The sequence below is a fragment of the Acomys minous genome, assembly GCF_964271855.1.
Source record: "Acomys minous genome assembly, chromosome: 12".
NCBI lineage: Eukaryota > Metazoa > Chordata > Mammalia > Rodentia > Muridae > Acomys > Acomys minous.
In genome coordinates this window covers 1,123,225-1,260,069 of record NC_140493.1, presented here as the reverse complement: position 1 = coordinate 1,260,069, position 136,845 = coordinate 1,123,225, and the positions used below count along the sequence as shown (strand labels likewise).

At 51.4% G+C, this 136,845-nt stretch overlaps 8 protein-coding genes and 2 long non-coding RNA genes across 18 annotated transcripts in view; 7 read left to right on the top strand and 3 right to left on the bottom strand.

Moving 5' to 3' along the window:
* LOC311579287 (uncharacterized protein) overlaps positions 1-7,638 on the top strand; it is a 7,728-nt gene extending 90 nt beyond the window's left edge. Inside the window, exons 1-4 of the mRNA XM_084749721.1 lie at positions 1-663; positions 5,103-5,153; positions 5,641-5,786; positions 7,502-7,638. The exon at positions 1-663 is cut by the window's left edge and continues 90 nt beyond it. Coding sequence (XP_084605847.1) covers positions 1-447 — 447 coding nt within the window. The 3' untranslated portion in view covers positions 448-663; positions 5,103-5,153; positions 5,641-5,786; positions 7,502-7,638. The remainder of the gene's footprint in view (positions 664-5,102; positions 5,154-5,640; positions 5,787-7,501) is intronic.
* A 116-nt stretch (positions 7,639-7,754) lies between these two features.
* Positions 7,755-10,091, top strand: MFSD5 (major facilitator superfamily domain containing 5). Its single transcript, XM_084749697.1, has 2 exons — positions 7,755-7,915; positions 8,521-10,091. The coding sequence occupies exon 2, from the start codon at positions 8,539-8,541 to the stop codon at positions 9,889-9,891; it is 1,353 nt and encodes a 450-aa protein (XP_084605823.1). The 5' UTR covers positions 7,755-7,915; positions 8,521-8,538; the 3' UTR covers positions 9,892-10,091.
* Positions 10,092-18,576: 8,485 nt separating this feature from the next.
* Positions 18,577-44,941, top strand: ESPL1 (extra spindle pole bodies like 1, separase). Its single transcript, XM_084749592.1, has 31 exons — positions 18,577-18,733; positions 18,883-19,009; positions 20,258-21,307; positions 21,549-21,653; positions 22,150-22,261; positions 24,748-24,884; positions 26,117-26,310; positions 27,003-27,242; positions 27,596-27,740; positions 27,849-27,987; positions 28,258-28,397; positions 31,600-31,734; positions 32,770-32,889; positions 34,747-34,918; positions 35,224-35,352; positions 35,459-35,615; positions 36,160-36,269; positions 37,232-38,217; positions 38,495-38,867; positions 39,017-39,178; positions 40,448-40,661; positions 40,754-40,944; positions 41,419-41,546; positions 41,668-41,790; positions 42,925-43,080; positions 43,177-43,347; positions 43,447-43,551; positions 43,725-43,840; positions 43,982-44,065; positions 44,208-44,372; positions 44,586-44,941. Exons 2-31 carry the CDS (start codon positions 18,929-18,931, stop codon positions 44,791-44,793), a joined length of 6,348 nt encoding a protein of 2,115 aa, XP_084605718.1. The 5' UTR covers positions 18,577-18,733; positions 18,883-18,928; the 3' UTR covers positions 44,794-44,941.
* Positions 44,942-46,763: 1,822 nt separating this feature from the next.
* On the top strand, positions 46,764-50,481 carry PFDN5 (prefoldin subunit 5). Its single transcript, XM_084749722.1, has 6 exons — positions 46,764-46,919; positions 47,092-47,194; positions 47,396-47,427; positions 48,426-48,500; positions 48,610-48,715; positions 50,278-50,481. Exons 1-6 carry the CDS (start codon positions 46,848-46,850, stop codon positions 50,352-50,354), a joined length of 465 nt encoding a protein of 154 aa, XP_084605848.1. The 5' UTR covers positions 46,764-46,847; the 3' UTR covers positions 50,355-50,481.
* A 199-nt stretch (positions 50,482-50,680) lies between these two features.
* Positions 50,681-56,189, top strand: MYG1 (MYG1 exonuclease). 2 transcript variants are annotated; one of them, XM_084749707.1, is made up of 7 exons: positions 50,681-50,941; positions 51,026-51,138; positions 52,899-53,058; positions 54,564-54,716; positions 55,033-55,155; positions 55,256-55,437; positions 55,888-55,989. In XM_084749707.1, the coding sequence occupies exons 1-7, from the start codon at positions 50,726-50,728 to the stop codon at positions 55,889-55,891; spliced, it is 951 nt and encodes a 316-aa protein (XP_084605833.1). In that variant the 5' UTR covers positions 50,681-50,725; the 3' UTR covers positions 55,892-55,989. The 2 variants fall into 2 exon arrangements, with proteins under 2 accessions (XP_084605833.1, XP_084605832.1); XM_084749706.1 differs by having other exon boundaries at positions 50,682-50,941; positions 55,974-56,189.
* On the bottom strand, positions 51,356-52,892 carry LOC311579301. The gene is made up of 2 exons (XR_014773113.1): positions 51,854-52,892; positions 51,356-51,678 (listed from the first exon to the last, which is right to left on the bottom strand). It is a non-coding gene; the product is annotated as an uncharacterized lncRNA (long non-coding RNA).
* A 408-nt stretch (positions 56,190-56,597) lies between the features above and the next one.
* On the bottom strand, positions 56,598-66,432 carry AAAS (aladin WD repeat nucleoporin). The gene is made up of 16 exons (XM_084749625.1): positions 66,153-66,432; positions 65,607-65,734; positions 63,672-63,727; positions 63,324-63,415; positions 63,156-63,202; positions 62,089-62,187; positions 61,532-61,675; positions 58,569-58,689; positions 58,164-58,288; positions 57,981-58,041; positions 57,746-57,836; positions 57,554-57,647; positions 57,415-57,482; positions 57,118-57,199; positions 56,948-57,032; positions 56,598-56,852 (listed from the first exon to the last, which is right to left on the bottom strand). Exons 1-16 carry the CDS (start codon positions 66,273-66,275, stop codon positions 56,628-56,630), a joined length of 1,641 nt encoding a protein of 546 aa, XP_084605751.1. The 5' UTR covers positions 66,276-66,432; the 3' UTR covers positions 56,598-56,627.
* Positions 66,433-66,457: 25 nt separating this feature from the next.
* LOC311579295 lies at positions 66,458-81,273 on the top strand. Its single transcript, XR_014773108.1, has 3 exons — positions 66,458-66,833; positions 68,958-69,028; positions 80,932-81,273. It is a non-coding gene; the product is annotated as an uncharacterized lncRNA (long non-coding RNA).
* SP7 (Sp7 transcription factor) lies at positions 69,022-109,826 on the bottom strand. Of its 4 annotated transcripts, none has more exons than XM_084749683.1 (3): positions 109,647-109,826; positions 100,045-100,159; positions 69,022-74,779 (listed from the first exon to the last, which is right to left on the bottom strand). In XM_084749683.1, exons 2-3 carry the CDS (start codon positions 100,126-100,128, stop codon positions 73,514-73,516), a joined length of 1,350 nt encoding a protein of 449 aa, XP_084605809.1. In that variant the 5' UTR covers positions 100,129-100,159; positions 109,647-109,826; the 3' UTR covers positions 69,022-73,513. The 4 variants fall into 4 exon arrangements, with proteins under 4 accessions (XP_084605809.1, XP_084605808.1, XP_084605807.1 ...); XM_084749682.1 differs by lacking the exons at positions 100,045-100,159; positions 109,647-109,826 and adding exons at positions 80,800-80,948; positions 81,723-81,858; XM_084749681.1 differs by lacking the exons at positions 100,045-100,159; positions 109,647-109,826 and adding exons at positions 76,772-76,911; positions 81,723-81,858.
* Positions 109,827-115,890: 6,064 nt separating this feature from the next.
* Positions 115,891-136,337, top strand: SP1 (Sp1 transcription factor). 5 transcript variants are annotated; one of them, XM_084749602.1, is made up of 7 exons: positions 115,891-116,029; positions 117,448-117,608; positions 117,886-119,398; positions 127,616-127,781; positions 129,936-130,135; positions 130,574-130,842; positions 131,649-136,337. In XM_084749602.1, exons 1-7 carry the CDS (start codon positions 116,023-116,025, stop codon positions 131,649-131,651), a joined length of 2,319 nt encoding a protein of 772 aa, XP_084605728.1. In that variant the 5' UTR covers positions 115,891-116,022; the 3' UTR covers positions 131,652-136,337. The 5 variants fall into 5 exon arrangements, with proteins under 5 accessions (XP_084605728.1, XP_084605729.1, XP_084605725.1 ...); XM_084749603.1 differs by having other exon boundaries at positions 118,030-119,398; positions 130,574-136,337; XM_084749599.1 differs by having other exon boundaries at positions 130,574-136,337.
* Positions 136,338-136,845: the final 508 nt, after the last annotated feature.

Sequence of the window (136,845 nt, the reverse complement as noted above, 5' to 3'; positions counted from 1 at the left end):
AATAAGAAGGCGACCCCCCAGGAGCCTCTTCCCTCCTCTGGGCACGGACCTCCAAGTACCTCTCCCTGCTTGTCTTGTCCCCCTTCTGCCTGCGCCTGCGCCTGTCCCAGCTGCCCCCCTCCCGCCTGCCCCTCCTGCCCAGGCCTCCCTGGCTCGCCCTGCACCTGCTCCTGCCCTCCTTGCCCGGCCTGTCCTCCATCCACGTGTCCCCATACCTACTGCACCCCCTGTTCCAGTCCACCCCTGACCTACTGCCACCCCTCCGCTTGCCCCGTGTGCCCCTGTTCCACAGGCCAAACTGCCTGTCGCAGCTCCCACCCAGGCTTCAGTGGCAGCTACAGCTGGAGTCACGGAACTGCTTGGGGGCCTCGGGGCTCCACGGGCTGCTGCAGCGGCGTCTGCTTCAGGAGACAGAGGGCTTCCCAAGGGCTCTGCCTGATCATCTAGGCCCGAGAGGAGGTCGTGTCCCTCAGTAGGCGGCTCAGCGGGCCCCGGGGCTGCTTCCTCAGACAGAGCGGGGATGAGGGGTCAGGTGCACGCCTCACCCTGACCGAAGGGGACTCCTTGGACATTAGTTTCTGGCTGTGTTCCTGCTGGCTCCAGAACCTCCTCCTTTGCACTGTCTGGGATGTGTCCTTGGAGCTTTCCTCACAGCCCTTAAAGGTAAGCATGTCCTTGGCTCCTTCTTCTCTGCTGGGCCTCCAGTGAAGACTTTTGCTTGTGTCTTTTGCATTCCCAAGGGTATGACAGGCTCCTTTTCTAGAGGATTGGGGGGTCGGGTGGGATGCAGGGTTTGCACTTTGTTCAGAAGCCATTTGTTGTTATTATTATAATTATAATAATTATTATTACTACTACTATTGTTTTTTGGAGGGTTTTGTTTGTTTGTTTTGTTTTTTAATTTTATTAAATTGTTGTTTTGTTTTTTTGAGACAGGGCTTCTCTGTGTAACCTTGGCTTGCTTTATAGACCAGGCTGGCCTCGAACTCAGAGTGATCCACCTGCCTCTGCCTTCCAAGTGGTGGGATTAATCAGAAGCTATTTCTGACTCTGGATTTCCATCCATCCTCCTGACTGTGTCAAGAGTCTCTGGCCTCCTACCTCTCACTGTAAGCCAGACAAAGGAGACTGGCTGCTCTCTCTCTGACTAGCTGAGGGCTCCTGGTTGCCCCCTCCCCAGGGACGGCTTTGACATCCTTCTGAGGTCTTTTGTGTCCATCCAGGAACCTGCTGCCCGGATGCTTTGTGTTGGAGATTTTTAAACGCTCACTTAGCCTTGTGGCCTCAATCTCACGGCAGTAATCCCTTCCCTGTCCAAGACAGCCACGTTCATCTGTCTTGGGGGACAGGGGAGCTGGGGACCCTTTTTCCCTCAGGCTCTCTGTGGTCCTACCAACACGTGGGTAGTTGTAAATTCCCCCAGCGGGGTGGATGGGAGAGATTCAAAAGGCACCCAGTCACGTGGCTTTTTGCTTTTTGTTTTTCTAGTTTTTGTTTGGTTGGTTTTTTTCTGGAGCTGAGGGACCGAACCCAAGGCCTTGTGCTTGCTAGGCAAGAACTCTACCACTGAGCTAAATCCCCAACCCTGCAACAGAGTTTTATATGGCCTTATGAATTTACGGTATAGCCAGGGCTATATTTATCCTGCCTCCTATCTCAAGGCTTGTATTACAGGCATGCACCTCTCCCTTGGTCTTTTAACTTCATGTCTCAATTCCTCCTCCTCCTCCTCCTCCTCTTTCTTACGTTTTTATTTGTTTTGTGTGTATGTGTGTGGGCACTGGCATGCCACAGGGCACCAGTGGAGGCCAGATGACAGTTTCTAGGAGTCACTTCTTTCTTTCCACCATGTAGGATTCAGGTCCTCAGCCCTGCCAGCTGGTACCTGTATACGCTGTGCCATCTTGCCTTGCCAGGCCCAGGCTCTGCTTTTGTGTTATTCTGGATTTCTCTCTCTCTCTCTCTCTCTCTCTCTCTCTCTCTCTCTCTCTCTCTCTCTTGGTTTTTCGAGACATGGTTTCTTCGTGTAACCTTGGTTGTCCTGGACTCGCTTTGTAGACCAGGCTGGCCTTGAACTCACAGCAATCCACCTGCCTCTGCCTCCCAAGTGCTGGGATTAAAGGCGTGCGCCCAGCTTTGTTTTTCTCTTTGTTTTATTCATTCATTTTTGTTTGTTTGTTTGTTTTGTTTTGTTTGTTTGCCGAGACTAGGTTTCTCTGTGTAGCTTTGACTGTTCTGGACTCACTTTGTAGGCCAGGCTGGCCTGGAACTCAAACAGATCTACCTGCCTCTGCCTCCTGAGTGCTGGGATTAAAGGCGTGCGCCACCACCCCCTGGTTTGGTTTGGGTTTTTAGTTTAGTTTAGTTTTTCCGACAAGCTCTTACTCTAGCTCAGGTTGGCCTCGAACTGTGTCTTATTCTGCCCCAGCCTCCCCAGTGCTGGGGTGGTGGATGTGCCACTGAGCCAGTGCTGGGGTGGTGGGTGTGCGCCGCCGAGCCAGTGCTGGGGTGGTGGATGTGCGCCGCCGAGCCAGTGCTGGGGTGGTGGATGTGCGCCGCCGAGCCAGTGCCGGGTGGTGGATGTGCGCCGCCGAGCCAGTGCCGGGTGGTGGATGTGCACCGCCGAGCCAGTGCTGGGGTGGTGGATGTGCACCGCCGAGCCAGTGCGGGGTGGTGGATGTGCACCGCCGAGCCAGTGCCGGGTGGTGGATGTGCACCGCCGAGCCAGTGCCGGGTGGTGGATGTGCGCCGCCGAGCCAGTGCCGGGTGGTGGATGTGCGCCGCCGAGCCAGTGCTGGGGTGGTGGATGTGCGCCGCCGAGCCAGTGCCGGGCGGTGGATGTGCGCCGCTGAGCCAGTGCCGGGCGGTGGATGTGCGCCGCCGAGCCAGTGCTGGGGTTGTGGATGTGCGCCGCCGAGCCAGTGCTGGGGTGGTGGATGTGCGCCGCTGAGCCAGTGCTGGGGTTGTGGATGTGCGCCGCTGAGCCAGTGCTGGGGTGGTGGATGTGTGCCGCTGAGCCAGTGCTGGGGTGGTGGATGTGCACCGCTGAGCCTAGCTGATTCACAGAGAACGGAGGCGTCAGGATGCCTTCACCTGAGTCCGCGGATGAACCTTAGCCTCGCTAGATGTGACAGAACCAGACACTGTTTGCCCGCTGCTGTGATGAGGTCTGAAGCACTCGCCACTGCCTAGAAAAGATCCTGGACGGGCTGGAGAGATGGCTCAGAGGATGAGAGCACTGGCTGCTCTTCCAGAGGTCCTGAGTTCAATTCCCAGCAGCCACATGGTGGCTCACAACCATCTATAATGAGGTCTGGTGCCCTCTTCTGGTGTGCAGGTGTACAAGCAAGCAAAACACGGTATACTCAATAAATAAATCTTTTTTAAAAAAAAGAAAGAAAAGAAAAGAGCCTGAAATTAAACCCTCAGTGCTGCTGTGTGTGTGTGCGTGCTCACGACTGTGCACGCCCTGTGTGAGTGTGCAACACATGCCCATGACTGTGCACGTCCTGTGTGAGTGTGCCAAGCCCTCAGTGCGGCTTATGTGTGTGCGTGCTCATGACTGTGCACGTCCTGTGTGAGTGTGCAACACATGCTCATGTCTGTGCACGTCCTGTGTGAGTGTGCAAGTGCCCTTGGAGGCCAGTTATCAACCCTGAGCTTGCTCCTTGCCACATGGCCCACCTTGATTTTTTTTTTCCACCTTGATTTTTGTTTGTTTCTTTCTTTCTTTCTTTTCAATGCATTCTCTCACTAGGACCCTGCCTCTGTATCCCTGGCTCTGAAATTACACTCTTACCTCCATGCCCACAGTCTTGAGCCCATGGCTTTTGAGGATTAAAGCCATATTGTGTTTGTGTGTTGAGCCAGTCGTTTTCACCTGCTGAACTCACTCCTCAGCCCCTCGTTAACGAGAACCCAGGAGATGGAGAAACACATTAAATGGCACGAGGAGGAAGTCAGCAGACGCCGGTAAAATGTGGGCGATTTTAAAGAGAATCTGACCCAGTTACCCACATAAGTCAATGGCTGCGGGGGACATGAGGAGGGAGGTGAGCACGGCCATAGCTGAGAACCTGCGTCAGTGTCCCTGACAGAGCCCACACGTGGTGCATGCAGCCGGAGGACTGGAGGACATGGACGGCCACGTGGAACATACGGACCTCTTTTTTTTGTTCAAGATTTGGGCATGCCAACTCTAAGAAGATATTTTAGAGGTTGAGAAAGTGCCGGGCAGTGGCGGTGCACACCTATAATCCCAGCACTCAGGAGGCAGAGGCAGGAGGATCTCTGTGAGTTCAAGGCCAGCCTGGTCTACAAGTTAGTTCAGGACAGCCAGGGCTACACACAGAAACCCTGTTTCAAAATTTAAAATAAATAAATAAATAATTTGAGAAAATTAAACTGTAGGTCGGGCTGTAGTGTTTGTTTATGATACAGGGTCTCACTCTACAGCCCTGGCTGGTCTGGAACTCACAGTGACCCACCCGTCTCTGCCTCTCCAGTGCTAAGACTGTGTGGGTTACCACTCCAGCAAGTGTTCTATTGCTTTTTCTAAAGTTTACTTGCTATTTGCCTGTTTGTGCGTGTATGTGTGCACACATGCCCACGTGCACATGCCTACACACCATGCATGTAGAAGTCCGAGGATATTTTTTGAGTCTTTTATTTATTTATTTATTTTTAAGTTTTCCATGACAGGGTATCTCAATGGAGAAAGCAGGGCAAGTAAGAGTGGCAGACTCCAGAGTTGTTGGTTTAAATTACAAATGGGATCATGGAATCATGCGCTCTGCGTTGTTTGTTTGTTTGTTTTAAAGATTTATTTATTTTTATTATGTATCCAGTGTTCTGCCTGCATGTATACCTGTATGCCAGAAGAGGGCATGAGAGCACATTACACATTACAGATGGTTGTGAGCCACCGTGTGGTTTCTGGGAATTGAACTCGGGACCTTTGTAAGAGCAGGCGGCGCTCTTAACCACTGAGCCATCTCTCCAATCCTGTTTGTTTGTTTTTTTAATATGGAATGCTTCGTGAATTTGTGTGTCATCCTTGCGTAGGGGCTGTGCTAATCTTCTCCGTGTCATTCCCATTTTAGCATATGTGCTGCCGAAGAGAGGACCATGCGCTCTACAGTTGGGCATCTGAGGCAAGTAGATTTTACTACGTGGTACAACCACACAGAGCTGGAGAGACATCTCAGAGGTTAATAGCACTTCTCTTTTAGAGGGGATATGGGTTTGGCTCCCAGCACCCACATCAGGCAGTTTGTAACCACCTGTCAATTCAATTTCAGGGAGGTGAAAGCCTCTGGCCTCCAAAGGCACCTGCACACAGGTGCCACACATAAACTCAAAAGACACACACACACACACACACACACCATACACACACCACACACACACATACACACACACACAAATTAAAATGCAAACAGCAAGTATATTTACTCAGAGATTAGGTACATAATAATTATCTGATGTTAACTATTAATATGGGCCAGGATGTTCTACAGTAATTTACATGGATTAAATTAGAAATTCATGTATCTGTGAATAATTGTAGAGTATTACATTATCAATGGATGCTTTACGTATTGGGAATATAAGTGGAGAAAAAAACCCACAAACTTGCAGGGAGAAGAAGTAACTAATGAACAAACAGAAAATCCAGCCCACCACGTGGCGTTAAGTGCTATGGAGGAAAAGCAGCAAAGAGGAAAAGCGGGCACAAAGCTTGGTCCATCTCTGAAATCCCAGCACTCGGAGGTGGACGCATGAAGGTCAGGAGTTCAAGGTTAATTTTGGCTACATGCTGAGTTGAAGGCCAGTCTGGGCAACAGGAGACCTTGTCTATAAAAATATAAATAATCCAGCGGTCGTGGTGGCCCGCCTTTACTCCCAGCACTCTGAAGGCAGAGGCAGGCTGTGAGTTTGAGGCCAGCCTGGTGTATAAAGCAAGTCCAGACCAGCCAAGGCTACACAGAGAAACCCTGTTTGGGGGCGGGGTGGGGGATAATGGATATCTTTGGTTTTTGTTTAAAGATTTATTTTATTTAAAAAAAAGATTTATTTTATTTAAAAATGTGTTTATTTAATGTGTATGGGTATGTGCGGAAGTGACTCTATGCATACTAGTTTCAGTCAAGTGTCCACTCAGAAGTAAGAAGTCGGTCATAGCCCCTGGAAATGGCGTCAGAGGTAGTTATGACTCACCTGAGGGATATGAGTACTGGGAACCAAACTTGTCCTCTGCAAGAACAGTGAGCATCCTTTTTTTTTTTTTTAATTTATTATTATGTATACAGTGCTCTGCCTGCATGTACACCTGCAGGCAGAGGAGGGCATCAGATCACATTATAGATGGCTGTGAGCCACCATGTGCTTGCTGGGAATTGACCTCAGGACCTTTGGAAGAACAAACAGTGCTCTTAACCTCTGAGCCGTCTCTCCAGCCCCGTTTTTGTTTTTTGAGACAGGGTCTCTCTGTGTAGCCTTCGCTGTCCTGGACTCGCTTTGTAGACCAGTATCCACTTATTTATTGAGACACAGTCTCACTATGTAGCCCAAGATGGTCTTAAACTCTGAGCACCTTGCTCAGCCTTTCAAGAGCAAGGGTATTCGAGCCACCACACCTTGACAGGAAGTCTTTTTTAATAACATGACATTTGAACAGAAAATTGGAGGACATAAAAAGGGTAACTATCGTGTTGAGGAAGCAATGTGCAAAGGCCCAGGCAGGAGCAAGTGTAGACAGAGCAGGAGGCGGGATGCCTGTAGAGGATGAGGTCACCGGTGGGACAAAAAGCCCGCAGTCAGATGCGTAAGTAAAAGTTCACCATCCTTGGTGAAAAGAGGAGACCCTTGGAGGGTCCCCAGGACGTAATATTGAGGCTGGAAGAAACAATTTTTTTCTGGGTGGGGGACTGTTTTTTATTTTTATTATTTTATTTTATTTTGTTTTTCGAGACAGGGTTTCTCTGTGTAGCCTTGGCTGTCCTGGACTCGCTTCGTAGACCAGGCTGGCCTTGAACTCACAGCGATCCGCCTGCCTCTGCCTCCCGAGTGCTGGGATTAAAGGTGTGCGCCACCACGCCCGGCTCTTTTATTTTATTTATTTATTTTTAATATGTCCACTTTACATCCCGCTTAGAGTCCTTTCCCTTGCCTCCTCCAGGTCCCACCCTCCCTCCTTTGTTCTCCACCCTCCCCTCCCCTAGTCCTCAGAAAAGGGGGAGCCCTCCTCCCCTACAAAACGAGTCTAGGAGGCCAAGGCTACAGAGACCCTGTCTGGAACCCTCCCCCGCCCCCCTCCCCAAAAAAAGACTGGAGCCTCAATCTATGTACAGCCGGGCTCCAAGTTCCCTCCTCCTCCTCCTCGTCTTCCTCCTTGTTTTGTTTTGTCCTTTGAGATAGTTTCTCTGTGTATCCGTGGCTGTCCTCGAACTCGCTGGGATCAGAGGCTCCTAAGTTCTTAACGCCACACCGCCTCCCTCAGGTGTCCGGACCACGCTCACTGCTGGCCGGGAGGTCACTATGGGAGACGCAAACCGTGGAGTAGCCGCTGCCTCCGAGGGGCTGCCGCCACCCTCCCGGGACACCGCGGGCACCCACCGGTCCGTGGGACGGGGCGCCCACCTGGAGCCCCTTTTCCCCAGCCGCTCTGCACGCCGCTCGGGGGCGGGGCCAAACGGGAGGGGCGGGGCACGGGCGTGACCTCGCCCCCGTCACGTGACCGGGCCATCATGGCGGCCGCCACGAGCCAGCCCGGCTCCCGGAAGCAGGCTGCGAGGGGCGGGCGCGCTGCTGCTGGAACCCGAACGGAGCCGGAGGAGCCAGTGCGGGGAGGGAGGGCGGCCCGGCGGCCCGGAGCCGGACGTGTCCGGAGCGTCCCCGCGGAGCGGGGCAGCAGGTGAGACGGGGACCGTGCGGGGCGGGGCGGGGACGCCAGGCTGGGCTTAGTGGATGGGGGAGGTGGGGGGCCGCGACCCGGAGGTGGAGGGAGCCCCGCGGTGCATGCGCGTGATCGTGGAGAGAGGCCCCGCGGCGCGGGCGGAAGGGATGCTCGAGGTTAGACGTGGAGGCGCTGAGCTCCAGACCTGGCTCGTCAGCGAGCATGGGAGGGAGGCCGCAGGAGAGGCCTGCAGAAGCCGTCGTGGAGGAGGGGTGCAGCCCCCCCCTTTTAGAACCTGCGGGACCGGGATTACCGAAAGGAGTGTCGTCGTCCCCCACACCCACCCACCCCCTTGCTGTGTGAGGCACGGGTGGGGCGGCAGCTCTGGCCTTTCCCACCCGCTCGCTCACCCTTCCCTGCCCTACAGAGTCCTAAGACACGACCGCCCCTCCCACCCCCCCCACCCACCCAACTGGTCCCTCCAGTCTCCGCGCTGGGGGAGTGGAGCTGCCTTCTGCTTAGACACCCAACCCCTCGACCCGTGATACCTGGATTATGGATGTGACTGTGACCGCCATTCTCTCCCCGCCCCCCCCCCCCCCCCCCCGTTTCCCCACCACCAGGTCGTCCGGGGGCCCACCATGCTGGTGACTGCCTATTTGTCTCTTGTGGGCCTCCTGGCCTCCTGCCTGGGCCTGGAGCTGTCAAGATGCAGAGCCAAGCCCCCCGGAAGGGCTTGCAGCAATCCATCCTTCCTTCAGTTTCAACTAGACTTCTACCAAGTCTATTTTCTGGCCCTGGCAGCGGACTGGCTCCAAGCCCCCTACCTGTATAAACTTTACCAGCACTACCACTTCTTGGAGGGGCAGATCGCTATCCTCTACGTCTGTGGCCTCGCCTCCACGGTCCTCTTTGGCCTAGTGGCCTCCTCCCTCGTGGACTGGCTGGGTCGGAAGAAGTCTTGTGTCCTTTTTTCCCTCACTTACTCCCTGTGTTGCATAACCAAGCTCTCTCAAGACTACTTTGTGCTGCTGGTGGGCCGGGCCCTTGGCGGGCTGTCCACTGCTCTCCTCTTCTCGGCCTTTGAGGCCTGGTACATCCACGAGCATGTGGAACGGCATGACTTCCCTACCGAGTGGATCCCGGCCACCTTTGCCCGGGCTGCCTTCTGGAACCACGCGCTGGCTGTGGCAGCAGGCCTGGCGGCTGAGGCCGTGGCCAGCTGGCTGGGGCTGGGGCCCGTAGCACCCTTCGTGGCTGCCATCCCTATTCTGGCCCTGGCCGGGGTCCTGGCCCTTCGGAACTGGGGAGAGAATTACGACCGTCAGCGCGCCTTCTCCAGGACCTGTGCCGGAGGCCTGCGCTGCCTCCTGTCCGACCGCCGCGTGTTGCTGCTGGGCGTCATACAGGCCCTGTTTGAGAGCGTCATCTTCATCTTCGTCTTCCTCTGGACACCTGTGCTGGACCCACACGGGGCCCCGCTGGGCATTGTGTTCTCCAGCTTCATGGCTGCCAGCCTGCTGGGTTCTTCCCTGTACCGCATCGCCACCTCCAAGAGGTACCACCTGCAACCCATGCACCTCCTCTCCCTGGCTGTCCTCATCGTTGTCTTCTCTCTCTTCATGTTGACTTTCTCCACCAGCCCAGGCCAGGAGAACCCCGTGGAATCCTTCATTGCTTTTCTCCTTATCGAGCTGGCCTGTGGGCTCTACTTCCCCAGCATGACTTTCCTCCGGAGGAAGGTGATCCCCGAGACAGAACAGGCCGGCGTCCTCAACTGGTTCCGCGTGCCCCTGCACCTACTGGCCTGTCTAGGGCTCCTTGTCCTCCATGACAGTGACCGAAAAACGGGCACCCGGAACATGTTCAGCATCTGCTCGGCCGTCATGGTGATGACCCTGCTGGCCGTGGTGGGACTCTTCACCGTGGTGAGGCACGACGCTGAGTTGCGGGTGCCCTCGCCCACCGGGGAGCCCTATGCCCCTGAGCTTTGATTCTCCAGGACAAGGGGTCTGGGATGAACTCTTATCCCAACTACCCACCCGTACGACACTTGGAGAACTCCGTCCTGTGGCCCCTCTTGCCAGTGTTTTGTATTGGGAAGGACATGGGGGTGACGGACTGGAAAGGTGCCAAAAGGTGACTGTGTTACTCCTGTCCCCTTTGCCGTGTGGAAATAAACACTCTAATGGGTCATTGGTTTGATTTACTTATCCTCACCTGTAGCCACCTCAGTTCCTGGTGAGGGATAATTTTTTGAAAAAGCAAACAACAACAGCAAAAACCCTGGAGATTTTTGATGTACAGGAGGGGTCACCAACAAATGCTTACTGTTTCTAATGTCTCCAGTCAAACTGAGCTGTTAACGCCTCTCCGCAGAGCTGGGTAGAAAGTTTTGGAGGCTCCTAAATCCTCTCTGGTTGTGAAGGAGAATCTTCAGTCCACGTGCAGGGGAAGATGATCTCTCGGGGCTGGGGTTGCAGGCATGTGGGGGACGCTTGCCTTGTTATATGTGCTGAGACCTGACCTCCAGTACTGTCAGGCAGCCTGTGCTTCTAGCCCCTGAGCTATCTCTCTGGGTCCCGAGGTGAAGGTGATCTTTGAGTAAGCACGTGGCCAGTGGCCAGTACGCCAGGCCAATGAACAAAGATCCAGAGGTTTGGGCTGCAACAGTGAGTACCCCATTAGAGTAAACTAAGGTCTTTCCTGTGAGAATAAACTTGCTGTCCCCAACACGCGTGCTTGCGTGCCTTAAGCTGTTCTGGCTACAAATGCCCCATTTGTCCAGGGCCATCTGGGCCTATAAGGTCCCGTGTCCCTTCATGAACCACAAGCAAAGGGCTGAGGCACCTGGATGTCTTGTCTGTACCTGACACTTCTCCACCCAGCCTGGGTGAAGGCTAGCGAGTCGTTGGGGCAGGAAACTGCCAGTGGGAACACCAGTTTTGTGGGCCCCTCCCTGCCTCGCCTCTGATTGTATCTGTCTTTCCTCCTCCCCACAGAACCTGGGCTTCTCAAGGGAATCGGAGCCTGCAGGAGGGTGGAGCTGGAGGGAGAGTGGCACAGGGTGTGTCCTGGAATGTGCTGGATGGCAGTGTGTGTGTGTGTGTGTGTGTGTGTGTGTGTGTGTGAGAGAGAGAGAGAGAGAGAGAGAGAGAGAGAGAGAGATACGACTACCCACCTGTTCTGAAAGGAATTAACTACCTTTCCTTAGGGCTAGGAAGGATCCAGGATGCTCCAAGTCCTTTAAGGACCAGCCTGTGCAGAGGGAAAGCAGAAGCTGGGGTGCATGGTGGGGGGAGGGGGGCTCTGCAGCAGGGCACCGGGAAAATGGAGCAGCGTCCCTCGTGCCCACTAAGCAGAGGAAGGCAGGATCGCCCCACCCAGCCTGTGGAAGTTAAGGATAAGTACAAACAAGAGGCGTCACTCTCCTCCCCGCCCCTTATCTCTGTTGCAATAACTTACCTTCCTCTTTCTGCCACGTCAAACTAGACCGAGATATATTTTATAGTCGTCGGTAGACATGCTGTCTTTTCCTATCACGTTATATAATCTCTCGAGGGCAGGAGGAAACTGTCCCCTTTGCTAGGGCCTCCCCATATGTATGTACAAGTAAGTGCTTTGCCCTGGGCTGCGCCTGGTGCCCTAGTGCGTGTCTGCAGGAGGAGCAGCTCGCCTCCCATCCACCTAGGCAAGAGTTGCCCATGCAGAAGCCTGTCAGGACAGATGGCAAACTAGAGCCTAGAAATGGTTTGGTGCTTCGTTGTTGTTAGTTTCTGGGTAGTTTTTTTTGTTTTGTTTTGTTTTGTTTTTTGTGACAGGTTCTCACTATGCAGTCATAGCTGGCCTGCAGCTGCCTTTGTAAACCAGCCTGGCCACCAAGTAACAGAGGCCAAGTGTGCCTTGCCTTTCCAATCCATGCCCAGCTAGTGACTTGTTTTAAAAATGACAGTAATCCAGCTGGGCGTGGTGGTGGCACATTCCTTTAATCCCAGCACTTGAGAGGCAGAGGCAGGTGGATCTCTGTGACTTCGAGGCCAGCCTGGTCTACAAAGGGAGTCCAGGACAGCCAGGACTACACAGAGAAAGCCTGTCTCAAACAAACAAACAAACAAAAATACAGTAGTCCTGGAGCTATGATGGGGTGGGGCTCATATTTTTAAATAATAAGGAATAAGGAAGTAGGGGAAAGGTGACTTAGAAAGATCCTTTAAAAAAGGATTTATTTATTATGTATACAATGCTCTACCTGCATGTACACCTGCAGGCCAGAAGAGGGCCTCAGATCTCATTATAGATGGTGTGAGCCACCATGTAGTTGCTGGGAATTGTCAGGACCTCTGGAAGAGCACTCAGTACTCCTAACCTCTGAGCCACCTCTCCAGCCCTAGAAAGGTCCCTAATGAGCTTGATTCTTTGTTTGTTTTGTTTTTTTGAGACAGGGTCTCTCTATGTAGCCTTGGCTGTTCTGGATTCATTTTGTAGACCAGGCTGGCCTTGAACTCACAATGATCTGCCTGCCTCTGCCTCCAGAGTGCTGGGATTAAAGGCAGCCCAGCTAATGTTTATCATTTTCAAGCCGGGGATTGAACCCAGAGCATCACACTCACTGACTCCCTGAGCAAGTGACTCCGCTACTGAACTGCTAGCGCTCCAATCGATTGTTCTCAACTCTTCTAACACAGCTGAGTTTATCCGGTTTGGGGGATGAAAGTGAATGGATGCAGAGCTCTCCAGCGTGTCCCAGTGCCCGGGGCTTCCCAGCAGTGTTTACTCTTGGTCCTAGCCCAGTTGGAAGCATCAGGCTATCCAAGTGACTTCTGCTTTGGGTGTGTCAGATGAATTGTCAGTGTAGCCCACTTGAACCCCTTTCTTCTTAAGTGGGAAGGTCAGTGTGGGGTCAGGCTTCCCTCAAGAGCTCCTCATCACTTCTAACCCAATCCTGGATCCTCCTGTCTCTTTCCTCCCTCCCTCCCTCCCTCTGTCCCTCCTTGTCTGTCTGTCTGTCTGTCTGTCTCTCTCCCTTTCTCTCTCTTTCCTTTCTCCTCTTTGCCTGTTTTGTTGGTCTCAAACTCACATAGCTCCACATGTGTCTACTTCCCAGGTGCCAAAACTAAAGGCATGCGACATCTGCCTTTAGTCCCAGCACTCGGGAGGCAGAGGCAGGTGGATCGCTGTGAGTTCGAGGCCAGCCTGGTCTACAAAGTAAGTCCTGGACAACCAAGGCTACACAAAGAGACCCTGTCTCGAAAAACAACAAAACAAAACAGTGTGTGTGCTAGTACACCTGGCAAATATTTATTTTAATTAATTAACTACTCGAGAAAGGATCTCATTGTTTGGCCCTGACTGTCCTGGAACTTGCTTTATTTATTTATTTCTGAGACAGGGTTTCTCTGTGTAGCCTTGGCTGTCTTGGACTCGCTCTGTAGACCAGGCTGCTCCACCATGCCCAGCTCTGGAACTTGCTTTGTAGTAGACTGGGCTGGCCTTGAACTCTGTGCTTCTGCCTCCTGAGTGCTGGACCCAGCACTTTTTAAATTTTTTTTTTTTTGAGACAGGGTTTCTCTGTGTAGCCTTGGCTGTACTGGACGCACTTTTGTGGACCAGGCTGGCCTGGAACTAACAGAGATCTGCCTGCCTCTGCCTCCTGAGTGCAGGAAGTAAATGTGTGCATCACAATCAGCAGTTGTACCCAGCAATTTGGGTTTTTTTGGTTTGTTTGGTTGGTTTTTTTGTTTGTTTGTTTGTTTTTGTTTTTTTGTTTTGTTTTGTTTTGTTTTAGACAAGGTCTCTCTGTGTTAGCTTTGGCTGTCCTGGACTCACTTTGTAGACCAGACTGGCCTCTGCCTCCTGAGTGCTGGGATTACAGGCATGCACCACCACGCCCAGCCCTGTACCCAGCAATTTTTTTTGTTGTTGTTTGTTTTTTGAGACAGGGTTTCTCTGTGTAGCCTTGGCTGTCCTGGACTTGCTTTGTAGACCAGGCTGGCCTCGGACTCACAGCAATCCACCTGCCTCTGCTCCCGAGTGCTGGGATTAAAGGCGTGCGCCACCACGCCCTGCTTACCCAGCAATTTTTAAAAGGAAAACTGGATTACACTGGACAAAAGAGAGAGGAGAGAGCGAGAGAGCTCAGAGGTCAAGAATACACACTGCTGGGCTGGAGAGATAGCTCAGTGGTAAGAGCACCGCCTGCTCTTCCAAAGGTCCCGAGTTCAATTCCCAGCAATCACATGGTGGCTCACAACCATCTATAATGTGATCTGATGCCCTCTTCTGGCCTGCAGGTGTACAAGCAGACAACACTGTATACATAATAATAAATAAATCTTTAAAAAAAAAAAAAAAGAATACACACTGCTCTTCCAGAGACCCAAGTACAATCCCCAGCACCCAGGGACAAAGGTTCAACCCCCTGTGACTGCAGCTCCAGGTAACGTAGTTCTGCAGGCACCTGCTCTCATGTACACAACTCCTACACACAGCCACACGATTTAAAATAATAAAACTAAAATTAAGTGTATCATACTTTTCATGGTTTTCTGCAGTGTGTGTGTGTGTGTGTGTGTGTGTGTGTGTGTGTGTGTGTGTGTGTGTGCATATGTCTGCTGGCTGGCGGTGACACACTCCTTTAATCCCAGCACTTGCGAGGCAGAGGTAGGTGGATCACTGAGTTTGAGGCCAGCCTGGTCTACAGAGTGAGTCCAAGACAGCCAAGGCTACACAGAGAGACCCTGTGCCAAAAAACAAACAAAAACCCATAGAAATCAGTGTATTTAGGTTGGGTCTTATCCCCAAAACATTTTATATATATATATATATATATATGTGTGTGTGTGTGTGTGTGTGTACATGTTTATGCATGTATATGAACGTGTTTATACTTATGTTTATGCACAATCATACATATGCTGCACACACACAAACCCAAAGCACTCCCAGAGTCTTCACCATTACACAGTGTAACACTAGCTGGTTGTGGTTCTAAAAAACAAAGCAACAACCACAAAAAGGATGTAACCCTAAGTGTGTCATTTCACTCAACCTGTGTGCCCCTAGTCCCCCTCCCCACTTTAAAAATATTTATTTTATGGGTACGTGTGGTCCTGAATGTATATATGCGTACGACACATGTTCAGGAGCCCAAGGAGGTCAGGAGAGGCATCAAATTACCCGGAGGTAGAGTTACAGCTGAGCGGCCATGTGGCTGGCTGCTGGGATCCAGGCTGGGCACAAGAAAGAATAGAGTGTGCTCTTAACCACTGGGCCATCTCTCTGCCCCTTTACCTTTAGTTAGTTAGTTTTGTTTTTCGAGACAGGGTTCCTCTGTGTAGCCTTGGCTGTCCTGGACTCGCTTTGTAGACCAGGCTGGCCTCGAACTCACAGTGATCTGCCTGCCTCTGCCTCCCGAGTGCTGGGATTAAAGGCGTGCGCCACCACGCCCGGCTTCACTTTGATTTTTAAAGGCCTAATTTTTTTTTAAAGATTTATTTATTTATTATTATTATGTATACAGTGCTCTGCTTGCATGTACTCCTGCCGGCCAGAAGAGGGCACCATATTACATTACAGATGGTTGTGAGCCATCATGTGGTTGCTGGGAATTGAACTCAGGACCTTTAGAAGAGCAGGCGGCGCTCTTAACCCCTGAGCCATCTCTCCAGCCCCCTGTTTTTTGTTTTTTTTGTTTTTTTTTAATGAGCCATTTGCCTGTATGTGCATGTGTTTGGTGCCAGAAAGGGTCAGAGGAGCACATATGATCCCTGGAGTTACAGGTACCTATGAGCCACCGCATGGGTGCTGGAAACCAGACCCGGTCACAGGTACCAATGAGCCCGGATCCTCTGTAAGAGCCCCAAGTGCTCTTAACTGTCGACCCATCTCTCCAGTTCTATTACTTTTTAATTCTAAAACGGTCTAGATTGCCCACGTTGGCCTTGAACTCACTCTGTAGTTCAAGTAGGCTTTGAACTTGAGACCCTCCTGCCTCGGGCTCCCCAGGATCTTGAGTTACAGGTTTGTATTAACAGGCTACCTTGTAATGAACCTGTTTAGAAAAACACATATTGTTCTCATTAAAAATTAATTTTATTTACTTACATGTATGGGTGTTTTGTCTTTATATATGTCTGCGTGCCATGTGTGTGTCTGGTACAGACACAGAGCCCAAGGAGACCAGGTCTCTGGGACTGCAGTTACAGAGGGTTGTGATCCACCACGTGGGCGCTGAGAATTAGAGCCAGGTCCTCAGGAAGAGCTGAACCATCTGGCTAGGCAACTCTCCCCCCCCCCCCCCCACCAACTGCACCTTGTTGTTGGTTTTTTTTTTTTTTGTTTGTTTGTTTTTTGGCTGACCTTGAGTTCAACCCTGTACACCAGGCTGGCCTCCAGTTTACAGAGATCCGCCTGCCTCTGCCTCCCTTAGTGCTGGGATTAAAGGCATGCGCCACCACCGCCCAGCCTCTGGCTCCCACCCCCTTTTAAAATTTTATTTATTTGCACTGGGAGGCAGAGGCTGGTGGATTGCTGTGAGTTCAAGGCCAGTCTGGTCTACAAAGTGAGTCTAGGACAGCCAAGGCTACACAGAGAGACCCTGTTTCAAAAAACAATAACAACAACAAAAAAGTATTAATTCACCTTACATCCTTGTTAACTCTCTGCACCTTCCCCTCCCCCCCTTTTTTTTTTCCTGAAACAGGGTTTCTCTGTGTAATCTTTGGCTGTCTTGGACTTATTTTGCAGACCAGGCTGGCCTCGAACTCACAGATCTGCCTGCCTCTACCTCCTTGAGTGCTGAGATTAAAGATGTGCACCACCACACCACACAACCCCCCCCCCTTTTTTTTTCTGAGACAGGGTTTCTCTGTGTAGCCTTGGCTGTCCTGGACTCACTTTGTAGACCAGGCTGGCCTTGAACTCACAGCGATCCGATCCGCCTGCTTCTGCCACCCAAGTGCTGGGATTAAAGGCGTGGGCCACCACGCCCGGCCACCCCCCCCCTTTTTTTTTTTAAAGATTTATTTATTGTATTATAGGCAGAAGAGGGCATCAGATAACATTATAGATGGTTGTAAAGCCACCGTGTGGTTGCTGGGATTGAACTCAGGACCTCTGGAAGAGCAGGCAGTGCCCTTAACCACTGAGCCATTTCTCCAGCCCCCCCCCCTTTTTTTAAAAAGCTTTTTCCATTTGAACAAGGTCTCACTATATAGGCCAGGCTGGCTTTGAATTCTAAGCAAGTCTCCTGTCTCACCCTCTAGTACCACCCTTGGTTTTGTAGTGCATCTGAGAGGCCAGGAGTTACAGAGACCCTCCTTGGCAGGCTGACAGACAAGGGGAGGCTGAGAATTTCCAAGATGGCTGCTTCTTCCTTAAACCCCCGCCCTTGACTTGAGGCAAAAGCCTGTCATCTTCAGTGCCTGTATTAAATATTAACATTTTCACGCTGAAATTTTCTTTGGGGGGGTGATGTCATTTTTTCTTTATTTCCCTCTCTCCCTCCTCCTCTTCCTTTCTTTCACTCCCCTCCTCCTTCTCTCCCCCTCCTTAATTATCTTGGCTGCCGGAATCTCAGCCCTGAAGAGCTCAGGGTTGATGGAGAAGTATTAGTTATCCAGGAGGCCTCATGGAGGGAGCAAGCTAGCTGAAGACCAGCTCTGAACTGAATTTATTTGGTGGTGGAAATAAAAAAGCAGAGTCAAATGAGCCCGTGTGTTCCGGGTTGGTGGCTAGAACATAGAATTAAAGACTGTGAAGTCTTCCGTTCTCCCGCCGTCTCCACTCAGCCCATGTAAGAAGGAAGGCTGCCATCTGGGGCAGCCAGGAGGCACTGGGCGCACCTGCGCTGCACCTGTAGCAGTATCCCACGCCACAGAGTCATCCTTTTAAAGAATTCCAAAGACCAGGTGTGGAGGTGCTCCCCTTTAATCCCAGCTAGGAAGGCAGAGGCAGGTGGATCTCCGTTAGAGGCCAGCTGGTCTATATAGCAAGTTCAAAGCCAGCAAGGACCACGTCGTAAAAAGCAGCCCCACCGGTCGGAGAGGTTAAGAGCACTGGCTGCTCTTCCACAGGTTCTGAGTTCGAGTCCCAGCAACCACATGGTGGCTCACAACCATTTAAAAGGTGATCTGGGAGCCGGGCGTGGTGGCGCACGCCTTTAATCCCAGCACTCGGGAGGCAGAGGCAGGTGGATCGCTGTGAGTTCGAGGCCACCCTGGTCTATAAAGCGGGTCCAGGACAGCCAAGGCTACACAGAGAAACCCTGTCTCGAAAAACAAAAACAAAAACAAAAAGGTGATCTGGTGCCCTCTTCTGGCCTGCAGGTGTACGTGCAGGCAGGGCACTGTATACATAATAAAGAAATCTTTGGGGGGGGGGGAAAGCAGTCTCAAAAAAAAAATCTAAGACTACTACACCCTTCTGCTCCCTCGGAACGCAAACTAGGTGGGTTGAAACTTAAAATCCTGCCTGAGCTCAGAAGATAAAGGCAAGAAGGAGGTAGAGGTTGGTGACTGCAGTGGAGGAATTCAGCCGGGACTTGGGGTGCTCCAGAGGCTTCCGGCCCAGAGCAGTGCCCCGCCCCGCCGGGTGTCACGTGACAGGCAGTGCGGCAGGTAAACTACAACTCCCAGCGCGCCTCGCGGCCGCCCGCGCCACACTTCCTCGTCGATTGGCCCGACGGGGATATTTGAAAGGAGGAGCTGGCGCGGAAAACGAAGCTTGCCTAACTCCGGTATTTGGTGGTGGCGGCGGCGGCGACTGGGACCGGAGGGTCGTCCTGTGCCTCTGTGAAGAACGGCAGCTCCCGAGCGAGGGAGGCGTGCTCCAGCCGAGGTAAAGGACGGAGCCTTTGCTGGTCTGGGGGGAAACGGGGCGCCCAGCGTGGGCTCGGCCGGCGTGGCGGGCAGGGAGGGGGCGCTCCTGCCGCGGGGATGCTCCGCCTCCTCCACCCTGTGGAACCCTCAGTCCCTCCTTTCCTCCAGTGACTCGCTTTAAAGCCCCTCGCAGCCGTGTAGGACCCCTTTCGCCATGAGGAACTTCAAAGGCGTCAACTTCGCGACCCTGCTGTGCAGCAAGAAGCAGGCCGAGGAGTTGCTGCGCGACTTGAAGGTGGGGCCGCTCGGGTCACACACACACCTAGTGCTGCTCTGTGGGTTCTCCTCCTTTTCCTGTGTTTAATTTATTTGTTGTTTTTATTTTTCATACTGGGGATTGAGCCCAGGATTTCATGCATACAGGAGAGCTGTATCTGTATATCTGTTTGTCTTGGCTTTTTCCGAGACAGGGTTTCTCTGTGTATCCTTGGCTGTTCACTGTGTAGACCAGGCTGGCCTTGAACTCACAGAGATTCGCCTGCCTCTGCCTCCCCAGTGCTGGGATTACAGGTGTGCGCCACCACGCCCAGTTATGTATACAGTGCTCTGCCTGTGTGTGCACCTGCAGGCCAGAAGAGGGCACCGGATCTCTTTATAGATGGTTGTGAGCCACCACCATGTGGTTGCTGGGAACTGAACTCAGGACCTCTGGAAGAGGAGCCAGTTTTCTTAACCTCTGAGCCATCTCTCCAGCTCCCCAAAATAACCTCTTTAAAAGGCTTTTTAAAAAAGGTTTGGTGAAAAAATAAAATAAAAAGGTTTGGTGGTGCAGGCCTTTACTCCCAGCACTGAGCAGGCAGAGGCAGGCAGATCACTGAGTTTGAGGCAGGCTGGTCTACAGAGTGAATCCAGGACATCCAGTGCTCTGTTACACAGAGAAATCCGGTCTCAAAAAACAAAACAAAACAACAACAACTACTACTACTAAGTATTATTATTTTTAAAGTTTTCTTTTCTTAAATTTATTTTTATTTCATGGGTGTTGGTGTTTTGCCTGCATGTGTGTCTGTGTGAGGGTGTCAGATCCCCTGGAACCAGGGTTACAGGTATAAGCTGACAAGTGGGTGCGGGGAACTGAACTCAAGTCCTCTGGAAACTAGCCAACGCTCTTAACAATGAGCCATCTCTCCAACCCCTTTTTAGAGTTTTCTGAGACAGGGTCTCTATTTTGCCCTGGCTGTCCTGGACTCACTCTGTAGACCAGGCTGGCCTCAAACTCATAGCAATCCACCTGCCTCTGCCTCCCGAGTGCTGGGATTAAAGGAGTGTGCGTGGTGGCGCACGGCTGCCTCAGCTGTCCTTGAACTCACTCTAGCCCAGGAAGAGTTTGAACTTTCAGTCTTTCTGCCTTAAACGCAGGCCTGTGCCAATAAGCCTGGTTTGCCTTTTGCCGTAGGAATCTGTGTAACTTTATTTCTACTTTTTTTTTCTTTCTCTATCTCTTCTATTCATCCTGCTCTTTCTTACGTCTTTCCCTTCCTAGGAGTTCCTGTCCAAATCTGACTTTCCCAGTAACCGACCTGATGCCGAGAGAAGACAAGTCTGTGACGCCGTCCTGAGGGCTTGCAACCAGCAGTTGACTGCCAAGCTTGATTGCCCTGCGCACCTGAAGAGCCTTGTGGACCTGGCAGAGCTGGCCTGTGATGGCTATTTGCTGTCCACCCCGCAGCGCCCTCCCCTCTATCTGGAGCGCATCCTTTTCATCTTACTCCGCAATGGCCTGGCTCAGGGGAACCCAGGGGCCGTGCTGCGCCTCGCTGAGCCTCTGCACGCCTGCCTGCTGCAGAGCTCCCCAGAGGCCGCCCCTCAGGACTATGCACTGGTGACCCGGGGCAGCTTCTCCCTGCTCTGGAAGGGAGCCGAAGCCGAGGCAGGGCCGCACGCTGCCTTCTCGGCTCGGCTGAAGGCCTTGAGTTTCTTAGTGCTGCTGGAGGATGACAGCGCCCCTTGCGAGGTCCCTCACTTTGCCTCTCCCACAGCCTGTCGGGTAGTAGCCGCCTATCAGATGTTCGAAGCCAGCAGGCGCGGCCTGGACGACGCCGATGTCGACTTCCTCTATGACTCGCTTTCTAGGCACGTGATAAGACCCTTAGTAGGCGAGGCTGGCGGCTCTCCGGGTCCTCTTTCTCCTCAGAGGGCCCTCTGCCTCTTGGAGCTCACCCTGGAGCACTGCCGCCGACTCTGCTGGAGCCACCGCTACCAGAAGGCTGCCGGCGCCGCGGAGGAGGCCCGTGGTCACCTTAGGGACAGCAGTGTGGCTCCCGGCCTCCAGTTATGTCAGGTGGGGGTCGAGCTGCTGCAAGCTGCGGAACAAAACCCAGGGGCAGTGGCCCAGCTTCTGACGGAGGCGTCGGCTGTCCTGAAGCGCGGCATGGAGGCGCCCGCGCCGCCGCTCCGGGCCTTGTATGACAGCTGCCAGTTCTTCCTCTCGGGCCTGGACAGAGGCAGCAAGAAGCAGTACGGGCTGGATGGCGTGCTGAACCTGTTTGCTTTTCTTGGGGGATACTGCCCCCTCGTCCGGCAGCTGCGAGATGTGAGTTAAGGGCCTAGGGCAGGGTAGGGTGGGCATGTCGCTCTGTGCGTAGCCGGAAGTTCTGCACGCTTGGGAAGCTGCTCTCGGGTCTGCCCCAGGCAAGCTGCCTGCTGTATAGTGAGAGGGCAGTGGCTCTCCTCTCCTCTGGTCTGCGCCAGGCTTCCGGAACTCCCGGTGGCACCTAGCGTGGAGCTGGTCACATCCCCAGGTTTCAGACCAGCGCCACTTCCTTCCTCCTCAGGTCTCTGAACCTTCCTCCAAGCAGCAGCAGTGTTTGGTTCAGATGCACTTCCAGGCCCTCCACCTTTTCACTGGGATGGTTTATGACTTTGCCCAAGGCTGCCAGGTACCATCTGGGAATCAAGAGGTGTGGACAGTCATGGCTCTGAGGTTGCTTCTTTTTTCTTTTCCTTTTTCCTTTTTTTTTTTTTTTTTTTTGTAAAGAGCTTTTGGCTAGGCGTAGTGGCGCACACCTTTAATCCCAGCACTCGGGAGGCACAGGCAGGCAGAGCTCTGTGAGTTCAAGGCCACCCTGGTCTACAAAGTGAGTCCAGGACAGCCAAGGCTACACAGAGAAACCCTGTCTCAAAAAAAAAAAAAAGCTTTGGGTAAGGGCTGTGGTGGCTTACGCCTTTAATCCCAGCACTCGGGTGGCAGAGGCAGGTGAGTTCCAGGACAGCCAGAGCTATATAAAGAGACCTTGTCTCCAAAAACAAACAAATAAACAAACCAACAACAAAGAACAAGCAAACAAACAGAAGGGCTTTGGGGTTGCATTGGTTTCAGTCGTGCAGCAAGGTGGACGGCCCGGCGGGCCTTCTTATGCCTTCTTGTCCCGTCAGGTAGCTGAGCTGGCCCGGGCAGCGGACAGTTGCAGATCCACTGTTGCGTGGATGCTGGAGCCCTTAGAGGGCCTGTCAGGCGGAGAGCTGGCTGACTGCCTGGGCGTGGCTGGTGAGTACCTTGGGCTCGGATGCGCTGTCGCGGGGAGGGCTGCCCCTTGTAAGGCCGGCAGGTAGGAGTTGTGTATGTGTCTGACTGCTGAGTGTGAAAGAAACGATTTAGCTTGCAAGTGCTGGATCACAAGTTATAGCTTATTTATTTATTTATTTATTTATTTGGTTTTTCAAGACAGGGTTTCTCTGTGTAGCCTTGGGTGTCCTGGACTCACTTTGTAGATCAGGCTGGCCTCGAACTCACAGGGAGCCGCCTGCCTCTGCCTCCCAAGTACAAGTTATATTTTAACTCCTTCCCGCCATTCCCCGCATTAGGGTCTCTACATAGCTCTGGCTGTCCTGGAACTTGTGCTATAAACCAGGCTGGCCTTGAACTCACAGAGAACCACCTGCTTCTTTGCTGCCCAAGTGCTGAGATTAAAGGTGTGCATCACCGTGCCCAGCTAACATTTTTTAAAAACAGATTTATTTTACATGTATGTGCAGGTGCCTGCATGTATGCGTGTGCACCTAATGTGTGCCTGGTCCCCATAGAGGCTAGAATAGGATTCAGATCTACGGAACTGGGGTTACAGTTGGTTATGAGCTTCCCTTTGGGTGCTGGAAATCAAACTTAGGCTCTCTACGAGAATACCAGGTGCTCTTAAACACTGAGCCCCCTCCCCCACCCCTTTCAAGACAAGGTTTCTCTGTATAGCCCTGGCTTGCCTGGACTCACTTTTATACACCAGGCTGGCCTCGAACTCACAGAGATCTGCCTGCCTCTGCCTCCTGAGTGCTAGTGTGTGCGACCACGCCGGCTGACCCATCTGTATCTTAAGCCCCATAACTTAGACTTTTAAAAACCAGATAATGGGGCTGAGAGATGGCTCAGAGGTTAAGAGCACTGACTGTTCTGCTTTTCTTCCAAAGGTCCTGAGTTAATTGCCAGCAACCACATGGTGTGTCACAACCACCTATAATGTGATCTAATGCCCTCTTCTGGCCTTCAAGCACTGTATGCATAATAAATAAATAAAATCTTTAAAAAAAAACCCAAAACAATCAATCAATCAAAAAACCAAAACAAAACAGAACAAAAACCTCAGATAATGCTGGTTATGGTGTCACAGTCACTATTGAGTTCGAGACGAGACCGGCCTGGTCTACAAAGCGAGCCCAGGACAGCCAGGGCTAATACAGAAACCCTGTCTTGGAAAACAAACAAAACAAAAAAGCTAGAACAAAACCAGGCAAAAGCGGTAGCATCACAGGCTTCGGGGTAGCCTGGGCTCTGTAGTGAGTTGGACGTGGAGGTCAACCTGGGCTACATAATACATTAAGACTTCTCAGAAGAAGAAACAAGTGTAGACCGGGGGTGCAGGTCAGGGACCGAGCGTTGTTTGCTGCGTGTAAGGCCCAGGGCTCACTTTCTCCTACTAGGGGGCGGGAAGAGGTCAGGCGGAGTAAAAGCCCCACTTCCTCACTCCGCCACCCACCCGCGTTTCCCTTTACAGAGGCAGTCACTGTATCTACTTGTCTGTCTGATCAAGAAAGGGTGTCACTGTGTGTGCCCGGTTGGCCTCAAACTTAGCAGGTCCGCCTGCCTGTGCTTCCTGAGTGCTGGGATGACAGACGCATGCCACTGCACCCGGCTACGGCTGTCTCTTTTGAGAAAGTGCATTAGGTTGGGCGTGTAGCCCATTGGTTGCAGCACTTGATTAGCGTGTTCAGTCCTGGAGTTTAGCCTTAGAACTGCCCCCTCCTGCCCTTAAGTAAAACTTCCTAAAACTTATTCAACAAAACTGCCAAGAAGTATTAGATAAATCCCTGTGGCTTTTGGTAGAAAGTAACTGAATAAATGAATTATTATTACTATTATTATTATTAGGTTCCGTGTGTGTCGTCCCCCCCCCCCTTTTCAACACAGGGTCTCTTTGTGTAGCTTGGCTGTCCCAGACTCGCTTTGTAGACCAGGCTGGCCTTGAACTCACAGTGATTCGCCTGCCTTTGCCTCCCAAGTGCTGCGATTAAAGACGTGGGCCACCATGCCTACCTTATTATTAGGTTTTTTGAGACAGTTTCTCGGTGTAGCCCTGGCCATCTGGAACTTACTTTGTAGACCAGGCTGGCCTCAAACCCACAGTGATTTCGCCCTGCCTCTGCCTCCCGAGTGCTGGGGTTAAAGGTGTGCGCCACCACGCCTGGCGTCAGTGCCAAATCTTACAGGCTGGAGAGCGTGTGGCATGTCAGGAATACAAGAGAAGGTGCTTCGGTGGCCTGTGGGAAGGGAGGAGGCAGGATGGGCCGGTGTGACTCGAGGCCTGCTCATGTGAGCTTTCTCACAGGGACAGTGGGCAGCAGCTGAAGTGGAGACAAACGCCCTCGTGGTCTGGGTTGCACAGTGTGCCCGGCTGGAAGCTGGTGTGCTGACCCCAGGCCGAGTGTCTCAGCAGGGACAGGGAGACCCACCCTGACGGTCAGTTGTCCTTTCTCTCCCTGTAGCCTCTTACGCCAGCAACTTGGCCTACAGCTTTTTCAGCCACAAGCTCTACAGTGAGGCTTGTGCCATCTCGGAGCTAGTCTGTCAGCATCTGGGCGCGGCAGGGTCGGGTGCTTGTGCTGAGGTGCCTCCTGAGAAGGTAGGAGGGACTGAGGGCCGTGGGAAGGGAGGCTGTGTTGGTGGAGTGAAGTGAAAGGCCCAGTCAGTCTTCACCCCTCAGTACGGTGGGGCGGGCACCATGCCTCGGGCAGTGTTTCCCTAACAACCTTGTCTATGCCATGTTTTTTCCTCCCTTTCTTCCTTCCTTCCTTCTTTTAAAAAAATTTTTTTTACATTTATTTTTTTTTCTCTCAAGACAGGGTTTCTCTGTGTAGCCCTGGTTGCCCTGGACTTACTTTGCAGACCAGGCTGGTCTCGAACTCACAGTGATCCACCTGCCTCTACCTACTGGGATTACAGGCATGCGCTGCAATGCCTGGTGCTCCTTCCTTTTTTTTTGTTTTGTTTTGTTTGTTTGTTTGTTTGTTTGTTTGTTTGTTTTGGTTTTTCGAGACAGGGTTTTTCTGTGTAGCCTTGGCTGTCCTGGGCTTACTTTATAGACCAGGCTGGCCTCGAACTCACAGAGCTCTGCCTGCCTCTGTCTCTGCCACCACTCCTGGCTGCAGTGTTTCTTTAACATGGCTGTTGTTTACTTTTTTTTTTTAAGATTTATTTTTTATTATGTATACAGTATTCTGCTTACATGTACACCTGCACGCCAGAAGAGGGCGCCAGATCTCATTATTGTGAGCCACCACGTGGTTGCTGGGAATTGAACTCAGGACCTTTGGAAGAGCAGCCAGTACTCTTAACCTCTGAGCCATCTCTCCAGCCCCTGTTGTTTACTTTTGGCTTCCTCCTAAGCCTGTTCCACTCTTAGCTTCGCATTAGAGGTTGGGCTAGTGGGTGGGCCAGTGACAAGGACAGTACATGGCTGGCTGAGGGGTGTCGATGGCATTGCTTTGCCACCTCTGTGGCAGACAGGGAAGGGCACAAGCCCGGGTTGTGGGGCTGCTGCAACAGCCTGGGCAGGAAATGGCTCCATAGAAAGATCCGGGTGGCACAAGCAATCAAGGCCTAGTTGGAGTTTAACTAGCTGGAAGGTGGTAGAAAAAAGGAATCTGTAAGAGTGGCCCTGCATTTTGGTGACCACCACACAGTGCCGTTTGCTGAGGGCAGAGTCACAGGAGGTGGAGCAGGTCCTTGCGGTTGTGAGCTCTGACCTCGGAGGCCGCAGGAGGCGTCATCAGTCCTCGGGGCCCGCAGAGGGGCAGGGCCGCCGCGTGTTCGCGTGTGTGCACACGCTGCAGCTCCGATTCTGTCTCTGGTCAGCTGCATAGGTGCTTCCGGCTGCACGTGGAGAGTTTGAGGAAACTGGGCAAACAGGCCGAGGGCTGCGCGATGGTGACCTTGTGGCTGGCAGCTCTGCGACCCCACAGCCACGAACACATGGTGGAGCCAGTCACTTTCTGGGTTCGGGTCAAAATGGATGCAGCCCGAGCAGGGAACAAGGAGCTACAACTGAAGTGAGTTGGAGGGTCGCCCCCAACCCACGCACCGCACATGTCCCTGACCTGGCCTCTCTGTGGTCCTGGACTTACTATGTAGCCTAGGCTAGCCCTGGACTCCAGCTCTTTCCTAGTGCTGGAATTAAAGGCATTGTCACTGTGTTCAGCCCCTTCAGCCCACCCTTCACCCTTCACTGCCTGTGCCTAGGGATAGGCACTCAGCGGTGAGGAGCTACGTTCGTGTTTTGTTGAGTTTCTGTTCTACTTGGAGAAATATAACCCTGTGTGTGTGTGTGTGTGTGTGTGTGTGTGTGTGTGTGTGTGTTTCACGCGGACCGACCACGCAGGACCTGTTAAGGGGTAAACTTGAGGTGGGTTGTTTAGTCTTTTTCTGGAGAAGTGACGTGTGCCTCGGCCTGAAGATGTGGAGAAATGCATCATCACAAGCCTTGGCCTGAAGAGCAAACCCCAGGCAAAAAGGCACTGGGCAGAGAGCAGCTAGGGATGGGGAGGAAGGGGATGGGACGGGGTGTAGCGTGCTGAGTGAGGTCCTGCTGCTCAGAAGATGGGGCCCCTCTCCAGCCGCTGACCCGATTAGAGTTTTCAAGGCACACCCAGAAGCACAGCGAATGCCAGGCTGAGGCTGAGGCTCCCCGGGAGGGGCCAGACTGTCCGCAGGGCCGTCACCTTGGTGCTGATCTGCCCTGCAGGACCCTGCGAGACAGCCTGAGTGGCTGGGACCCGGAGACCCAGGTCCTGCTGCTGAGGGAGGAGCTGCAGGCCTACAAAGCCATACGCGCTGACACCGGGCAGGAGCGCTTCAATGTCATCTGCGATCTGCTGGAGCTCAGCCCTGAGGAGACCGCAGCTGGAGCCTGGGCGCGAGCTACCCACCTGGTGGAACTGGCCCAAGTTCTCTGCTACCACAGCTTTGCCCAGCAGACGGACTGGTGAGGAGCCGCTGCTAGGAGGCCTCCTTGGCTATTAGTGTTGTGGCTTTTGTTTGTCTGTCTGTTTTTTGAGATAGGGTTTCTCTGTGTAACAGCTCTGGCTGTCCTGGAACTCCCTTTTGTAGACCAGGCTGGCCTCAAACTCACAGAGATCCACCTGCCTCTGCCTCCCTGAGTGCTGGGATTACAAATGTGCACCACCACGCCCAGCTCACTATTACTGTCATGGGGCTCAGTTTCCTGTCACTAAGGTCATTGGAACTGAGATGTGTCCAGCTGGCTGCAGCGGGCCTTTCCCAGCCTGCTGTGGTTGCACTCACGGGTAGAGCCCACTTAGGTGCATCTCTCTGCAGCTCTGCCTTGGAGGCCATCCAGGAGGCCCTGCAGCTTCTGGAGTCCGTGAAGCCGGAGGCCCGGGAGCAGGACCGCCTTCAGGACGATAAAGCGCAGGCCTTGCTATGGCTCTACATCTGTACCTTGGAGGCCAAGATGCAGGAAGTATGTGGGGCCGGGACAGCTGGGCGTGGATCAGTGGTGTGTTCCCGGGCTGCTGCCGCTGAGCTGGTACCAGGCCCAGTTCTTACTTCAGTCTCCTTTCCCCACCAGGGTATTGAGCGTGACCGGAGAGCCCAGGCCCCCAGTAACCTGGAGGAGTTTGAAGTCAATGACCTGAGCTATGAAGACAAAGTGCAGGAGGACCGTTTCCTGTACAGTCGCATCGCCTTCAACCTGGCTGCCGATGCAGGTGAGGGCAGTAACCATGGTGTCCTCGGGAGGCAGAGGCAGGCGGATCGCTGTGAGTTCAAGGCCACTCTGGTCTACAAAGCGGCCACCAGCGTGAAAGAGGCCGGCCTCGTGTAGAGCTGTGGGATGGCAAGGAGGGGAGAGGCTGGCCTCGTTTGGGGCATCTAGGAGGGAGGAGGCCGGCACAAAAAGCCAGAACATTCTGTGGAGAAAGCCAAGTTCTTTCCAGATGGCCAAGTGGACAAAATGGTCACCTTCTTGTGGTTTACAGCTCAGTCCAAATGCCTGGACCAAGCCCTGGCCCTGTGGAAGGACGTGCTTACAAAGGGCCCAGCCCCGGCCGTGCGGAGTCTCCAGCAGACCGCGGCCTCCCTGCAAATCCTAGTGGCCCTCTATCAGTTGGTGGCAAAGGTAATGGAGGCCTGGAGTCTATGCCGCAGGGTGAAACTGGAAGCTGATCTCCTTCACCTTTGACCTGTGCGCTTCCCAAAAAGTCAGGCAACCTAAATGTTACGAGCCAGGTGTGATACCACACACTTGTAGTGCTAACACTTGGGAGGGCGAGGCGGGAGAATTATGAAATTACAGAATAGCTTGTATTAATGGTGATATCCTCTTTAAAAGTAAAAAGAGAAAAAAAAAGTAAAAAAAGAAGGAAAAGGAAGTTGGGGGGAAAGTGTATAGCTCAGTGATGGGCAAAGCCCTGGATTCCATCCTCAGCATCACAGAACTGCGGGAAGCAGTGCTTTGCCTGCTGCTCTTGGCTGCTACACTATCTCTCCAGCCCCTTTTGGTGATTTTTTTTTTTTTTTGAGACGAGGCCTACATAAAGCCCATCCTGTCACTGAACTCACAGCCTCAGCCTTCCTGGGATCACGGACTTGAGTTCTGCGGCTTCCCTTATAAAAAAGAAAAAATTTTCTGGTTTGGATAGGTGGCTCAGCAGTTAAGAGCCCTGGCTACACGTCCAGAAGACCTGTGTTCAGTTCAGTTCACAACCACGAGGTCAGATAGCCCAAAGCCTCTGTGGGCATCATTACACAGTGGTGCACATATTAGCAGGCAGACACAAATGCACACAAAATAGTTTGAGTTTTTTTTTTTTTAATCTTTTAGAGGGAGAGGGATTTTTTTTGTTTTTGTTTTTAAAGAAAAACTATGTGTATAAATGTTTTTCTTGTGTGTGTGTGTGTGTGTGTGTGTGTGTGTGTGTATGTGCGTGTGCACCATATGCATGCCGCTGAGGTCAGAAGAGGGTCAGATCCCATAGGACTGGCATTACAGATGGCTTGAGCAGACGTGTGGGTGCTGCCGGTATTCTTAACCTCTGAGCAATCTCTCCAGCCCCACTTTTCTTTTGTCTGAGACGAGATCTCACTATGGAGTCTAGGCCAGGGTCAAACTTGCAGCACCCACGTTTCTACCTCTGTATTATAGGCTTCTGACCGTATGAAGCCCAATTTTATGTGCTTTGAAAGTTTGTGTTTGTTTATTGAATGTGTGTGGATGTGCATGTGGCAGTCAGTCAGTTCTCACCTTCCCCGTGTCCCAGGCTCTCACCTAGGTGACGAAGCCAGGTGATAGATACCTTCACCTGCTCAGCCATCTGACCGGCTGGCCAACTGTATTTTTGTGTGTAACTTTAAGGAGTTGCACAGGCTCCCTTCCTCAGACCCAAAGGAAAGCCAGGGCGGGTGTGGTGTGAACAGCTAGGATTCCAGTGACCCGGGAAGCTCCGCAAGCTGGCGTTACCCTTGAAATTGATTTAAATGAAAACTCTGCTTTAAGACAGGGCTGGGAGGAATCTCAGTTGTAGGGCTCTTATGGAGTATGTTCAGGGATTGGGCTAACCCTCCCACCCACCCCCCAGTTAGATACCACAAAATAGAGCATGATTTGTGCCTGGCGTGGTGGTGGCGCACGCCTTTGATCCCAGCACTCTGAAGGCAGAGACAGGTGCGTCTCTGTGAGTTTGAGGCCAGCCTGGTCTACAGAGAGTTCTAGGACAGCCAGGGTTGCACAGAGAAACTCTGTCTCGAAAAACCAAAAAAAAAGGCGGGTGGACACAGGAGGGGGGGCCTGGAGAGATGGCTCAGTGGTTAAGAGCACCGCCTGCTCTTCCAAAGGTCCTGAGTTCAATTCCCAGCAACCACGTGGTGGCTCAAAACCATCTGTAATGTGATTTGGCGCCCTCTTCTGGCTCGCAGAAGTACATGCAAGCAGAGCATTGTATACAAAAAAAAAAAAAAAAAAAAAAGAGGCAGGTGAATCACCTGCTCAGACCCTAGGTCCTCCTTTTTTGGCTTTACCTCATAAGCTCTTTTTTTTTGTTTTTTGTTTTTTGTTTTCTGAGACAGGGTTTCTCTGTGTAGCCTTGGCTGTCCTGGACTCACTTTGTAGACCAGGCTGGCCTCGAACTCACAGAGATCCGCCTGCCTCTGCCTCCCGAGTGCTGGGATTAAAGGTGTGCACCACCACGCCCGGCTACCCCATAAGCTCTTATATGACCTTTCTAAATCTAGTTTCCTGCTCCATTCTATTGAGGCTAGAATTACCGTGAGAATCAAGTGAGCTCATGTGTGGAAACTTCTTCACCAGTGCCTGTACAGTGAGCACCACCAGTGCTGGTGGCATCTAGGCCTCTTGATTTAAGTTCTCTGGTGCTGGGAATCACAGTAGACGTAGGCTATGGGCCGAACTCCTTTCCCTATGAGGTTTTATTTTTCTATTTATTTATTTACTTATTTCGGAAACAGAAGTTTACTTTGGTCTTGATTGTTTGGTTTTTTTTTTCTAGACAGGGTCTCTCTGTGTAGTCTTAGCTGTCCTGGACTCACTTTGTAGACCAGGCTGGCCTCGAACTCACAGAGATACGCCTACCTCTGCCTCCCAAGTGCTGGGATTAAAATTGTGCATTACCACACCCGGTTACGTTGTGTCTTTGGCTTGCCTGGAAATCCCAGTGTAGATCCAGCTAACCTTAAACTCAGATCTACCTGCCCATCTTCTGCATGCTGAGAGCAAAGGTGTCACCTCCGTTATTTTTTTTAATAGTGTCTGGCTAGGTAGTCCTGACTGGCCCCTAACTCGGCTATGTTCCTGCCTTAGCTTCCTCAGTCCTGGGATTTTGAGCAGGTGCCACGGTGGCTGCTTCTTGAAACAGAATGGGCTGTGGTGGGAGGTGGAGGTAGGTGGACAGGGGTCAAGGAGTGGAACTCAGGACCCGTGGAAGAGCAGCCAGTGCTCTTAACCTCTGCGCCGTCTCTCCAGCCCTAGTTTTTCCAGACAAGGTTTCTCAGCGTAGCCTTGGCTGTGCTGAACTCCTGCAGACCAGGCTGCCTTTAATCTTCCTGCCTCTGCCTCCCACGTGCTAGGACTAAAGGCATGCACCACCACCACGCAACTCAAGGCAAGCTTGAATTACATAGCAAGTTCAAGGCCAGTTTTGGGTCACATGAGGCCCTGTCCCAAAACAAAGAAACAAGGCCCAAAGTGTGTAAGGAAGGTGGCTGTAGGTCTCCTGAGGGTGGGCGATGAACACCCTGAGATCCCAGGTTTCAGAAGCCTGGGGACTCAAAGGCGCTGGGTCATGCTGTTGCTCTTGGTTGGCCAGCCCCTACAGGCCCTGGAGACCCTGCTGCTCCTTCAGATTACGTCTAAGAGGCTACAGGACCATGCAAAGGCGGTCAGCTCTTCCTGCCAGCTGGTCCAGCAACTCCTGACCCTCGGATGTCCCAGCTATGCCCAGGTGAGTGGCTAGAACGGTATTATTCTGACTTTATAACACAGCTTCATTTAAAATTGATTTTTAAAAGAAGATTTATTGATTACTTATACAGTGCTCTGCCTGCATGTACACCGGCACACCAGAAGAGGGCCCCATATCTCATTGTAGATGGTTGTGAGCCACCATGTGGTTGCTGGGAATTGAACTCAGGACCTCTGGAAGGACAGACAGCGCCCTTAACTTCTGAGCCATCTCTCCGGCCCCCTAAAATTTATTTTTAATAAAATCTATTTACATGCGTGTGCCAGCGTGTCTGTGTGTGTGTACCACATGTATGCAATCCCCATGGAGGTCAGAAACGGCACTAGATCCCTTGGAACTGGAATTACAGGCAGTTGTAACTACCCCATGTGGGTGCTGGGAACCAACCCTTAACTGCTGAGCCGGCTCTTTAGCCTTGTTACCCACCTTTTATATGCTGGTTCACGCTTTTTCCTGCCGCTTCCTCCCCTGAATCTAAGTCAGTATGTACCACTGGCTTTTTATATCCTGTGTGCGCCCGCTGTCCATACCTGTGTCTATTTATCAAACATGTACCTCTCCAACTCTATTTATCTCTCTCTCTTATTTTTCGTTTTGAGACAGGGTTTCTCTGTGTAGCCCTGGCTGTCCTAGACTCACTCTGTAGACCAGGCTGGCCCCAAACTCAGAGATTCACCTGCCTCTGCCTCCCAAGTGCTGGGGTTAAAGGTGTGCGCCTCCACAGCCTGGCTTTTCATTCCTAAAGGCAGAGATTTGGACTGCGGACCTCCAGGGGCGTCTCTAGTTTCTGTGACTCTCTGGCTTGTGTCTCTTCCGGGTGCCTGAGGGTGTTTGTCTTTTGTTCTTTAGCCAGCGGTTTTCTTTCAGTGTTGTAGTTAACTCAAAGTTTTCTAAGGATCAAACGAGCAGCTTTGTGTACATTATATTGTCTGAGATAACACAATGTTCAACTCTTAGCTTGCAGTTTGGGGAGGTCTAACTAGCATGTGGGTGGCATCCTCCATTTTCTTGTAGTTCTACATGGAAGAGGCAGAATCAAGCCTGAAGAGTCTGGACCAGACTACAGACGCGTGCCAGCTCCTTTCCCTGACCTGCGCTGTGCTTCGAAGTCAGCTCTGCTGGGCTTGCCAGAAGGTGATTCCCACCGCCCACAGCTGAGCCCAGAGCTCAGTACAGTGAACCAGCGTCCTCTACGGCAGCGGTTCTCAACCTGAGCATCACAGCCCTTTAGGGATTGAAGGAAGGGGTCACCTAATACCATTGAAAATCAGATATTTTTATTACAGTTCCTAGCAGCAAAATTAGTTATGAAGTAGCAACAAAAGTGATTATACCACTGGGGGGTCAGCACAACATAAGGAACTGAACTATATATAGCACTAGAAAGGGAGCCTTGGGGGGGCTGGAGAGATGGCTCAGTGGTTAAGAGCACTGACTGCTCTTCAGAAGGACCCGGGTTCAATTCCCAGCAACTACATGGTGGCTCACAATGATCCACAATGTGATCTGATGCCCTCTTCTGGCCTGCAGGTGTACATGCAGGCAGAGCACTGTGTACATAATAATACATAAATAAATCTTTTAAAAAAAGAGAAAAAGAAAGGGAGCATCTGTCATTGCCTTCCCCTGCTCCCAGACAGGGTCTCTCTGTGTAGCCCTGGCTGTCCGGGACTCACTCTGTAGGCCAGGCTGGCCTCAAACTCACAGAGATCCCCCTGCCTCTGCCTCCTGAGTGCTGGGATTAAAGGTGTGCGCCTCCACTGACCTGCAAGTTTGATGTTTTCATGGCAAGGTCTTTATGCATGAGCCATCTCCCCAACACGCCCCCTTTTGTTGTGGGGTTTTTGTTTGTTCGTTCCTCTGGGTTGACAGGGCTTTGTGTGTGCTACACAAGTGCTCTGCTGCTGAGCTACATTTTAGGCTCTTCTCACTTAATTCTGAAGGCTGAGACCGTGAGGAATTTTTAGGATTTTTAAGATAGATGCCTGGGCTCTGAGATTTTCCCATAGCTAGGCAGTGTTCCAGGATGCTGAAAAGCAGTAGAAATGTCCTCACCTGGTAGCAGGTTCCCCTCTCTTCGCCAGCTTCTGCAGACTGAGGAAGACAGCTGATAAGGGAGCCATTTGCGCCGTCCTAACACGGGCTGCAATGTGGAGTCAGCCTGGCCTGTAGGGTGAGACTATCGCAAAGAGAAAGAGGAAACAGTGGCTTGTGTGTGAGAGGAGGCTTTGGAGCCCTGGTCTGGAAAACCTAGAAGGTTCAGCTTTGCTCCAAAATAGCTGTGTATGTTGATCAGCTCTTCTTCTGGCCCGAGCTCTTGTTTTTCTTGGCTTTTGATGTGCTATTGTTTTTCCTTTTTTTTTTTTTTTTTTAAAGATTTATTTGTTTAAAGCCGGGCGTGGTGGTGTACGCCTTTAATCCCAGCACTCGGGAGGCAGAGGCAGGCGGATCGCTGTGAGTTCGAGGCCAGCCTGGTCTACAAAAGTGAGTCCAGGACAGCCTAGGATACATAGAGAAACCCTGTCTCGAAAAACAAAACAAAACAAAAACAAAAACAAAAAAAGATTTATTTGTTTATTATTATGTATACAGTGCTCTATCTGCATGCACACCTGCACACCAGAAGAGGGCATCAGATCATATTATAGCCACCATGTGGGTGCTGGGAATTGAACTCATGACCTCTGAAGGAGCAGCCAGTGCTCCTAACCTCTGAGCCATCTCTCCAGCAGCCCCCGCCACCCCCCACCCCCGTTATTCTATTCTTTTTTTCTTTTTCTTTTTCTTCTTAGAGACAGGGTTTCTCTGTAGCCTTGGCTGTCCTGGACTCGCTTTGTAGACCAGGCTGGCCTCGAACTCACAGAGACCCGCCTGCCTCTGCCTCCCCGAGTGCTGATTGTATTTTTAAAGGCAGAGACTTGCGCTGCAGACAAGACATCTAAGGACATCTCAGGCCGAGTGACTTTCCCCTCTGGCATTTGTCCCTTCCAGGTGCCCGAGGGTGCTCCTCTGTTGCTCTCTGTCCTTCGGGATCCTGCCCTCCAGAAGTCATCCAAGGCTTGGTACTTGCTGCGTGTCCAGGCCCTGCACACACTGGCCTTGTACCTTAGCCTCTCATCCAACGTCCTCCCGAGTGCCCTGCGTGAGGAGCTCTGGGATCAAGGTGAGAGGGAGGGGCTGGTGGCTTTCCCGGACGATGTCATGGTTTGCCTTTGTTGCTCTTATAAAGCTGCTTACCTAGAGCGTGCCTATGCCTGTGGTAGCAAACGAGTTTCCCCTCCTGCGCTACTTCTATCGCTTAACTAGTAGCTGCTTGGAATATTAAACTGAAAGGAATTCTGAGGACTGCCAAGGGACCCCCGGGAGAGTGCTGTGACTGGCTAGCGCTGCTGGCCGTGGGTTTGCTGTCTTAGCTGGAGGGACTAGGCGTGCTGCTGCAGTCGTCTGTCTCCCCTTCACCCACCGCAGGCTGGCAGACCCCCGAGACGGCGCTCCTCGACGCGCACAAGCTTCTCCGCAGCATCGTCATCCTTCTGATGGGCAGCGATGTGCTCTCTGCTCAGAAAGCAGTGGTGGAGACAGCCTTTGGGAACTACGGTGCGCCTGAGCGGGGCGCGGGGCCCTGTGGAGGGAGCTGCCCGATTTGTCCCCACAGTATCTGCCTGGGGCTCAGCACTGACTTCCTGTCTTTCATTCACCACAGGTGAAAATTTAGTGCAAAAATGGCAGGTCCTAACACAGGTGCTGAGCTGCTCAGAGAAGCTGGTCGGCCGCTACGGCCTCCTGGGGAACGTGAGCGAAGCCAAGGCCTTTTGCTTGGAGGCCCTGAAACTTACGACCAAGCTGCAGCTACCTCGCCAGTAAGTGATAGGATATGGCTGTCAGCTCCGGCCATGTGCTTTTGAGTGTGGCTTCCCCAGTGGCTGCAGAGATTCCTTGTTCTATCTAGAGAGATTGGTAAAAAGAGACGTCCCATGTCTAAACAGGAAATGCTGAGTTAAGCAAGGTTAGCAGCCGATAAGCCTGATAAATCTATAAAGGACAGCTAGTATATGGGCCACGGGAGCTTGGTGAGGAGTGCAAGCGGGAAATGGATTTCCTGAAGGGATTTGGGATGAGACTGTAGACCAGTGGGATTGCATCTCGGACATCCTGCACGTCGGACATGCACATCACCGCTTACAACAGCGGCAGAGTTACAGTTACTAAGTCTCAGCGGACGTGGTTTCATGTTGAGGCCACCATAACATATTACTAAGGTATTAAAGGGTCGCAGCGTTAGGGAGGTTTGGGGCCACCGGCGTAGTGGGTAAGTCAGCTGGAGGACTCAGCAGGTCCTGGGAAGGGACAAGGGAAGACCCCAGAGAACAGTGCTGTAGTGACTGGTTCTCGCCTCCTCGCAAGGTGTGCCCTGTTCCTGGTGCTGAAGGGTGAGCTGGAGCTGGCCCGCGGGGACACTGACCTCTGTCAGTCGGACTTGCAGCAGGTTCTGTTCCTGCTTGAGTCTTCCACAGGTGAGCTTGGCAGGGAGACGCCACAATGTATGTACCATCAGACAGGTGTCTGGCCTGAGCAGAGTGACTTCAGTCAGACCGTTAGTGTCCTCTTCCAGAGAGAGTCTGCACAGTCGCAACTCTCCCTGGCTGGTTTTCAGTGCCACACCATGCCTCTGGCTTGTCTGTCTATCTTACTGTCTGTCCTCCTTTCTATTGGTCTTCCTGTGTAGTCGTGGCTGTCCTGTACTTACTAAGCCAACCAGGCTGGCTTTGAACTCAGGGAGATGCATCTGCCTCTGTCTCCTCCATGCTGAATGCACCTGTCGCATTTTGTCTGTCTTTCGTCCTAAGGGCCGGGCGTGCCGGCACATGCCTCTAATTCCGCCATTCTTGAGGTGGATCTCTGTGAGTTCCAGGCCAGCCAACACCATGTCATGAGACCCTGTCTCAAAGAGCAACCAAGCAAAAGTAATTATTTTAGGGCTGACAAGGGGCTCGGTGGATACAGATATTGCCTGTCAAGCCTGACAACTGGAGCCCATGTAGTGCGATGAGAGGTGCGTGCGTGTGCGCATGCGCCCCGACACCCAGCTTGTCAAGTATTTTTATCCCTTTTGTCTCATGTGTACCCCCCCCCCAATTCAGGTAGGAGCCCGGAGCTCTGAGTGATATTGGGGTGTGGAGTGCACTGTTGTCTCCTTGTTGAATGGAAAGGAAACGCTGGGAGGTTTTTCTTTTCTTGTGTGTTACGTAGACGTTCTGAGTGATCTGTAAGTAAATGTGCAGTGCGGTTGAACCCTGAAGTTCTTGAGACCGTTTGTCAGTTTTGTTGGTCTTTTTAGACAGGGTCTCTCTGTGTAGCCCTGGCTGTCCTGGACTCACTTCGTAGACCAGGCTGGCCTCGAACTCACAGCGATCCGCCCGCCTCTGCCTCCCATGCCTGGCTGGTATTGTAATTTTTTGATCTGCTCTCTCCCCAGAGTTTGATGCGGTGACCCAGCACCCAGACTCTGTGAAGAAGGTGCATATGAAGAAAGGGAAGCAGAGGGCTCCAGTGCCCTGTTCCCCACAGCTACCGGAGGAGGAGCCCTTCCTGAGAGGCCCTGCCCTGGAGCTGGTGGCCACTGTGCTCAAGGAGCCAGACCCTGTCCAGCGCTTTGGAAACTCCTCCCCAGTCCTGAAGACCAAGCCACCACCTAAGCCTGGCTTCCTGTCCCACTCCCCGAGCTGTGACTGCTCGCTGTGTGCCAGCCCTGCGCTCTCAGCTGTCTGTCTGCGCTGGGTGCTGGTCACTGCGGGACTGAGGCTGGCCACTGGTCGGAAGGCCCAGGGTCTGGATCTGCTGCAGGCTGTGCTGAAGGGTTGTCCTGCAGCCACCAAGCGCTTTACACAGAGGCTTGAAGCTTCTCTGAAACACAAGCCACCCTCCTCTTCCGTTCCAAGCCTCTTTGATGAGATCACAGCTCAAGTGTACACACACTTGGCACTGGAGTGCCTGAACCAGACATCTGAAAAGAGCCTGGAGAAGGTCCTGACTTTGGGGCTGAAGTTTGTGGCGACGCGGTTACATTTCTTGGAGTTCTGGCGGGCCAGTTTGCTCCTGGTTCAGGCCCTTGCAGAGCTGGCCAGCTTCAGCTGCTGTACTACCCAGCATTTTGCAAGAACCTGGGGCTGGCATCCACCCCTGACAAAAAGCCCCACAGTCTTAGAGCCCTCTAAGATTCGGAGACAAAAGTGCTCTGGACGAAGTCGCCGGCCAATTGCCTCTGCCCCCCCATCCCTGCAAAATAGTTCTCAGAGCGGTCTGGAAGAAGTGCCACCTTGTACCCCTAAGCCCCCAGGCCGGGCTAGGCAAGCCGGCCCTCGGGTCCCTTTCACCATATTTGAAGAAGCCCACCCTACAAAGAGCAAGCCTGACGTTCCCTTGGCTCCCAGAGTACACAGGAGGGCTCAGACTCGCCTCAAGGTAAGGTGGGACTGTGTCTAGGTGGAGGTGGCGTGTCCACAGAGCACCGTCCTGGCAGAGTGTCGACTGGTCTGCAGGGCCCTGCACCTTCCTCCCATCCGTGGCCCCTCCCCTTGTCATCCTCCTCTGTCTTCTGTGGCTTTCTCTATCTCCTTCCAAACTGAGAGTGGCAAGTACAGCGTGGGGAGTCTGTGCCAGTGCCGCCACAGCGCCCCCTGCTGTTGGGAGGCACTGCTGAGCGTTCCTGCCTTTACTGCTCACTTTCCCTCTGTCACAGGTGACCTTCAGTGATGACAGTGACCTGGAAGACCTTGTCCCAGCTGAACCACAACTTGTAGAGGAACCTAAGAGACGAGGAGCTGCTCCCCGTGGCCGGGGCCAGACTAGGAGGGGCCCGCGCTTGAAGACAGACGCTGCAGTGGCCCCTGGACATTCCAGTTTCAGCGAGGTCAGTGGGAGGAGTCGGCGGGCCAAGAAGGTGGCATCCAAACCTTGTGAAGGAGAGAGACCCAAGAGATCCGTCTGTACCCGGGCCAGCGCGGGGCCCGAGATGATGAGAACTATCCCTGAAGAGAGTCTCAGAGCGGACGGCCAGCTGGAGATGAGCTTTGAGACTCTCAGGGGTTCCGATGGCGAAGACTCCGCCTCAGGTAGGACTTGGAGGAGCAGAAGCAGCAGGCGCGTGGTCTGTAGGGTTCGCCCCTGGGACTAAAGAGATGATGTGAAAGTCCTTGGCCAGCCGGGAGGGGCCTCCATTGTAGAAGAGGGGACACTGTGAAAGGTCATGTTCTCTCCCTAGATGAGAAGGCATCAGCCGCAGGCCCTGGTCTACTCATAGGAGAATGTGAGGTGTTGAGACGGGACTCCAGCAAGGCAGAGCTACCTGTCCTGTACCTGGACAAGGAGGCTGATAGTGCTCCTAGTCCTTGGCTCCAGCCCCGTTCAGTCCCTGGACCCATTGGTGAGTATGCTGCCCCCTGAGGTCAGGCCGCCGAGGGAAGGCTGAGCTAGGACTCTTGGTGTCTGCCCTTTTGGGGGAGGCAAACTTCTCGAATTGCGGGCATACATCAACACATCCAGCTGTGTGTGTATGCGCGTGCGTGCGTGCGTGCGTGCGGCTAAGCTTGTGTGTGCACACATGTGGAGGCCAGAGGCCGACATCTAGCTTCTTCCTCAGTCATTTCTCCACTGTAGTTTTTGAACCTGGTTGGCTTGGTTGCCTACAGCCAGAAAGTCTGCTTGTACCTGCCTCCTCAGCACGCTGCTGCTGAGCCTGGCTGCCTCCTGAAATGCTCATACAGCGGACACAGCTGCACCATCTCCCCAGCCTGTCTTCCCCGCCTCCCCCACCCCCACTCCCCAGACAGGATCGCCCTGTGTAGGCCTGGAATTTAATACAGACCAGGCTATCTTCAAATTCAGGGAGACCCACTGGCCTTTGCCTCCCAAGTCCTGGGATTAAAGGCCCAGGTTTTTATTTATTTGGGAAAGTGGCGTTTGCATACCTGTGGAGGTCAGTGGGTAGCGTTTGGGAGTCATGGTAAATCTTTTACCTTCTGAGCCATCTCTGTGAGAACCCTTGTTTTGTTTTTGAGCTGGAGTCTCATGTAGGTCAGGTGGGCCTTGAACTCCCAACCATCCTGCTTTGGCCTCTCACATGTTGGGATTACCCAACACGTACCACCATACCATGAGGCCTAGCTTTAAATTATTTTTTGGTTTTATTTTTTTCTGAGACACAGTCAAATGGAACCTATGCCTGCCTGGAATTTTCTATGTAGTCAAGACTTGCCTACTCCACTTATCAAATGCTAGGAATCCGTGCGTATACCAGCACACTTTTCCTGATAGGTTTTGTTCCACCCCTGTCTCGTTCTGAGACAGGATGTCACTGTGGTCTAAGAGCAGGCACCGCGGGCTAGGGAATCCCTACGTCTCCCAGCCTGTCTATAGTTCTGGCTTCCTAGACCCAGAGGTCTCTGAGCCTGGTTGAGTTCTGCATTTTGTGTAAGAAACTTAGTCTCCCTGAGCTTTTGTTGCTTTGTAAAGTGGGGCTTCAGGGAGGGTTAGGGTGCTGTGATGCCTGTCAGGAGCCAGCAGTCCCCTGGCACGTTCTGCTGTAAGCAGCCGCTGCTCCTCCTGTGGGAGAAGACATAAGGACTCTTTAGAGGGCCCTGTTCATTGAGAAATGGAGTGTTCCTCTTTAGCAATAACCCTGCCTGTTTTCTAGACCTTTCCACCCTGGATTCCATCTCAGACTCACTGAGTATTGCCTTCCGTGGTGTCAGCCACTGTCCTCCAAGTGGGCTCTACGCCCACCTCTGCCGCTTCTTGGCTTTGTGCCTGGGCCACCGGGACCCCTATGCCACCGCGTTCCTTGTTGCCGAGTCTGTCTCCATCACCTGCCGTCACCAGCTGCTCACCCACCTGCACCGACAGCTCAGGTGAGTGCTGGCCATCAGGGTATACTGGGCAAATTCCTTGAGGTTCCTGGCTTGGAAGAGGGTGGACTCATTTCTGCATGTGTTGCCTGCAGCAAGGCCCAGAAGCAACCAGGATCACCGACACTCGCAGAGCAGCTGCAGAGGCTGGCCCTGAAGGAGAGGCCCAGCAGTGTCCTCCTGGCCCGCATCCAGCGCCTCTTCTCCTTCAGGACTCCGGGATCTGGCTACTTCCCCCAGGCGGAGAAGGACAGTTTCCGAGAGCACCTAGCTCTCATCCCCAGTGGTATGGCATCTGCTTCTGGCTGGGTGGGCGCTGGGTAGGTGAGTGAGCTTGAGCGTTGGCTGGGTTATCTAGGTTTGTGCTCTTTCTTTCTCTTCCTTCTGAGACAGGATCTTACTGTTTAGCCTAGGCTGGCCTCCAGCTCAAATACTCCCTCCTCAGCCTTCTGGGTGCTGAGATTTTAGGCATGTGGCACCACGCCCTGTGTGTGCTTTTTTATGTAAACATTTTTTCTGACACTAAAGTGAAGGATCCCAACAGGTGATGTGAGCGCTTTAGTCTGAGTGGAACCTTTGTTAGGTGCTCTGAGGAGTGTGAAGGGTACCCGCTGCCTGTTCCCAGGGAGCTGCAGGGGAGAGAGAGTGCACCTTGAATTCCACTGACTAGGGAAGCCTTGCTGGAGTTGTCTGGAAGACGGGGCTGCAAGGGCCTCCTGAAAGGTTGCGTGACTCTGGGTGTGTCTCCTGCGTGTGTTAGGGGTGACTGTCTGTGTGTTGGCCCTGGCCACCCTCCAGCCTGGAACCTTGAGCAACACTCTGCTACTGACCCGACTGGAAAAGGACAACCCCCCAGTTACTGTGAAGATCCCCACTGCCCAAAATAAGGTAGCGCTCCTGTACAAGGGCTTGTGTTTGCCGGACGTGGGCCCTGGTGCCTGAGTTCCGTGGCTAAGAGACGGGAAGGTGACGCCTGCTAGGTAAGCCACAAGCTCTTCATCCCCCATAGCTCCCGCTAAGCTCCGTGCTGAAAGAATTTGATGCCATCCAGAAGGACCAGAAAGAAAACAGCAGCTGCACCGAGAAACGAGCGTGGTGGACGGGGCGGCTGGCACTGGATGAGAGGATGGAGGTGTGTGCTCCCAGGCCGGGGGGCTTGAGTCCTGTCACAGACAGGACCGGTGGGGAGGGGACAGCATCTTCCTAGCAGAGCTCCAAGTCAGCGTGGAGCTACCTCAGGTCCTTTCTTTGTAGATGCCAGTGAAGAATTACGATATGACATGGTTGCTCACGGCGGTAATCCCAGTTCTGTTGAGGCTGGGGCGAGAGGGTTATCTCAGGCTCAATCAAAGGCGCCTCAAAAGCTGGGCGTGGTGGCGCACGCCTTTAATCCCAGCACTCGGGAGGCAGAGGCAGGTGGATCATTGTGAGTTCAAGGCCAGCCTGGTCTACAAAGTTGAGTCCGGGACAGCCAAGGCTACACAGAGAAACCCTGTCTCAAAAAACCATAAAAAACAAAACAAAACAAAAAAGACGCCTCAAAAATACAAAATAAACAAAATGTTATGTCATGTGAGGGGGAGCTGTAAGGAGAGCTCCCGACTTCAGTGGAGTGTCTGAAGACTGAGGTACGGCAGCTCATGCCTGTAATCCCAGCACAGGAGAGGCAGGAACCATCTGCTTAGCGTGTAGGAACCTCTGTTCAGTTTGAGCCCTGGAACGGCAAACGTTGTGTGTGGTTATACAAGCTTGTAATCCTAGCATCAGTAAGTAGAGGCGGCAGGACCAGAAGTTCAAAATCTTTTTCTTGTTTTTCTTGTTTTTTGTTCTTCTTTTCGAGACAGGGGTTCTCTGTGTAGCCCTGGCTGTCCTGGACTCACTTTGTAGACCAGGCTGGCCTCGAACTCTGCCTCCTGAGTGCTGGGGTGAAAGGCGTGCGCCACCACTCCCGGCTCTGGCGAGCTGCTAATCCTAGCACTCACGAGGCTGGTGGACCCCTGTGAGTATGAGGCTAGCACGGCCTACATACTGAGTTCTAGGATGGACTATGCTACACAGAGGGACCATCCCAAAAGCAAAATACCAAAAAAAGGCACACAGAAGGACTTAAGCCCATTGTGCACGGCTTCGTATTTGTCAAAAGTATAGTGATACCTTTGATCTTTGTCTTAGGAAGTGAGGTCATTACAGAGTTTCTAAGACTCATAGGGATCCCTGATTTCCAAAATCCGTCTTCTGTCTGACTGAAAGCTCCGTCCTGCCCTAGGAACTCATCACCTCCCTGGAGGAACATGTGCTGGGCTGCTGGCGGACGCTGCTGCTGCCGTGCAGTGCAGGCCCTGGCCCTGCCCAGGAGGCCTCTCGGCTACAGGGGTTGCTGCAGGAGTGTGGCTGGGAATACCCTGACCCCACGCTCCTGAAAGTGAGTTCAGGACAGGAAGGGGGAGGTGGTTCTTCTCTATCAGCCGAGGGTGGTGGAGTCAGCGGCCGCCCCTAACCACCGTTCCCCTTCCTGTAGGTCATCCTTAGTGCTGCCAGAACTCTCACCAGCCAGGATGTTGAGGCCTTGGCATATGGACTGTGCCCCGCCCAGCCCGAGCGTGCCCGGGTGCTCCTGGGTGAGGCAGTAGGACGAGCACAGAGCCAGGTGGCCCCTCAGCACCAGCATCTGGTTCTGGTGTTAGACAAGGTAAGCGGCCAGGGCAATGCAGCCCCGGCTCCTCTCGGACCCTGTGGCATTGGCGCGTCTGTGGCTGCGGATGCTGACCTTGGAAGTGCTTTTCCCCAGGACCTGCAGAAGCTGCCGTGGGAGAGCATGCCCACCCTGCGGTCCCTGCCAGTCACCCGGCTGCCCTCCGTCCACTTCCTGCTCAGCTACTCTGTCACCAAGGAGGTGGGGAGCAGGCTGCTGGGGAGAGCCCTGGGAAGAGGGGGGCCTGGGCAGCTGGGGAGAGCCCTCGGAAGAGGGGAGCAGGGGAGCGGCCTGGGCAGCTGGGGAGAACCCTGGGAGGGGGGGCGGTGCCTGGGCCTCCTGGACTGACCTGATTGCCAGTGCCTGCCCCTCAGGCCGGGGCCTCATCAGTGCTGAGCCAAGGTGTGGATCCACGGAATGCCTTCTACGTGCTAAACCCTCACAGTAACCTGTCAAGCACGGAGGAGAGGTTTCGAGCCAGCTTCAGCAGGTCAGGGATGAGGCAGAACGCAGGCTGGGGAAGGGTGCTTGTGCTCCAGAATCCGTGTTGCGTCTCATCCCTGCCCGCTGTTCCCTCTGCCCTGTTTGCTGCCTGGCATCTGCCGTGTACTGACAAGGCTTTTCCTTGCAGTGAGGCTGGCTGGAAGGGAGTGGTCGGGGAAGTGCCAAGCCTTGAGCAGGTGCAGGCCGCCCTGACAGAGCGCGATTTATACATGTGAGTGTTTGGGGCAGGGGCATAGGGGAGGAGCCCTCTCGAGGAGGGGCTCATTTCTGTCAGTCTGGGTTTAGCGCCTCTGGAGACAGGTGGGGGGCCTGGGACCGATCATTCAAGGCTTGTCTCTCTTCCTGTGCCTCAGCTATGCAGGGCATGGCGCTGGTGCCCGCTTCCTGGATGGGCAGGCGGTCCTGCGGCTGAACTGCCGGGCAGTGGCCCTGCTGTTTGGCTGCAGCAGTGCAGCGCTCGCAGTGCACGGAAACCTAGAGGGGGCCGGCATCGTGCTCAAGTACATCATGGCTGGCTGGTAAGCCAGGGGCGAGACCTGCCCCACCCCTCGGGACTCAGCCCCGACTTGCTCACAGGTGCCCCGCTTTCCCCGGCCCGGGGTCTCCTAGGCCTAAGCCAAGGGAGCTAGCGCCTCACTGGGTCAAGCCCCTTCACTCATCTGCCACCAGGATCGCTCTCCAACGTTCCTGGTCGTAGCCTTCACCTTTATCTCTTCGTTCTTTGTCCCAAGCCCCTTGTTCCTAGGTAATCTCTGGGATGTGACTGACCGTGACATTGACCGTTACACGGAGGCTTTGCTCCAGGGCTGGCTTGGCGCAGGCCCAGGGGCCCCGCTCCTCTGCTATGTCAGCCAGGCCCGGCAGGCTCCTCGACTGAAGTATCTCATCGGCGCTGCACCCGTAGCCTATGGCCTGCCTGTCTCTCTGCAAACACCCTGAAGCTGTCTTATCTGTGGTAGAAGCCGAGTGACTATCTACCTCCAAACTTAGTTTTAACTATTTAGGATTTTAAAGTGGTTTTTCCCCTTGGTGTTTTGTATAAAATGTTTCCTTTTTAATGTGACCTTAATAAAGAGATTCCAAGCCACATTTTGCAAGAATCCAGAAGCGGCTAACGACGACAGCCCCTCCCTGGTTTCTGTTGTGAGGATGTGAAGCTCTGGGGAGAAAGAACCACAGGACACAGTTGGGTGTGGCTGGGCTGTGGGTGACAAAGCTGAACTGAAGGCCAGGAGCAATGCTCAGCGGAGAGCTCTGAGTTCCAGGCCGCCCAGTGCTACATAGTGAGACCCTGTCTCAAGAAAACAAAACAAAACGCTCAAATTGTAGGTAGAGGAAAGGCACCAAGGCTGTTTTGTTTTCTGAAACAGGGTCTCTCTGTGTGGCCCTGGCTGTCCTGGACTCACTTTGTAGACCAAGCTGGCCTTGAACTCACAGCCATCCACCTGCCTCTGCCTCCCAAGTGCTGGGATTAAAGGTGTGCACCACCACCAACCGGCTAGCGTGCATAACTTAACCCAGTTCTTTATATGTTCTACATCGTGGCTTTTCTTCAGTCATGGCACCTGTTTCTTTCTAGCTGGCAAACCCACCCGACCCCCACCCCAACAATCAGTCCCAGGGCTCCTAGCTCTGTAGGAAGGGCTGCCTATCCTTTCCTGCCTCAGCAATTGGCTGGTGAGAAAGGGGGCTGGAGAGATGGCTCAGAGGTTAAGAGCACTGCCTGCTCTTCCAAAGGTCCTGAGTTTGATACCCAGCAACCACATGGTGGCTCACAAGCATCTATAATGAGATCTGGTGCCCTCATGCAGAAATACATGCAGGCAAAACACTGTATACTTACTAAATATTTTTTTTTTTTAAAGAAAGGGAGTGTTTACAAAATATGATGCAGCCATATGAGTAACAATACCAAAGTCGAGGGCACAGGAAGTTAACCTTTACACAGTGTGGAAAACGGTCACCCAGCAGTTGCTATTCTTGCTAGGGCTGCTACACCGTGGGGTTCTGCCACTCACATATGGTTTGTCTCCTGACTAAACTGTTAAGCTTCTGGGAAGCATCCATCTTAAATTCATATACCCCTCCTACCCAACGCACAGAAATACGATCATGGCGGGGCTAGACAGCTCAGCAGTTTATCCAAGGACCTAGGTTTGGTTTGCCTGCACATACTGAGACACAAGAAAGGGGAGAAAACCACTCATGTCGTACTTGTTCCTTGACAATGGTGTCTTTTTAGTGTTTCCACGTCACCTGTTCCTCAAGCACATCAGTGGTGCTGTCAGAACCCAAGCTCCCTCCTGGCCACCAGGGTTGTCCCACCAACGTGCAGTAGCATATACAGCTTTACAATCTTTTTTTTTTTTTTTTTTTTTTTTTTTTTTTTTTTTTTTTTAATGATGTACACAGTGTTGTTCCTGCATGTGAGCCAGCTGGCCAGAAGAGGGCACCAGATCTCATTATAGATGGTTATGAACCAACGTATTGCTGGGAATTGAACTCAGGGCGTTTGGAAGAACAGCCAGTGCCCTTAACCTGTGAGCCATCTCTCCAGCCCCTGGCTTTACAAGCTTTCGGTTGTGTCCTGGGAACGTTAAATAGAGTTTCAAGTTCCAGCCGGGCACGGTGGTGCTCACCTTTAACGCCAGCACTCGGGAGGCAGAGGCAGGAGGATCGATCTCTGTGAGTTCGAGGCCAGCCTGGTCTACACACAGAGAAACCCTGTCATGGAAAAAGGAAAGAGAAAAAAAAGTTTGAGGACCGAAGCCCTCTTTACTACCTAATCGTGCTAGCTTTGGTACACTTGGCGAAAAGGAGCTGCTTTGCTCTCCAACCACTTTACCTCCCGTCCAAGGCTCAGACCATAGAGTCGCCCGGCGCAGAGCGTATCTCCCCCCCCCCCCCCCCGGCGGCACCACCGAGATGACGCGGAGGCTGGCTAGAGCGTCGGCCGCCTGGGCCGCTTCCTCTTCGGCGGTCCTCCTCCCAACATGGCGCAGTCGATTAACCTCACGGAGCTGAATCTGCCGCAACTGGAAATGCTCAAGAACCAGCTGGACCAGGTGAGGGAGCCAGCTCAAGCACCTTCCTCGGCTTCACGTCCTCGGGCCGCGCGAAGCTCCCGGTGTGGGAGGCGTCCTCTCCCGGGGAGACAGACCCCTCTCCGGTCCCGCCCCCTCGGCCGAGCCTTTTCGGGTTCCTAAGCTGATCACCTCCTTTTCCCGGCTCCTGTAGGAAGTGGAGTTTTTGTCCACGTCCCTTGCTCAGCTCAAGGTGGTACAGACCAAATACGTGGAAGCCAAGGACTGTCTGAACGTGCTGACCAGGAGCAACGAGGGTACGGGCTGGGCGGGGGCGGGCAGCTGGGGAGCGTTCTTCTGCTCCAGCTTTCCCGTTACTTAGCGTCTGTGGCCACACGAGCCCCCGCATGTTGCTACGGAGAACTAACGTGTGCAGGACATCCCTCGGTTGCTGTTGTGTTCACTGTCTGTGGGAGCCGCCGGCCTTCCCCAGCAGTTTGTGTTCTTTACTTCCACAGGAAAAGAATTACTGGTCCCACTGACGAGTTCTGTATCCTTTCTGCGGGAAACACTACCTTGCCTTCTTCCTCAGCCTTTCCCAGAGGCGGGGAGGATTTTGATCACAGTCACACATCCACCCTGAGTCCAGTCCCCGAAACCCCACATGTCGGGAGGAGGAAACCAGTTCCCAGATGTCTGCATCCTTGCGCCCTGGCACACACACCTGTGAAAACATACACAAAACAAGTGAGTGTAATTTTAAAAATAGTAATAATCTGAGGCTAGAGAGATGCTTTAGCGGTTAAAAAGCACCTCTTGCTTTTGCAGAGAGCCTGGTTTGGTTTCTAGCACCCACGTGGACTAGGGTGTAGGTAACTCCAGTTCCATGGGATCCAGCAACCTGTTCTAACTTCTGCATGTACCATGCACGCACATGATGTGTGTGTATGCTCGTGTACACACATGCACACACGAATACATACATACATACAGCCAAAAACTTTTTTGGGGGAGGGGTTTGGGGTTTTCGAGACAGGGTTTCTCTGTGTAGCCTTGGCTGTCCGGGACTCACTTTGTAGACCAGGCTGGCCTCGAACTCACAGCGATCCGCCTGCCTCTGCCTCCCGAGTGCAGGGATTAAAGGCGTGTGCCACCACGCCTGGCTAAAACTTTTTTTAAAGATAAAAATGAGTATGATTCATTAAGACTTGTGGTTAGGGGGAAATGAAGCTTTTCACTTGCTTCTTCTAGCCCCTTAGGAAAGAATAGCTGTATATGATCTGGTCTTTCTGGATATTGTGAAAAGATCCAGGAACTCATTTAAGGATGAGAGATGGAGATCAGAGGGGGATCAGGACACGAAAGTGTTTCAGATTCTGTTGTCTTCACTAGGAACCAACCCTGCCTCCCTTGTTTGTGTGACGGGGGAAGGTTACTTGGCTTTCCCGGCTGCACCTTTTTAGAACAGGATGCTTTGGGCTTAGTGCTCTGGCTGACAGAGCTGCATATCGACCTGGGCTAATTTTTTCCTTAATCCTGGCATCTAAGATGTATGTCCCGGGGAAGCTACATGATGTGGAACATGTACTCATCGATGTGGGGACGGGCTACTATGTGGAGAAGGTGAGTGCGAAGAAGTACACGGAAGCTTTCTGAGATGGTAACCAGAGGGAAGGGGTATGGCGCAGCGCAGGCTCTCCCTGTTGTCTTTCATTCACCTCTGACCTTGCAGACGACTGAAGATGCCAAGGACTTCTTCAAAAGGAAGATAGACTTCCTTACGAAGCAGATGGAGAAAATCCAGCCAGCTCTTCAGGAAAAGCACGCCATGAAGCAAGGCAAGTCCTGCAGGGCACCTCCTCCTAATTATATGGCTATTGCTTATCTGCCTATAGTATTTGTATTTACCATTGTCTCTGTGTGTGTGTGTGTGTGTGTGTGTGTGTGTGTGTGAGAGAGAGAGAGAGAGAGACAGGGAGGGGGGAGATAGGTAGATATGTAGGGAGGGAGGGACAGACAGACAGACACAAGAGAGAGAGAGAGAGAAGGGGCACACGAATGCCGTGGTCCATGTGTGGAGGTTGGAGGATATATTTCAGGAATTGTTTTTTCCCTTCATCCTGGGTTCTAGAGATTAAACTCTGTGCATCAGGCTTGTGTGGCAAACACTTTAGTTGTTAAAGCTGTCGCATGAGCCCTGGGAGAACCACCTGAGCCTCTCCCCTCATGGTAAAGAACATTCATTACCTGAGGGCTGACGAAGCCGATTATACATTATACTGGATTACAACATTAAACTGGGAGCTGTCTCCTCCAGGTTAAAACCGTGCCTGCTGGCGTAGTGCTGCACCCCTGCGATCCCAGCAGGGCCCAGCGGCTCTCTGTAAGTCTGAGGCAGCGCAACATGAAGAGACCCTGTCTAAAAACAATGACAGAAGAGCTGTTTCTGTTTCTCTTTGGTGTCCTGATTTGTTATTATCTAGATTCTAAAAGCAATGGGACACTTGTCGGGTGTGAGTGATGGAGATGTGTAAGTGAGCTGGGACAGGGTGCCTAGAAACGCTGCGTGAGCGAGCACGAGCAGTCCTCCAGGGGAGCACTAGCACTAGCGCCTTGGCTATATATAGCAGTCCTCCAGGGGAGCACTAGCACTAGCACCTTGGCTATATATAGCAGTCCTCCAGGGGAGCACTAGCGCCTTGGCTATATATAGCAGTCCTCCAGGGGAGCACTAGCACTAGCGCCTTGGCTATATATAGCAATCCTCCAGGGGAGCACTAGCACTAGCACCTTGGCTATATATAGCAATCCTCCAGGGGAGCACTAGCACCTTGGCTATATATAGCAGTCCTCCAGGGGAGCACTAGCACCTTGGCTATATATAGCAGTCCTACAGGAAGTTTAAAAAGAGAGTGTAAGCCCCATTCAACCCAACTAAATCAATCTGGGACGTTGTTTTAGGAGTCAGGGTTTTTAAAAAGCTCTTGATTTTAACGCCAGGGGAGGGCTGATGGCTTTTTATTTTTTGTTTTGAGTCAGAGTCTCATTCTATACTGTGAACTGGAGTATAGAATATCGACTACAGACTATAGCATCCGTAGCCCATGCAGGCCTTGAAGTCAAGGTAATCCACCTGCCTCAGCCTCCTGATTTATTTTATTAGATGGTGTTTGGGTTAGGTGCTGTCATGTGCGGCGCGTCCTTAGCCCTCACAACGGTCTTTGGTCATGGCGAACGTTGTTCATTTTTATATTCCAGTGGTTAGCATCCTGACTGACACTGTAAACTCTAAATCTGTGTACGTGTGTCCGCCACAATTTAACAAACTGTCAGTGTTCCTTAACCGCCGCGTCTCCAGCACAGCTCTGACTCGATGTGGCTCCGCCTTGTTTTCCCGCAGCTGTCTTGGACTTGATGAGCCAGAAGATTCAGCAGATCACAGCCCGGGGCGCAGCGCAGGCCACTGCCAAGGCGTGAGCGTGAGCTGCGGAAAGGAAGCGGGGACCGCGTTTGAAGCCGCCGGGACGTTTTGGGCAGCGGCCTCCTGGTGTCTGGGATGAGAGGGTCTTGTGTTTAATGTTAATAAATGTGTCAGCTGGGCGAATGGTGGTTTGTTTGTTTTTTGTTTTTGCATTAAACAAAGGGCGGTGGGTGTTCTCTTGCTGAGAGGCAGAAAACTGGGCTTAGCCACGTTGCCTTCTAGAGGTTCCAACTGGAGCTTTGAGGAGCGAAAAGGCCAGCGCTGAACAGCACGCTTTTGTGGTTGCCGTGGGGACCGCTGGCCGCCGGAAGTGAACCTGCATCAGACACTTCCTTTTCCGGGTCAGCCTTCCCGTGGAGGGAACCTTATGGGCAGTCGTTTCCTAAGAGGAATCCTGACACGGCGGCCGCTGCGGTCAGTTCTCCAAGCCCAGCACTGCATGCTCGCTCCAGAGTCCGGCCCGCCCCCTAAAAGACCTTGCAACAGCCCCATGGCGCCGCCGCGAATCGGCACGCACAACGGCACCTTCCACTGCGACGAGGCTCTGGCCTGCGCGCTGCTCCGCCTGCTGCCGGAGTACAGGGTAAGGACCGCGGGCCGGAGCGGCCGCCTCCCCGGACACGCCCCGCGGGAGCCCGCCCGGCAGCCGGCTCTTCTGTGTCTGCAGGACGCAGAGATTGTGCGGACGCGCGATCCCGAGAAACTGGCTTCGTGTGACATCGTGGTGGATGTGGGCGGCGAGTACAACCCGCAGACGCACCGTTACGACCACCACCAGAGGTGAGCTTGCACGCGCGCGCACACACACGCGCACACGCACACACACGCACACACACGCGTGTGTGTCCTTGGACTTCCTTCCTCGGTGCTCCGTCCTTGCTGCGGGCTGCAGGATCCTTCTAGTTCAAGGGCGGTCACTTAGTCGGCCTTTTGCTTTGTGTTTATTTTATGCCTGCTCACACTTCAGTCTGTGTCCTCACTTTTTTGGGGCGGGGGGTGGCAGCGCTTAGGTTTATTGGGGTGTCCTAGTACAGACGCCTGGGCTTGCCCATGGTGCTTTTAATGTACAAAGCCTGGACATTTTGCAAAAATATGGAACGCTTCAGGACTTTGCGTGTCATCCTTGCTTCCTCAAGTTTTAAAAGGAAATATAAGTGTTTTCTTCACTTTCACACTTCAGAATTTCACAACTCCTCCCTCCAATTTAGGAAAATTTGTACCCTTCTGTTTTTGTTTTTCAAAATAGAGTTTCTGTGTGTAGCCCTGGCTGTCCTGGACTCACTCTGTAGGCCTCAAACTCAGAGATGTGCCTGCCTCTTCCTCCTGGGATCAAAGGTGTGTGCCACCACGCCTGGCTTCCTTTTTTCTTTAAGTAAATAAGTAAGTAAAAGCCGGGCGTGGTGGCGCATGCCTTTAGTTCCAGCACTCGGGAGGCAGAGACAGGTGGATCACTGTGAGTTCGAGGCCAGCCTGGTCTACAAAGTGAGTCCAGGACAGCCAGGGCTACACAGAGAGACCCTGTCTCGAAAAACAAAACAAAAAAAAAGTAAGTAAATCGCATCTGTATGGAGTGTGAATAGTCTTTTCTTTTCCTCTAAAGTGTAACAGCTACTTACCTAGTGTCTGCATCCTATGAGCCATAACTAATGTAGAAGACACAGGAGAAGAGCAAGGCCGTGGACACACTTGTAGCCCCCAGCACGCAGGAAGTGGAGGAAGGAGTTAAAGGTTGTCATTTGTTAGCAATTTTGACCCTATCTTGGGTCACATAAGACCCATTTTCATCAAGTAAAAGCAAACAAACAAACAAAAACCCAGCCAGGTGTGATGTCCTGCACCTTTAGTCTCAGCCCTCAAGAGCAGAGGTGCCTGGATCTCTGAGTTCAAGGTCAGCCGGGTCTACAATGTGAGTCCAGGACAGCCAGAGCTACACAGGGAAATCCTGTCTCAAATAAAAAAACAAAACCAAAGACAAATATATATAAGAGAGGGCTGGAGAGATGGCTCAGTGGTTAAGAGCACTGGCTGCTCTTCCAAAGGTCCTGAGTTCAATTCCCAGCAACCACATGGTGGCTGACAACCATCTATAATGAGATCTGGTGCCCTCTTCTGGTGTGCAGGTACACATGCAGACAGAACGCTGTATACATGATAAATAAATCCTTAAAAAGAATATATATATGAATGTGTATAGTTCATAGTCAAACACTGCCCCGTTTTACATAAAGGATTTGAGCATCTAGAGGTCAGTCCCCAGGGTCCTGACACTGACACAGTTGCTCTGTTTGTCCACCTCCCACAGAGGAACTTGAAAGGATGATCTTAGATTTTTCTCTTTAGTGTGCACAGTGCAAGCCTGACACAGCCTGAGAGGGAGTGTGGGAGTGAAAGCTTTCACCCACGGCCTGTGCTGGCACCAGAGGTGTTTTGCTCCCGTTCCTACAGCGTTTGCCTTCCTGCGATGCCCACGTTTGCACATGGAACCTTGCACACACGCCTCCTGGGCCAGCTCTTTGACCTCACCCTTCTGTGCTCCTCAGGACTTTCACAGAGACCATGAGTTCCTTGTGCCCTGGGAAGCCATGGCAGACCAAGCTGAGCAGTGCGGGGCTTGTCTATCTGCACTTCGGCCATAAGCTGCTAGCCCAGTTGCTGGGCACTGGGGAAGAGGACAGTGTGGTGGACACCGTCTATGACAAGGTAGGGATCTGAGGGCCTCATGTCTCTTATGTGAATTCTCTCAGGCTTGCTTGATCTCAGAGCTTACAGTCTGCTACCATGGCAAGGAGCATGGCAGCAAGAACGCTGGCCCTGCCCTGGTCCTGAAACCTCAGAGCCCACCCCAAACGACACACTTCTGCCAAGGCCACACCTCTGATCCTTCTAAAGTAGTGCCACTGCTCTCTGATGACTAAAACACACTTTTTTGTTTTCGTTGTTTTTTTTTTTTTTTTTTTGGAGACAGGGTTTCTCTGTGTAGCCTTGGCTGGCCTTGAACTCACAGCGATCCACCTGCTTCTGCCTCCCAAGTGCTGGGATTAAAGGCGTGCGCCACCATGCCAGGCTTCTTTTTTTTTTTTTTTAAAGATATATATATAGATATATAGATATATAGATATAGATATATATATATTGTACACCTCCAGGCCAGAAGAGGGCACCAGATCTCATTATAGATGGTTGTGAGCCGCGTTGTGGTTGCTGGGAATTGAACTCGGGACCTCTGGAGGAGCAGTCAGTGCTCTTAACCTCTGAGCCACCTCTCCAGCCATTCTTTTTCTTGACATACATCAAAGAACAATTGTTCCAGGTATGGTGAGCACACTCTGGCCAACACTTGAGAGGTATGGGCAGGAGCTTGAATTCCAGGTCAACTTGGACCCTGACTCAAAAACTAGATCAAACAAAAGCAGAATTATTTGATATTTCTGAGTAAACACCCAAGGCTGCTCACCCTCACAGTCGGCTCAGGTTCTGGCTCCCTGGCTGTTAGGAACATCTCAGCATCTCCATGACTCAGGCTCGCAGGGAAGGACAGCGCTGTCTCCCTGTGAGGCTCCACGCAGCCCAGCACCTCAGGCAGCTGCCCGGAGACGCCACCGGAGCTTAGGCTTGGCTCTCCAGCATCTGCTCCCGATGGAGGGCGACATGTCAGTGGGTTCAGAGTTCTGGGGTGCCAGGCTTTAGAGCATTGGGGTCAGTTTTCGTTCCCACTGCTGATGTGTTGGTTCTCCCGGTAGCTGAGAAAGCAGTTCCAAGTGGGCGCCTTGGTTCACACCAAGAGCTGCCATGCAGGAGCCTTCCCATGGCGCCCTGAGGTCAGGCTTTCTCTGCAGATGACATGTTGCTGCTGTGGAGCCACATTTTCTATGGCAGTTTTTCATCAGTGCTTCTGCCCTAGAATCTGAAGCATTACCCTGTTTCTGCAGGGCCAGATGTCACAGCTGCTGCTAACAGAATATATTATGGACTCACCTCAAAGCTTCATGTCTCAGCTCTTGATGTCTGTCAAACCCTTGCCCAGCCCGTCTACTGCCTCAGTAACTTGCTGTGCAGCCCACACCCCGCCTAACTGGAACCCTTGTTCGGGGGCCAGGCTGGAGGTCAGCAGCACAGGATCCCCTCACTGAGGGCTGTTGTGAGCAGTGTGTGTTTTCACTCTGCACTGACAGCTGTCCGCAAGTGCCTCTTCCCTGCTGCTTTAGATGTATGAGAACTTCGTGGAGGAGGTAGACGCAGTGGACAATGGCATCTCGCAGTGGGAAGAGGGGGAGCCTCGATACGCCCTGACCACCACACTCAGTGCACGGGTTGCTCGGCTCAATCCCACTTGGAACCAGCCCAACCAAGACACTGAGGTAAGAGACCAAGAAAAAGCCTGAGACACAGAACTTCAGAGGACTAAGTAAGGTTTGGTACAGGCTGTAGAGGTGGCTCAGTAGTTAAGAGGTCCTGAGTTCAATTCCCAGCACCCACATTGGTTCACAGCCATCTGTAAGAGAATAAAATTCCCTCTTCTGGTATGTATGAAAATGAATAAGGATTCCAGTTAGAGCCTTCATAAACATAAACAAATCTTTTTTAGAAAATAAACAAAGAATGGTTGATCTTTCAAGTCCTGTGAAGTAAAATTTGGGCGAGTGCCCACAATGCTGTCGTTTCCACTGTCCCCAGGCAGGGTTCCGGCGTGCGATGGATCTGGTACAAGAGGAATTTTTGCAGAGACTAAATTTCTACCAGCACAGCTGGCTGCCAGCCCGGGCCTTGGTAGAGGAGGCCCTGGCCCAGCGGTTCCAGGTAGACCGGGGGGTGGGCCGGGGGCGGTGATCAGCGGGCTGGTTGGCTGCGCCTCTGGCTCCAACCCAGAACTCCCAGCCACATTGTTCTTCCCTTTCAGGTGGACGCAAGTGGGGAGATAGTGGAACTGTCGAAGGGCGGGTGCCCTTGGAAGGAGCATCTGTTCCACCTAGAATCTGCCTTGTCCCCCCCAGTCGCCATCACCTTTGTCATCTACACTGACCAGGCCGGAAAGTGGCGAGTCCAGTGTGTACCCAAGGAGCCTCACTCATTCCAAAGCCGGTGAGTCCTGCTGCAGACACCATTGTTTCACGTGGTTTTTCCTGCCGTCCCCAAGCTCCCAAAATGATGACCGGAGACTCCAGGTAACTGTACACACATAGCAAGGCCCTTCTCTGACTCGACCTCACATCTTGCCAGCTCAGTCTCCTGCACCTCCCTCTACCCTAGAATCCTCTCTGCCAACCAAAAGTCCCACTTGTTTCCTGCCCCAGCCACTGGACATGTGATAGTTGAGAGGTGGCACTCCAAAGGAAAGACATGCTCAATGTGTCTGTGTGTAGGGTCCTCTATGAGAAATTGGTTTTGTTTTCTCTGGTTTTTGGTTTCTCGAGACAGGATTTCTCTGTGTAACAGCCCTGGCTGCCCAGGTTTCACTTTGTACACCAGGCTACCCTTGGACTCACAGAGATCCGCCTGCCTCTGCCTCCCTTAGGGACATGGTTTTTTCAGTTGACAGGTGTTGCGTCCATACAAAGCACAAGAGACATCTGCTCCCCTCCTGTTAGTTTCTCATGTCTCCATTTGTTCTCATATAGACTGCCCCTGCCAGAGCCATGGCGGGGACTTCGAGATGAGGCCCTGGACCAAGCCAGCGGGATCCCTGGCTGTATCTTCGTCCACGCAAGTGGCTTCATTGGTGGGCACCACACTCGAGAGGGTGCCCTGAACATGGCCCGTGCCACTCTTGCCCAGCGCCCAGCACCCATGCCTCTTGCGAATGCTGTAGTGCAATAAAATGTGTTCACCTCTGACGGACCCAGCACCTCATCCACCAACCCAGGAATTTCCTCAGACCTGGTGAGTGCAGCATCCCATGTGCAGGACCCTCTGCCCAGCATCTCCTTGCTGCTTCTCAGCTTTGCTTTTTAAATCATTTGACAACCATCTCATGGGACGGAGGGACGGCTCAGCAACCCTTCAGCTCACACAGCAGCTTGTATCTGTCTCTAACTCCCAGGAGATCTGATACCCACCCACATCTGACCTCTGTGGGCACTAGCACACAGGTACATGCAGGTAGCACAAACATATAAAATAAAAAGAAACCATCCTAGGACTAAATACGTGGTCAAAGTGACCGTAGAATCGTAGTTGGTGACCCAGTTCTCTCACTCTCCACTAGGCCCCAGCAACACAATAGAGAAAACACAGCAGGACACGAGAGCGAGCAGGTCCATGAAGGACTTTGTTTACAAGTGGGAATGAGGGGAGTGGCGTTGGGCAGGTGATGGTCCTGGAAGAGGGTCCCAAGGGGCCAGGGTCGGTGACATCTCAGTAAACAGTGGCACCTCGTGGATAGAGCCTCCACCTCCAGCTGGGGGCTCCTGGGCCCGGCCAAGAGCTGGGCTAAAGCGTGGGAACTGGGCGTTGACAAAGTACAGAGGGATGTGGGTGATTCGGCCTGTGGACCAGCACTGCAGAGAATGAGAAAAGACGGTATCAGAGTGGCCTCATGGTGGAGCTAAGTCAGCCACCGTGAAGGCACTGACACACGACCCTGCCTACTCACCACGCTGAGCAAGGCCCCTTTGTTGAAGGAAGGATGGAAAGTGATGAGCTGGGCCTGGGCTCCTGCTTCCCCCTGAATAATTCCACTACGGCAAAAGAGTTAGAGGTGAGAAGCCAGTGGAGGCCAGGACCTTGTGCATTGGGTCTGGGAAGGTTCTGCTCTGCACTTACCAGGGAAGTAACTCAAACACAGGACTATTTCGAGTTCGAAAAAGGAGGATGACAGGATTTCCATCCTGTACCCGTGGGTTTCCTGTAAGAAACGAGCCAGTTAACACAGAGAACTCCAGAAGCAAAGTCACAGAAGGCAGGGCCACAGAACAGTAGCCGTGGTGCTGTGGCTCTCTAGTGGGCGTGGTGGCGCAGGCCTTTAATGCCAGCACTGGAGGCAGAGGCAGGGAGACCTGTGAGTTCAAGGCCAGCTTGATCTACACGGTGAGTTCCAGGACAGTGAGACCTTGTCCTTACCTTTCATGAGCACAGCCAGACGTTCACCACTGGGGTCCCAGACCATGGAGTGGGCCTCTCCCCCCAGCCTGTGACAGAGGACGGGGCATCAGCGTCTCTCCGACACTTCCTCACTCCTCCCACAGCCTCTCCAGCTCACCTCTCCTCTCCATCTGGGGTCTGTATGGTTGTCTCAGAAAGATCAGCTACGATTGTTGCAGACTTTGCACCTCCGACACGGCCCTTTTCTGTTCCTGCAAGGGCAGGATTTCTAGCGCAGCCTCCATACCTTCCTCCCTCAGTGCACCCTTCAGGTGCTGTCTCCCTCCCGCCCCAAAATGTCCCAGCTCACCACAGTGTTCTGGGAACGACAGGGAGTAAATCACTGTTTCCCCCAGCACAGTGAACAGCAGCCGGTTTCCGTCTGGACTCCAGCAGCCAGTCTAGGGCAGAAGGAAGAGACAGGAGGCAGGTCTACCGCGCGGCTACATCAGGAGAGGTAGATATCGGGAGCCATGCGTGGGGAGATCCAGGCCCATTAGAACCCCCTTCCTCCCCAGCTTCTGTGAATCACAGTCCCCTCCTACCTGACAGCGCCCTGAGAGAGTTGGCCACCTCTCGCAAGTCCACATCTGGGCCTCCCAGACTCTGAGGCAGAAAGACAGATGGCAGCGTAAGGGCCTTCAGGCTCCAAGCTTGCAGTGCCCGGGTGCAGAAGCCACGCGCCCGTCTCTAGGCTCCTGGCCTCCCTCAGCTTTTCACCCACTCACCGAAAGACCGCTGACGGAGTAGTGGCCAGGACTTTGCTGCCATCTGGGGACCACAGCAAGTTGGTAACCCCTCCTCCTCGGAACCAAGGAAGCGGGACACAGATTTCTGTCGCGACATCCCATACCTGAGAGAGGGAAGTGAGTTCAGAACCTCGAACCACTGCCGACCTGCACATGGTGCGCTGCCCTCTTCCATGCACAAAGGCCCAGAGAAGGGAACCAGCAAGAAGCAGCCTATCACATAAGGACCGCGGTTATGACTGCAGTGGTTGGCCGCTTCAGATCTGAGGAGTCCAGACAAAACATCATATAAACTGAAGACAGAAACAGTCTCCTTCCCTCATGCTGTCCCCCACCAGGTGAAGACTCTCTTGTTTGACCACTGAGGGGTGGGACCCAGCTCACCAGAATAGCAGCATCTACAGGTGAAGCTGAGAGCAGCCGCCCCCCATTGGGGGCCCAAGCCAAGCTGGTGACTGGTGTGTGCCCAGGGTGGGACAACACCTGTGCACAGCCGGAGGAGGGCCTGCCAGGAATAAACAAAAGACAGAGTGAAAACACAGTGAACAAACAAATGTATCAAGGGGGCTAAAGAAAGGGTAAGTGGCTGAGGACACTCGCTTTTTCACACGGTAGGAGTTTGGGTCCTAAGGGCTCAATGCCCTCGTCTCACCACTGCCAGCACCCAAACACCACAAAGTTAAAATGAAAATGCCCTATCATGATTCCTTTCCTTAGCCTCGCTAGACCCGGGATTCGCTGCCTCTGTTGTCAATGAGGGATTGTGGGGCAGGTTAAAGGGGAAAGGCTACAGAGAGCCTGTGGTCCGCAAGAAGACCCTCCTGACAGTCTGAAGGGCTGATTGGAGTGTCACTTCCCGCTGAGCTGGGGACCTGGTTCTTCCCACCTTTAACTCCTGTAAGGCCTTGTCACTGACGCAGCTCAACTTTACAGTGAGTGACAACTTTTTCACATCAGCTCAGCTCACTCAGTACCTCCAGTGTCCCCATAAACTGGAGCATCAGACCTCTTCACATGCACGCCGGGACCTCCTCACATGCATGCAGGGACTGCTCACGCAGCACCCTGCCCAGCCTTGGACTAATGTTACTATAAAAATTCAATCTTCAGAACCCATGGTGGAAGGATATAAAACTCCCAAAGACTGTTCTCTAGTCGTGACAGTGGTGTTACACGCCTTTATTCCCAGTGCTCAGGAGACAGGCAGGCAGAACTCTTGAGTTCAAGGCCAGCCTGGTCTACAGAGTAAGCTCCATGACAGCCAGGGCTACACAGAGAAACCCTGTCTCAAAAACAAAAACAAAAGTTGTTCTCTGACTACCACATGAGGTAGGTGCACACACGTACTTAAGGGTGTATACCCTTTCCCCAAAGGACCAGAGTTTGATTCCTATGTCAGGTAGCTCACCACTGTAACCCCAGTTCCTCCAGACCCGATGCCTCCAGCCTCTGTAGGCAGTTGTACTTCCGTGCACATATCCACATACACACATAACTAAACCTTTTACTGTGGGGGCTGGAGAGCTGGCTCAGCAGTTAAGAGCGCTCACTGGCTGCTCTTCCAGAGGACCCAGTTGAATTCCCAGCACCCACATGGCAGCTCACAACTGTCTGTAACTCCAGTTCCAGGGAATCTGACACTCCCCACACAGATATACATGCAAGCAAACAACAATGCATATAAAATTAAACAAAAAACAAAAAACTTTTTAGTGTTATGAGGGCATCAGATCTGAATTATCTCCAATAATATTTTAAAGGGCAGCTAGAGCCGGGTGGTGGGGGTGCACGCCTTTAATTCCAGCACTTGGGAGGCAGAGATAGACAGATCACTGTGAGTTCGAGGCCAGCCTGGTCTACAAAGCAAGTCCAGGACAGCCAAGGCTACATAGAGAGACCCTGTCTCAAAAAAAAGAACCAAACCAACCAACCAAAAAAAGGCAGCCTGTTTTTTGTAGCATCCCTGCTGCAAGAACTGTTACTCTACTTCTCGATCAAGCTTTGCTGGCTTCTCCTTTTTAAAAAGAATTCTAATTTCCTAGAAAGAGAGCTAAAGAGATGGATGGCTCAGTGGTTAAGAGCAGTGGCTGCTCTTCCAGAGGAGCCAGGTTCAATTCCCAACAAGCACGTGGTGGCTCACAGCTGTCTGTAGCTCATCCCATGGAGCATCGCCCTCCTCTGGCTTCCTTAGGCACTGCATACAGATGGTACTCAGACATATATGCAGGCAAAACACCCACACATACAGAATCTTAAAATAATCATCACCATTAACAACTTTCCCAAAACAATCTGGGTGTGTGGCACACTCCTGAGAAGACTTTCATTTGGGAGGCAGAGGCAGGAGGTTCAAGAGTTCAAGACCCAGCCCTGTGGTGGCGCACCCCTGTAATCCCAGCATCAGGAGGCAGAGGCAGGGGGAGCTCTGTGAGTTCGAGGCCAGCCTGGTCTACATGGTCAAGTAAGGCTACACAGGGAGACCCTGTCAGAAAGGTAAGAGTATACAGAAACTTGGTAATTTTACAACTTCTCTGTAGAAATTATACTAAAATAGGGCTGAAAGGAGAGAAAAGAAAGATGGAGGAGGCGCACAGAGAAACGGCACTAAAGCCTGAAGGCCTGAGTCCAACCAATCCCAGGGACCACACACTGGAAGGAGGAAGCCAACTCCCCAGAACTGTCCTATGGCCCCCACACTTGAGCTCTGACATGTGTCCCCACAGACACACAGTGAGTAAATGTACTTGTATTTGGGGGTGGGGGGGTCGGAGGGTTGAAACAGCATTTCTCTGTGCAATAGCCCTGGCTGTCCTGGACTCACTTTTGTAGACCAGGCTGGCCTCGAACTCACAAAGATCCACCTCCCTAACCCAAATCCCTCCCAAGCGCCTGGCTTTGTTTTTTGTTTTTATTTTCTTTTGTTTTTTGAGGGTGGTGTGCTTTGAGACAGGATTCCTCTGTGTAGCCTTGGCTGTCCCGGAACTCTGTACACCAGGCTGGCTTGAAGTCAAGAGATGCGCCTGCCTCTGTTTCCTGAGTGCTGGGATTAAAGGTGAACACCACCCCCTGCTGACTGTGCCAGCTTCCGTGGTTTCTACTCACGTCTGTATTTGCCCTGCTCTACTTTATACTTCTGTCTAACACCGTACAGCCAGCAGACACATACCTCTATAACCCCAGAGGCCTCGCAGTCTGTCCCTTTGTCTAGACAGAGCGTCTCAGCACCCCGCCTGACCTCAGATCTGCTTCTCCCGCAGCCCTGTGGGGTGCCGTGAGGACGAGAACTGACAGGCGGCAGTGGGCGCCGTGCCTTGCCCTCGCTAAGGTCAGGAGGCCGCAGGGCTCACCTCGTGGATAAGGAGGTGGGGTCCAGGGTCCAGATGAGAATACAGCCCTGGCAGGCCACAGCCAAGATGGAGGCACTGAGGGGCTTCCAGGCCAGCGCCGCCACACTGCGCTGCAGACGGTGCTTCAGGGAGGGAACTGTGGTGCTGGGAGCAAGAGGGGGGAAACCGAGTCAAAGCAGGGACACGAAGCTCAGAAACCTGAGTCCAATCAAAAAGATAAAGCCAGGGGCTGCAGAGATGGCTCAGAGGTGAAGAGCACTGGCTGCTCTTCCAAAGGTCCTGAGTTCAATTCCCAGCAACAATACGGTGGCTCACACCATCTATAATGAGGCCTGATGTCCTCTTCTGGCGGGCAGGCACACATGCAGGCAGAGCACTGTACATGTTATCATGTAGGCAGAACACTGTACATGTTATCATCTTTTTTTTAATGTTAGATGTAGGAAGGCCACATTCAACATGGAGTGTCCCAAGCCCAGATCTGGAAGGAGAGCTATGGAGCAGGCCAAGAAGTGGTGAGACCAGTCTGAACCTCCCGCTGCGCAGTCCCCACGTACCTGCTAGCATTATACACACGAATGGAATCATCCAGCAGGGCCACGGCGAACTTGTTGGTGTGAGGGTGCCATGCAAAGGCCCGCAAGCAGCAGCCGGACCTGCGGAGGGAGACAGTCGGCAGCCGTGCCTCCCGCTAACAGCCTCCAGCTAACAGCCCAGCAGCCCAGGCTCCCTCCGCACAGGAGAGGGGCCTTCAGCTTTTCTCTTGCTCCATTCTGAGTGCGGGGCAGAGGGGAACTTAAGAGTTTCTGCTATTGTGACAAAACACCACAGCCAAGAGCAACTTGGGAGGAGAGGGCTGGCGCCATCTTACAGCAGTCAGGAAAGTCAGGGTAGGAATTCGCAGCAAGAACCGATGCAGAGGCTGTGCCGTAAGCAGCCACTTCCTGCCCTCCTCCTCCCCGGCTGTCCTGGGTGTCCTGGGGCAGGTAGGTGGCTGGATTTTTGGTTCGTTTTTGAGACAGAGTCTCACTATGTCGCTCTTGCTGTCCGGAACTCACCGTGTTGACCAGGCTGGCCTCTAACTAAGAGATCCGCCTGCTTCTGCCTTGAAGTGCTAGGACTAAAGGTGTGCGCCACTGTATCAGATTTTGTCTGCTTTTTGGGGGTGGGGGAGGAAGTTTCGAGACAGGATTTCTCTGTGTACCCTTAACTGTGCTGGACTCTTTGTAGACCAGGCTGGCCTCGAACTCACAGTGATCCACCTGCATCTGTCTCCCAAGTGCTGGGATTAAAGGCGTGCGCCACCATGCCAGGCTTGGGTGTGTTTTCCTAATGGAGGGTCCTCTTTCCTTTTTTCTCTCCCCAAGACAGGGTCTCTCTGTGTACCCTTGGCTATCCTGGACTCACTTTGTAGACCAGGCTGGCCTCGAACTCGCAGGGTACCACCATGCCCGGCTGAGGGACCTCTTTCCAAATGACTCTGGCTCGTATCAAGTAGACATAAAACTAGCAGAACAGGGTGACAATGGGGAGAGAGGAGTCTCAGCCTTGACCTCTCTCGCCCTAGAATAATTTTCATAGTTCAGAACTTTGCCCCATGGGGTACCAGAGCTTGTGCACTCACCAATTAGTTACTTGGGCAAATTCAGCAATCAGGTCTTCACTCCTGAGCTGTAAGAACAAACAAACAGACACACTATGAACGGAGCTGAACTAGTCAACACGGCCCTGCTTGAGTCATCGCAGCCAGCACTGCCCACAAAGGAGAGAGGCGGGGGGAAGCCAAACTTACGGACAGGTGTGGGAACAGGGAGCCGTGGAGGGAGGAGGCCCAGCGACAGCCAGCCAGGGCCCAGCTGCAGGCTGTCTTCACCCACTCAAACACTGTGGGGTGGAGGAGACAGCTCTGATTACATCATGCAGCACAAGGCTATCACCTGCCGTGCTCTTATGTGATGAGTATCAAAACTCTTAAGGTTGTGTCTACAGTGAGCGGCTTGGACACCACCTCTCCAGAGCCCACTGTGAGCACTTGGGCACTGAGAGAAGGTGACAGAAAAAGGAGGTGAAGGGAGAGGCTGGGCTAACAGGCGTTGGGTGGGTTTAGGGAAACTCTGGAGGGGACCTCAGGGGCACTTACCTTCTTCCTCTGAATTTGCAATTTCATTCAGGACTCCAAAAAGGCCCACATCACGCCTCACAAGGAGAAAAAGATACAGAGTTACTCTAATCCTGTCACCAGGTCCCCTAAAAGGTTTCATTTACCCAACAAACATGTATTAAAGAAGGTTGGTACATATGTGTGGCTCAGTTGCTAAAGTACCTGCCCAGCATGAATAAAGCCCTGGGTTCGGTTCCTACTAGCACACAGAATCAGACGTGGTAGCACAAGCCTGTACCCAACGCTGGGTAAGGAACTGGGAGGATTAGCAGTTCAAGACCCTTAGCAACACAGCGAGTATGAGGCCAGCCTGGGCTACGGGAGGCATTGTCTCATTAAAAAATAAATAAATAAATAAAGTAAGCTGGATGGTGGTGGCAATCCCAGCATTCGGGAGGCAGAGGCAGTAGGAGCTCGGTGAGTTCAAGGCCAGCCTGGTCTAAAGATTGAGTTCCAGGTTAGGTCAGCTAGAGCTGCTACACAGAGAAACCCCATCTCAAAAAGTAAATAAATAAACAAATTTTTTAAAATTTTTATTGATTTTTTATTATGTATACAGCGCTTTGTTTGCATGCACACCTGCAGGCCAGAAGAGGGCATTAGATCACATTATAAATGGCTGTGAGCCACCATGTAGGTGCTGGGATGGGGAGCTGGGAAGTTGAACTCAGGACCTCTGGAAGAGCACTCAGTGCTCTTAGCCACTGAGCCATCTCTCCAGCCCTTAAATAAATAAAAATTTAAAAAAAAAAAGAAACTACTTAAGAGCTCCTCAGAAAAAAAGGTGAAGTAGCTTGAGACACTTAGGAAGCTGAGGGTTAATTAAGACATCAGTAAGGGGGCTGGAGAGATGGCTCAGACGTTGAGGAGTGTTTCAACTGAGTTCAATTTCCCAGCAACCACGCGGTGGCTCACAGCCATCTGTAATGTGATCTGATGCCTTCTTCTGCAGATAAAGCACTCATAAACAATAAATAAATAAATAAATCTTTTTAAAAAAAGATATCAGTAAGGCTAAGAGGAATATCCTGAGAAACATCTAGCAGTAATTGTATCAAATGCCTGTAACCGTCCACCAGGTGCTTCCAATCTAGCCGTTCCCACAATCCCAGGTGCTCCGCTTTGTTTGCTTTTCGGTTTTGTTGTTCTGAGATAGAGTCTCGTGCAGTCCAGGCTGGCCCCAACCCTGCTACATAGTCAATGACAAACCGCCTCGGTCCTCCTGCCTGGCGCTGAGACTAGCGCTCCCGCCACCACACCCAGTTGTATGTGGTGCTAGCGACCGGCCCGAGGGCTTCTTGCGTGCCAGGCAAGCACTCTACCAGCTGAGCTACATCCCAAGGCCTTAATGTACAACGTTATAAAAGATTATTTGGCAACATCTCACAAAGTAACAGAAGGACATAACTCATGAGCCTCAGAGATCCTCCGTGGTGAGGATCTTATGGAGGGGTTAGTGTGTGCCAGGAGGCGCCGCTCAGCGCTCCTGCATCTATTTAATGCCACACTGTAAAAGGGTTTCGTTTTAGGACAAAGCAGTAGCTTTCCCAAGGCTACACAGCTAAAAATGACAGTCGGACACTAGTAACACGGCTTCAACTCTTCGCACAGATGAGCCACTACCCCCTTTCCTTCACTTTCCTGAGCTTCAGATAAAAGCTCAGAATGAACAACACAACGCCATGACCTGAGGTGGGTGCTGGGAGCGGGTCTGGAAACTCAAGTCAAGCCAGTAGGGATAAAGGAAGCTTCTGGTAAATCCTTCGGCTTCACGGTAAAGATGGGTCACCTAATATGCCTTGTGGTAATACGGAGACAGAGATACTAATATCAAGCTGCCTTTCCAGGAGCAGCCCTTGTCAAGGCCCAGTGACGTCATCCCTCCACTGTCCGCAGACCTCGGCCATGCCTTACCAAACGCTGATGCACCTCTTCCACACTTGCTCCCGGTGATGGATGAAAGCAGGCCTTGTGCCATGGTCCAGCCTCCCAGGGGCTTTTAGGGGATCCTTGGTCAGGTGTAGGACAGGAAGATTGATCCACTATAGCTCAGAAGTGTGGGGAGGGAGCCGGTCAGTCTCCCCGCCCCCCCCCCCCAAACCTCACCACAACCCCCAGCCACCTCCAACCTATGGCGGGACTGGGCACAGGCGATTCCACGGCCCCACTTCCCACATCCACACAGGTTAACACTTGTGGGGGCACAAAGGCTAAGTTTTAGCCCTGATCTGCACACCCCAATCGTTCCCCACAGGGTTGACATCACAGAGAAGCCCTGACTCGGAGCAGCCTTCACCGTTTCTCCACCCCGTGCAGGACCCCCTCACAGAGGCCCTGGCATCCGTCGCAGGCCAACGCCAGCCCTGAAACACACACGTCGTCCTCTCCAGCCTCCCGTGGGGCCGAGCCCGGCGCCCACTCTCCACACACCCACCCTCCGTCCACCCCCAGGCGGACCACCTGGCCCCGGAAGTCAGGAGGCGGGCTCTCATAGCTGCTGCCGGTCACCAGCTCGTTATTGTGCTCGTACAGGGTGACCTGACCCCGAGGCGGCGGCGGGGGAAACAAGCCCAGGGAGCACATCTTGCCAGTCCGCAGGGCGTCTAGACTCGATCGGCCGGCTCCCCCGCAGGTGACTGCGCTCCCGGGACTCCCAGTTCCCGGGCTAGATTCGTACGCGGACGGGTAGCCGTACAGGACAAAACGACTGCGCGCGAAGCTCAACGGAAGTGCAACTGAAGAAAAAGCTCCCCGGAGAGGTTGGTTTCGGGACGGACTTCCGGGACTTCCTGGCGCGCCTCCTTGCGGACGGAGCGGGCGCGGCGCCGACGCGGGTCGGTTTGCTTTGGATCCTGTGAGGCTGCTGGTTTTTTCCTACTCCGAATCCCCGGGAGCGGCTCCCACTCACTTAGTACGGAAAAAGCCCAGAATAAGCCCAGTTTAGCAAAGTACCTAATTAAACTCTCCGACGCCCGTGAATAGCCCTTAGGAAAATACAGACTGTTTCATCCTGTCCCTGCGCTCTCAAAACAAACAAACAAACAAACAAACAAACAAAAACAGCCAAGCGCTTCAGAGGACAGTCAGAATGGACTTTAGGAGACGGTGCTGAGCCCGCTGAGCCCAGAGCCCACAGACCAGGTGAGAGTCCTGAAAGGAAAGACCGACACTGGAAAAGCCACGGTACTTCCTGAGGGCATTACTATAAACGCTTTTATAATCCTTACGGTAACCCCAAAATGCACCGTTGAACTGCAAAGTGACACAGAAAGGACCTGAATAGACACAAACCAGACACTGGCAGCGTCAAAATCTCACAGACTCCTCCTAGCCGTAATCCCAGACCTGGGGAGGTGGACACAGGGGCGTGAAAAATTCGAGGTCCACTTCCTAGTCTCCCCCACCCCCCGTGTCCTGCTGAGACCCTGTCAGGGAGCAGGGAGGAAAACTAGGGAGTGGGAGCTGAAATAACCGGTTACTCTTGATTGCCGGCTTACTTGATTTAGAGATGGTTAGATGCTTTAATTTAATTTGATTCTAATCAATGGTTTAATCAATTTATGAGCCCAAATTTTGAATAGACTATTGGAGGGAAATGGTGAGACTGTGGGACTCACAGGAATGGAGTACAACTTAGCCCTAGCCCTTTCTCTCTCTGTCTCTCTCTCTCTCTCTCCTTCCTGGCCACCATGAATAAGCAACCTTTTCCACATGTCACTCTACCTCACCTTTCATTTAAACCTCTGAAACTGAACTTTAAAGTCCTCCTTTAAAGGACTTTTGGCAGATTGCTGGGAGTTCGAGGCCAGCCTGGTCTACAAGATGAGTCCAGGACCGCCATGGCTACACAGAGAAAAAAACAAAACAACAACAACAAAAAATTATTTTTGTCATTGGGCATGGTGGTACATTCGTGCATGTAACACCAGCACTTAAATTTTTTTTATGCTTATTTGTGTTTAACCTGTATGTAACTATGTGCACTACATGCATGCAGTACCCACAGGGGCCAGTAGAGGTCACTGTATCCCCTGGAACTGGAGTTACAGATGGTTGTGAGTCACTGTGTAGATGCTGGGACCAGAACCTGGGTCCTCTGTGAGAGCAGCAAGTACTCGTAGCCTGGAGCCATCTCTCCAGCCCCAAATAAGTTTTGTTTTGTTTTCTGTTTGTTTGTTTTTTTCATAACAGGGTTTCTCTGTGTAGCCCTAGCTGTCCTGGAGCTCATTCTGTAGACCAGGCTGGCCTCGAACTCACAGCAATCCACCTGCCTCTGCCTCCTGAGTGCTGGGATTAAAGGTGTGAGCCACCACTTGGCTTTTAGTTTTTGTTTCCAAATAAATAACTCTTTAAAAAGAAAAGCAAAACGTGATAGCCTGGCCTAGTGGTGCAAAAGCAGATGTGTCACCGTGAGTTCAAAGCCACCCTGGTCCAACCTAGGAAGTCACATGCCAACCAGGCATAAGTACTGAGAGCCTGTCTCAAAAACAAACCATTCCATGCCTGGAGACAGAAATTCAGAGTTATTCTCTGAAGCATAGTTCATACTATACCTTGGCTGCATGAGACTTTGTCTTAAAAGATAAATCTAGCCGGGCGTGGTGGCACACGCCTTTAATCCCAGCACACGAGACAGAGGCAGGTGGATCACTGTGAGTTCGAGGCCAGCCTAGTCTACAAAGCGAGTCCAGGACAGCCAAGGCTACACAGAGAAACCCTGTCTCAAAAAACCAAAAACCACATGGTGGCTCAGAACCATCTATAATGTGATCTGATGCCCTCTTCTGGCTTGTAGGTGTACATGCAAGCAGAGCACTGTAATAAATCTTAAAAAAAAAAAAAAAGATAAATCTAGAAGATGGGAACACACTGGGAAGAGTGGAAATGTGGCGATTGAGCACGTGATTACTTTCTTTTTCTTTCTTTTTCTTTTTTTTTCTTTTATTTATTTATTTATTTATTTATTTATTTATTTTGAGACAGGCTGAGGCACCTTGTAGTTTGCCAGGGTCTTCCTGCCTCAGCCCCCTGGGTGCTGAGAATCACAGACAGTGTTGATGAACCTTGCCTGTCAGCTGGACCACTGGAGAGCCTAGTACACACGAGACCTAATCTCAGAAAGAAAAAAAGAAATTCGAGGTTGCGTTCAGGTTCAGGCCCCCAACCCCAGAGCTTCTAGACTCACCGAAGAGCGTATGGACAGTGACAGAACTCTGTTTCCTGTGCCCTGAGCTTCGTGTCCCTGTCACCTTTCTATCTTAAAAGGTCCGTCCAGAGTTGTTCCCAGGTCGGGAGACAGACGTTCAGAAAGCGCCTGCAAATGCACTTCATCTGAGGTAAGGCTTGCTTCTCTTTTATTTCACTCTAGTTTGCTGACACAGGATCTCACTATGCAGTCTTGGCTGGCCTAGAGTTTGCTGTGGTTTTCTTCAACTCACAGAGATAGCTATCTTCTGTGTCCTGAGTGCTGCCACACTGGGCTAGCCTCTAATGTTAAGGGATGTGATGTGAGAGTCTCCTGAGATTTTTCTCTTTTATTTTTTTTTTAATCTTATTTTTACTGGATTTGCTGGTGGAGCTGAAGAAATGGCTTGGCAGTTAAGAGCAGCTGGGTTGGTGCTCTTCCGGAATTTATACTGAGCACTTTACAAACACCTGTAATTCCAGCTCCACAGCATTCAACTCATAAAATAAAAATAAATGGATCTTTAAAAACTTTTCTGGACACTGTAGCACATGCCCTTAATTCTAACACTCAAGAGGCAGAGGCAGGGGGATTCCTATGACTTTGCGGTCAGCTTCATGTACATATCCAGTTTCAGGACAGCTAGGGCTACTGCACAGAGAGATCAAGTCTCAGAAAAAAGCAGAGCCGGGCGGTGGTGGCGCACACCTTTAATCCCAGCACTCGGGAGGCAGAGGCAGGTGGATCGCTGTGAGTTCGAGTCCAACCTGGTCTACAAAGTGAGTCCAGGCCTGTCAGGGCTACACAGAGAGACCCTGTCTTGAAAAACAAAAAGAAAATAAAAGTATAGTTCCAGACAATCCGCACATATAACTCTGCTCAGACATTGAAAACAATTTTAATATGTAGCCCAGAATGACTTCATACCATGTAGCCCATGTCTACTTTAAACTTCGAAGTGTTTACATGAATGCTTTTTTTTTTTTTAATGAATACAGTGTTCTGCCTGCAGGCCAGAAGAGGGCACCAGCTCTCATTATAGATGGTTGTGAGCCACCATGTGAGTGCTGGGAATTGAACTCATGCCTTTATTCCCAGCACTCAGGAGGCAGAAGCAGGTTGATCTCTGTGAGATTGAGGCCAGCCTAGTCTACAAAGAGCGTCCAAGACAGCTACGGCTACACACACACAAAAAAAACCCTGCCTCGAAAAAATAAAAGCAAAACCAGAAAAACTCAAGACCTTTGGAAGAGCAAGCAGTGCTCTTAACCGCTGAGCCATCTCTCCAGCCCGCATGCATCTTGTTTTAAGTGACCAAGCTCTAACCTTTTCCTATGAGCCAGGCTAACTTGGTAGATTAATTCTCTGTCATCTGAGGAGTCACTTAACAGGCCTGACTGGGAAAGCTCCCCGAAAGAAGGGGAATTGGGTGGGCTTAAAGAAAAAAAAAAAAAGGAATTGACAGTCAGATGACAGGAGAGTCCTGAGGCAAGCCTTCACTTTCCAACCCTAACCCCAAAGACACCATTCCTGCCTGCAACATCCCGCACCTTTGGGTGAAACCCCTCCCGCCCCAGCGCGGGCATTTGATATCAGCTAGGTGTCTGACTCAACCTTTAATGTGCCCTGAGATAAAGCCACACCATGCACCGGCTCCGCCTCGTTCTAGCACGGCCCTCCTCTTCCACGCTGCAAATTTAACTTAAAAAAAAAAAAGTTTTTTATATTTGCGGGTTCTAGGGAGGCCAAGGCCCAGGCCTAGCACGCTCCCTCGCCAGCTTCACCAGAGGGGGCCACGGCCCCGGGCGATGCGGTGACTGTGCCCAGCGGCACCCTCACCCCCGGAGCGTCCTGCCGCCGTAGGTTACCGCCGCTCCTCCTCCTCCTCCGACCTGAGCGGGAAATCCCGGGCGGCGCTCGAGCCGCAGCCGGAGACTCGTACGAGGCCCCCCACAGCCTGAGCTCGCCCTCCAGAGCCGGGCGCCCGGGGCGGGTAACCAGGCGCACATGGCCCGCCCGGCCCTGTTTGTCCTGGCATCGCGCCGCAGCTATTTGAAGCGGTTTTTATCTCCCAGAAACCAGCAAAACCCCAAGCCGAGTCTAGCAAGATGAAAGGGGCCGAGGGGCCTGGGAGGGGGGCACCAGGAGGCTGCGGCGGGCGGGAGCTGGCACCGGACAGGCGGAGCCTGGGAGGCGACAGAGTCAGCCCCTGGGGGGTCCCGTGCGCCGCGGGACCCGGGGTCGGCTCTCGCCCTCCGCCTTCTGGGCGTGCGCCCCGGCACCCCTGTCCTCCCTGTCCTGCTCCACAAATCTTCGGGTTTCTTCAAAGGGCCTTTGAAGCCGCGCGCCGGGCCGGAGGGCTGGGGGGTCTTGCACCTGGCCAAGGGCAGGGGTGGCGCGGGGTGGGGACGCCTTCGGTCCGCGCCTGCACTGCGGCAGCGAGGCCACTGCGGTCCCGACGCCGCTGCCCGGGAAAGCGCCCAGCGCAGCCCCTCAGCCCAGCGGGGGAGCCCTGGGGGCGGGGGACGCACAAAGCCCTATTGTGGCTTGGGGACCGCCGCCACAGAGTGGCTTTTGTTCCCCCACCAACTTCGAGGCAGGCACGGCTGATTGCAGGCCCCGGGCAGGGGGCGGGTTACGTGCCAGGCGGGTCGGCCAGCCGCGAGTCTCCCCGCTGCGCGGCGCGCTAGTCCTGTCTGCGGACGCAGTTCTGCTGCTCCGGCCCGGGTCACTGCCCAGACCCAAGTCCGTGCTACCGGCTGAGAAAGAGCCTGGAAGAAAGCGCTCGGCCCTCCGAAGTCCGCAATAGCCCCAGCGACTGGAAACTCAACTCCGTGGGACGGACCAAGCTGTCGTTTTCGTTTTTTAACTTTCGGCTTGAAGCGAAACTCTACTGGATTAAATATCTCCCACAGGAAGTCCCTGCTTTGCTAAGGAAATGTCCCTTGGTCCAACCATCTCCCCCCTCCTCCCCCTTTCTCACCAGACACAGTTTCAAATCGAACTTTTATTTATTAAATTAAAAAAAAGAAAGACTCCACAAGGGGATGACCCTTTCAACGACGTTACGAGCTTCCCAGAATCCACTGCTTTACCCTTTATCTTGGGGCCTAGAAGGAGCAGAGGACAACAGGAAGATCCAGCAGTCTCAGGAAAGGCACAAAGCGGCTATAAAAGTCACTGGAATGCAGTGGACACTCCTGGATTGGGGGGGCCTCTGGCTGTACCCCAAAATCAGTTTTGGGACCTCTGTCCTGCTATAAATTCTTTCTCATGGCTTCGAGGCACCAGGCCTTGCGTATAGTAGGCGTTCAATAAATACTCGATTTATTTGAATTTGATCCCAGAGAAAGCCTTTCCCCACCTGTTTTTCATGGGGGACACCTCCAAACCAAAGTCTTCCTGTTAGGTGGGCTCTCCCCCAAAGAAGATGGCAGCTGCAAGCTCTCCGTAACCATGACAGCAGGAGGTTAGCCTGATGAGGTCACAGGGTATGAAAAGAGGGTTAGTGGAAGGACCTGCTCTGACGTCATTCCTGTCCTCCCCCTCCCCCCTAGGACTTGAAGTTTCACAGCTTCTGGCTGGGGCTGGGGGTCTTAGTGGCCCCCTAACTGGGAGACACCCACATAAACCCTAAAAGAGGCCTAAGAACCCAAAATTTAAAACTCCACTGAAAGCTGGGTGAGGTGGCCCACGCCTGTAATCCCAGCACTCAGGAGGCAGAGGCAGGCGAATCTCTGCAAGTCCAAGGTCAGCCTGGTCTACAAACCGAGTCCAGGACAGCCAGGGCTACACAGAGAAACCCTGTCTCCAAAAACAAAAACAAACAAACAAATACCCCAAACAAAAAACTCCACTGAAAAAGAGACCTCACTGATAGAAAGCTATGAACAAGGTCTCCACTATCATTTTGTCTGTACAGAGAAGTATTTGATGAGAATTTCCTTAGCAAAAAAAATGGATCCCTTCCCCTCCGCCTCACTCTCCCTGACCCGTCATCATAACTTAGATAAATAGAATTATTATTATTACTATTACTATTCTTTACTCCTGGTGCTTAGGGGTTAAGTACTCAAGGCTTGGGGCAGCCTCCCTGACCCTGGGGTCACCCCATCTTTGGGATCAGATCCCCACTGGTCTGCCCCTTTCTTGGCACTCTGCTTCCAGCCAGGGCACTAACACCAATCTCCCTAACTCTGGTTCCTAATGAAGAGCCACCAGGGGGCAATAAATTATCATCCTCATCATCATTGTGTTTGTTTAAAAAAAAAAAAAAACTCAAGGGAATGGACAGGAGAGGAGAGTCGGAAAGACAGCTGGAAGCTGGGCACAGTGGCAAATGGGAATGGGGTGCAGAAAGGACAGATGACAGAGAGTTCATGAGGAGAAAGTGAAAGGAGCCCAAATGGAAAGAAAGCAAGAGAAGCTGTGAATAAGGGCAGAGAAGGAAAAAAGTTTAGGAGGCCAGAGCACAGGAACTCGGCACAGGCAAGGGAGACGTGCAAGGAGATAGCCTGAGGGAGACAGTGCCCCAAAGTATAGCATGCATAGGAAAGAGTGAGGGGCAAGCAGTGGTCCACCGCACCGAGAGTCTGGCTAGAGGACCCCGGGGCTGGAGACCTTCCCCTGCCCAAGCTCAGATCTCTAGCAGGTTGCTCTGCTCCGGGCTGCCTCCAGCGGCTTTTTCTGGGGGTACAGGAGAGGTGGAAGATCGGGGCGGCTGGTTGGCTTCTTCTTCTCCGACGCTGCGGCCCTCTCCCAGCTCCTTAGGGCCACTTGGGGGCGGCCCGGGGCCCGGCTCCCCGTGGGTGCGCTGATGTTTGCTCAAGTGGTCGCTTCTGGTAAAGCGCTTGGAGCAGAGCAGGCAGGTGAACTTCTTCTCCCGGGTGTGTGTGCGCACATGGCGCTCCAGCTCGTCAGAGCGGGTGAACCTCTTGCCGCAGAAGAGCCAGTTGCAGACGAAAGGCCTCTCGCCCGTGTGCCAGCGCAAGTGGGCTTTCAGATGCGAAGCCTTGCCATACACCTTGCCGCAGCCCGGGATGTGGCAGCTGTGAATGGGCTTCTTCCGCAGCCCAGCCGCTGCCGCCCCCAGCCGCTCTAGCTCCTGACAGTTGGGGCAGTCGCAGGTAGAACGCCCTGCCCCACTGCCCGCATATCCACTACTGCCCCCTGTGCCTGCACCCCGAGGGTTTTTGCCTGCACCACTCCCCTCCAGTTGCCCACTGTTGCCAACCGCCTTGGGCTTGTAGACATCTTGGGGTAGGACATGCTGGGGCCCTGGTTGTAAGAGGTGGGGTGCTGGGTAGGGAGCTGGATTAAGGGGAGCAAAGTCAGATGGGTAGGTAGGCAGCTGAGGGTTCAGTGGAGGCTGGGCAGGGCCCGTGGCCAGTGTCCCTTGCAGCCCATCACCCTGGCCCTGCCCACCACCTAGCCAGTTGCCCCCGGGATGCATGTCCCACCAAGGAGCAGGTGTGTTGCCTGGACCTGGTGAGATGCCTGCATGGATGCCCGCCTTGTACCAGGAGCCATAGGGATGTGCCATATCCAGGGAGGTATAGACACTCGGCAGGCAGTCAGGAGAGCTGTGCCCCTTGGGCACTAGTAGCCCAGGGTCCTGCGCACCAGTGGGCCCAGGAAATGAGTGGGGGAAGGGCGGGTAGTCATTGGCATAGCCGGAGGCTGGGGCTGGAGGGCTGCCCGCAGGTGAGAGAAGTCCATTGGTGCTTGAAAAGGGGGCTGGGTAGGCGTCCCCCATGGTCTTGGGGGCTGGGAGATCAGAGTATGGCTTCTTTGAGCTTCCTTTGCCCAGGGTCGCTGAGTCCCGCAGAGGGCTGGAGCCACCAAACTTGCTGCAAGCTGCTGTCAGCATGGCCAGGGGACTGGAGCCATAGTGAGCTTCTTCCTACAGAGAAAGAGAGAAAGGCACTCACTGCTCAGGAGGGAGAGAGCAAGGCTAGAGCAGCAAAGGGCACACCTACAGGGCTGAACCCTGCAGACAAGGAGAGCACAGAGGTGAGGGAGGAGCGTGGGGTGCCAGTGTGGCCAGCAGGCTGGGAGAAGAGCCCCCTGTGGAGTCGATAGGGGGGGTGAGTGCAGTGCACACGTGTCTGCACGTGAAGCAGCTGGCTGAGGTGAGATTAGGGTCCTGACCTAGGAGAGTGGATTTGAAGCAGACAGAAGCCAAGCTGTGGCCAGGAACTCAAAGAAAAAAAAACATCCCTCAAAGAAAAGCATAGCCTGGGTGTGGTAGCACTTAGGAGGTAGACGTAGGGAAGGCCAGAACCTCAGGTCGCCCTCAGCTGCACAGCGGATCCCAGGCCAGACAGGATGCATAGACCCTGTCTCAAAATCAAACAGGCTGGGTGTGGTGGCCCACACCATTAGACATGCACTCTGGAGGCGGAGGCAGGAGGATCTCTTTGAGTTCAAGGCCAGCCTGGTCTACACGTTAAGTTATGTCTCCCAAACCAAACCAAACAAACAAACAAAAAAAGCCCAGCTCCTCCTCCAGGGCTGAGGCAGGAGGATGACATAAGCCCAGGAGTCTTTGAGACCAGCCTGGCCACCTGGTCACCTTCTTCCATACCTTGTCCTCGGGTGGGGCACAGAGGAGCAACAGCCCCTGCTGAAGGTTTCCCTTCCATTTCCATTTGTGCCTCAGGTCCTGATTTAGGAGCCATTGCCCCCAAGTCGGCATGTCCCTGCTAAGGAATCGTCTGGCCTGGGCCTGGGGAGCTAGGAAGGGACACCAGAGACACTGGGACATTGAGAGGGAACAGGGCCTCAGCCAAGTCTGGGCTGTGGTGAAGCAAGAATGTCTTTCAGGCAGGCACTGTGCACCCCTGGTTCGTGGCTCTACCTAGTATCCCTTTGGGCAATGACAGAGTACAAAGTCCTCAAGACTTTCCAAGACAGGGGAGCTTGGGGACCTTGGTGGCCATGACTCAGTGTCCCCTAACATGTAGTACATGGTTGGTCTGCACCTTGCCATTCAAGTGCAGTGAGTGAAGGAAGACATTAAAGTGGGCTTGGTACATGTGAGCATGTGCACATGCAGGCACACACTTTGTGTGTGTGTGTGTGTGTGTGTGTGTGTGTGTGTGTGTGTGTGTTAGAAACAGAGGTGGCACAGGCCTTTAGTCCCAGCACTCAGGAGGCAGAGGCAGACTGAATTCTATGAGTTCAAGGCCAGCCTAGTTTACAGAGTGAGTTACAGGGCAGTCAAGGCTACACAGAGAAACCCTGTCTGGAAAAACTAAAAAAACATAAAAGAAAAGTAAGTATCTCCATAATGCCTACCAAGCAGCTATGACTGATCTGGCGACCCACGGCTCCCATTCCTCAGGAGCTCCTGGGACCCCTAGGTCAGAGGCGGCACCTCTTGGGAAGGAATACACTCTAGCATCCTTGGACACTATGTACACAGTCCTGGGTTCAACCAAACCACCTTAAGAAAGGAAGAGAGCAGGCGGATCGCTGTGAGTTCGAGGCCAGCCTGGTCTACAAAGCGAGTCCAAGACAGCCAAGGCTACACAGAGAGACCCTGTCTCAAAAAAAACCAAAAAAAAAAAAAAAGAAAGGAAGAGAAAGTAAAAGACATCCTTCAAAAGCAGCTTGACCACGTGGGACCAGTGACGTGGCTCAGGGGATAAGGGCGTTTGCCACCACGCCTGACAACCTAAATTTAACTCCCACAACCCCCATGATGGTAGGAGAGAACTCCCACAAAGTTGTCCTCCGCCTTCCTCACACGCTTGGCACGGCGTTCACACATATGTACCCTGCCTCTGTCTGTCTTCGTGTGTGTGTGTGTGTGTGTGTGTATACCAAACTTTTTTTTTTTAAGCTAGCCATCAGGGCTGGAGGGATGGTTTGGCAGTTAAAATCACTTAACTGCTTTTCCAGAGAACTGGGGTTGGGTCCCCAGCACCACGTGACGCTCAGACTCCAGTTCCAAGTGATCCAGCTCCCTCTTCTGGCTCCAGAGGCACCCAGAACACACGTGGTGCACACGCATACATGTGGGCAAATCACCTATACACATAAAATAAGAAAGTGCTACATGTGGTGGCGCACGCCTTTAATCCCAGCACTCGGGAGGCAGAGGCAGGTGGATCACTGTGAGTTCGAGACCAGCCTGGTCTACAAAGTGAGTTCAGGACAGCAAGGGCTACACAGAGAAACCCTGTCTTGGGAGAAGAAAAGAAAAAGAAGAAAAGAATGAAAGAAAGAAGGAAGGAAAGTAAGCCAATTGTCCAACTGTCTGGTGTCTTCCTAGCAGAACATACAAAGGAGACAAGAATCCTCGAAGCGAGTATTGGCTCCTAGCTGAGTGTGTGTGTGTGTCTGAGATGTGATGCCAAATCCCAGGGGTGAGGCTTCAGAGAGGGCGTGTGCAACCACCACTCCTATACTGCACCCCTGCCCAACACTCTGTCTCTGTCTCTCCCTCCCTCTCACCCTCCCTCCCGTCCTCTGCCCCCCCCCCCCGCAGGTCCTCTCAATCCTATGGGCTCCTAAATATGAGCCACCAAAACCACGTCCAACAGTAAACCCCTGGGCTCGCCTGGTAAGGGTTTCCCTGGAGCCTCTAAGGGCTGGAGCAGAGGAAGAGCTGGTCGGGCAGGACTCAGATCTTTGCAAGGACAGGTAGCAACTGGGGAATTGAAAGACACATAGACATCCAAAGCCATGGGACACACAGGGCACTGTGCCTAAGGAATCGCCAGACAAGGCTCCAAGCGGGGACAGAGACGGAGGGCCCACGAAGGGAGGACAGGAAAGACAAAAGGGGGTGGGAGAGATTGAGGAAAGCAGAATAAACAAAGAAAGAGAGGTGGTAAGCGGTCCGGGCCCGGAAAAGCTAAGGAAAAGACAGGAGGTGAAGAAAGAGGGAGGCCGAGAAAGGCGTGGCGTTCCCACCTAGGAGAAACTGAACAAGGCGACGGGCCCCAGAACCCCCGGACCAGGCCACTCCTCCCTCCGTCCCCCCACCCCCTCCCCCTCTGCCCAGCATGGCCCTGCTCGGCTCCGGCTCCGGTGGCTTCCCTGCGGTCAGGTTTATTTTTAAAAAACGCCGACGCGGTCCCCCGCCTGCCCGGCCCTCACACTGTGGCCACAAGGGCCTCAGCCAAGCCCTGGGACCCCACCCAGCTGTGGGGAGGCAGGGAGGGGTGAAAGAAGACAGCCAAGCCTAGACTGACATGAGACCCCGACTTTGGGGAGCAAGGCCAACGGGGCCCCTGAAGGCCAGAAAGAAAAACCAAAGTACTGGACTGCACCGCGAGCCAAGCGCTGGAACTTAAGTTCCATCACATCCTCAGTTTCCTTTTCTGGCTGACTGCTGCTCTCCGTGAGAGCTGAGGAAAGGGGTTCAGGGTTCTAAGCATGTGCTCCTAGAGCTGACCATATGCATTACCCTGTAGTCCTGAGGATGCCCTAGTGTGTTCCCAGTGGGCAGATAGTCCAGTTTCCAATTCCCCACCCCGACCCACCACCACCCTCTATTTTTTACTTATTTATTTATCTATTTATTTATTTGGGTTTTTTGTGACATGGTTTCTCTCTGTAGCCTTGGCTGTCCTGGACTCACTTTGTAGACCAGGCTGGCCTCGAACTCACAGCGATCTGCCTGCTTCTGCCTCCTGAGTCCTGGGATGAAAATCCTGTGCCGCCGCCACCCTTTAAAATAAAAGGTTTAACCACTGTGGTGGTGCATGCCCTTAATCCCTTCACTCAAAGGCAGGCGGATCTCTGAGTTTGAGGCCTGCCTAGTCTGCGTAGAGAGTTCCAGGACAGTCAGCTATTTAGTGAGATGCTGTCTCAAAACCAGAAATTAGCAGAGCCCGGCGGTGGTGGTCCACGACTTTAGTTCCAGCACTCCGGAGGCAGAGGCAGTCAGACTTCTTGAGTTCAAGGCCAGCCTGGTCTATAACAGCCTGGTCTATAAAGCAAGTTGCAGGACAGCCAGGGCTACACAAAGAAACTCTGTCTTGGAAAGGGAAGGAAGGAAGGAAGGAAGGAAGGAAGGAAGGAAGGAAGGAAGGAACCAGAAATAAAACAAAGGGCTTAGAATACTGAAAGAGAAGTCTCTGAAGAAAGGCCATGCCAGGAGCTGTCTCGGTTTTTGCTCTGCTGTCAGGTAAATCAAGGGGGCCTCTCTTTCCAAGTAGCTCACTGGAAATGCTCCTTTTACACCTCTGAGAGCTGCAACTGACCCTGCACATGTCGAACACCCACGGCTCTGTCCTAATTCTCAGCTCTCTCCCGTTTCTTCGCTCACTCAGCTTCACAGTTTTTACATTTTTATTTTCTTTTACTATAAGTGTCTTTCAGCATGCTAGGAATTGAACCCACAGGTCTCCTCCTGAGCAGCCGCTCTCGCAGTGAGCTTTCTCTGCCTCTAGAAAAGGCTCCCCAGCCCCTTGCCTCCTTTCCTACCCATCTCTCCCTCTTCCCTGGTCCCCTCTCAGTTCAACCAAGTGTTGTAGCCCAGCAGCTACTTCACGTAGCTCTCTGAATCCCAAGTTCCTCCACTGCTGAAGAACCTACTTATGCCAAGCAGGGGCTTCTCATGGCATTAGGGAGGAGGTAAGGAAGCTAGGACCTCAAAAGTACCTAAAAGAGATGGGGAGACTGCCGGGGTGCAGCGGGTGCAGCGGCATGGGGAGACTGCCGGGGTGCAGCGGGTGCAGCGGCACATGCCTGTAATCCCAGCATTCAGGGAGCAGAGGCAGGCAGGTCTCTGTGAGTTTAAGGCCAACCTGGTCTACATAGTAAGTTCCAGGACAGTCAGGCTATAAAGAAAGACCCTGTAGATAGATAGATAGATAGATAGATAGATAGATAGATGATAGATAGATAGATAGATAATAGATAGGTAGATAATAGATAGATAGATAGATAATAGATAGATAATAGATAGGTAGATAGGTAGATAATAGTTGATAGATAGATAGGGAGACAGATAAGGAAAAAGAGATGGGGAGATTGGGGTGTCTTTGTGTTCACAGGAAGTAAGGGACCTGAAAGCCTGGCGTCCATGCTAAATGCTTCCCCAAGCCTGTGTCTTTCCAGAAAGTCTCTGAACTGCCCCTCCCCCAGGCACCAGTGCCACGCTGGCTGGCAGGCATGATGTCCCTACCCTTTGACACTGTCCCTGTCCTGAGCAGACCCAGGGCACCCCTTTCCTGTTGCTTCCTCAGAACCATTGTGTCAATGATGGCTCAACACCAGAGTCTGTTGGGTAAAGATAATTAATAATAGTAATAATAACAATAAAACCAAAGTTTCAGCAGATTCCCAGGAGAGCCTGCTGGCCTGCCTTTGATTCCCAGAATCCAAGGTGGAATGAGAAAACTGATTAGCAAAAGTTGTCCTCTGATCTCCACACATGAGCAGAGGCACAACCATAAATAAATAAATCTAGAACCTACTGGGGAACAGGGCATGACATGGATCTGTATAGTCAATATCCGTACCTGGGATTCTTATCTGCTTAGACACTGTGTCTACCCGCTGGCTTTGGATACCATTACGTCCGACTCAGTCCCAAAGTCACTTATCTCACTGCCTTATAGACGCCATTTCTCATTGGGACTAAGTAGTAAGATAATCCAGCCTGTCTGTGTGCATGTGCTCTTGTGCATGGACACACACACACACACACACACACACACACACACACACACACACACACAAAGTCAGCAATGCAGGCATCCTAACGCCCCTACGTAGGTCAGTGGGCATATAAGTGTCAAAGCTCACACACACCAGCCCTGCTGCAGGCTGAGCTACTCAGCTTTCTGATAGTCAGCAAGGACATCATTCTTGGGAGGCCTGAGTTAGGTCACCCAGAAAAGAGATTTTCTTTTTTTGAGACAGTCTCTCTCTCTATGTGGCTCCGGCTGGCCTCACACTCACCTGCTTCTGCCTCCTAAGCCTCGTGTGTCACTACATCAAGCTGAGAATAGGGGCTTCTGAAGGCGCCGAGGATAGGGACAACTCGAGGCTACGGGGGTGCACTGCCACTCAAGGGGTGTTATCTCCCCCCAGATCCCTTCACAGAGACCCTGAAAGCAGCCGAGACATGGGGACACAGAAACAGCATTAACAGACAGGAAGAACTCGGTTCCGAGTGGCTGTGAGTCCTCCCTTTCCAGCTCTGTGTCTTGAGTCCCCCAAAAGCCCTAACAAAGTGAGTGATTCCTCCAGACCCCAAACTCACATCTTCACAACCTGAGGCTCTCGGGGTGCAGGGGAAGTGGCCCAGTCCTCCCTGGAGCCTCCCACTCCCAAAATAGAGCTTAGTTTGTCTTTGGCTGAAAGCTAAATATTTGTAAGCCGGGCAAGCAGCCTCAGACCCTGTCCCTCCTCCTTGCTTCCCTCTCAGGCCAGGGCTCAGTTCTCCTGACCAGCCTTCCCCCCCCCCCCCCACCAGCTCACAGGACAGGCGCTTTCCTCAACACAGACCTGACCAGATCATGCTTAATGGAGGAGCCCTAGACACAGGACCCCCACCCCCCACCCCCCCACCCCAAAGAACTATAGCTGAAGGTTTCTCCGTGCGCACTCAGAGACCATCTGCTGTCAGCCTACCTGTCCCGCTCTCCCTCCCTCTCCATAGCTCTTTCCCTCCCCACAGTTAGTGCTTGGCTGACCTTAGGGGTCCTCACCTTCTTTTTACCTAATTCTCCCTCCTTCTCTGACTGACCCCTGACCCCTGACTCTGTTTTCCTCTCCCTTGCTTCAGCCCTCTGCTTGCCCTCCTAGGACCCTGGAGGTGACTAGCATTAGGACCAGGAAGACTGTAGCTGGTTTCCTAGGAAGAGGAGGGAACAGTTTACCTCAAGCACAGAGGCCATCCTCAGGCTGCGGACGGGGTCCCAAGGAGCCAGGCAGATGGAGAGAGCCGAGCAGCCAGAGGGAGAGGGAGAGGGAGAGGGAGGGAGAATGGGAGAATGGGAGAGAAGAGATCTAAAGTTAGAAGGGACTGGGGGGTGGGGGTGGGGGGGCTGCTCTCTGTCTGTAGGGATCCACCCTCTAATTACAGCTTTCCCAGCGGAGAAGACTCCGGATCCAATGAGGAGGGCGAGAGAGGGAGGCAGAGGGTCCAAATTTCCTGCTCCATTTGCTGAGCTCCCCAAAGAAGGGATCTGGGAGGGAGAGGGAAAAACGGGGTGCCCAGGGAGCTGGGCGGGAAGCAGGAATCCAGGCAAGTTGTCGGAGCTTCCTTTGGGGTACTCTGGGGAAAGGTGAAAAGGGTCGGCAGACCCAGGTGTGCTGCATACCCCAAAATCCAGCTGGCATCTGTGGGCAGTGCCCCCCCCCAGCTGCCCAGCATCTGTACCTGGGGAGGCTAGGGTTGGCCGTCCGGGCTCCTCTCAAGAGGTCTGGCACGAAGATTCCTGGCACTGGGTGGCCTGAGGGCCCGGGAGGGATCCGCTCCTCTCTCAGGCCAGCTCACTCTTGTTCCCACTCAGATCCAGCTCACAGTCCTACTCTGACTCGCTTGCTCCTTGCTGCTTACTCAGAGGCGCGGCGGCAGCGGCGGCGGCTGCTGCTGCTGCTACCGAGGCCGCCGCTGCGCTGCTGAGGGAAGGAACAGGAGGGAAAAGGAACAAACCCCAAACCACTAATTAGAGATCTGGGGGGGAGGATGGGGGGTTGGGGACGACACTCAAGCAGAGGGACTGGAACACACTGACATACACACTCATGAACAAACACAGGGCTGATGTATGCACGGGGACATAGTGCTGCCCACACGGGGACTGTCTCTGTGATGAATGAACACAGACAAATTCACATACAATGAACATGGTGACACAGTGGGGGCACCTACACTACCACCTACCAACCCCCCCAAACTGGTAATGGAGAGCCTTTATTGTTCATTCAGCCACTACTAGATCAGGATGGCACTACTGTGCGTGTGTATGTGTGTGTGCCTGTGTGTGCACACGAGTGTGTGTCTGTGCAAGTGCACATGGGGGCATGTGTATGTGTACGCATGTGCGAGCATGAGCGTGTGTGTGTGTGTGTGTGTGCAAGCACATGTGTGTGAGAGCATGTGTGTTGTGTGGAGTAGGAAGGATGAACTGCTGCTAGATGTGTTTGCTTCTACTGCCCCAACTTTTAGTGTCAATGACTTCTGTCCTAGAGCCAGCCTGGAGCAGGTGACGGAGAGTGGGCAGAGCTTGGCACAGTTTGCAGAGGATGGACGGTGTCCTCAGTTTCACTATTAGGCAGTGAGACCTCGGCCTTCCTCCATCTGTAAGGCAGAACCTGGAGCCTGAGAAGATTCCAGCAAACAGGAGGAGTAAGGGTCAGAGAAAAGGCTGGCAGGCAACTCTTGCACGCCCACACTTAGCCTCTTGGGACTGATGTCCCCAAATGTCCCTATCTAGCTTCTTCTGTCACGTCTTCTGGTTGCCAGTTGCTGTCCCTGGTGCCCTCCTGGAAAGACAGGGTTTCTCTGTGTAGCCTTGGCTGTCCTGGACTCGCTTTGTAGACCTGGCTGGCCTTGAACTCACAGCGATCCACCTGCCTCTGCCTCCCGAGTGCTGGGATTAAGGGCATGCGCCACCACTGCCTGACCCAGGGATTTTTAAAAAATGATTTGTTTATTTTTATTTTATTTTATTTTATGTATGTTGGTGTTCTGCCTACATATGTGTCTGTGTAAGGGTGTCAGATCCCCTGAGCTGGAGTTGCAGACAGCTGGGAGCTGCCATGTGGGTGCTGGGAACTGAGTCCAGGTCCTTCAGAAGAGCAGCCGGTGCTCTTAACTGCTGAGCCGTCTCTCCTGCCCTCGGCCAGGGGTTTAGTCTCCATCCTTCACTAGGCATCCCCTCCCTTACGTCATCTTGCTTCCCTGGGTGGGGTCTCCTGGCTCCCTTCTCAGTGGCCATGCAGCAATGCCTCTGCTTATTACAGAAGGGATGTGCACAGGTGATTGCTCAGGACTTCCCACGGTAATGTCCAAACAAGGAAGAAAAGGAGCGTTGGTCCAGATGGCAGAGGGAAGTCTGAAGTGTTTATTAACTGACAACCTGGTCCTAGGGTAAATTCATGAGAGAAGACTGGACAGCCAAGTGATAAAGATGACATCTGTCCCACAGGGGTCCTGCAGGGGTGGGGGGTGGCGGGGAGGATGCACGTCAGACCAAGGAGTGAAGCAAAAGAAAAAACAGGGCTAGCGGACACACAGAGCAAGGGAACACGAAAAGGTACTAGAGCCGGGGGGTGGTGGCACACGCCTTTGATCCCAGCACCTGGGAGGCAGAGGCAGGCGGAGCTCTGTGAGTTCCAGGCCAGCCTGGTCTACAGAACAATTTCCAAGGATTCATATTAAGACCCTGTCTTGATCAGATCCGATAGATAGATAGATAGATAGATAGATAGATAGATAGATAGATAGACAGACAGATAGACAGACAGATAGGTAGATAGATAGATAGATAGATAAATGGCCCAGATGTGGTGGTATACACCTTTAATTCCTGCACTCAGGAGGTAGAGCCAAGAAGACCTCTGTGAGTTCCAGGCCAGTATGGTCTACATATCAAGTTCCAGGACAGCCAGGACCTCATATATAAATAAACCCAGTCTCAAGAAAGAAAGGAAGGAGCCAAGCATAGTGGTGCACGCCTTTAATCCCAGCCCTTGAGAGGCAGAGGCAGGTGGATCGCTGTGAGTTACAGGCCAGCCTGGTCTACAAAGGGAGTCCAGGACAGCCAACCAGGCCTACACAGAGAAACTTTTTCTCAAAAAAACCAAAACAAAAAACAAACAAACACAAAGAAAGAAAGAAAGAAAGAAAGAAAGAAGAAAGGGGCTGAAGAGATGTCTTGGTGGTTAAGAGCACTTCCAAAGGACTCCGGTCTAATTCCCAGCACCCACATGGCAGCTCACAACTTTCTGTGACTCCAAGATCTGACACTCTCACACCAATGCACATAAATTAAAATTAAATAAAAATATTTTAAAGAAAAAAGAAAAGAAAGAAAAAACAAAGAAATCCCCAGATATACCTGGCATTGAAAAAAACAAAACAAAACCCAGAGAGATCTGAAAAAAAGAAGCAACAAGGACAAAACCACCTTAAAAGAAAAAGAAACAAACACAGAGGAACAAAGAGAGGGCACACGGGCTTCAGGGGAACAGCGACAGGAATAGCCAGGTCTGGGGGAGGGGGAAGGTGACGCTGCCAGCAGGTGGGGGGCGGGGATGGAGTATAAATAGGGCATAATTGTGTCCGATGATTACACGGGCCACCCCACCCGTCTGCCCAAAAGGAAGTGCCCAGTGGTGGGATGTTCCTATGACCTAGTAGTCTCCTCCATGGGGGAGGGGGGGTTGGACGGTGGACGGAAGAATAGGAGTCTGAGGCCAAACCCTTCGCTGATGTATCTAGGGCTTTAAGAAACTGGCAAGAAAAAAAGGAAGCTGTCCAGAAATTACTCCAGCACTAGAGGAACAGAGGGTTGATCAATCAGGAAACTGAGGCAGGAGGGAACTCTAGACCACAGGAACAATGAAAGTAAGAGAGGAAGGTGGGACTCAGCCAGACTGGACAAGAAAGGTCAAGGGTCAGCCTTTCCCACTTCCAGCGGGAAGGGTACGATGTATCCAAATCAAACTATATTAGAAAACGGAACAGGAAGATGTGGGAGCCAGAACCCCTGATGCTGGAACCCAGTTGGGCAGCTGGTTCACACCATCCAAGCCTCCAGGCCAAGGATCTGTGTCAGGCAGGCAAGGGGCTGCTTCTGAAGCTCTGGATGCCCTCAAATCCTGCCGCCTGACTTCTCTCACAGGCCTGTTAAAGACAGTATTACAAGTCAGCTGTAGACACGGCATCAGGGTCCTGCTCCCCACCACCTCTCCAGTGCCCTCAGGGGCTGGGGGCAGCAACTGGAATCCCTTAGCAAGGACCTACCTCCACCCTCTCAGGCCTCCTTCAGCCCAGCCTCCCAGGGGGTGGGGCAGCCCAGGCAGAGGCGCCATGTGGCAGGGGCGGGTAGAGGCTGCGGCTCTGGCCCTTCCAGTATAAACCCCCTAGGCATCTGGTTTCTATCCACCACCCCCCACCACCCTGGGGGCCCCTCAGCCTCCGCCCATGGCCACCCAGACGCTGAGTTCTGAGATGGACGTCCCTTGAAGGGTGGATGCTGCCTTTCTGATCTCCCAATGCCAGCTTGGGCTGAACCGCAGGGACCACGGGGACCACTCCCTCTAGCCCGCCCGCCCTCCCTTGAGAGATTCAGGGTGGGCTTCCCTAGAGGAGAGGGGATGGATCTGGAACTCGCCTTCAGTTCTCTCTTATCATTTGGAGCTCTCTGGAAAGGTTGAGGGAGAACGGAACTTGGGGAGAATGGGAGAGGGGTGCTACCTTCTCCTACAGCCTCTCCCTGTGCCCACCTGTTTAGGCTGAGCTCTCTCTCTGGAACCCCTAATCCAAGGGGGCTTCTAGGCTCTTCCCTTGGAACTGTTATGGATTTGGCTCTTTAGAGAGACTCAACAGAGAGGAGCTAACGGAACCCTTGAGATTGACACATAACCCCACACGCCAGATGAATAATGCACAGTCAGGTACACTAGCGCACAGTCAGGTACACATACTAGCACACAGTCAGGTACACTAGCACACAGTCAGGTACACTAGCGCACAGTCAGGTACACTAGCACACAGTCAGGTATACATACTAGTACACTGTCAGGTACACTAGCACACAGTCAGGTACACTAGCACACAGTCAGGTATACATGCTAGCGCACAGTCAGGTACACTAGCACACAGTCAGGTATACATACTAGCACACAGTCAGGTACACTAGCACACAGTCAGGTACACTAGCGCACAGTCAGGTATACATGCTAGCGCACAGTCAGGTACACTAGCACACAGTCAGGTATACATACTAGTATACTGTCAGGTACACTAGCACAGTCAGGTACACTAGCGCACAGTCAGGTACACATACTAGCACACAGTCAGGTACACTAGCACACAGTCAGGTACACTAGCGCACAGATACACATGCTAGCACACTTCCTAGAGAACACAGAATCCCTTCACCTCATGTGATGTGCAGACACTAACACACACTGACTCATAGGTGTGCTGTACATACGGTGCTTACAGTAAGGCTGCCTGGTTCCTATTCCCACTTGGCAAATGCGCAGAGGTGTACACACATGCACACAGACCCACGGTGACTCATGTCAACACAGCGTCTGCGCACACGCCAACGATCCCACTACTTGAAAGGTAGAGACAGAAGAATCAGAAACTTAAAGTTACCTTCAGTGAATTCAAGGTTAGCCTGGGCTACGTGAGACGCCGTCTCGAAAAAGCAGACAGGCAAGTCTGAGGGTAGGCATGATATAGCCAGCTCTACAAATTGCTCTTTCTGCCTCCTACTAGGTAGGAGCCACCTTTGATCCTCCACTACCCACAGCCAGAGCCCAGAGACCCAGATGGCCTTAGCAGCCTCCTTGGCCCTGGGGAACCCCAGGCATCCCTACCCCGACCCGACTGCCCCCCTGCTCTGTGGCACTGCTGACTCATCTCTCCCTCCGCGGAGCTCCCCAACCACAGGGGCCTGGAAGAGAAGCTTGGAAAGTTGCGCTCATGTCCCGGGCCCCTAGTCTGGCCACTGCCAGCCCCCAAGCACCCAGGCCTGGCCCTCCTCTCCAGTGGTGACTCCAGTGACAATCTCAAGGGGAGGGGAAAGCAGAAGGCACGAGAGACAGAAAAGCAGGGGGACAAAAAGAGCCAACACAAGGGTGTGAGTTCAAGGCCAGCCTGATGACATTGTGAAAACATAGCCTGAAAAAGAAAAGATGGGACTGCAAGTGGTGGTGCCGGCTTTCAATCCCAGCACTCGGGAGGCAGAGGCAGGCGGGTCTCTGTGAGTTCGAGGCCAGCCTGGTCTACAAAGTGAGTCTAGGACAGCCAGGGCCACACAGAGAAACCCTGTCTCAGAAAAACAAAAAACAAAAAAGAAATAAAGAACTTTAAAAGCAAAAACAAACAAACAAACAAAAAAGAAATTTAAAAACAAAACAAGAACAGAAAGCAGACAAGGAAACAGAAAACAGATACACAGTAGGGACACACGCAGCAGTCCTGAAGAGCAGCCCTTAATCTGATGAGACTGAAAGCCATGGGCTGCTGACCCACAAGAATGCCTTGTGTGGAGGGACAGCGTTACTCAGGGCCTCAGGGTTTGGACGTCTCCTAGCGCCCCAGCCCAGCATTTTGAGTTGAGATTGAGGAGCCTGGAACACATAGAGGCACAGGAGAGGAGAGAAGGCTGACAGACTCCATCCAAGACAGCCTGGCCAAGGCGTCCCCACCCAACACGCACTTGTATGCAAATATAGGTTTTCCTGTCTCTAGCAGCCACAGGCCTCTAGTCTTTGTCCCCTCTTACCTCAGTTTCCCCAGTTGAGGCCCTGAAATGAGGTAGCAGTTTCAGGGGAGACAGACCAGGATCAGAAAGAAGCACTATAGGAAGTACTATAGGAAGTACTATAGGAAGTACTATAATAAGAGAGAGAAGGGGGGGAAAAGGAGAGAGAGGGAAGGAGCAGGAGCAGCGAGAACAGTGGGAGAAAGCAGGAAGCAGGAAGCAGGAAGCCTTGGAACACAGGAACCTACTCTGGTTGGGTATCTGCAGGTCAGCATTGAACCAAGACCCTGTTGGTGGTGCACACCTGTAATCCCAGCACTCAGGAGGCAGAGCCAGGCAGATCTCTGTGAGTTCGAGGCCAGCCTGGTCTACAGAGTGAGTCCAGGACAGCGAGGCCCACACAGAGAAACCCTGTCTCAAAAAACAAACAAAAACAAAAAATTAAAAATAAAAAATAAATGTAAAAGGAGGAGAGAAACCCTGTCTCAAAAAATAAAAATATACACCGTTGGTCTCTGGGAAATGCCCTTTTGATAAGCTATGCCCTGGAGTGCTCTGTTCAGCAGCGTATATATTGAAGATGAGAACAACACAGAGATCAACATGACCCTGTGCAAGGACGATGCACAAATCCAGGACACTTCCCTGTGCTTATTTTTAGGGAAAAAGTGTGCCCTGAAATCTGTACTGTACGTGGAGCATGTTAGCATCCTCAGGACTGAGGGTGCCTCAGGGACTAGGAACATGCCCTGCTCTTCCAGAGGAGCCAGGGTCACTGCTTCCTATCCCCACCAGATCCCGACCTCACTGAGCCCTGCGGCACCAGCTCTCACGCTTGTTCACACACATAAAAAATAAAACAAATCCTTCTCTTGAGAGGGCTGGTGACATGGCTCAGGGGGTTAAAGCAGCTCCTGCCAAACTTACCAGTCCCAAGGACCCACGTGTAGAAGAAAAAGTCCTGCAAATTATCCTGTGACATCCACACATGTGTTGTGACATCCTTATACCCACACACATACAAGCAATAAATAAAAACACACAGCTGGCATGGTGGTGCACGCCTGTAATCCCAGCACTTGGGAGGCAGAGACAGGTGGATCTCTGTGAGTTCGAGGCCAGCCTGGTCTACAAAGTGAGTCCAGGACAGCCAAGGCTACACAGAGAAACCCTGTCGAAGAAGAAGAAGAAGAGGAGGAGGAGGAAGGAGAAGGAGAAGGAGGAGAAAGAAGAAGGAGAAGAAAAAGAAAGGAGGAGAAGGAGAAGGAGAAATGACACTTTCAGTCAGGCAGTGGTGGCGCACGCCTTTAACCCCATCATTATGGAGGCAGAACAGGTGCATCTCTGAGTTAGAGGGCAGCCTGGTCTATAGAGTAAGCTTCAGGACAGTCAGGGCTACACAGAGAAACTCTGTTTGGAAAAAAAAAAAGAGAAAAAACAAACAAACTAAACTTCAAAAAAATTAAACCCATAAACCAAGCTCTTCTGGGGGCTGAGGAAGAAGTAATTTAAGATACCTAAGACTAGCCGGGTGTGGTGGCGCATGCCTTTAGTCCCAGCACTCGGGAGGCAGAGGCAGGTGGATCACTGTGAGTTCGAGGCCAGCCTGGTCTACAAAGTGAGTCCAGGACAGCCAAGGCTACACAGAGAGACCCTGTCTCGAAAAACCAAAAAAAAAAAAAAAAAAAAAAAGATACCTAAGACTGCCTTAAATTAAGGTCGGCCTGCGCTACACAGTGAGTGAGTCTCATGCCAGCCTGGGTCTCTTGACTTCAGTTCCTGATCCTCCTGTTTCCACCTCTGAAGTGCTGGGATTACAAAAATGTGCCACCAAGCCTTGTCTACTCGATGTTGAGGAGTGTCCCCAGGGCTTCTCACGTGCCAACCAAGCATTCCACCAGTGAAGCTACGTCCCAGCCTTTAACTTTCTCTCTCCATCTGTGTGGTGTGTCAGGGGAGCGAGCCCAGATCCCCTCGTGCTGAGTAAGCACAGCCCCGTTCTAACTGTTGCAGCTATCCCTGGCTGCGGGAAGGGAAGAGTCTACAAGCATTGACTCACTCAACAAATGTTCCCAGAGCACCCACTCCCTGCGGAGCGCACAGAGCAAGGCACAAGTTTGCAACCAGAACACAACCGATCTCGCTCTCTGCCTCACAAACTAACCAGTGAGTAACAAAAGAGGAATCGTCCTAATTAGCGTGAACTCTGGATGTTCCAGTCCGTCCACAGGGTTAATCTAAGTCAGTATTGGAGGAATCAAGGAGGGTTTCTACAAGAAACATCACTGTATAAAGAAACCAAAAAAGGTGGATATGGTGCCCACGCCTGTAATCCTAGCACATGGGATTGACGCATGAGGAGAGCCACAGGTTTAAAGCTAGCCTGAGCGATGTCTTTTTGTTGTTGCCGTTGTTTGTGTTTGTTTTTCAAGACAGGGTCTCTCTGTGCAGCCCTGGCTGTCCTGGACTCACCGTGCAGAACAGGCTGGCCTCAAACTCAGAGATCCGCCTTCCTCTGCTGGGATTAAAGGCGTGCGCCACCATGGCAGGCTTTCTGAGCTATGCCTTAGGAAAAGAAGGAAGGAAGTGGGAGGAGATGAAGGAGAGGGAGGAAGGCTCAATAAAAATGAGAATTGGCCTGGCTGGGCTTGGTGGAACACACTGGGGATCCCAACATCTGGATGGAAGGCAGAGGCAAGAAGAGCATTGCTGTGAATTCTATGCCAGGCAGGGCTGCCTGCGTGTGTGTGTGTGTGTGTGTGTGTGTGTGTGTGTGTGTGCGTGCGCGCGCGCACGCATGTGGTCCTGACAAACAATAACAACGAAATGGAAATGTTGCCAATGCGCAGTGTCCCGGGGTAAGAGGGATTAGCACCTTTGTGATTTTGATGGTAGATATGAGTGCAGCTGTTGTGGAGGCTGCACCAGGCCTCCTGGCCTAGGCCTGTATCCCCAACTTCTCCAAACATTCAGGCACAAGGATGACATAGGCTTCAGGTTGCCTAGGCGATCCTGTGAAACTGCCACACACCGCGGGAGTGGAGGAAGGGTGGACGCTGGGCTGTAGATAGCCGCTGAGTCCCACCGACAGCGGTGGGGGCGGGGCCAGCCCTGCACAGGACAACATGTAGAAATGTTTGTAGATTAGAAAGATGGCCCTGGCTGCAGAGATGAGAGTGAATCAGGGCCTGAGAGCCAGACAGTTCTGCGTCAACCAGCCACTTAGGATGGTGCAAGCTGTGATGCCTAAGATTCCTTCTCTGCAGAAAGGGGACATAAAGCCCAGTAAAAGCCCTGGGTTGTGACTATTGGGACACTGTCCCAGTCGGCCTGGCTCCCGAGGGCTGGGGGCCAACCTAGACAGAGACAAAGGGCATCTACCTCAGGGGCAGTCTGGAAAAGCTGGTTGTTGCAAAGCAGCTGATGGTGAGAAGGTGGCCACACAGGTGGTCAAGCAAGGTTTCAGCTAGGCTGACTAGTCAGAGCCAGCAGCCGAGAAAGCAGCGTACTTAGAGAAAGGAATTTGTCGAAGACAGTGAAGGGGACGGGATTCCACTGTGAAGACAATGAAACGACCCTTTGTGTTCCGGATGCGGGTCATGGCACCATTGTAATGATTAAAAAGTAAGATGCTGCTGGGCCTGGTGGCGCACGACTTTAATCCCAGCACTCGGGAGGCAGAGGCAGGCAGATTGCTGTGAGTTCGAGGCCAGCCTGGTCTACAAAGTGAGTCCAGGACAGCCAAGGCTACACAGAGAGACCCTGTCTCAAAAAACCAAAATCAAAACAAAACAACAAGAAAGAAAGAAAAAATATATACAGGGGGAGGAGGTCCCCCTCAGTCACAGTCATAAGGGAGAGGAGTAGGGGGAAAGCATGAGGGAGGGAGGAATGGGAGAATACAAGGGAGGGGATAACAATTGAGATGTAATGTGAATAAATTAATTTTAAAAAATACATATATATAAAGAAAGAAAAAAGAAATGTGTGCTGAACCAGGCATGGTGGCACACACCTTTAATCCCAGCACTCGGGAGGCAGAGGCAGGCAGATCGTTGTGAGTTCCAGGTCAGCCTGGTCTACAAAGAGAATCCAGGACAGCCAGGGCTACACAGGGAAAGCCTGTCTTTGGGTGTGTGTGTGGGGGAAGATACCTGTTAGTGTTGTCATAGGTTAGCGGAGGACAAAACTGACTGAGCTAGAGGTGAGAAGGGCTCTAGTCAACACAGTGCGGAAGGAGCCAGCACAGTGCCTGAGGGGTCTGCCTTCCCTCGGCGTTGTAGCAGGAACCCCTTGAGCTCTCTGCTGGGGTGCCTCTAAATAACTATGTCCCTAACCCTTTGACACTCATTCCTGCAGCTCCATTCCCTCCTTTTCTCCTCTACTCAGAGACTTTCCCCCAGCTGCCATTGTTAATGAGAGTCCCTAGGAGTCTGCTACCACTCCCATCTCCACCCATCTCAGTGGGTTAACCCCCTGGATTTCAAAGCACTGTTTCCATGTGGACATTTTCCCATGTCAAGGCTCGAAGAAGCAAGGCGGACAGTGAAAGCGTTAAGAGTGAGTCTCAGCCCCCAGCTAAGGCTGCAGGGGGAAACAAATGGACGATGGAGTGAGGTCTGCACTAGGGCAGCATCTCCCACCGCTTAGGCCGGCTCCCGGGGACCTCTAGCACGCTGCCTCAGTGTCCCCACTGCTGCAGGCAGGCGAGGGGGCGGGCCGGCTGGGGGCGGGGCGCGGGCGGGGCAGGCCGGGCCAGGCGCCCGGGCAGGAGGCAGCTGCATATCTGCGGTCCCGACCACAATTGCTGGGAGTCGCGTCCCGGAGACTGGCGGCGCTGACTCTGCCCGCTGCGGCCGCCGCGCCGATTACAGCCCGAGAGGGAGCGCCAACCCGGGAAAGGGGGGCGGGGGCGGGGGCGCGCCGGTGCCCCTCTCCCCTGCGTCCTAGCCAGCGCCCCCAGATGCCCAGCCAGGGCGGACCAGGAGTCCAAACTCGTGCTCTGAGGGGGCGGGGGGTTCCCGCAGCAACCCAAGGATATTAACATCCTGCTGACCCCGAGCCTGACGCCTGACTCCCCCACTTCCTCAGCACCCAAGAAAGAGTCAGAAACTCAGGACTCCAGGCTTTCCACGAAGCGCTCTCGGCACAAGCAGATCCAAAGAGCCAGAAAACACCAGAGGACGAGCATTCCGAGGCCAGAGCACCCCCTGCTGGCTGGCTCTCAGCGCCCCCTCCCGCCCCTCCCCCTCCAGCTGTGGTGGTTGGGGAGAGCTGGCCTCTTTGATCTAGGAGCGTGGCCACCCGCTCCAGGCGCCCCATTAACCTCCATTATCCCAATTAGGCATCCCTCCTAGCCCTGGACTCCAGCTTCAAAGCCCCTTCAGTGCAGAGAGAGGGGCTCCCTCTTTAGCCAAGCCAGATTCAGGCAAGACCCAGGCGTCCCGATCTCAGTCCTGTGTTCATGGTAATAGAGCTATAAATGGATCGCGAGGGAGTAAATAGGGAAGGGGACCCTTTCCCCTCGTTCCCGGTTCTGCGTTAAGTGACTGAAGTGGTAGCATCCGAGATCCTGGCTGACCTGAGCCTCCCTCCAACTGAGCCAGCTTTATCCCATCCAGAGGGGAACCTAGAACCACCCGTTTCCATTCCTAATCCTACCTCACCCCCCCCCCCCATCCCCGCCCAAGCAGGGTTCAGCACAGTGGCCGCTTCCGGGAACATTTTCCTGTATCCGAAACCGCGGCTCCCTCCTCGGGGACGCACTGATCAAGGCCAGATGGGAGCAGAGATGGGGGTGTGTGTGTGTGTGTGTGTGTGTGTGTGGAAGCAAAGGAGCCAGGCTCTCACCATCACCCCCTCCCAACACGTTTGCACACCACAGGGAGCCCTGGCCCTGACACACAGCCTGACTTAGGCAAACACCACATGCCACAGTCATAGACCCTTGGGCATTGATGGCGACACAGGAACCACAAGACTGAGTCTCAGGAAGCCAACAGTCTCATAGATATCACCGCGTGCACTATCTCCACCCTAGCCCACACCCTGCTAGCTTCTCCTGGGCCTTCCTTGCCCCATAAAGAGACCTTAGGGAGCTAAAAATACTGGGACAGTACAGCCGGAAGGCATTAAATTACAAAGGGGACAGACTGGGGCAGCTAATGTGCCCTACTGTGCAGTATCTAGTAGCCTGTTCACTTCTGGGTGGCTTTTTGGCCTGATCTGTCTCTCCTGGGACCTGGGAAGGTGCCAAGAAGCTTCTCCTTGCTTGCTTCTCAGAGCACCTTCCAGCTACTTCCGTTCTCACTGACATGCAGGGCATCCATCCATGAGACACGCTTACAACAACAGAGTCAAGGAGTGCAGTCCTGGAGGAGAGCAAACACTGACCCTCAAGGACAGGCAGGAAATCATGAGACCTCCCTGGTGGCCGGCCCACCCTCCTTTCTCCTTGCTGTTCCTCTGATATTTATTTATAGGGTTTCACTGTGGAGCGCGGGCTGGTCTTAAACTCATAGAGACTGGCTTGCCTCTCTACCTTTTGAGTGCTGATATTAAGGTCATGGACCACCTGGGGCTGGAGAGATGGCTGAGCAGTTTCAGAGCACTAGTTGTTTCTTCCAGAGGGACCCCAGCACCCACATGGCAGCCCACAATTGTCTGTAACTCCAGTTCTGGGGAGCCCAACACCCTGACGCAGACATGCATGCCAGAAAAACAATGCTCACTGGGCGTGGTGGCCCAGGCCTTTAATCCCAGCACACAGGAGGCAGAGGCAGGAGGATCACTGTGAGTTCGAGGCCAGCCTGGTCTACAAAGTGAGTCCAGAATACTCAAGCCTACACAGAGAGACCCTGTCTCAAAAAAAAAAAAATTGTAAGACCATAACTATTCAGTCTTCAGCCCCATCAGAGGCCTGAGAAAAATATTATCTGAATAAACAGGAAATGCAGAACAAGCAGCTTCCAAAACTATAGAAATGATAGAGACTTCTGGCTGGCTGGACAGTCACCCAAAATTTCTCTGTAATGACAGAGCATCATCTTCAACCGTCTGGCTCCGAATACCTGACAGGCGTTCCTGTGAAGCAGGTATTGTGCCTCATCCTTGCCGAGCTCAGCAGTCGGCTTTCCTTGCCTAGTTTGTCCAGTATTCTGTCTGCAGTTGAAGCAAGGACTCTTTTTGTCCAGTGACTAGCTTGCCACATGGGAGGCCATCTCCTAAAGGAGAATTCTTTTTTGGTTTTTTTGTTTGTTTGTTTGTTTTGGTTTTTTGTTTTTTGTTTTTGGAGACAGGGTCTCTCTGTGTAGCCCTGGCTGTCCTGGAATCGCTTTGTAGACCAGGCTGTCCTTAAACTCACAGCGATCCGCCTGCCTCTGCCTCCCGAGTGCTGGGATTAAAGGCGTGCGCCACCACGCCCGGCGAGAATTCTTTTTTCAGTCTTTCATGTGATTTTATTTTCTTCCTTCAACCATAATAATATGATATCCAAAAAAAAAATTATTATTTTTTTTTTTTTTTGGTTTTTCAAGACAGGGTCTCTCTGTGTAGCCTTGGCTGTCCTGGACTCACTTTGTAGACCAGGCTGGCCTCGAACTCACAGCGATCCACCTGCCTCTGCCTCCGGAGTGCTGGGATTAAACGCATGTGCACCACAACAGCAGGAATACTTCTTTTAAAAATTGCTTAATGTTTCTTGCTAGAAAAAAAGATTTATAGAGCTGGAGAGATGGCTCAGAGGTTAAGAGCACTGTCTGTTCTTCCAAAGGTCCTGAGTTCAATTCCCAGCAACTACATGGTGGCTCACAACCATCTATAATGAGATCTGGTGTCCTCTTCTGGCCTGCAGGTGTACGTGCAGGCAGACCACTCTATACATAATAATAAATAAATAAATCTTTAAAAAAGATTTTAAAAAATTATAAGTGGGGCATGGTGGTGCACGCCTTTAATCCCCGCACTTGGGAGGCAGAGGCAGGTGGATCTCTGTGAGTTCCAGGCCAGCCTGGTCTACAAAGTGAGTCCAGGACAGCCAAGGCTACACAGAGATCTCTGTCTGGAAAAACCAAAGAAAAAAATATATACATATACTTTTTATTTATTTCATCCCTATGTGTGTTTATGCAAAGATGCACACGTGGAATTCAGGGTTCAGCGTCTGTTCTTCCACCGGGGGATCCAATTTGGGTCTTTAGACACGGTGTTAAATGCATGTACACAGGCACCACACACAAACAAACGTTAGGAAAACAAAAACTGAGGGACTGGAGAGATGGCTCAGTGGTTAAGAGCACCGCCTGTTCTTCCAAAGGACTCGGGTTCAATTCCCAGCACCTACATGGTAGCTCACAACTGTCTGTAACTCCAAGATCTGACACCCTCACACCAACGTACATAAATTAAAATTAAATTAAATTAAAAACTTCACTTGGTTCAGACCAGCCCAGTGTGTTTGTTTTTTGTTTTGCTTTGTTTTTGTTATTGTTGTTGTTGTTGTTGTTTTTGAGACAAATTTCTCTGTGTAGCCTTGGCTGTCCTGGACTCACTTTGTAGACCAGGCTGGCCTCACAGCGATCCACCTGCCTCTGCTGGGATTAAAGGTGTGTGCCACCGCCGCCAAGCTTTTTTGTTTGTTGGCTTTCTGCTTTTTTTTTCTTTAAATCTTAGTGTGTTTGAACATCAGGAATGTCAAAGTGCTCTGTGACTGAGAATGAGAAGGGATTTCATGAGAAGGAAGTCCTAGGAACTGGGGCAGTGGGCAAAGAGCTTTCTCCAGAGGACCAGAGATGAGAAAATTATCAGCAATATTGTTCGTAACCAGCAGGTGGCAGAAGTGAGCTGCTCGGAATCTGACATGTAGCACATAGGCTCCCTCGGGACCTCCTGATTTGGGGCAGCATATTGTGAGTCTTCTGTAGGGGGCATCGCAGAGTTGTCGGTGCTGAGGCAAAGCCTGGCCTGGGGGAAGTAATGGCTCCAGCCCTCTTCACTGTCTCTGCTGAGGGAGGAGGCACTTGACAAAGGCCCAAAGGTGCCTTGTTCCCTAGGCCAGGAGCCAGACTTCCTGCTTGTTTTCCCCCAAAGACATTTCTTGGGGGCCCTTATTGTGTGCCAGGGGGGTTCTAGAAGTGTGCAACCAGTGGAAGACAGCTTGGTAAACAACTACACTAGGAAGATGACTCTGGAAGAGGGGGGGTTGTTTTTGTTTGGTTTTCAAGACAGAATTTCTCTGTGTGTATCCCTGGCTGTCCTGGACTCCCTTTGTAGACCAGGCTGGCCTCAAACTCAGAGATCCACCTGCCTCTGCTTCCCGAGTGCTGGGATTAAAGGCGGCGCCACCACGCCCTGCATGGAAGGGGTTTGAGTAATGAGTGAGTGTACCACCTTGGGAGTCAGATAACCAGGGAGTTACTTTACTCTGGGGACTCTTTGTCCACAAGCCCAGGGCATTTCTTCCAAAGATGAGCAGTGGGATGCGGGTCCGTGGGAGACCAATACTGACCTCGGCCGTACGGCCCTAGATTTGATTCTTAGCACTACCACACCCAGGGACACACCCAGCTCGGTGTTAAAACCTTCTGCCTGGTCTACAAAGTGAGTCCAGGACAGGAAAGGTTGCACTCCCGGCCTCACTATGAACAGGGACAAGAACGGCTTCCAGGCTTCCAGGCTTCCCTGATTGGAGGCCAAAGTGGTCTGGATTCCTCCCTCATCAATGGGCACCTATGGAGCGTCTCCGTGAGTTGAGTTTCTTTCCAGCTCAGAGTTTGATGCTAACCTGGTCTGTAGAGTAAGTTCCAGGACAGCCAGGGCTACACAGGGAAACTGTCTCAAAAAAACAAAAACAAGCAAGCAAACAAAAAAATATTTAGGCCCCAGGGCTAGAGAGATGGCTCAGTGGTTAAGAGCACTGTCTGTTCTTCCAGAGGTCCTGAGTTCAATTCCCAGCAACCACTTGGTGGCTCACGACCATCTATACTGGGATCTGATGCTCTCTTCTGGCCTGCAGGTGTACATGCAGATAGGGTGCTCATATACACTAAAAAATAAAAAAAAGATTTAGGCCTGGAGGGACGGCTCAGTTTCTTGTTATGAGCCTCCTCATTGGGAACTGAAACCAGGTCTCTGGAAGCCAGAGTCATCTCTCCAACCTCACATACATTTATTTATTTATGTATTTATTTATTTTGGTTTTTTTGAGACAGGGTTTCTCTGTGTAGCCTTGGCTGTCCTGGACTCGCTTTGTAGACCAGGCTGGCTTCGAACTCACAGCAATCCGCTTGCCTCTGCCTCCAGAGTGCTGGGATTAAAGGTGTGCGCCACCACCCCCAGCCCTACATTTTGATTTCGAGTTCACAAAGAGAGGCTTCTAAATTTTTGTTTGTTTGTTTTTCAAGACAGGGTTTCTCTGTGTAACCTTGGCTGTCCTGGACTCACTCTGTAGACCAGGCTGGCCTCGAACTCACAACGATCCTCCTGCCTCTGCCTCCTGAGTGCTGGGGTTTTGTATCTGCTTTATGATGCGTAGTACTGACCGTGTGCATGGTTTATCACAGGTGTTTGTAATAATGTTAAGAATGTTTGCTTTCTTTTTATTTTTCTTTTTGTTTTGTTTTGTTTTTCGAGACAGGGTTTCTCTGTCATCTTGGCTGTCCTGGACTCACTTTGTAGACCAGGTTGGCCTCGAGCTCACAGCGATCCTCCTGCCTCTGCCTCCCGAGTGCTGGGATTAAAGGCGTGCACCACCATGCCCGGCTTCTTTTTATTTTTTAAAAAGATTTATTTATTATTTATATACTATTCTGGTGTGAGCCAGCAGGCCAGAAGAGGGCAGCAGATCTCATTATGGACGGTTGTGAGCCACCATGTGGTTGCTAGAAATTGAACTCAGGACCTTTGGAGGAGCAGGCGGCACTTTTAACCACTGAGCCATCTCTCCAGCCCTGAATGTATGCTTTCTATATGATAAATGTAATTTTAAAAATGGTGTCAGTGGGGCTGGAGAGATGGCTTAATGGAGCACCATCAGCAGCTAGGCTCTAATCCTGTACAAAACATAAAATAAATAAACAAAACAAAAACATAAAATAAATAAAAAATAAATTATATTACTATGTGGTGGTTTACTTTCTTTTTTTAAATATTTATTTATTTATTATGTATACAGTGCTCTGCCTGCATGTACACCTGCAGGCCAGATGAGGCACCAGATCACATTGTAGATGGTTGTGAGCCACCATGTGGTTGCTGGGAATTGAACTCAGGACGTCTGGAGGAGCAGTAGGTGCCCTTAACCTTTGAGCCATCTCTGCCGCCCCGGTTTACTTTTTGCTACTTACTTAATGTGTATTTTATGTGTGTAGGTGTTTGCCTGCATGCATGGGCAGTGCCCGCAGAGGTCAGGAGAGGGCAGCAGGACTGGAGTCATGGAGTCATGGAGGGCTGTGAATCATGTGGGTGCTGGAAATTGAACCTGGGTCCTCTGGAACTGCAGTCAGTGCTCCTAACTGCTGAACCTTCTCTTCAGCGCCCATGTGGTGGTTTAACAGAGAAATGTCCCCCATAGTCTAAGGTGTTTGCCCCTTGGTCTTCAGTTGGTGAGCTGTCTGGGAGACACCGGAAAAAGTGGGTGGGGGAGGGGCTGTGAGGATTTACAGCCTCTCCTTACCTTATCTTTCCTCCTTTTTTTGCTTTCATGAAGGGATGTGAGCTCTCAGCATCCTGCTCTGGCACCTGTACCTACCTGCCTGGTTGATGTAATAGGCTCCTCTGAATCCATAAGCCAAGTAAACTTTTTCTTAGGTTGCCATTGGTTGTGGCATTTCATAGCAGCCGAGAAGTAACCAATACAACCATCACTAGAACAACAAACAGACAAACAGATTTCACTAAAACAAGCTCTCAGCCTTGGATTCATACAAAAATACTTAAGTGGAGGCAGGAAAGCTAAGCTTTCTCAGAAGGCATAGGCAGGAGGATCTCCATGAGTTCGAGGACAGCCTGGTCAATGTCCAGGACAGCCAAGGCTACACAGAGAAAATCTGACTTGAAAAAACAAAAACAGCCGGGCAGTGGTGGCGCACGCCTTTAATCCCAGCACTCGGGAGGCAGAGGCAGGCGGATCGCTGTGAGTTCGAGGCCAGCCTGGTCTACAAAGTGAGTCCAGGACAGCCAAGGCTACACAGAGAAACCCTGTCTCGAAAACAAAAAAAAAAGAAAAGAAAAAACAAAAACAATGGCCTGGCATGGTGGCACACGCCTGTGATCCCAGCACTCGGGAGGCAGAGGCAGGAGGATCGCTGTGAGTTTGAGGCCAGCCTGGTCTACAGAGTAAGTCCAAGACAGACAGGGCCACACAGAGAAACCCTGTCTCGAAAAACCAAAACCAACAAGCAAACAAAGCTTTTATTTTGTTTTTTGGTTTTTCTGAGACGGTTTCTCTGTGTAGCCTTGGCTGTCCTAGACTCGTTGTGTAGACCAGGCTGGCCTTGAACTCACAGAGATCTGCCTCCCTGAGTGCTGGGATTGCAGTCTTCCCCCACTGCACCGCCTCCAAATAGCTTCTGTGTCTGTGTGATCCAGCTGGAATACAAACACGCCTTTTGTCCAGAAGACAGAGGCAAACAGATATTTGTTCAAGGCCAGCCTGGTATAGAGCACGTTATCAGGTAAAGAAAAGTTTAGGTGCAGGTGTGGCGGTGCATGCCTTGAATCCCAAAAACTGAAGTAATGTTAGTTTGTAGAAGGAAGCACCCAAGTTTGAAAGTGACGTATAATTGAGTGGCGAAAAGGTGACACATCAGAGATTTGACAGACTAGCATACGCCCAACTCTCGTGAGAAGCGAGAGGAATGGGAAGTTACCTAAGGTGCAATGCAGAGAGAGGAGGGAGGAGGGAGGGGGAGGATGGAGGAGGGAGGGGAGGGGGGAGGGGGAGGGGGGAGGAGGGAGGAGGGAGGGGGAGGAGGGAGGGGGAGGGGGGAGGAGGGAGGGGGAGGAGGGAGGGGGAGGGGGAGGGGGGAGGAGGGAGGGGGAGGAGGGAGGAGGGAGGGGGAGGAGGGAGGGGGAGGGGGGAGGAGGGAGGGGGAGGAGGGAGGGGGAGGGGGAGGGGGGAGGAGGGAGGGGGAGGAGGGAGGAGGCAGTTTAGTGGGCAGCAGTAGGAGACAGGTTACAAGTGAAGACTGAGTGAGTCGGAGGATGAGAAGAAGCCAGGAGATTAGAGCAGATTATTGGAGTTAGTTTGAGGCCAAGCAGAGCAATTCAGGGGCCGAGAGAGAAGCCAGATTAAATTAGTCAGCTGAATAAATTAATTAAAAAAAAAAGTGAAAAAAAAAATTAGTCAGCTGGGAGAGGAGCTAGAGCCAGAACAGCTGAGTTGAACCAGCCCAGACAGAGCTCAGAAAGAACAAGTCAGGGTGAGCTCAGTAAGCAGTGAGTCTCAGAGCCTGAGAACATTCTAGGCCCAGGTTAGACTGTACGGAGGCTAGAAGCTTCCAGGACCAGGCCTAGGTCCCAGTCAGCAAGTGAAACAGGCGAATAAAAGTTCCTATTACAGGCCGGGCGTGGTGGAGCACACCTTTAATCCCAGCACTCGGGAGGCAGAGGCAGGTGAATCGCTGTGAGTTTGAGGCCAGCCTGGTCTACAAAGTGAGTCCAGGACAGCCAAGGCTACACAGAGAGACCCTGTCTCGAGGATGGGGAGGGAGTTCCTATTACAGCAGAGATTCTCTGTGTAGCCTTGGCTGTCCTGGAACTCATTCTGTAGACCAAGCTGGCCTTAACTCAGAGATTCCCCTGCCTCCCCCTCCCCAGGGCTGGGATTAAAGGTGCACACCACCACCTCCTATCTTGAGATCTCTTCCCCCATCTCTTTGTTTTTGTTTTTCTTTCTTTCTTTCTTTCTTTTTCGAGACAAGGTTTCTCTGTGTAGCCTTGACTGTCCTGGACTCACTTTGTAGACCAGGCTGGCCTCAAACTCACAGCAATCCACCTGCCTCTGCCTCCGGAGTGCTGGGATTAAAAAGGCGTGCGCCAACACACCCAGCTTAAAAGTCTATTATTATTGCAAAGGGAGTCCAGGACAGCCAAGACTACACAGAGAAACCCTGTCTTGAAATACAAAAAACAAAACAACAAAAACAGACTATTGTTGTTTTAGTTTTGGTTTATCCAAACAGGGTTTCTCTGTGTATCCCTGTCTTCTGTCCTGGACTCACTTTATAGACCAGGCTGGCCTTGAACTCAGAGATCTGCCTGCCTCTGCCTCTTGAATGCTGAGATTAAAAATGTGGGTCAGATTCTTCTACTTCTTCCTCTCTGGTGCTGGGATTAAAGGTGTCACCACCACTGCTGGGCCCCACTATTTATTTTTATTATTTATTTGTTTGTTTGTTTGTTTATCTTGAGACAGGGTTTCTCTATGTAGCCCTGGCTGTCCTGGACTCCCTTTGTAGAATAGGCTGGCCTCAAACCCACAGTGATCTGCTTGCTTCTGCCTCCCAAGTGCTGGGATTAAAGGTGTGAGCCACCATGCAGGCTGTATCTATTTATTTTTGAGGCAGGGTCTCACCTGGAACTCATTGTATAGCTCATGCTGGTCTTGAATTTATAAAGATCCTATCTCTGCCTCCAAAGTGCTACGATTAAAGGCCTGTGGCAGCCTGGCAGGGTGGCACGCACCTTTAATCCCAGCACTTGGGAGGCAGAGGCAGGAGGATCATTGTGAGTTTGAGGCCAGCCTGGTCTACAAAGTGAGTCTAGGAGAGCCAAAGCTACACAGAGGAACCTTGTCTCAAAAAACAAAAATAAATAAATAAAGTTATTATTATTATTATTATTTTGGTTTTTCAAGACAGGGTCACTCTGTGTAGCCTTGGCTGTCCTGGACTCACTTTGTAAACCAGGCTGGCCTCGAACTCACAGTGATCCACCTGCCTCTGCCTCCCGAGTGCTGGGACTAAAGGCGTGTGCCACCACACCTGGCTTATAAATTAATTAATTAATTAAAGGCTTGTATCATCATGCCTGCCTTTATTTCTTTTTTTTTAATTTTAAAAAGATTTATTATTATGTATACAGTGCTCTGCATGCATGTATACCTACATGCTGCTGCCAGAAGAGGGCACCAGATCTCATTATAGATGGCTGTGAGCCACCAGGACCTTTGGAAGAGCAGTCAGTGCTCTTAACCTCTGAGCCATCTCTCCATCTGCCTCTTTCTTTAATGTTTGTGTGTATATATGTGTGTGTGTGTGTATGTATGTATGTGTGTGTTTGTATGTATGTATGTTTGTATGCATGTGTGTGTGTATGTATGTGTGTATGTATGTATGTGTATTTGTATGTATGCATGTGTGTATGTGTGTGTTTGTATGTATACATGTGTGTGTATGTATGTATGTGTGTGTTTATATGTATGTATGTGTGTGTATGTATGTGTGTATGTGTGTGTGTTTGTATGTATGTGTTTGTGTATGTATGTATGTGTGTGTACATATGTATGTTTGTGTATGTGTATGTGTGTATGTATGTGTGTGTGTGTGTGTGTGTGTGTGTGTGTGATGTGCTGGGATGCAGGAGGAGGCCAGAAGGCAGCCGTGGGTCCCAGAAGCTGCAGTTACAGGTGCTGGCTGTGGGTGCCTGTGTGTGCTGGGAACCAAGCCCAGGTCCTCTAGAAGAACAGCAAGTGCCCTTAGCCCCAGGGCCATCTCTCCAGCCTGCTTCCTTTCTCTCTTTTTATTTAATATTTATTTATTTGAGACAGGGTTTCTCTGTGTAGCCCTGGAACTCACTCTGTAAGCCAGGCTGGCCTCAAACTCAGAGATCCACCTGGCCCCGCCTCCCCAGAGCTGGGGTTAAGAGTGTGCGCCACCATCACTGGCCTGGCCCCTCTGTACCCATTCGCCTGGTGCTCTTCAGGTGGGGGCCAGACCCCAGTCCTGGCATCATCCCTTTGTGTGAGCAGCATCCACGTTGGGTCTCTGGGTTCTCGTGGTGGGAATGGAATTGTGATATTATTCTTAGTAGAGATGCTATAAATCTTTGGGTCTTCAGTTAACTGCTTCCCCCCTCCCCCAAGACAAAGTTTCTCTGTGTAGCCTTGGCTGTCCTGGACTCACTTTGTAGACCAGGCTGGCCTTGAACTCACAGATATCCCCTAGCCAGTGCTGGGATTAAAGACGTGCACCACCACCATCACCACCACACAGTGACACCAGAAGCTCTTTAAGGCCCATGTTCAGCCATAGCAACCAGATCAAGTCAATGGCCGCTCTTGGGAGACAGATGTTCAGTCACCAGCCCGGGATTAGGAAGGAGCCTGGGGAACTCTTGAGAATGGACACCTCCTTTGTGGTGAGTTTGGACCCCACTTCCTGTTTCCCTAGTAACACTAGAAAGGGAAATATCACAAGTGACTGGGTGTGGGGTTTTAGTACCGTGTATAAAAAGGTAGAGGAGGTTCACGAGGTCCTAGGAAAACCATTTCCTCCTGGTCAAAAGAATGGAATTCGAGTCTGACCTCTGGTCCTGGGTGGAGACAAACATTCTGATCTGCTTCAGATTAGAACATTACAAAGGATCGTCTCCTTCCTTAAGAGTTAATCCAGCTGGGCCTATCAGTCACCTCCTGGTCAGGAGACCAAGGCCTAAGAAAAGTGATTCATCAGAAGACGCTGGAAGAGGGAGGGGTAATTATCTCTCTCATGAACAGTGTGAGCACACTTCCCAGAAGCCCCACCCCATGCAGTTGCCTACAGAGCCTTTGCAAGGAAGCACTGCTAAGCCCGCGCATCTTTTCTGGGTTCTAATTCAGGAAGCTGAGTTTCAGCTGGCAATACGGCTCTGTGGGTAAAGACTCTTGCCACCAAGCCTGACAGCCAAGCTAGCAGCACCACAGTAGGAGATCACCAACTCTCAGGCTTTGCTCTCTGGTTCCCACCCATACACTGGGGCACTTGTGTATCCACCCTCTCCCAAACAAACAAACAAACAAATAGCAGGGCTGGAAATGGCTCAGAGGAAATGCTACCCAGGAGGGCATGGTGGCACATGCCTTCAGTCCCAGCTCAGATGCAGCCCGATCCTGTCTACAAAGTGAGTTCAGGACAGACACTCAAGGCTACACAGAGAAACCCTGTCTCAAAAAAAAAAACAAAAAATTTAATTTATTTATTGTTAATGTGTGTGTGAGCGTGTGTGAGCGTGTGTGAGCGTGTGTGAGCGTGTGTGTGTGTGTGTGTGTGTGTGTGTGTGTGTGTGTGAGCGTGTCATGGTTAGAGGACAACTTACAGGAATTGGTTCTTTTCTTCCAATATGTGGGTCCCTGGGATCAAACTCACACTGCCAAGTTCTTATATTAATGAGACCAGGAACCCATACAAAAAGGAACCTGGTTTTCCCAAGTAGCAAACCCTGCAGTGTTCCTGCCGCCTCTGTCCCCTCAGATCCTAGGACCACAGGCTGTGGCACTAGCTCAGCCCCTGCACTGCTACAGGACAAGCCACGTGTCCCTCACGTCGAGGCAGAGGCTCTTCCTGAGCTTCAGTCCCCAGCCCTCTGCTCTGAATGACCTGATTCTTCCGGCCTCCATATCTGCTGCACGCCGCCTACTCATGCAATGTCTTGCCTATGTCCAAGCGTAGCATTCTGCAGAGAGTCACTGGTCAGGCGAGGCAGTGTTGTTCTTCCTCTTGCGTCATACTGGGGCCAGGTCACACCGTAATAATGTCTGATTCAGTTTCTTAAGGCAGCTGAAGGCGGCTTAGCCTCAGGGGCGTCTCTAACCAGCCACCTATGAGCCAGAATCCGAGCTTTTGACTGCTCGCTGACCTTTGTTGCCACTGGCCTGCGTGGGCATGTGTGCCAAGGTCAGAATTGATGACCGCATTTGGAACAGCACAGCCTGTGTTAACCAGTTTCCTCCCATCAACCAGGCTCTGTACTGAGCAGGGCCACCAAGCCAAACATGATTTCCCAGGAGAGAGGCGGAGCCATCACTGGCCTGCTTAGAAGTCTGTCTTGCACTCTCCACAGTAGCAGGATGGCTTCCGCTCCAGTTCTGGGTTTTGTTTTGTTTTTTTCCCCCCTACAGGGTCTCTTTCTGTAGCTCAGGCTAGATCATCTTCCCTCAGCCTGTACTATGGGATCTCTGGTGACTGGGCTCCTGGCCTCCAGTGTGCTGGAAAATCATTCCACTACAGAATCATACTCTTAGACCTTTACAATTTTTGCATTTTTATATTTTTTGTTTGTTTTTTCCTTTTGGTTTTTGGTTGTTTTGTTTTTCCAAAAACGGGGTCTCTCTGTGTAGCCCTGGCTGTCCTGGACTCACTTTTGTAAACCAGGCTGGCCTCAAACTCACAGAGATCCACCTACTTCTGCCTCCCAAGTGCTGGGATTAAAGGCTGTACACCATCAGGCCTGGCTTTACTTTTTATTTTGAGGTAAAGACTGTTAAAGAGCCACTCCTGGGGCTAGGCGTGGTGGCACACACCTTTAATCCCAGTACTCAGGAGGCAGAGGCAAGTGGATCTGCTTCCTGAGTGCTAGGATTAAAGGCGTGTGCCACCACACCCAGCTGAGAAACTCTGTCTTAAAAAAAGGGGGGGTGGGATCTAATGTATCCTAGGCTAGCCTTAAATACATTTTTAAAAATTTATCTGTGTTTTGTTTCTGAGACAGGGTCTCACGGCAAAGTCTTGCTGTCCTCAAACTTATTGAGATTCGCCTCTTGAGTGCTGGAATTAAAGGCCTTTGCTTCTGAACTTGCAAGAGTTAGCACTGGAGGTAATTGAAAGGATCTCAATGGCTCTGCAGTTAAATACACCAAGCCTGACCACCTGAGCTTGACTCTCAGGACCTGCACAATAGAGAGAATTGACCCTGCAGGGCATCCTTAGAGCCCCACATACATTGGTGGCACAGCCATGTTAGAAAGCCCACACAGGAGGTGGAGGTGGTGGTGGTGGTGGTGGCGGCGGCGGTGCACGCCTTTGATCCCAGTACTTGGGAGGCAGAGGCAGGCGGATCTCTGTGAGTTTGAATTGTTTTGTTTTGGTTTTTGGTTTTTTGAGACAGGGTTTCTCTGTGCAGCCTTGGCTATCCTGGACTTGCTTGTAGACCAGGCTGGCCTTGAACTCAGAGAGATCCACCTGCCTCTGCCTCCCGAGTGCTGGGATTAAAGGCATGCGCCACCACCGCTCGGCATCTCTGTGAGTTTGAGGCTAGCCTGGTCTACAGAGTGTCAAGGACAGCCAAGGCTACACACAGAAAGAAAACAACAACAACAACAACAAAAGCAAGCACACACAGGAACAAAAACTAAACAAGCACAGAGGCTGGTGTGGCTGGCCGCCCTCCTGGACTTACCTTTTCTCAGCCTTCAATAGCTGCATGCGCAGCTGCACTGGTCCCTTAGACGTCAGCCATTTACATTGTGCCTTCACAGTTTCTGCCATCTTTGGGGCCAGCTTGTCCTATAGTGTGGCACTGTTTCCCTTCATGCTAGCAATAATAATCTCTTCTGAGGTGACAGGTTTGATGTGTAGTTCTCTCTCTCTGTCTTAGTCACTAAGTAAACACAAGTGAGCAGTGAGGTGCCCTCTGTCAAGTTCTAACTGCAACTGGGTAACAAAAGAATGCCACAGAGACAGACAGATGGATGGACAGACAGAGGGAGAGAGAGAGGGGGAGAGACAGACACAGACAGAGGGAGGGGGAGACAGACAGACAGACAGGGAGGAAGGGAGGGAGGGGAAAGGTGCTTCCCACCAAACCTCAGTTTGATCCCTGGAACCCACATGGCGGAAGAGAATCTACTCTACTTGGGGCCCTGGCACGCTTTCATACAGACACACACATTCTCAATCAACCAATGTAAAAAAAGAAAGAAAAGTAGAGACGATTAAAGAGCCACTCCTGGGGCCGGGCATGGTGGCGCACGCCTTTAACCCCAGCACTCTGGAGGCAGAGGCAGGTGGATTACAGTGAGTTTGAGGCCAGCCGGGTCTACAAAGTGAGTCCAGGACAGCCAAGGCTACATATAGAAATCCTTTCTTGAAAAATAAAAATAATAAAAAAGAGCCAGTCCTGGTGGCCCAAACCCAGTATCCTCAGAATTCCTGAGGATCCAAAGCTGCTCAAAGTCATTCTGGGATTCATGTGCAAACAAAGGCCAGGCAGGACTGTGTCTGACCAGCCTCACATACCCAAAGAAATATGTTAAACATCACAGGTTTTGTTTTTTGTTTTACTTGTTTATTTATTTATTTTTGGTTTTCCAAGACAGGGTCTCTCTGTGTAGCCTTGGCTGTCCTGGACTCACTTTGTAGAGCAGGCTGGCCTTGAACTCAGAGATCCGCCTGCCTCAGCCCTCTGAGTGCTATGACTACAAACATGCTGTGTGTCACCACCGCCCAGCACCAGCACTTACTGAATAACGACAGATTCACAAGTTACAGTGGTTGACATTAAATTCCACCCACCCTGGTCATCTGGTCAGGGAAATGCAGGTTTTTATTCTGAATTCTTTCCCTTTAGCCCTGGCTTGCTACAGAGACCAGGTGGGCTGGAATTTAGAGACCCACCTGTCTCTGCCTCTCCAGTGTTGGGTTTAAAGATGCCCACTACCTAATTACTCATGTCACACCTTAAAGGGTAAATATAGCACTCTCACTCCTATATATATATACATGCATGTATTTGTGCCTAGAGGATGAAGATAAAGATGCTACAAAAGGGTTCAAGACATGATCAAAGCTGGGGCGTGGCGGTGCACCCCTTTAGTCCCAGCACTTGCGAGGCAGAGGCAAGCTTATCTCTGAGTTCCAGGCCAGCCTGGTCTACAAAGGGAGCTTAGGACAGCCAGAGCTACACAGAGAGACCCTGAAAAAAAAAACAGAACAAACAAAAACAGCAGTGGTGGTGTATACCTTGATCCCAGCACTGGGGAAAAGGGGAAGAGAGAGACAGGGGCTGGAGGCGAGCTCGAGGCCAGCCTGGTCTACAGAGGGAGTTCCAGGACAGCCAAGGTTACACAGAGAAACCCTGTCTCCAAAAACCAAAAGCCAAAACTCCAAGCACACTGCAGACACATGCAGCTGGGAAGGGAGGCCTTGGAAAGCTTTGGACGTTCTCAAAGGCCCACATCTCTTTTCACGATTTTGTTTCTGTTTGCTTGTTTGTTCCACCCCACCCCACCCCAGAGAGGGTCATATTAAGTCGACTCTGGCTGTCCTGGAACCCGGACTGGCTTCGAACTCATGCAGATCTCCCCGCCTCTTCCGACCGACCCTGTGCTGAGATTACTCGTGTGAGCCACCCGGGCCTGGCCCTTCTAACTCACACCTCAGGGGAGGAGGTGGGTTCCTGGGCTTGCGAATGACGCCTCCTGGAGGATCTTTGTCCTGGCCACTCAGAGACGGGCTTACTCCGGTGCCGTCCCTCCGGAAATCGATGAGGAACTCACTCGCCGGGCGTGTCAGGGCCTTTCCCCTACTGCAACCACCCACACTAGTCCCGCTCTGGGCTCTGGGGTTTGTGGAAACTTCCGGAAGAAGCGAAGTCAGGTGTCAAGCATCTGCGAACTTCAGCTGCATTCAGCAGCCTGGGGGTGGGGTGGAGTGGGGGAGGGGAGGGGAGGGGAGGAGGGGGGAGGGCTCTGCAGTTGGGGCAACCAGATGGCCCAGCCCTATCCGGAACTAGGGTGCAAGCCCCGCCCCAGTCACCCCGCGGTACCCCACCCCATTCCTCTGGCAAGTCGTGGCCAGACGGGTTTGTTTACAGATCCAGCTCTGCCCAGTGAGAAAGAGAGCCACGCCAGCCCCTGGCCTGCACCCCTGGACGTTTAGGACAAGTAGGGATGGGCGGCCCCGGGTGGCAGCTCTCGCTCTCAGCCCCGGATTTCTCGAGAAGACTCAGGGCTGTTTGTCCCAGGAGAGGAAAGAGAAAGGAACCGCTCCAATTTTGGTTAAAAGTGGAATTAAAAAAAAAAAAGTGGAGCCGAGCGTGGTGGCGCACGCCTGTAATCCCAGCACTCCGGAGGCAGAGGCAGGAGGATCGATGTGTGTTTGAGGCCAGCCTGGTCTACAGAGTGAGTGCAGGACAGCCAAGGCTATTATACAGAGAAACCCGGTCTGCAAAAACCAAAAAAAAAAAGAAAAAAGCTGCCAGACAGACCCATCCACCACCTCTTGGTTTAGGCCTCCTCAGGGCAAAGGCAACTTTGGGCCTAGCTTCTCTCCTAGGTGTGAACTTGGTATTTGGGGGAAGGAAAACCGATTTGGTTATGTAACTGCCCCAGCTAGAATGCCTGAGCAGTCAGACCTAGAAAATACATTACTATGTGTACAGTGCTCTGCCTACATCAGATCACACTATAGACGGCTGTGAGCCACCGAGTGGGTGCTGGGAATTGGACTCAGGACCTGTGGAAGAGCAGCCTCTTAACCTCCGAGCGAACTCAGTGATCCACCTGCCTCTGCCTCCCAAGTGCTGGGATTACAGGCGTGCGCCACCACCGCCTCGGTGGGTGATTTTTCTTTTTTTCTTTTTTTTAGTTCTCAAGAATGGAGAAAGGGACAGGTCGGTGCAACACCTTTAATTCCTGCTGGGAAGAGACAGAGGTAGGAGGAGCTCTGTGAGTTAACGTTGGCCTGGTCTATGTAGCTCAGACACAACCTACATACATAGAGAAACTCTGTCCCTGGTACTCCCCACCCCAAATTCAGGTGGACTGTGGAATTTTTGTATTTTTTATATTTTGGTTTTCTGAGACAGAGTTTCTCTGTGTAGCCTTGGCTGTCCTAGACTCACTTTGTAGACCAGGCTGGCCTCGAACTCACAGTGATCCGCCTGCCTCTGCCTCCCGAGTGCTGGGACTCCCGGGTGTGCGCCACCCGGCCTGGCTGGACTGTGGAATTTAAAGCAACTTTTATCCTCTCCACTGTACCTCAAGCCTCCCTATTTGTTTTTTAAAAACAAGGTCTCTTTATAGTCCATACCAGCAACCAACTTTCTGTCCTGCCACAACCTTTCAGTTGCACTGCCTGCTAACACAGCCACCACCCACAGTCTCACATACCAGCCCCTACTGTCCCTTTTATTACAGTCTTCTGCCTCAGAGCTGTCTGTGGGGTTTACATCAGGACAGCCCTCTTGCTGCTTTCCTCGGACGAGGCGATGTTTATTTGTGGTCAGAGTTCAGCTACAGAAAGAACTAACATTACGTGTGTTTGTTTTGTCTCACCGTGTAGGCGTAGCTAGCAGTTTCCCTCTAGCTCCTAGTGCAGGGATTACAGGATTAAAGGTGTGTCTGCCACACCCATTCCTGGTTTTGTTTTGTTTTTTTTCAAGACAAGGTTTCTCTGTGTAGCCCTGGCTGTCTAGGACTCACTCTGTAGACCAGGCTGGCCTTGAACTCACAGCGATCCGCCTGCCTCTGCCTCCCGAGTGCCGGCATTACAGGTGTGCGCCACCGCGCCCAGCTCCACTCCTGGGTTTTAGATTTCTGTTTTTTCAGGCACGCTCTCTGGTACCTCAGGGCTATATTTTGGGAGAATCGCCATGCACTCTAGATCCTCCTGTGTCTGAGTCTAGAATTTCACGTAGGTCACCACGGCCGGCTCAGGTTTAGAGCTGGAGCTTTCACTACGGATCCTTGACTGGCCTGGACCTCACGTAGAGGAAGTCGGTGTTGAACGGTCGCAACCGTCTCTGTCTAAAGGCCTCTGTTATCAGGCCACACCTTAAATTGTTTTCTTGACCTTGACTCCCAACTCTGTCCATCCTTCCCCTCCCCCCCCAATCCTTCCTTTCTAGAGAGACCGTTGGTATCACCAGAGCCACCAGCTGATTTCCAGACTGATCCTTGCCTTGTAGTAGGAGCTACTACTCGCTGTCTAGGCTAGCCTGAGTCACAGTGCCTCTCTGATAAGGAAACAAAGACAGCAACATACAGAGAGCATCATTTAACACACTGATGAGGGCGGGGCAGTGGTGGCACACGCCTGTAACCCCAGCACTCCGGAGCAGAGGCAGGCAGATCTCAGTTCAAGGCCAGCCTGGTCTACAAAGTGACTCCAGGACAGCCAGGGCTACACAGAGAAACCCTGTCTTGAAAAACAAACAACAACAAAAACCCAGAAACAAAATCAAAACGCGCGCACGCGCGTGCACACACACACAAAGAAAAAAGAAAAACACCCACTGATCCACCAATGATTTCAAAGACCTATAGCCAAAAAAAAAAGAAAAAAAAGAAAAAGAAAAAAAAAAATACCCTGTCTTGAAAAACCAAAAAAAAAAAAAAAAAAAAAAAAAAGACCTATAGCCAATTCTATGGTTCACATACTGAAAAGCCTGGTTTGCTTCAGGTTTTATTTTATTTTATTTATTTTTTTTGAGACAGAGTCTGTCTGTGTTAGCCTTGGCTGTCCTGGGCTCACTTTGTAGACCAGGCTGGCCTCGAGCTCACTGAGATCCACCTGCCTCTGCCTGAGCCTCCCTGAGTGCTGGGATTAAAGGCGTGGGCCACCACACAAAGCTGCTTCAGCTCTTTTTCCTATTATTTTTTTCCAGTGATTTATCTTTTTCTTTTCTCACTCCCTTTTTCTTTCTTTTTTTTGGTTTTTCGAGACAAGGTTTCTCTGTGTAGCCTTGGCTGTCCTGGACTAACTGTACACCAGGCTGGCCTCCAATTTACAGTGATCCACCTGCCTCTGCCTCCCAAGTGCTGGGATTAAAGGCGTGCGCCACCACCGCCCGGCTCACTCCCTTTTTCTGTTGTTGGGCTGGACACAAGGTTTTATTTAGCCTAGATCTGCTTCAAGCATACCATGTACCCCAGGTGGGCCTCCAACACTTTGTGTCTCCTGGTTTTGGAGAAACAGTCTCACTGTGAAGCCTTGGATGGCCTAGAATCAGCAATGTAGGTCAGGCTGGCTTTGAACTTGCAGCATACTACTTGCTTTCCCTGTCTCTGTCTCCCGAACGCCGGCATTACAAGGATTCAAGGCCACGTAGCCGCCAATGCTCTTTTAAAAACCTCTTCACCGGGCTTGATGGCCTTTAATCCCAGCACTCCGGAGACAGAGGCAGGAGGATTGCTGTGAGTTTGAGGCCAGCCTGGTCTACAAAGAGAGTCTGGGACAGCCAAGGCTACACAGAGAGAACGTCTCAAAAAACCTCTGTGTGTGTGAATTCTAGCACTCTAGAGTCAGAAGCAGCCTGGGCGAAGACCTCTAATCCCAGCACCCAGGAGGCAGAAAGCAGGATCACTACAATTTCTAGGAAGGCTACAGAGCGAGAGACGATTGTCTTAAAACGAGGGGAAACAAGTTGGAACCCGGATGCCCAGCACTGGTTTCTCTACTGCTTCCATGAGTTGGTTAGGTGTGGTCTGCTGCTGAGTCTTGTCTCTCTGGCCCCTCCCACCCCATCAGAGCTGCGTTTCAAGGATGATGAACTCCAGGGAGTTCTTTTCGGTCCTGCAGCTTCTCTCTACTCTCTTTTTTTCTTTTATTAATTTACATTGCATTTATTTATTTTGAGGGACACAAACCACCTTGCGTGTACACAAGCCAGAGGAAGCAGCTTTTGGAATGTACGCTTATTTATTTTGGGGAGGACACAGCTCAGTGTGTGTTTGTGTGTGTAGATAGGTAAGAGGGCAACTTTTGAGATTTGGTAATTCTCTTGCCAAATGCAACCTGATATTCAGCTCATGTAGTCAGGCTTGGTTGGCAAAGGGTTACTCTGAGAAACTTCTCCAGTGTCCAGATTGGGATTATTGTTTTTTGTGTTTTATTTATTTGTTTTTTGTTTTGTTGATAGGGTTTCTCTGTGTAGCCTTGGCTATCCTGGAGTCAGAGACAAGCAGATCTCTGTGGGTTCGAGTACAGTCTGGTCTACTGAGTGAATTCCAGGACAGCCAGGGCTATAAAGAGAAACTGTCTCGGAAAAAAAAAGCCGAAAAATATTTTAGAGACAAGGTCTTTGTAGTCCAGGCTATTCTTGAATTTACACTTTCTTTCTTTTCCGAGGCAGGGTTTCTCAGTGTAGCCTTGGCTATCCTGGCCCCATTCATTCTGTAGACCAGGCTAGCCTTGAACTCAGAGATCCTCCTGCCTCAGCCTCCCGAGTGCTGAGAATAAAGGCGTGGGCCACCCACCGCCTGCCTGGCTTGTTCTAAAAAAAAAAATTATAAATATATAAATATATATATGAGGATCAGCTTGTAATTCAGGACTCATGAAGCACTTAGTTTGTAGGTGATGCAGCGAGGCGCTGAAGGTAGTGACGCCCGCCCTGCCCGGCCACTCAAGGCCGCCTCCATTTAAACAAGGGTGAGGGAGGCAAAATGGAGGCCAGGGACCGCGGTGCCTAGGGCAAAGTCTTTCACCTTCGTTGATTGCAAAAGGAAGTGACTAGGTCGCGGCGGGTGTAATGGACGGAGGTTTAGGAGAAGCTTCGCCCCAGGAAGCGCCTCCCCAGGGTGCACATCAGCCAGAGCAGCCGGCTCGGCTCAGCGCCTCGGCCACAGACCGAGAAAATGGCGCTCGCCTGACTTTCTCGGGAAGCCATCCATGTTGGTCAGCCCGGAGCCGACGGGAGTTCTCAGTGCCGTCACCAGGCTGTCATCCCGCCCGCCGCCGCCGCCGCCGCAGGGCTTCCACCCACGGCGCGGGGGAGCCGCCCGCCCACGCCAGCAGGGCTGAGGCCGGGCGAGGCGCCCTACGGGAGCCGGGAGGGGAAACGCGCGCCTCGCCGGGGCCGGGCGGCACCCCTGCCCGCCGCGTCGCGCGGCCCCGGACACCGGTGGAGCTGCGGGGCTCACGCCGAGCGCACCGCCTCACGGCGCACCGAGGCCGCCCAGGGAGGGCCAACATGGCGACCGGCTGGCCTTGGCACAGCCCCGTTCCCTCCTCGCGGGGGGCGGCCCCCGGGAGCCACCATTGGCCGAGCTAGAGGCGGTGCCAGGCTCCCTCCGCCGCCTCATTGGCCTGAGCGTCTGAGGGGGAAGCCGGCTCTGCTCGCCCCATTCCAAGTTCCAGCCCTCGGCTCCTTCTCGGCGTTTCATTGGCTGTCAGCTCACGTCAGTCAGCGTCCTGTTCCGGCTCCTTTCGGCTGCGGCCCAATCACAACTTTCTCAACTGCCCGCCCGAATTCTGATTGGTTTGTACAGCTTGATCCTATCCCATTCCGGCCTATTTCGTACTCTCCTCCCAAACGGACATTGCCCAGGCATGCCCAGGATTCTGGTTGGTCGTCGTCCTGTCATTCCTACGGAAGCTCGTCCTATCCCCACCGCTCTGGGAGCCCGCCTGGCGTCTGATTGGTGACTCTCCAAGTCGATCGTCTCCAGGTCCCGCCCACCACCACTTCCTGGACCTCTGATTGGACGTTACAACCGAAAGGGCGGTCTCTCTGGGCGGACACCCGGCACGCAGCTTGCTCTTACACGCCTAAGAGAGGGGCCTCGCCTCGCCATTGGGTAGGCCGCCCGTCTTTCTCCCGCAAGTCCCGCCTTCCGCCCTCCCTCATTGGGCGGGGCAGCAGATAAGGGGCGGGGACGAGGCCGGGCTTGTGGCGCGCTGCTCCCTCCTCCTTACCCCCCCCTCCCTGTCCGGTCCGGGTTCGCTTGCCTCGTCAGCGTCCGCGTTTTCCCCGGCCCCCCCCTACCCCCCCGGGCAGGACCCCTTGAGCTCGCCCCTCAGCTGCCACCATGAGCGGTAAGGAGGAGTCCACTCCGCGCCTGGGGGTGGGAGGGGAGTGAGGGGGCGCGCGCGAGGGCCGACCGGGCGGTCCCCGCTGTGAGGGGGGGCGGGCGGGAGGCGGCGGCGGCGGCCTTGGTCCCGCCCGGGGCGGAGGGAAGGGAGGGAGAAGGGGCAGTGGCGGGGCCTCGGAGGAGGAGGGGGATGGGCCACCCGCCCCGGGGGAGGGGGCAGCGTGGCCTCGCCCGCCCCCTGCCCGCCCCGGCCACGGGGGACGGGCCTTACCCCCCACTACTCGGCCGGCCGCCTGAGGCTCCTCCCGTCGGGGGCTGGCGCCGCGGGGGCGGCCCGACCAGCGCAGGCCCCGCCTGGGCCAACCGCCTCCCCGGTCCGCCCTCCGGTGGCCGCCTGCCCCACGCCCTCCCCCGCACCCCCGTAAATCTCCCTTCCCCCCCATCCGACCCGCCCTTTCCACGCCCCTCACCCCGAAACCGCCCCTTCCTCCTAGGGCCCGCCCCTCGGCCCCAAACCTGGGTTCTAAGCCCTGGACCACTTAGGCCCTCTACCTGTGTTCTCAGACGTTTCCCCATCTGCCCTTACCGTCTACAGTTTCTCTTTTCCCTTCCCGTTTTATCGTTTTTCTGTTGTGTTTGTTTGTTTTACGTTTGCTTTTTCTCCATCTCTTTTATTCCTAATTTTAGCATACTTTCCATCCACCCACATGTTTGGTCTCCTTTTCCCTCCCAGGATGCTCTTTTCTTTTTGTTGAGACACGGGGTCTGTGTGGTACTCCTTGGCTTGGAACTTACTACCCAGAGCAGGCTGGCCTCAAACTTTTCTTCGCTATCTTCCTCCTAGGCGCAACTTTTTTAGCATTCCTGAGACACTGGCCTCAAATTCCCTTTTCCAAAAATCCTGTCTTGTTTGAGCGCCGGTCTCACTCTGTAGGCCTGGCCTACCTAGAACTGGTTAACCACCTGCATCACCCTTCCAAGTCCTGATATCACAGGTGTGAGTCACCACACCTGGCTTCCAGAGCACTTTGTGAGTGATTTCTGGTGTCAGTTTTGTGTATGGACAATATTAGCCTGTCCTGCATGCCTAGAGCTCTGGCATCCTAGTTTACTGTGTAGCTGAGAATTACTTTGAACACTCTCTCTCTCTTTTTTTTTTTTTTTTTTTTAGTCAGGGTTTCTCTCTGTAGTCTTGGCTGTAGACCAGACTGGCCTCAAACTCAACAGGGATCCGCCTGCCTCTGCCTCCCAAGTGCTGGATTAAAGGCGTGTACCACCACCACCAGGATTAGGCCCTATTTTCTTTAAGCTAATACTTCTTTTTAAACCGTATTTTCAGTCATTGTTGCTTATCAACCCCTTAATTTTAAAGCTCAGGGTGTTTTTCCCCCTCCACATAAATTGTTTTATAATTATTTTTAGACCAAGATCACTCCATGGATGAAGTGGCAGCCGTGGTGAAGATTGAAAAAGGTGTTGGTGGCAATAGTGGGGGTAACGGTAATGGTGGTGGTGCCGCCTTTCCCCAGGCTCGAAGCAGCAGCACAGGCAGCAGCAGCAGCAGTGGTGGCGGAGGAGGGCAGGTGAGTGATGACGGATGGGGAAGGTGTTGGAGGGTCTAGATATTCTTAGAACTTCCCTAATGAAAAACTTGGGGAAAAATATAGTGCGGAAGTACACACAGATAGATAGGTGATCTAGAGGATCCCCAAAAATGAAAGTTGGAACAACACACCCAAGCGAGCATTTTGTTTGTGGTTTTTGCTCTTTACATGCCTGCACCGTTGCTGTTTGTTTGTTGGATACTGCCCCTAGGCTGGCTGTCCGGTGCCACTAACTGCTCTCCTCTCTTCTGGCCAGGAATCCCAGCCGTCTCCTTTGGCTCTGCTGGCAGCAACCTGCAGCAGAATTGAGTCACCCAATGAGAACAGCAACAACTCCCAGGGTCCGAGTCAGTCGGGGGGCACAGGTGAACTTGACCTCACAGCCACACAACTTTCACAGGGTGCCAATGGCTGGCAGATCATCTCTTCCTCCTCTGGGGCTACCCCTACCTCAAAGGAACAGAGTGGCAACAGTACCAACGGCAGCAATGGCAGCGAGTCTTCCAAGAATCGCACAGTCTCTGGTGGGCAGTATGTTGTGGCTGCTACACCCAACCTACAGAACCAGCAAGTTCTGACAGGCCTGCCTGGAGTGATGCCTAACATTCAGTATCAAGTAATCCCACAGTTCCAGACTGTTGACGGGCAGCAGCTTCAGTTTGCTGCCGCTGGGGCCCAAGTGCAACAGGATGGCTCTGGTCAGATACAGATCATACCGGGCGCAAACCAGCAGATCATCACAAACAGAGGAAGTGGGGGCAACATCATCGCTGCTATGCCCAACCTGCTCCAGCAGGCTGTGCCCCTCCAGGGCCTTGCTAACAACGTGCTCTCAGGACAGACGCAGTACGTGACCAACGTCCCAGTGGCCCTGAATGGGAACATCACCTTGCTGCCCGTCAACAGCGTGTCTGCAGCTGCCTTGACTCCTAGCTCTCAGGCAGCCACCATCAGCAGCTCTGGATCCCAGGAGAGCGGCTCACAGCCTGTCACCTCGGGGACTGCCATCAGTTCTGCCAGTTTGGTGTCCTCACAAGCTAGTTCCAGCTCCTTCTTCACCAACGCCAGTAGCTACTCAACAACTACTACCACCAGCAACATGGGGATCATGAACTTCACCACCAGCGGGTCATCGGGGACCAGCTCTCAAGGCCAGACACCCCAGAGGGCTGGTGGGCTGCAGGGCTCTGAGTCTCTGAGCCTCCAGCAGAACCAGACCTCGGGAGGCTCACTGCCAGGAAGTCAGCAGAAAGAGGGAGAGCAGAGTCAGCAGGCACAGCAGCAGCAGCAGATTCTTATTCAGCCTCAGCTAGTTCAGGGGGGACAGGCCCTCCAGGCTCTCCAATCACCATTGTCAGGGCAGACCTTCACAACTCAAGCTATTTCCCAGGAAACCCTGCAGAACCTCCAGCTGCAGGCTGTTCAAAATTCTGGTCCCATCATCATCCGGACACCAACAGTGGGGCCCAATGGACAGGTCAGTTGGCAGACCCTGCAGCTGCAGAATCTTCAGGTTCAGAACCCACAGGCTCAGACAATCACCTTGGCCCCTATGCAGGGCGTTTCCTTGGGGCAGACTAGCAGCAGCAGTACCACCCTTACACCCATTGCCTCAGCTGCCTCCATCCCTGCTGGCACCGTCACGGTGAACGCCGCTCAGCTCTCCTCCGTGCCGGGCCTGCAGACCATCAACCTCAGTGCGTTGGGAACTTCAGGGATCCAGGTGCACCAGCTCCCAGGCCTGCCTCTGGCTATAGCAAACACCCCAGGTAAGACAGCCGTTCTGTAGCATTTATCACAAACTCACCCTGATACTTCACTGTTGAGTCTAAAAGGGGAAATAGAGTTTTCTGAGATGTTCCCTCAATCACACACGCAAGTAGGTGTAAAATGCTTTTTTCAAGACATTTGGAGCTGAATCAATGGAAACTTCTTTTCAGTTGATCTGATGAGAAATGAGCACTTCTGGGAAGTGTGGTCTCTCCTTCCCAGTGATTTTGGTACCACAAAATAAAGCCTGGCTCACTTTCCGCATGGCATCAGGTAGTAAATGCTTTAGGTCTTTACATCCATGTGTATTCACAGCCATATTTCATATTCTTTTTGGTTTTCCCCTCACTCAGCAGTGATTGGGATTGAATATATGGCCTTCTGAATCTCCTGTACACTAGCTGATGTTTCCCTAACCTCTTGGTTTGCAATTTATTTATTTATTTATTTTTGGTTTTTCAAGACAGGGTCTCTCTGTGTAGCCTTGGCTGTCCTGGACTCGCTTTGTAGACCAGGCTGGCCTCGAACTCACAGCGATCCACCTGCCTCTGCCTCCCGAGTGCTGGGATGCCTGTGCCACCACGCCGGGCTTGCAATTTATTTTTTAAAAACACCCCTTTAAGAATGTAAAACTGGGTGCTGGAGAGATGGTTCAGTGGTTAAGAGCACTGCCTGCTTTTCCAAAGGATCTGGGTTCAATTCCCAGCACCCACATGGCAGCTCACAACTGTCTATAACTCCAAGATCTGACACCCTCACACCAACGCACATAAAAAAAAAAAGGAATGTAAAACTGAGCCAGGCGATGGTGACGCACACCCTTAATCCCAGCGCTAGGGAGGCAGAGGCAGGTGGATTTCTGTGAGCTCAAGGCCAGTGTGGTTTACAGAGCGAGTTCCAGGACAGCCGAGACTACACAGAGAAACTCTGACTGGAAAAAACAAAAACAAAAACAAAAAAAAAAGAATATAAAACTGGGCGTGGTAGTGCACGCCTTTAATCCCAGAACTCGGTGGCAGAGGCAGGTGAATCTTTTGAGTTCGAGGACAGCCAGGGCTACACAGAGAGACCTTGTCTCAAAAAAACTAGAGTGGATCTCTGAGCTCAAGGGCAGCCTGATCTACAGTTTCAGGAGAGGTAGAGAGATCCTGTATCAAAACAAAAACAAAAATTGTAAAGCTGGGACTGGAGAGGTAGATAGTTTAGCAGTTAAAAGCGCTGCCTGCTCTTTGAAAGGACGTGGGCTCAGTCAGTACCCAGCACCTCGTGTTGGCTGACAACTGTGACTCCAGTCCCAGCAGATCCAACTTCTCTTTCTTCTGGCCTACTTGGCCTTGTGTGAATGTGATGCACTGATACACATTCAGGCAAGCCCTGATATACATAAAATAAAAGTAAAATCTCAGATAAATAGAATGTGGCGCCAAGCCTTGAATTGATGCTCACTGGTAGAGTGCATGTGTCCAGATCGTGGATTCATCTCTAGCACCATACCAGAAAATTATTTAGTTTTGAGACAGTTTTTCCAGATAGCACCGGGTGTCCTGGAGCTAGCCCTGTAGACTACGCTGGCTTCAAACTCAGAGACCTACCACACGTGGCTGCCTTGCTTTTCTTGATTGTCCTTTTGTTTATGTTTACTGACGATTTTGTGTGATTAAGTATGTTGGAAACATTCCATCTTGATACGGCATAGCATCTAGGGTAGCACCTACTCCCACAGTGACAGGTGCTGCAGCTCCCCACATCTTGGTTCAGAAAATGAGCTCTGTGGGTGCAGAGCTCTGTTACAGATTGTGATGATGATTCCAACCTAACGTTTTCTCATGAGTTAAACTCATAATTGGGGAGAAAATGACTTAATGGATCCCAGAAAGGTTTGTGTGTGTGTGTGTGTGTATTTATGTGAATGTATTTATATCTATGTGTTTATGCAGTTTGGGTGGGTGGGTGCCCCAGGAAGCCGGAAGAGGTCATCTGGTTTCCCTGGGGCTGGAATTCCACCTGTACTATGGGGTGCTGGGAACCAAAGTCTTGCCCTCTGAAAAGACAGCCAGTGCTTTTAACCACTGAGCCATCTCTCCAGCCTCAGAAAGATTTTCAACAAGATGAGTTTCTGGTTTGTTTTTTTTTTTTATTTTTGAGACAGTTTTGGCTGTCCTAGAGCTCTCTTTGTAGGCCAGCTGAACTCCAAGAGTCTGCCTGCCTGTCTCCTGATTTTCCTAGTTGGTCTTTAACACCCTACTTTCTGTGTAAGCTTGTTTTTGTTTTTGTTTTTCAATTTTTATTTATTTATACAGTATTCTGACTGAATGTGTGCCTACACACCAGACAAGAGCACCAGATCTCATTATAGGTGGTTGTGAGCCACCATGTGGTTGCTGGGAATTGAACTCAGAACATTTGAAAGAACTGACAGTGATAAGATTGGTCTTTTTGTTTGTTTGTTTGTTGTTTTTTTTTTGAGACAGGGTTTCCCTGTGTAGCCTTGCCTGTCCTGGACTCATTTTGTAGACCTCAAACTCACAGAGATCTGCCTGCCCCTGCCTCCTGAGTGCTGGCACTAAAGGTGTGAGCCACCATGCCCAGCCTTTTCATACCCCTCCCCCCCCTCCCCCCCCACCCGCACCTTCTCCCCCCCCCCCCCCCAAGACATAGTTTCTCTGTGTAACCCTTGCTGTCCTGGACTCCCTTTGTAGACCAGGCTGGCCTCGAACTCACAGCGATCCACCTGCCTCTGCCTCTCAAGTGCTGGGATTAAAGGCATGTGCCACCACGCCCAGCTAATCCTTTTTTTTCCCTAAGAGAAGTTTCAATGTCAATGTTAATTACTCAGGGTGGCTTCAAATATTCTGCTCAAGTGATGCACCTGTTTCAACTTTGCTTAACTCCTGGCCAGTTAGGACGACAGCTGTGTGTGTGTGGTTTTTTGAGACAGGGTTTTCCTGTGTAGCCCTGGCTGTCCTGGAACTTGCTGTGTAGACCAGGCTGGCCTTGCACTCACGGAGATGTGCCTTCCTTGCCTCCTGAGTGTGCCACCTCAACTGCTGGTTACAAATGTATGGGGGTAAAGTTTATAAAAGCTGAACTCAACAGCCTGGAAATGGGACACTTGCTAGGTAATATATACCAGCATGGTGGTCCTCTCTGTTCTTGAGGTCGGTTGAGTTTTGGCAATTAGAGGAGAGGAGATGGCAGCATTGTCCCAGCTGGCGATCTGGATCCTTGCAGTGTCTAGAAGGCCTGTCACGGAAGCTCTGGAGCACAGCTGGGAGGCCTCGACATGGCTCCATCGTGCTTCGGGTCAGAGGTCAGGGCTTCCTTCTTGTTGGTGATGGTCTAGAAACATTTTTTTTAAAAAAGTGCGTGCCCGTGATTGTGGAGTTTAGGACAGCTGTGGACTTTTCTTCCAGCTTTAAGTAAGCCCCAGGTGTTGTGCTCAGGGGCCGCGCTGCTCACAAGCACCTTTGCTGAGGAGCCATCTTATTGGCCTGGAAAGGTCATTTTGTAAGTAAAGATTGTTTTCTTGATTAATATGCTTTTGAAGATACATGTGGTTAATTAATTAATTGTTATTTTTAAAGACCAAGTACCTTAAGGGCACAGACAGGGTTTTTTTTTTGTTTTTTTGTTCCCCCACCCCCCCAGTTTTTCAAGACAGGGTCTCTGTGTAGCCTGGGTTGTCTGAGACTCCCTTGGCCTCAAACTCACAGAGAGCTGCCTGCCCCTGCCTCCCGCGTGCTGGGAGTAAGGCGTGCGCACCGCATCCCGCTCTTGACTGTGCTTCATGTGCGTTGGTGTTTCTGTCTGTGAGAGTCGGGGCCCCTGGACACTAGAATTCCAGATGTTTGTGAGCCACCACGAGGGCGGGGGCAGAGCCCAGGGAGAGCAGCCAGGGCTTAACCACAGCCACCTTCCTGCCCCATAGGTACAAAACTTGTAAGTGAATCTTGGAGATTGGTCGCAGATCTGGATTATAATTTGAATTTGTTTGTTTTGAGACAGGGTTTCTCTGTGTAGCTGCAGCTGTCCTGGAACTCACCCTGTAGACCAGGCTGGCCTTGAACTCACAGAGACCCAGCTGCTTCTGCTTTCCAAGTGCTGGTAGTGCACCCTATAGCTTGAATTTTTACATGTGCTTCCATATTTTTAGGCTTTGAGTTGTTTAAGGAAACTGGGCGGCATTACTTGTGATACAAGTTTGGGTTTATATATCTAACTTTTTTGTGTGCCTACCTTTTCACCTATGTGCAAAAGAAACAATAGCTGAACTACTCTGAAGTGGTGTTTTTTATTTATTTTTTTTTAATCAGTAAATACCTAGATCACAACAAAGATCTATTTTTAAGATTTATTTTTATTATTTTATGTGTATGAGTGTTTTGCCTGCATGTGCATCTGTGTAACACATGTGTGCTTGATTTTCAAGGGGATGGTGAGCCTCCAAGTGGATTTTGATCTTTTAAAGATTTATTTATGCTGGGGGCCGCGGGGTGATGGTGGCGCACACCTTTAATCCAGCACTCAGAGGCAAAGACAAGTGAGTTTGAGGCCAGCGTGGTCTACAAAGCGAGTCCAGGACAGCTAAGGCTACACAGAGAAACCTTGTCTCAAAAAAACAAAACAAAACAAAAAAAAGATTTGTTTACTTATTATTATGTATGCAGTGCTCTGTCTGTGTGTACACCTGCTCACCAGCAGAGGGAACCAGATCACATAGATGGTGTGTGCCACCGTGTGGGTGCTGTGAATTGAACTCAGGACCTCTGGAAGAACAGCCAGTGCTCTTTAACTGCTGAGCAATCTCTGCAGCCCCCAAAGATTAGCTTCTTAAGAGGTAAGGGAGCTTACAGCCTGGCAGGTGTGGCCACACAACCCTGACACTCAGGGCTCTGGGTGTTGTCTTCAGGTCTCCTTTTGCTTTGTTTCAGTTTGTTTGCTCGTTTGTTTGTTTGTTTCGAGACAGGATTTCTCTGTGTAGCCCTGGCTGTCCTGGATTGATTTATAGACCAGGCTGGCCTGGAACTCACAACGATCCTCCAGCCTCTGCCTCCCAGAGTTTTTGGATTACAGGCGTGGGCCACCATGCCTGGCTAAATTGTCATTGAAAGTACACAGTAGCCAAGAATGGTGGCTGGTGCCCATAATCCCAGCAGCTGGGAAGCTGAGGCAGTTATTGTTCTGTTTTGTTTGTTATGACACTATCTGAGGCTCAGGCTGTCACTGAATTTATCATGTAGCAGGGACTTGAGACTGACCGTATTCCTCTGCTGCACTTTGCGAATGCCACAGTTACAGGCATGTAGCATCATGACCTACCTTTCTTTTCTGTTTTGTTTTTCAAAAACACATGGTTTCATCTTTGTAGCCCTGGATTTCCTGGAAATTCACTTTATAAGACCAGTCTGGCCTAGAACTCAGATCTGCATGCCTCTGCCGCCTCAGTGTTGGGATTAAGGGCGTGCACTACCACTGCCTGGTTTGCCTAACCTTTCTAATCTGTACCCTTATGTTCATGACAAATGACTAAACTCTAAACTCAGCCTTACTTAGATTTGATGGAGAGACTTCCAAAATAGCTTCCATGTTTCTAAAATCTGTGCAGTCACCCTTCTATTTTCTTTTTGTCTTAAACCTGTGCAGAAGGCTGGTTGGTTAAACCTCCACCTCATTTAGTCACAGTGACATCTGCTGGTGAAAGTTAGCACTGTTTCCTGATCGCTTAGCTCTCAAGAAAACTACAGGGGCCGGAGAGATAGCTCAGCAGTCAAGAGCACTGTCTGCTGTTCCAAAGGTCCTGAGTTCAATTCCCAGCAACCACATGGTGGCTCACAACCATCTATATGCGCATCTGATGCCCTCTTCTGTCATGCGGGTATACATGCAGATAAAGCAGTCCTATACATAAAATAAATAAATATTAAAAAAAAAAACTACCCCCACCCCCACCCCCCCAAATAAGCCGGGCACAGTGGCAAGGTAGAGGCAGGTGGGTTTCTGTGAGTTTGAGGCCAGTCTGCTCTACAAAGTGAGTTTAGGTCAGCCAAAGACTACACAGAAAAAAAGTGTCTTGAAAACCTCCCCCTATCCCTGCCCCCCCCCTTTTTTTGTTTTTTGTTTTGTTTGTTTTTGTTTTTGTTTTTGTTTTCCAGACAGGGTTTGTCTGTGTAACTTTGGCTGTCCTGGACTCGCTTTGTAAACCAGGCTGGCCTCGAACTCACAGCAATCCGCCTGCCTCTGCCTCCTGAGTGCTGGGATTACAGGCGTGTGCCACCGCGCCCGGCCTTTTTGTTTTGTTTTGTTTTTAGAGACAGGGTTTCTCTGTGCAGCCTTGGCTGCCCTGGACTCACTTTGTAAACCAGGCTGGCCTCGAACTCACAGCAATCCACCTGCCTCTGCCTCCCGAGTGCTGGGATTATAGGCATGCGCCACCAAGCCCAGCTCCCAAAATGTTTTTTATTTATTTTATGTTTATGTTTTTTTCCCCTAAGTGTATGTTTGTGTACCATGTGGGTGCCTGGTGCCATAGGAGGCAGAAGAGGGTGGGTATCAGACATCCTGCAGCTGGAGTCAGGTGGTTGTGAGCAGCTGACGCGGGTGCTGGGAATCTGACCCAGCCAGTCCTCTCAGCCTTCCTAACGCTGCGGTCCTTTATTGCAGTTCCTCATGTTGTGGTGCCCCAGCAATAAAATTATTTTCAGAGCCAGGTGCTGATGGTGCGCACCTTTAATCCCAGCACTTGGGAGACTAAGGCAGGCAGATCGCTGTGAGTTCAAGGCCAGCCTGGTCTACAAAGGGGGTCTAAGGACAGCCAAGGCTACAAAGAAAAATTTTGTCTTGAAAAAAAATTATTAGCCGAGCGTGGTGGCGCACACCTTTAATCCCAGCACTTGGGAGGCAGAGGCAGGCGGATCCCTGAGTTTGAATGAGATCTGGTGCCCTCTTCTGGCATGCAGGAATACACGCAGGCAGAGCACTGTATACATAATAAGATATAAATCTTTTTTTAAAAGTCTATAGGCCATTTTCTTGGTTAATGACTTAATATGGGAGGACCAGCACCTGGGGCCTGGGCCTCTCCTGGGTGGGTGGTCCTAGATGCTTTAAGAAAACAATGACCATGCCTTGGAGATTAAGTGGATCCTGCTTCTTGGTTCCTGCCTTGTTCCTCGTTCCTCCTGCTCTGATGTCCCTCCTGATGAAGTATGACCTAAGAGTTCTAAGACGAGCTTGTACCAAGTTGGTTTTTTTCACCATGGCAATTATCACAGCAGGATGACAGATAGGGCTGGGTATGGTTAATCCCTGCACTTGGGAGGCAGAGGTAGGTGAGTTTGGGTCTAGCCCGGTCTACAAAGCAAGTCCAGGACAGCAAAGGCTACACAGAGCTACCCTGTCTCAAACCCAGCACCCCTTAAAAAAAAAAAAAAAAAAAGATGACAGCTAGGAAACCAGAAACCTCATTGGAGTTTTTGGAAATACATGGAAACTTAGCTTTTTTTACTGGGAGAATGCTTGTGTAGAGGACCTCAGCTCAGTTCCAGAATAGTGTTTTGTTTTACAGTTACTGCCGTCTTAATTTCATCATGTTTTAGTAATTCCCAAGTTTGGACTCTTAGTGACCTCCTTGGAAGGTTGTGGCTTAGCCACACTTCTTTTCTTTGAAGAAACTGAAAAGATCTCTAACATCCATAGTTGTTGCAAAAATTGATGCTAGAGGCAGCAGCTGGGTTTAGCCAAGACTGTCATTAAGCTGTGCCTCTGTTTTCCTAGTTTCTTTCATCACAGGAAGGCCAATCTTTAATTTATCTCATTGCTTAACTAGTACCATGTTTTAAGATTAAACTGTTCGTTTCTAAAATGGTTATTAAAGGGGGTGGAGAAGAAGTGCAGTATGATGTTGGTGTCCTGTTGGCCTCTGTCCTGACGTGAGTCCTGCCTGCTAGCCAAGGCTGTCAGCCTGGGAGTACTGTGGACTTAAACCTGTAGTTCTTTTTTTTTTTTTTTTTTTTTTTTTAGTTTTTCAAGAAAGGGTCTCTCTGTGTAGCCCTGGCTGTCCTGGACTCACTTTGTAGACCAGGCTGGCCTCGAACTCACAGAGATCCACCTGCCTCTGCCTCCCGAGTGCTGGGACTAAAGGCGTGCAGCTATGTCAGGTTTCTCGCAGGTGTTCTGTCCTACCCACTGCCACATTTCTCCTTCTCCTTGTATTTCAGGTGATCATGGAGCTCAGCTTGGCCTTCATGGGCCTGGTGGTGATGGGATCCATGATGAGACAGCTGGTGGAGAAGGAGAAAACAGCCCTGACCCACAGCCCCAAGCTGGGCGGAGGACTCGACGGGAAGCATGTACATGCCCCTACTGTAAAGACAGCGAAGGAAGGTGCGTTCGTCTTCTTGAACACGGAATTTGACAGGGCTTCTCCATGTAGCCTTGTCTGGCCTAGAACTAGCTCTGCAGACCAGGCTGGCCTCAAACTTGAGATCCACCTGCCTCTGTCTCCTGAGAGCTGCGATTAAAGGCATGTGGCACCACCATCTTTTTAAAAATATATAAATAAATTGAAACAAATGAAAATGTTGACGTAGAAATATGAGGAAAGTGTTTATTTTTACTACTTACGACAGAGGAGGGTCTGGCTGTGTAGCTCAGTTGGTAAAAGGTTTACCTAGCATTTATGAAGTCCTGAGTTTGAATCTCAGCACTGCATAAAGCAGTTATGGTCACACATGCCTGTAATCCCATGTTGGGTGACAATCTTTTCCTGGTGAGATATAGCACATAAATGTGTCTACTTGACCAAATATAGGAAGTGTATAAAGTGAGGGTTTTGGCACTAGATATATAAAGTTGAGGACATGACCACTCCAAGGTGTGATTGAGGGGAAGGTTTTTATTTTTATTTTATTTTTTTGGTTTTTCCAGACAGGATTTCTCTGTGTAGCCTTGGCTGTCCTGGTCTCATTTTGTAGACCAGGCTGGCCTCAAACTCACAGTGCCTCCCGAGTGCTGGGATTAAAGGTGTGAGCTACGAAGCCTGGCCCCAGATTCAGAAACTCTAAAGTCCTCTCTGGCCTATTAGCTCATGTTTGTCATGTGTGTCTGTGAGTACAGGGGCCCAAAGAGACCGGAGGCACCAGATCCCTGTAGCTGGAGTCACAGGTAGTTACGAACCAACCTGATGTGGGTGCTAGGAACTGAACTTAGGCACTGTGGAAGAGGAGCAAGTTCCTTTTTATTTATTTAATTATTTTTGGTTTTGTTTTGTTTCAAACAGTGTTTGTGTAGCCTTGGCTGTCCTAGATTCACTTTGTAGACCAGGCTGGCCTTGAACTGACAGCAATCTGCTTCTGCCTCCTGAGTGCTGGGATTAAAGGCCATCATGTGGTTGCTGGGAATTGAACTCAGGACCTCTAGAAGAACAGTCAGTGCTCTTAACCTCTGAGCTGCCTTTCCAGTGGTGCATGCCTGTAATCCCAGCACTCAGGGAGTCAGAGGTGGGTAGACTTTGTGAGTTCAAAGCCAGCTTGGTCTACAAAGTGAGTCCAGGACAGCCAAAGTTACATAGAGAAAGCCTATCTGAAAAACAAAACAAAACAAAACAAAAAAATGTTTAAGAAATACAAGCTGATGGGGCTAGAGAGATGGCTCAGGAGTTAAGAGCACTGTCTACTCTTCCAAAGGTCCTGAGTTTTAATTCCCAGCAACCACATGGTGGCTCACAGCCATCTATAATGAGGTCTGGTGCCCGCTTCTGTCATGCAGGCACACATACAAACAGAATACTGTACACACAATAAAAAAATAAATATTTAAAAAAGAAAGAAAGAAAGAAAAAAGAAATACAAGCTGGGTGTGCTGGTGCACCCCTTTAACATTAGTACTCAGGAGACAGAGGCTGGTATATCTCTGATTTCTAGGACAGAAACTCTGTCTCAAAAACAAAACAAAACAAAACCAAAGAAAAACAACAGGAGCTGGAACTGTGGCTTAGTGCCCAAGAATACTGGCTGCCCCTCCAGAGGACTGGTTTCAATTCCCAACACCCCTGTGGTACCTCACAACCATATTTAAGTTCAATTCCAGGGGACCTGTCATCCTCCTGAATTCCATGGGCACTACAGGAATGCTGTTGTGCACATAAACATGTGTAGACAAAGGACTCATAAACTTAAAAAAAAAAAAATGTTTTTCCAAACAGGGCTTCTCTGTGTATGGCTGTCCTGGAACTCATGGAGATCCACTGTCCTCTGCTGGGATTAAAGATGTGCACCACCTCGCCTGGCAAGCAAACAAACAAACAAATAAATAAATCTTAGTGACAAGTATGGTGGCACATACCTTTAATCCTAGCACTATGCAATCAGGCAGGTAGATCTCTTGAGTTCAAGGCCAGCCTGAGCTATTTAAGGCATTCCAGGACAGCCAGCTACATAGAACCTTTTTCAAAAAACAAAAGAATGGGTTAGGTAATTGCTGCTGAAACTTGTTGGGTCCTGTCTCCAGAGTGATAAATCATTATGTTCTCTTTCTTAGAGGTTCTGGAGATCCTGGCAAAAAGAAACAGCACATTTGTCATATTCAAGGATGTGGCAAAGTATATGGCAAGACCTCGCATCTCCGGGCACACTTGCGCTGGCATACTGGAGAGAGGCCATTCATGTGTAACTGGACATACTGTGGGAAGCGCTTCACACGATCGGATGAGCTTCAGAGACATAAACGCACACACACAGGTGAGTACGACCCAATGGAAAAGCCAGGCATGATGGTGCACGCCTGCCAATCCAGCACTCTGGGAGGAAGAGTGGGTGGGTCCCCAGAAGGAGGCAGAGGCCAGCCTGGTCTACAGAGGGAGTCCTGGACAGCCAAGGCTACACAGAGAAACCCTGTCTTGAAACTCACACCCACCAAACAAACAAAACCCCCCTCAAAAAAAAAAACCCAAGGCAAGAAAAATAGACAAAAAGAGAAAACATGAAATGCCTCTGAAGTAACTGAAATTTCTGAACAATGTGCAAGTGAAACTGTGGTGTCCCAGAGCAGTCTGGAAGGTTTGAGGAGGAGCTCATTTCAAGTGGGATTTGGAAGGACACATACATAGCAAGCAACCACATCCTTGTTCTGACTGCCTTTTGGCTAAGTTTTTTTGTTTTTTGTTTTTTTAAATCTAGGAGAGAAGAAATTTGCCTGCCCTGAGTGCCCTAAGCGTTTCATGAGGAGTGACCACCTGTCAAAGCACATCAAGACTCACCAGAACAAAAAGGGAGGCCCAGGAGTAGCCCTGAGTGTGGGCACTCTGCCCCTGGACAGTGGGGCAGGTTCAGAAGGCAGTGGCACCGCCACTCCATCAGCCCTTATTACCACCAACATGGTAGCCATGGAGGCCATCTGTCCAGAGGGTATTGCCCGTCTTGCCAACAGTGGCATCAACGTCATGCAGGTGACAGAGCTACAGTCCATTAATATCAGTGGCAATGGTTTCTGAGATTAGATACCCAGGCCAAAGACATATGGGCCAACACCCACCAAGCCTGGGGTGCAAGGTAGCATGGGTCCAAGAGACACGTGGAAGAGAGAGCCATGAGGCATTACTATGCTTGGTGGTGGGATGAATTGGGCGGGGGGGTTCAAGAGAAGAGATGGGATTGTGGCACCCATATATGTCACTGGTGACTCCTTGAAAATGGAAAATAGTGAAAGTTCTGTTGGTGCCACCCTTTGATAAGCATTTATTTCATCCCTGATTCTTCTTACACTTCTTGCCCCAGCCTCCCCTTCCTGCGTTTTCCCTCTGCGCTCTCCCATGGTGGATCTCCCCGCCCCCTTCCTAAAGCCATCATGCCTTGATAAATATATAGATCATTGAAATACTTTTTAACAAAAACAGATTCTATATTATATATATATATATAAATATATAGAGATGCTTTCACAGGGGCTGGCTGGGAGGAGGAAAAAGACCATTCTGTGACCAAAATACCTTGGTCATTTTTTTTTTAATTGCCTTATTTCTCAATGGCTGAGCCTTATCATGACACATCAAGCTTTTCTATAAATGTTGTCCTGGCATCCCACCAGAGTAAGCATTCATACGCTCTGCTTTTAGTTCATATATACATATATAATGTGTCTTATTTCTTAGTTTTGTCGTTTTACTTGGGATTAGCTCCTTGCGCTTCTTTCCTGACTCGGTCCTTTTTGTCTCCCCTTTCCTCACATGATCACTTCCTGTGTTGTTTTTGACAGTGACCCCTGGGTTAGGCACGTCCATCAATATTTTAAAGACTGATTACAGCAGCAGAATGGAAAAGCCTTGAAGTGCAGTCTGATGCTTGCAGTGGCAGTGGAGGGAGTGTTCAGAATACTACTGACGCAGGCACCTCTCCGTGCTGCAGAGTCGGAACCACCTCCCTTGTTAGCTGCTCTGAACATCAGAAACCAGAAGTCTTTCTGTGGAATTGTGTAAAAGGCCCATGGAGGGAAGTAATCTGTGGAAGCTGTCAAAAAATGGCCACATGGTAGGCAGCCGTTTCCAGTAGGAAAAAGATGTTCTCAGAAGAGGAAAGAACTCCTAGTCTCGGGTTCAAAAGTTAGTGGAATTATTTGGATTTCAGTATCGTTGTCTTCCAAATAGCTCTAAGCCTTAATGGTTGGGCTTCTGAGTTCTCAGTTCCTCCTTTGAACATGTCTGTAGTTCCTTCCTCCTAGTGCTAAGGAGCATCAGCCAGTGACTGATCCGACTGCCCATTCTGTAGCGCGCAAGGCTGTGCCCGTGGCAGAGTGCTTCTTTAAAAAGGCGTCTCCCTCAGCTCTTCCTTGTATGTACTTGGGTGGTTCCTAAGGGACAGGGAAGCACACAATCATGGGAACGGTAGCCCAGAACAAAACGAAATCTTGTCTTACCACTGTGGATTGTAGGAGAGATTGGGGCAAAGACCCTGCTTTCTCCGTGACTGATTCCAGAAGAGACTGGTCCAAACATTATCGGCAGGGAGACTCAGCACATGTGATGCTGAGACAAGCACAGCAGAATTGTCCTCAAGGCCCGGCCATGAAAGCATTGTCTCTCTTGACCTTCTGGTGTCTTGTCAGAGAGCTCTTCACTGTGAGGAAGTGTGGGAGTGGTTGTGTATGTGTGAAATCTATTAGGTTGGGGATAGGTTTTCTGTTAGCCAATATTTAAAGAGACCTGCAATAAAAAATTCCCCCGATCTGATAGAGAAACTGAACTGGTTGTGTATGACTGTGTATGTGGCCGTGTGTCTGTCCTGTGCCTATCTACATGCAGATGAGAACTTATATTTGAAATTGTTGGAAATGAATTCAGATCAAAATGCCGTGCAGGTCCATTATCTAGAAGTTGGTCCTGGCCCCTGGGCGTGCTCCTGAGGCCAGCTCTCACAGCTCTGCATGGGTTGGGTATCCTAGTGCACTTTCTGAAGAAGAGACTATTTTTGTGTTTGAAAATGAAATCAACATCCAAATCTATAGTGGAGTCCTTGTTCTAAACTCTTTATCTTGGCTACAAATAGATTATACTATTACTATACATTTTATGTAAATTCCATCTAAACTAGGTTCTTGGTAAGTTTGTGGTGGTGTTAGTCTGAAATACAATAGCTGTTAATCTTGTAACATTGGTCTATTCCATTTGGTCCTTTCTGTTCAGACTTAATAATACTGTTATTAAGACTCAGGAAATATTTCGAGGGACTTTCTCCAAATTACAGATTATTAATGTTGAAGTAAAAGCTATCCATCCTCAGCCACCGTCACGCCTCTTACTCCTAAAGAAAAACAGAACCTAATCCTTGCTCTTCGTATCTATGTGATCGTGGACCTTGACATCTCCGGAGGAAGGGGGAGGCCAGCTCACTGGAGTGTGCAGTGCTTGCTAGATATTTCAGGGATAGAATCTCCAGTATGAGGGATCAAGTAGAAGCTGCCTTAGTGATGCCAAGGGCTATGAGCCTCAGACAAGCCATTTGATAATGGTCTCTCTCCTGTGTGTGAAAAGCTGCCTCATTCACATCACCATGAGCTGATTCACACAGAGTCTCTCTGCTTTTTTATTTCCTTTCCCAGTGTCTTATTTGACTCTAAAATAGAAACAGTTTCTGCTTTTGTCTCCCTGTTTTATGAGCCGCTCAGCCCTTTTCACAGTAAAGAGACTACATTCCTCAAGTTAGGGTCTCACTACTGAAAATTAACCTCCCCCCAACTTTTGGCCATCAGAATTTAACATAATTGGCATGCATACTGATTCTGAAATTCTTTTCATTATCTTTTTGTTATTTGGTTTGTGATTTTTTTGTGGTTTTTTTTTTTCTTGAGACAGGGTTTTACTCTGTAGCCTAGGCTAGCCTGGAATTCACTATGTCACTCAGACTGGCCTTGAGCTTTGGATAATTTTTTTTCCACCCAAATATTGGGATTACAGGTATATGCCTTTGTCATTTTTTTACTTAATTTTTAAAAATGACCTCACTTTGCAGTATGTTGGGTGACCACATAGTAGTCTTGTTTTTCTGTTCTGAACTAGGTCTGTCTATATAGCCATGGTTGGTCTGAATTTATATGTAGTTCAGCCTGGCCCTGAACTCAGAGATCTACCCACCTCTGCCTTTCGAGTGCTGATGTGACAGACATGTGCCTCCATGCCCAGCATAAGCAGTAACCCTGAGGTGTCACCCCCTTGTCCATTCATATTCATGTACACACTATTTGGCTGTGTCACCTTTGTCCTAGAAAGGACTGACCCATCATCTTCCTCCAGGGACCTCCCAGCAGGCACTCTTTTTGGGGGTGCTATTCAAAATGCAATATAATAGGTATTTCTTAGCCTGGTTTCAGAAAAAATAGAACCTTTAATCACAGAAAGTATAGACTGATGTATGGGATCAAGGTGTTATAATTTGGGGAGGGTTGGAGACTAAAGCTGTAAATTACTATGGCTGATTTATTTCTACTATACACATATATATTTTTTTGCTTTTGTATATCCTATATAGAAAACTAAGCATTGTATTTTTTTAACAAATCTGAGAAAGCACTATGAACTGCAGGTGTGTGGCTTTCAGAGTATATTTTGTATTGTTCATACATCACATTATGTGAATACTGGAAGCTACAGGTCTTTGTTAGGCCGCAATAAATTTGGATACTTTTTGAGGGGTTGTTTTGGGGGTGCTAATCAGGCCTCTGTTATACTTTGAGGGAGCCCTGGTGCTACATGATTAAAGCTTTCATTCAATTCTAAGTGCCCTGATTTCTGTTGGACCTTGGGATCAGATCAAAAGTGAGTCAGAGCTCAGGTACCAAGGAAATGGGGACAGTGTACCAGCCCCAGTTGAGGGCCCCTTTGCATGGCTTTGCTTTCCCTAGACAAAGTTGGGTAGCCCTGTGGGTTTGGAAGGAGAAATGCTTGAAATCTCAAGATTTAGAAAAGCCAGTAACGTACAAGAATAAAGGTGGCAGCGGTTGCTCTGGGAAAGGAGGGTATGGCACGTTTCCAACCCCGGAAAACATTGCTTTGAAGGCTGCTGATAAAACACGGCAGGCAGTTGCTTTGTTTTAGGAGACTGTTTTCTCTGGTGCCTCTCTTGGCTCTGCTTTGGGGGTACAGCTCTCATCTAGGAGGATGAGCAGACCTGTTGAGGTTGACCTGTTTCTTCTCTTTGTCTGCCTTCCTTAAACACCATCCCCCAGAAAGACATTAAGCAGCCTTTAGCTCAGGCTCCTACTCCCTCTTCCAGACTTGGCTCGCGTGCTATAGATCGAATGCTGAGAAGGGAGAGGAGGGCATTTCTTGGCTCCGTCCTTTCCCTAAGTCATCTTTGCTCTGACTTCCTTCTTTTTTTTTTTTTTTTTTAAAGTTTTTCTTTTTTTCGAGACAGGGTTTCTCTGTGTAGCCTTGGCTGTCCTGGACTTGCTTTGTAGACCAGGCTGGCCTCAAATTCAAAGCTATCCACCTGCCTCTGCCTCCCCAGTGCTGGATGTGCTCTGACTCGTTAAACCCAAGATATTTCCTCCACAGCACTCATTTGAGAGTGAAGTTTGTGACGTTTTGTTTTGTTTTTCCATCTGTCCCTTCTTCACCAAATGGCCTGACCTGACCTTTGTTGTTTCGGCTAAGAAAGTATAGGGAGCACGCGTCCTCAGCTCCTCTAAGCCCGAGCTCCTCATGGGGCTGAGTGGCACGACAAATTAGGCAGGGGCTACAGACAGAGGATTTCGGTACAGCCGCTTGTTGTGTGCTTTCCTATATCTTGCCTTCAGGAATCACACTGTGCCTTCTCCGCTAGGGAACTGATTCTCTCTACCCAGCTTTTCCAGTACTGCTCTTGAAAATTGTGGATAATGGCAGTTCTTCATATTTCTGATGATGCTTTTCTCCCAGTAGCATCCTAACAGCCCTTACCTAGCTAAAGACAGGGCACAAAGTCTGAAGAGAATATGTTGATACTGATCTGAGGAAACCAAAGGCAGCTGCCCTAGGGCCTGCTTCCCTCCCCCAAGTCTGTCATCCCACGGCAGAGGGGTAGTGCTCCAATCTGGTGCCTAAAAACCAGTTTCTTTCTTAATACTGGCAATAACCAGTCTCCATACCACTGTTGCCTTTAAACCTTTTAATCTCATGCTGTGTTTGTTGTGGGTTCCAATCCAGTTATCACCAGGGCTGTGTGGGTAAATCCTTCTGAACACTCACTCACTTTGTTCTCTGCCCTCACTCTTGTGTGCGTGTGATGTTAATCTCTTGTCTTCCTTCTTTTGTATCTTCCTTCTCTCTCTCCCCCTAACTTTGTTCCTGGTGTTTGGGGATCTCAATATCTCTTTCTCTATACCCTATCTCAGTCTCTCTGCCTTTTGTACAAAGATTAGTTTCAATGTAGTCTGTAGCTCCTTTGTAAACCAATTAAAATTTTTTTTAATAAACCATGTCTCTGGTGTATTGAGAGGGTTGGGAATGGGATGTTTGTGGTGAGTTTCTACTTTGAATCCGGCAGCTGCTGCAGCTGCACTCTATTGTACTTTCACACATTTTAATTAATGCATCAACTTCACACTTGAGGGTTCACCAACAGATCTGTGTGCTTTGGCTACATAGAGGTTTGAGGGACTTACAGGTCATGAGTTCATGTCCATAATCCCAGCACTGGGAAGGCTGAGTTCATGTGAATTCAAGAGTCCAGATTGGTCTACATAGGGAGTTCCAGGCTAGTTTGGAATCTGTCTCAGAAATACAAAAGTGGGAGTCAGGTGTGGTGGTGGTGCACTCCTTTAATCCCAGTACTTGAGCGGCAAAGGAAGGAAGAACTCTGAATTCCAGGATAGCCCGGGATACACAGAGAAACCCCTGTCTGGGGCGAAGGGGGGAGGGTGTTGCAAATGGGGAGGGAGCGAGGGCTCTAGAGTTCAAAGGTCAAGTACTTTGGCATTGTGC

Bases quoted from the DNA above. Each gene is read 5' to 3' on its own strand.
- SP7 (XM_084749681.1), bottom strand. From the start codon at position 76,894: ATGCGTGTGCACCACGTGTGTTCTGGGTGCCTCTGGAGCCAGAAGAGG. The intron at 74,780-76,771 runs GTTAAGTGATTT...CTTTCTCTGTAG, and splicing joins CCCAGTTCTCTGGAAAAGCA to GAAGAAGCTCACTATGGCTC.
- SP1 (XM_084749599.1), top strand. The intron at 119,399-127,615 runs GTAAGACAGCCG...CTTGTATTTCAG, and splicing joins GGCTATAGCAAACACCCCAG to GTGATCATGGAGCTCAGCTT. The intron at 127,782-129,935 runs GTGCGTTCGTCT...TCTCTTTCTTAG, and splicing joins TGTAAAGACAGCGAAGGAAG to AGGTTCTGGAGATCCTGGCA.
- MFSD5 (XM_084749697.1), top strand. From the start codon at position 8,539: ATGCTGGTGACTGCCTATTTGTCTCTTGTGGGCCTCCTGGCCTCCTGC.
- MYG1 (XM_084749706.1), top strand. From the start codon at position 50,726: ATGGGCAGTCGTTTCCTAAGAGGAATCCTGACACGGCGGCCGCTGCGG. The intron at 50,942-51,025 runs GTAAGGACCGCG...CTGTGTCTGCAG, and splicing joins GCCTGCTGCCGGAGTACAGG to GACGCAGAGATTGTGCGGAC. The intron at 53,059-54,563 runs GTAGGGATCTGA...CTGCTGCTTTAG, and splicing joins TGGACACCGTCTATGACAAG to ATGTATGAGAACTTCGTGGA.
- PFDN5 (XM_084749722.1), top strand. From the start codon at position 46,848: ATGGCGCAGTCGATTAACCTCACGGAGCTGAATCTGCCGCAACTGGAA. The intron at 47,195-47,395 runs GTACGGGCTGGG...TTACTTCCACAG, and splicing joins GCTGACCAGGAGCAACGAGG to GAAAAGAATTACTGGTCCCA. The intron at 48,716-50,277 runs GCAAGTCCTGCA...GTTTTCCCGCAG, and splicing joins AAAGCACGCCATGAAGCAAG to CTGTCTTGGACTTGATGAGC.
- ESPL1 (XM_084749592.1), top strand. From the start codon at position 18,929: ATGAGGAACTTCAAAGGCGTCAACTTCGCGACCCTGCTGTGCAGCAAG. The intron at 21,308-21,548 runs GTGAGTTAAGGG...CTTCCTCCTCAG, and splicing joins TCGTCCGGCAGCTGCGAGAT to GTCTCTGAACCTTCCTCCAA. The intron at 38,218-38,494 runs GTAAGGTGGGAC...CCTCTGTCACAG, and splicing joins GGGCTCAGACTCGCCTCAAG to GTGACCTTCAGTGATGACAG.
- AAAS (XM_084749625.1), bottom strand. From the start codon at position 66,275: ATGTGCTCCCTGGGCTTGTTTCCCCCGCCGCCGCCTCGGGGTCAGGTC. The intron at 61,676-62,088 runs GTACGTGGGGAC...TCTTGCTCCCAG, and splicing joins CGTGTGTATAATGCTAGCAG to CACCACAGTTCCCTCCCTGA. The intron at 58,690-61,531 runs GTGAGCCCTGCG...TATTCCTGGCAG, and splicing joins CCCACCTCCTTATCCACGAG to GCCCTCCTCCGGCTGTGCAC.